At 48.4% G+C, this 123358-nt stretch overlaps 2 protein-coding genes across 2 annotated transcripts; one reads left to right on the top strand and one right to left on the bottom strand.

Moving 5' to 3' along the window:
* Positions 1-2254: 2254 nt before the first annotated feature.
* On the top strand, positions 2255-97993 carry MAP3K15 (mitogen-activated protein kinase kinase kinase 15). Its single transcript, XM_075538821.1, has 29 exons — positions 2255-2564; positions 17162-17301; positions 20717-20740; positions 28497-28690; positions 30368-30536; positions 34477-34583; positions 51418-51588; positions 54553-54665; positions 55111-55270; positions 59513-59663; positions 61828-61935; positions 64387-64436; positions 66487-66576; positions 69110-69197; positions 70882-71015; positions 71424-71551; positions 73096-73226; positions 74027-74132; positions 88170-88327; positions 90956-91139; positions 91646-91829; positions 92259-92412; positions 94099-94284; positions 94993-95098; positions 95940-96111; positions 96700-96812; positions 97312-97421; positions 97514-97590; positions 97912-97993. Exons 1-29 carry the CDS (start codon positions 2255-2257, stop codon positions 97991-97993), a joined length of 3900 nt encoding a protein of 1299 aa, XP_075394936.1.
* On the bottom strand, positions 97217-114279 carry PDHA1 (pyruvate dehydrogenase E1 subunit alpha 1). The gene is made up of 11 exons (XM_075538822.1): positions 114019-114279; positions 101957-102016; positions 101452-101625; positions 100784-100910; positions 100260-100351; positions 99967-100059; positions 99689-99844; positions 99522-99593; positions 99154-99221; positions 98725-98833; positions 97217-98585 (listed from the first exon to the last, which is right to left on the bottom strand). The coding sequence occupies exons 1-11, from the start codon at positions 114277-114279 to the stop codon at positions 98421-98423; spliced, it is 1377 nt and encodes a 458-aa protein (XP_075394937.1). The 3' UTR covers positions 97217-98420.
* Positions 114280-123358: the final 9079 nt, after the last annotated feature.

The raw sequence follows: 123358 nt of genomic DNA, 5'->3' as shown, positions 1-123358 counted from the left end.
TCCTAATTCTACCTTACAAAGCTGGTTAGACCAGAGGATGTACACGGGTACAGATAGGAACTGGAAACACAGGGAATCCAGGGCGGATAATCCCTTCAGGACCAGTGCTGAGAGTGTTGTTACCAGGAGGGTAGAGGGAGGCTAGGGTAGAAAGGGGTAACTGATTACAAAGATTTGCATATAACCTCCTCCCTGAGGGACAGACGACAGAAAAGTGGGTGAAGGGAGACATCAGACAGTGCAAGACATGACAAAATAATAATTTATAAATTATCAACGGTGCATGAAGGAGGGAGGAGTGGGGAGGGAGGGGGAAAATAAGGAGCTGATAATAAGGGCTCAAGTGGAAAGCAAATATTTTGAGAATAATGATGGCAACAAACTGTACGAATGTGCTTGACACAATGGATGGATGGATGGATTGTGATAAGAGTTGTACAAGTCCCCAATATAATGATTTTTTTCAAAAAATTTTTTTTCAATCTCTGAAGCCCACAGGGACAGTTCTACCCTGCCCTATAGGGTTATCATGCGGTTCCCATTGCAAGGATGCGCCCCAGGCCATTTCTGTGTGCTTTGGAAAGTTGGTTGGATTAACACTGAAACCTAAAGCAGCTATGGTGTTGTTCTGGAACAGCGGTTCTCAACCTGTGGGTCTCGACCCCTTTGATTGAGAACCGCTGGTTTAGGGTGATGAAAACATCTTGGAAAGTTTGTATGCTGAATGAAAAAGGAACCAATTATGAAAGATCTCATGATTCTATTTATATGTAATGTCCACAATAGAATTGGGAAATCCCCCGAGACAGAAGATTAGATTAGTGGCCGTGGAGAGGGGGACACTGGGGCACAGCAGTTCAGCCCTGGACTGAGGGAGAAAGTTTGGTGGAATCCCCCAGCTGCTGTAAAGGAGAAAAGTGGAGCAATCCGATTCCATATCATTTCCAGCCTTGGAAACCCTATGGGGCAGTTCTTCTCTGTCCTACAGGGTTGCTGAACTGAAAGCAACGGATTGACTTGAATATATAAATATAAATTAGTTGTTAGAGCCCAGGTGGGGTCGTGGTTATGCACTGAACTGAGATTCTCATGGTTGGCAGTTTGAAACCACCAGCGGGAGAAAGACTGGGCTTTCTACTACCATAAACAGTTACAGTCCCAGAAACCCACGGGGGTCGCTATGAGTCCGTATTGACTGTATGGCAGTGATTTGGAGTTTGGGGCGGGGAATTGGGTAAGCGGGGTTGCGTGGGGATGATGGATAATGGGCATGAGGTCTCTGCTTGGGGGAATGAAAATGTGCTGAAAGTGATATGGGGACTTGAGATGGATGAATTGTATAATATATGAAGTCTATGTTAATAAAGCTGTTAGTGAAGAAATAAAACAGGTGACTTGTCCAGCGCCACCCTTTCTGGATACACCAGGGTACTTGCTGCAAACGCGAGCACTACTTGTGCATATCTTGGTCGGAACCACGGGTGGGTGAGAGAGAGTAAAGACCCTGAAGGATTCACAGCAGTTCACAGGCAGGGTGGGCACTTGGTTGGCCTTCTAGTGCTCAGCCAAAGTCACTGTGAAGTCAGGGCAAGCGAGCCCCCCCCCCCCGCCCAAGGGAACACATGCTTGGGAACTTAGACCGGCAGCACAACAGCTGAGGTGCTTTCCACAAGCACGTGCTGACCCTAGAGCTGGGCTACAAAGACGTCTGTCCCAGGAAGGCGGCAAAACTCTTCCTGGAAGGAAAAAAAATAGAATGAAAATATAATGAAATGCTCCCATACACTTTTTGAAGCCCTTTGCTATTAGGTTTGGAAATGAAGATTTATTTCCAACCAGCGCTGGTAAGAAAAGAAGATTTATTTCCAACCAGCGCTCCTTGGATAAGGTTGCAGAGAAAGCAAGTCGCTTTCTCAAAAGCCTCGAATGGCGAGGGGAGGGGGGAGACAGGAAAAAAAAAACAAGCAAGCAGGCAATCAATCAATCAAGCAAGCAAGCGTTTGTACTGGTGGGCTGGATGCTTCGACGCTGGCGGGGGAGGCGGCAGGGGGCGCCCTCTACTCCTGCCCCGCCGCCCTGCGGGCCTCCTCCCCGCGGCTTCGCCCAGATGTCCCCGCCCCGCGCCTTCAAGGGGCCCCGGGGTCAGCCGGTCGGCGCTCCGCCGGCCGCGCGGGGTGCACGTCGGCGGCCTCCGCGTCCCAGTCGCGCAGCAGCAGGTGCGGGCGACAGCCTCGGGCCCGAGGCTCCCGGGTGCATGGAGAGTGGTGAACCATCCCCGGCGGGGGCGCCGGCCGAGGCCCCGCAGTGCCCGCCGCCGGTGGCCGTGGCCGAGGACGCGGCAGCAGAGGCCGCCCAAGGTGCCGCGGCCGAGAGTGCGGGCCGCCCCAAGCGGGCCCTGCGGCTAGTGTATGTGCGCAGCGAGAGCCCCGCGGGCGGCCCGGAGGCGGGGGCGCGCCAGTGCCTGCTGCGGGCGTGCGAGGCCGAGGGCGCCCAGCTGGTGTGTGTGCCCTTCGGGGAGCTCGACTTTGGGGAGACCGCGGTGCTGGACGCCTTCTACGACGCAGGTGAGGGCGGCCCCCACCCCACCCCGCCGGCTTCCGCTCCTTCGCCAGGTAGCTGGCAGCACGCCTTCCTCCCCGGGCGGTCCCCTCCCCATCCTCGCGCCCTGGACTGGGTCACAGAACTGTTGGGAGGGGAGAGGCGGGAGTGTTGGACTCAGTTCCGGAAAAGATCACGTCCCACCTTGACATTTAGACCCTTGATTCTTCAGCCTCCTTTCCATCAGATGCCCACAGACGGCCCCTCTCCGTCCCCCTTCCCCTCCCCCCGCCATCCACAATAGAATCACCTGGGGAGCTTATGGAGTCCCAGCCGCCGGCCATGGGCAAGCCGGGCGCCGCCCTGACCTGTGGCTTCCCAATCCCAAGCTTCTTGCTGTCCAGCGATTCCTAGGTGAGCTCCTAGAGCAGCCAGGGATGGGAACCAGTGCTTTGCGAGGACTCGCTGGGTCCAGCCTGAGTGCTCAAGCATTAGGGGTTCAGGCGGGACTAGATGGCCGAGGTCCCTGTAGTGAGAGTGCTTAAGGACTCCGGTGGCGCGGGGCATTTGCGGGACTGTCTGTGCATGGAGGTGGAGTACTTTGGAAAAGGACAGTGAGAGACGCTTCTGGGGATTCTCCATTTGCCCGAGGGCAGTTTGGGTTGGCCCCCAAAGCAAAGCTGGCCCACCTGGAACGTGGGGGTGGCGGTCTTGTTTCAATAAGTGGCAGCAGCTGCTTTTGCTGTCGAGGTGGATTCTGACATCCAGCTGCCCCGGAGAGTAGAATCGCTTCAGCGCGTTTTCTGGGCTCATCACCTTTGGGAAGACACTATCATCCCTGCCTTGTCTTTTCAACAGTTTTACTGGCACTTAATCCACATATCACACAATTCAATACTTCAGTCATATCACGACGAATTGTACAATCATGACCCCAATCAATTTTAGAACATTTTCAACCAACCCCCCCACCCGGCTTTAAAATGAGTTGTGTAATCATAATCAATTCTAGTGTTCCCTCTCACCTCCCACCTTCGTTGTTTACTCCTGAAATCCCCAGCTCCCGCCCCCCCCTTCACCCCTACCAACCCTTGCATCAGTTCTTATTGCTATTCATCTGCTCCTTCTGTGCTTCACAGACTGGGAAAAAAACAGTCAAGAGCAAAAACAAAATACCGTGGTATGGATCAACTAATATTAATAGGAAGATAAAAATACTAAAAAATGAGTAAGAAAGAAAAAAACCATCATCCCTATTTTAAAAGGCCAGGAAAGAAATTTTTGTCATGGAACAAGCAGGAAACCCTTGCACCTAGGACAAATTCAAATTGGGTCGCGAGGGAGGACACCTGGCCCAGTGTCAAGTGTTGTCCCGCTTCATCAGGACTGCAATGGCCCATGTTTGACAGTCAGGCTGTTCCAGACCCTTGCCCGTGGCTAGAGGGGATCGGCCTGCGGCTTTATCTGAGATGCTGCAGATGGGTTTTGGGCTCCCACTGCCCCCTACAGCCTTCCACAAATTGGGTATTCACTATTTAGGCTCTGATCATTTTCCCTTTGTCATATTTTGTTATTGTCGTCCTTTGATCACATAAGCGGGTGTGCTTCTTCCATGTGGGCTCAGCTGACTCCTCACTTACATGGCTGCTTGTTTGAATACACGCCTTTAAGACCCTATTCTGATTGATAGCTAGCCGTCTGCTTTCTTCACCACACCTTGCTGTAGCACCCTCGTCTGCAGTGATTAGTTCATGCCGGGAGGTGTCTCTTGACTTTTCTGATGGCTCTCAATTTCCTCTAGAAAGTGGGCGGAGACCCCCTCACCCAGAACCACTGTCCGTTTTTGCAAGCTCTCCTCCCCATCAGGTGAGAAAAACCCTTTGGGCCTCACGGACAGCTGCAGCTCTGGGAGCTGGTTGGGTGTGCAGGTCAGATGGGAATTTAAGGCTACATGGCGAGCTGAAGTACCTTTCTCGTCTGAGTTCAGACTGCGTGGGTTTGTCTGTTGGCAGTACCGTGCACCTCTTTTGAGTATAATTTTGGCTTGGTCTTGAGTACCACCCTAACCAAACCAGTCAAACTCACTACCATTGCATTGATTTAACTCCGAATGACCCTGTAAGGGTGGCAGAGTAGACCGAACTGCCCTATGGATTTCCAAAGCTATCAATCCCCTCCCCAACATTTTTATTGGCAAGTAATTTACATATCATATAATTCAATAGTTTAATCCTTCAGCCACATCAAGGCGAATTGTACGATCACCCCCATATCAATCAAACTCTTTCTTTTTATAGAACTGTCTATCTTTATGGGAGAAAAAGGTCTCATCTTTCTCCCAGCTGGTGGGTTCAAACTGCTGACCTTGCTGCTCCCTCAGACTCTCTGCCATCGAGTTGATTAGGACTCGTAGCAACCCTGTAAGACAGAACTGCCCCTGTGGGGCTTTCCCTCAAGTATCTTCCTATCACTCACTGCCATCAAGTCAGTATTGACTCAGAGGGACCCTAGAGGACAGGGTAGCAGTGCCCCTTTCCGTTTCCAAGACTGGAACTTTTCACGGGAATAGAAAGCCTCAACTTCTTACTGTCTCCCTAGGTCAGGCATCCTCAAACTGCGGCCCGCGGGCCACCTGCAGTCCGCCAAAGACATTTATGTAGCCCGCCAGGTGTTTTTGCCCCATTTGTTATTTTTTTACTTCAAAATAAGGTATGTGCAGTGTGCATAGGAATTTGTTCATAGTTTAAAAAAAAAACCAAAACGATAGTCTGGCCCTCCAGGGGATCTGAGGGAGAGTGAACTGGCCACCTGTTTTAAAAGTTTTAGGATCCCTGCCCTAGGTGATGCAAATAGTTAGCAACACTCAGCTGCTGAGCTTCAGGCCCATACAGGGGTGCCTCAGAAGAAAGGTCTGGCAACTGACTGCAAAAAAGCCTTTAGCCATGGACAACCGGACGGAGCCCAGTTCTATCAGACACAGGGCTCACCCTGTGTTAGAACCGACTCCAGGGCAGCTTTTTTTCAAATTTGGGTCTTGGATGCATCCTTTTTTTTGCCAGCAAGGCAATTTGGTCTGGGACTCCCTACAAGGTTTCCAGGGCTGCAGATCTTTACAGAGACAGACCACCACATCTTTCACCGTGGAGTGGATGGCTGGTTCCAAGTGATGGATGGCCTTTCGACTAGTTAGTGGCCCACACTTACCACAGTGTCCCAGTGTCCCTCCAGGGTTCCTGATTTGGTATTGCATCATTCAAATTGTCATCATAGATTTGTAACAGGCTCCCCTCAGTGGGTTTAGGGGTTAAACAGGTACCCCGCCATCCCTGGTTTCCTGGTCCCCAACAATCAGGTTTTGACTTCCACTAGAGCAGTGGTTCTCAACCTTCCTAATGCCTCGACCCTTTGATACAGTTCCTCATGTTGTGGTGTCCCCCCCCACCATAAAAATATTTTTGTTGTTACTTAGTAACTGTCATTTTGCTACTGTTATGAATCAGGGGTCCCCTGTGAAAGGGTCCTTCGACCCACAGGTTGAGAACCGCTCTAAAGGGAGAGGGGCTTGCCCTTACATTCTCAACTCTAGGGTCGGCAAAGGGCCGCTCGAAAGCCTGGCGCATATGTGGCGCTGCAGGGACGAGAAACATGAAAATGATCATTCAGATAATAGTGATTGTGTTTGTAAAAAAAGATATTTATTTCTGGCTCTTGAATGATTCTAAATTGTTGTGAGGGACAGGATTGGCTCTTCTGTCTCAAAAGTTGCCGACTCCTGTTCTAGGCTGTTAGAACATGCGGGTTATGGACACTTTCATTAGTTACAGTTCAGTAATAAAAATAATGAGGGATTCACATTTGCCAGGACTCCAGCGCCACAAGAGGCTGCCAGCTTGGGCTGCCGAGATTGAGAAGGTTTGCTTCCCAGGCGGACAGGGCCACTGTTGGGGAGCAGGGCCTCAACTGCCATTTCCCCCTTGGTCCTGGTTGCTGGTGCTATGCACACACTCACACCCACAACCCTTTGCCATGTCGATGTTTTCTGAAGGTACAATACCTCGACACTAATTAGCATTCATCATGTTCAACCATCACGATTTCCAAATCTTCCCATCATCCTCCATCGCAGGAAGCTCCGTGCCTCCTACGCATGGCTGCCCTCGTTCCTCCTCTCACCTGCCCTGGTCACCAGCCGTGAACGATGGGAGTTCTTCCTCTCCATAGTCCACGGAAGCGGGAGCACACCGTGCGAGGGGGCTTCCCAGGATTTGCAGAAAGATTCCAATACCTTTTCATCCCATTTTCCATGACGTTCTGGAAGTCTCTCCCCCGTTTTCTCTTTGGGGATTGACTTCTCTCCACGTGCCCTTTCCACGGTCCGTCATGCCATAGCACGTATGTAGCCTTCATAGCTCTTTGTGGGTGAGCGTTTCGATCGTCACCGCCTTGGCTATGGTGAAGGCCACATATATTGGGGCGGAGTGAGGGATCATGGCTATAAACTTTCGAGCCTTCCGTATCTCCTCAAAGCACAGCAAGGCTTATAGGGCTGACTGTGATTCCCCCCTCCCCCACCCCCAGGGACCGTTTGTGACATCTTGTTTGAGGCCGTTTTTGTTGTTAGGCGCTGGCCAGTCGGTTCCAGCTGGGGGCCGAAACCCCGTGGACAACACTTCCTGGCCCTGCCCCATTCCCACAATGGTTACATTGGAGCCCATTTTTGGCTGTTCCGCTCTAATCCATTGCATTGAGGGTCTCATCCCCCTCCCCTCCCCCAGGTCCCTCTGCTTTACCAAGCATCGATGGCCCCCTCCAGGGGCTGATCTCTTCCGGAAGACATGTCCAAAGTCCTTGTGAGAAGGCAATCAATTGTCATCTTCATTTATTATTTGTAAAATCATTGTATTGGGGGGGGGCGGCTCATACAGCTCTTATCACAATCCATCCATCCATTGGGTCAAGCACAATTTGTGTTGCCATCATCATTTTCAAAATATTTTCAGCTCCTTATTTTTCCCCCTCCCTCCCTCATGAACCCTTGATAATTTATACATTTTTTTCTATGTCTTACACTGACTGATGTCTCCCTTCACCCACAGGGAGGGGGTTAGGTAGATTCTTGTGATCTGTTCCCCCCTTCTACCCCACATTCCCCTTCCCCTCCTGGTATCACTACTCTCATTATTGGTCCTGAGGGATTATCTGTCCTGGATTTCCCTGTGTTTCCAGCTCTGATCTGTACGCAGGTAGTGCTCTGGTCTAGCTGGATTTGTGAGGTAGGATTGGGGTCATGATAGTGGGGGGGGCAAGCATTAAAGAGGAAAGTTGTATGTTTCATCACCGTCCTCCATTCCAAGGAGTACCCCACTCTACTTCTTCCAAGAGCCCTATAGACAAAAATTTCTCTCTCGGAAGAAACTCGAGCCTGTACCTGAGATGATGTCACCAGTGCCTGAGTGGCTTGATGAGTTGCAGGACAGCCACAGGCCGATGTTAAGCTCTGATATGTGGACACAGTGGTGGTTTGATGTCCTGGTTTTACCTGGTTACTTCCGGGCTCTGGAGAGCAAAACAGGGCTCCCTCTTTTTTTTTTTCTTTTCTTCCCCACATGAAATGCCTTCTCTGTCTACTTCGACTCCTTTTGTTTAATTGCCCATCTCCACAGAGAAGTCAGTCTCGACTCAGGTGGAATTTGGACCACATCTCCGGCGGGCAACTGCCTCTACTTCTTTTCTCCTGCTTCTTTCCACGTGCTCAGGGCCAGTGAAACCTTGGGAAAGGTCCACAGGAAGGGAACCAAGCTCACCTGGTCACATGCTTGCCAAAACATTTTTACCTGTTCTCCCTGGAGGCTGTCACAGGATGCTGTATGGAGGTCAAACATCAACCCCCCACCCCCACTAGTGTACCACCTTCACGATGTTGGCTTCCTTTCCAGGTAGTGACCAAGTGAAGTTCAGGCGTCCCCTGAGTGGCTAATTCTCAGGTGGCTTGAGTTAGTTATTAACCTTGAAAATGACAAGAACAGCCCTATTGGGAACCATCTCAAGCATGAGATAGCTGCTCCGTTTGGGTTTTTCTTATTTTCATTTGTGAAACCTATTGAATTACTGTTGTCCTGTGGGGACCCGGCTTCCGATGTTTGCCCCCTCCTCCAGCCATGTTTGCAGCCAGTCCCTGGGAAACACATCCAATCCTGTGTCTTTAAGTCTTTATATTGAGTTTGTAGGCTAGCTGAAGCAGGTGCACACTGTTGTTTGAGGAGAGGAGTCCTGATGGTGTAGTGGGATATGCGTTGGGCTGTTCACTATGAGGTTAGCAGTTTGAAACCACCAGCTGCTTTGCGGGAGAAAGAATGAGGCTTTCAGCTTCCATAAAGAGTTACCATCTTGGAAACCCACAGGGGCAGTCCTACCTTGCCCCAAACGGCCACCAAGAGTTAGAATCGACTCGGTGGCAGTGCCTTTTCTTGTGACAGAGGAGCCCTGGTGATGTAGCGAGTTACAGGTTGTGTTGCTAACTGGAAAGGTTGGTCATTCGAATCCACCAGCTGCTCCTTAGGAGAAAGGCCAGGCTGCGTCTGCTCCTGTAAGATTGACAGCCTGGAAACCCCCTAGGGGCCCAGGCCGACTCTGTCTCATAGGGTCGCTATGAATCAGAATGGCCTTGACAACAAGAGGCAACACGGTTTGGCATCCAGCAAGCTTCTCCATGGGAGGGAGCAGATCGGTTTGTCTTTGCTTCTGTCTCGTGTGATTCTAGATGAACCCCAAGTGGAGCGATGTCTGCCACTTGGCTGCTACTGTTGAGACCAAGCAAAACTTGTCTGGTGTCCTCAAAAGGAACCCAGAATGTAGCTTTTTGGTGAACCACGTGGAAAATGGTGGCTGGGGCAATTCTGTGTTTTTAAAGAAGCCATTCCAATGACACAGCTCTGAATCAGACGTGCTCTGAGTGGTGCAGATAGGACAGAGTGACTAGGAGTGCTTTCACTGGACACAGGGGCATGGACACAGACGGGAGTTTCCATTTTGTGATGTCACTATAGGCTATGGCTTGTTTGTTTTTGCTGTTTGTCCACGCTTTCGACCACCAAGTCCTTTCTCTGCTATGTGGGGGTTTTATTTGAAATCAAGTGCAGAAAGAGATGAAAGCTGGAGCCTTTTCTCTCTCTTCTTGCTGCTGGGGGACAGTAGCCCTGTGGGCCCCGGCCACGCAGCACTCGTGCACGTTCGAGAAGCAGGTCCATGAGGCTGGGGTCGCACCTCTGCTGCACCTGGCCGCTGGCTCTCTGGTCCTTGAACAGCTGCTGCCGCTGCTGCCACTGGCTCAGCCCTGAGTGGAACTTTCCTCACCCTCCCTCACACGGGCGGGACTGACTGAGCAAGGAAGCATCGCACCTGCAGCATGGGAGGCGTTGATGCTTGAGCTTTGAGCGCAGTGTAGATTGAATGGGCATTTGTGGCTGACTTGGTCCCCTTCGTGCTGTGAATTACCGTATATACTAAAGTATAAGCCGAGTTTTCCAGCACATTTTAAATGCTGTTTCTGTGGTAAAATTAGGTGCCCTGGCTGATATTCGGGCCAGCGTATACTCAAGTATATATGGTATTACTAGGGTAAAATGGGGCTTCAGTTCCTATTAGTCAACCTTATAAACACATCTTGAAGTACAAACAATACCGTTTATTTTTAAAGCTTTTCAAGGCAGGAGAGATTTAAGTTCTGATCAAAAAAGGCGGTTGAAGGAGACTGGGAAAGCTCCCTGGGACTGGGCTAAAATGCATGCAAGGGATTCTGGGTGTCCACGCACCACGCTGTCCTGTTGCTTTGTGCCTTTTTGTGCCATTGCTCTCTTTCATGCTAAGTCCTGTTCCTTGCCCCCCACCCCAAACCTGGTGGAATTTTGCTAAATGGCAGTAGGGTAGGCTTGGTTGGGATTTCCCCCAGTACAACTGGTGTAGCCATTCTTCTGTTTATAGTGTTGGGGGTAAAATGACTCAAAAAAAAATCTACTCCCAATCAAGAAAACCTTGACACCCACCCACACCACACGGACACCACAGCACACCTGCCCCAGGGGTGGGCTGCATCCCAGGCCCTCCCTGATGGAACCTGACCCGTCACGTGGTGGGGTAGCTAGAAGTCATTCAATCATTCACTCCAGGTTTTCCAGATAGAGTTGCTAATTTTCTTTTTCTTAATCATTTTATGGGGGGCTCATACAACTCGTAATCACAACCCATGTATACATCAATTGTATAAAGCACACTTGTACATTCCTTACCCTCATCATTCTCAAAACATTTGGTCTCCATGTAAGCCCCTGGTATCAGCTCCTCATTTTTCCCCCTCCCTCATGAACCTTTGAGAATTTATGAATTATTTTGGCGAGTTGCTAATTTTCTACTACCTTTATGATCAGATCCCTGTAGCTATGCGGAAGCCCTTGCTCTCAATTGAGAGGTGGTCCTCCTGGGTGCTCCCATTGCAAACATGAAGGTGCCCAGGTTCTGGAGGCAAATGTCCTGATTTCTATGCTGCTCGACAGGTGAGACAGTGTCTCATCAGCGAATTCTCACTGAAACAACAGGGGAACAAGGAAGCCCCTGATATTCGCCTTTTTATGCTCGTCTTTATAATCCTCCCATGGTGTTGTCATTACTGTGTCTGCCTTTTGCTAGCCGAGTTCCCAAGCTCAATACCACCACGGGTTCGGATGCGTAGCAACCTTACATAGGGCGCTGCATAAGCTGCCTAAACATCTAGAAGATCCACAGGGAAATGCAAAGCAGTACTACAGTACCGCTGGGTTCAACAGGTCAGGGCAATACCTGCCTTGGGGAATAATCTTGAACCCCCTACACTGAGGTGATCTGGTTCTCTTCGCAAGGAGTTCCTCACAGGGATTTTCCTGGCCATCGGGACGTCTGGAGGGTGTTTTCAGTGTCCCTGCCCTGCACTGTTTGGTAGCTCGGGACCCAATTTCATCTCAGCCAACCCTTAAGGAAGTCCCTTCCCTCTGGGACCTGATCATTTCCCGGGGTCCTCAAACTTTTTAAACAGGGGACCGGTTCACTGTCCGTCTTCCAGACCCGTTGGAGGGCCGCACTGTAGTTTAAAAAAAAAAACTGAACAAATTCCTATGCACACTCCACATATCTTATTTTTAAGTAAAAACAAAAGGGGGAAAAACACCCGGTGGGCCGGATAAATGTCCTCGGGAGGCCGCAGTTTGTGGACCCCTGATAAGTTTTTAGCTAAAGGTTTTCTTTCAAGGCCTATGGAATTTCTCCTGAGTTTCAGTCAGTGACAGCAGTAAACATTTACATGCTAATTCAGTCCTTTTAGTAATGGGCCCAGCTTATTTCCCAGCTGCCTAATACACTCACCTCTTGCCCTCATAATGCCTTTGGATGAAGCCTTGTTTGTGAATCGGTTGCAAGGACTGATGGAACTGCCAGTATTTAGCATGCAAGACTGTTCATTCTGTTTGATTTCTTGGGGACAAACCCACCCCCATCAGCCATTTTTTTCTCATCGGTCTCAATCAATAGCTATATTTTTAACCTCCAGGGGGAAAATGCGGTCCGCACCCCCTTTGTTTATTCAAACGCAGACAGGGTAAACTGGTCGGGAACAGGAGACTTGCCTTGTGTGGTCACTACCTTGCACATGCCAGAATTCACTTGGGCTAGTTAGATGTTTCCGTCCGCCCTGGCCCCACCCTCTCTGTTGTTGGGAAAATGCACACACAAAATCTATCCATGCCACCATTTGTACATGGCAAGCCATGAATGACGTGCTTCAGGTGGCACAGCTGTTCTTGCTTACCTTGTCCGCACAGCTCCGGCGCGCATGTCACCTCAGTGCCTCCTGAGCAAAATCTCGCCTTCCCGCCTCACTTTGGGGGTGGGGCCACTACATTTTAGTGCCTTTGTATTTGTTTATTTCACATAAGGGAATCCGACTGGTTTGTCCTTTTGTGACAGACTGCTTTTCCTCAGCATCATGTTTGCAAAGGGGGGGGGTCGTCACCCCTATTGTGGCATGCTGTCTCTTAGTTCGCCCACAGCAGTGGTTCTCAACCTGTGGGTCGTGACCCCTTGGGGGGCTGTTGAACAACCCTTGCACAAGGGTCACCTGATTCATCACAGTAGCAAAATGACCGTGATGAAGTAGCAATGGAAATCATGTTATGGTTGGGGGAGGGGTCACCACCACACGAGGAAATGTATTTAAGGGTCCTGGCATGAGGAAGGCTGTGAACCACTGTCCTATAGGCAGTTCCATTTATCCAGGCGCCTGTGGGTGGGCAGTTGCTGTTGATGGGCAGTGTGGATGTTTCCACCCGTGGGTGATTGGGAAAAGCTGGCTGTGGTGAACCCTGGGCGGCAGTTGTCCGTGTGCAGTCCTGCCTGCACTTCTGGGTCGAGCCCTACAATTGGGGTGGCTGGACCCTATGAGTCATATGCTGATTCATCCGGTAAGTTAAATTTTTTTCTGGGAACTGCCAAATTGTCCCCAGTGGCTGTACCATTTTCTATTCCCACTAACCATGAATGAAAGTTCTACTTTGGCCATATCTTCGCCAACACCTGTCATTTTCTTTAAAATACTGGCTTGAGTAGGTAAAGCATCTCCAGGGGATTTCGATTGGCATCTCCCTCATGGCTAAGGCTTGGGGAACCTGTTGGCCACTTCAATAGCCTGTTCAGTGAGGTGTTTGCTCAAGGCCATTTGTGGATTGGATCATCTTTTTGTTCTCTTTGGGTGTCTTCATAGTCTCCATACCCAACTGTTTTCTGCCTTCCTGTAGTCTTCAACTAATGGTGTCTTGGAGAGGTGTTGGAAAGCTAAACAAATGTTGGATTTGGGGAGTATTCTACAGCCCTCCGGGGAAACGAATTCCAAAGCTGCCAGCAAATGTGCAGAGAAAACAGTAAGAGTCCCCCAACCCGTCAGGAATCCTTACCACAAAATCCTTAGTCAAGAAAGATTTAGACATCATTAGAAAGAGCAGCGCTGTGTGGTATGCGTTCAGCTGCTCACCACAAGATCAGCAGTTGGAAACCACCCGCCGCTCCACAAGAGAAAGAGGAGGCTTTACACTCCCATGAAGATGTGTAGTCTTGGAAACCCTCAGGGGCAGTCCTGCCCTGTCCTATAGGGTCACTGTGAGGGCCTGAGGGCCAAGAGAGTTTGAGAAGGATGGAGAGTAAAAGCAAAACCGAGAGAGAAACTGCAGCCAGTGTTCCCAGAGCCAGAAGTCTGAATCGCTAGAAGGCTGGCAAGTATAGAGGTCAATGGAACAGCATTTCCACGTCTGTCCTCAGGGTCTCCTACCAATCTGCCTGGCCGTCGGTCAGCCATCTTTATTAATTGACCTTCTGTGTGAGACTGGGTTGACTATAGAAACAAATCTAGTGACACCAATGTATAAGAAAGAGCTTTAGATCAGGCTTATTTATCAAGAGAGCTCAGTCCAACTTCTGTCCGTCAGTCCCTATGCAGATCGATGCAGCCACGCAGTGATACAGAATGCAGGAGGATCACAGACCAGTGGGGGCAGGGTTGTACGGATCCAAGGTTGGTGGGAAGGTTCCCGGGCCTCCTTATGAGAAGGCCACATCCATGCAGAGGCATCAATCAGGTCCCATGTGTGCTAACCCCCCATACACTTTCTTTGTTAAAAAGTCATTTTATTGGGAAATTTACAGCTCTTATCACAATCCATACCTCCCCCCATTGTGTCAAGCACATTTGTTGCCATCATCATTTTCAAAACATATTCTTTCTAGTTGAGCTCCTCATTTTTTCCTCTCCTTCCCTCATGAACCCTTGATAATTTATAAATTATTTTTTTCATGTCTTACACCAACTGCTGTCTCCCTTCACCCACTTTTCTGTTGTCCATCCCCCCTGGGAGGGGGTTATAGGTAGATCCTTGTGATCGGTTCACCCTGTCTTCCCTCACCCTCTTGGTATCACATCAAGATTTGAAGCCTCGGAAATCATAGGGGCAGTTCTAGTCTCTTCTGTATAGGGTCCCTCTGTGTGAGAATCGACTTGCTGGCAGTGAGTGGGGAGTTTGAATGTAGGTCCCGGCCAGTCAATCTTGAGAAAAGCGTAACAGACAGCTGATGGTGACCAGTGGGGCTTGCCATCTGCTAAGTCTGTACGCTGCTGCCACTTCCTCAGCGCTCCTCCTCGGGGGAAAGACTGCAAATCTGGCTGCTGGTGACCCCTCTTGATGGGTGTCCAAAGTCTTCAGGTCCTCCAAAGTTGTAAGGGGTGACAGATCGTTCACTTCCCTCGGCCACCATGCCCCTTGATCTTGTTGTCCCAATGCACTTGCTCCCTCAATGGGACAGTAACCCCAGAGCTAGTGGGTAGCTAACCCCAGAGCTAGTGGTTCAAACCCCACCAGCAACTCTGTGGGAGACTGTCAATTCCTGTCAAGATCCACAGCCTTTGAACCCCAGCAGGGAAAGTTCTGTTTAGTCCTACATAGGGTTATAGAGCAGCGGTTCTCAACCTGTAGGTCTCGACCCCTTTTGGAGGGGGGGTGTCAAATGACCCTTTCACAGGGGTCACCCGATTCATCCCAGTAGCAAAATGACAGTGATGAAGTAGCAACGGAAATAATGTTATGGTTGAGGGGTCACCACCACATTGACTCAGTGGCAGTGGGTTGGGTCGGGTTTCTTTTTGTCTTGTTCCTATTGAAACAAGAACGCAGATCAACAGTGCTTTGGTTTCTAGGCCCCGTTGACAACCATCAGTTTCGCGCTTTGATGGTCTTGTCTTTTGCCAAGTGACTCCTCTCCACCCTGCCCTTCTCATTATGATGCTCCTGTCCTTTTGGCCAAGTCGGTAGGGCTGCCTGGAAGCTGGTCTGAAGCACAGGGAGAGCTAGGGGGCAAGAGGGTCAGGCAATCTGGGAAGAACTTAGGAGGGAAGGGGCAGGCCGGAAAGCCTGAGGGGGAAATGGAAGTATGGGACATGAGCAAGTTTTTCTAAGGTTTCTGCCATCTTGTCTGTCTATCCAAATCGCTTACTGAGGAAACGTTTTCTTGTGAACATATACACACCAAGGTTTTCACCAGTGTAACGACCCCATCTATAGTTCAGTGCCAGGAAGCTTTCCCTGTGGTGCCGTTGTCACCAAATTCTCGTTCACGTGTTACTGATCCCATCGGGCCAGTCATTCATTTGCTTGGGCAGAGACAAGAGCTGCTGCACTGGTTACTCTCTTGATCTTAATAGAAGCATTTTCTGCCACCTCAAGAATGGATTGATTCTGTGGCCTTTGATGCAAGTCATCAACGCTGCACATTCATTCTCTAAAAAAAACAAAAACAAAGCTAACCTATCTAAGAATAAGAAAATGGGTACATAAAAGAAGGAAAAAGAAATGAGAAAGGTTAAAGAAAAGAAACATGAGTCTATCAGTGGTTCTCAGCCTACCTCATGCCACGACCCTTTCACACAGTTCCTCCTGTGTTGGTGACCCCCCAACCATCACATTATTTCCATTGCTTCTTCATCACTGTCATTTTGCTACTGGGATGAATTGGGTGACCCTTGTGAAAGGGTAGTTTGACCCCCCAAAGGGGTGGAGACCTACAGGTTGAGAACCGCTGCTCTCTATACAGCAACTGGTCAGCACCCCGCAGGTGAACTCAGTCCCCCTGGTGTATGTGTGTATGTGTAGACACTGTCAAAGATGCTTAGGGTTCAGGATGGGTAACGGCAGTCACGCCCAGGACTGATGCTTGGTGGCGATCAAGAAGGAAGAGTTGGTTCTGTTCAGGAAAGGGCATTATTGTTGGAGAAATAGATGGAAAAACCCTAGACCTATTTTTTGGAGTGGGGGAGTATTCACTGCGATTCATTTTAATGAGACAACGAGAGAAGAGATGAGGAAACACAGGGGCCATTCCCAAACACATACATACAAATCAGGGAAAGAGTACAGAATGTGAGGTCACCGTTTTCTCTGGGCAGGGGAGAGGCCGCTGGGGCCTCCAGCAGCATTTGGAAGGCTCTGGATCCTGGCTTGCCTGATGGGTGACTGGTTTTCACTTCATTGTTCTGTGACACCCGTGACAGCCAGCACGCCGTCGCCTTGTGTTTCGGGGGGTGGCAAGATGTCTGCCTTGGACAGCGTGCGGCTCTACTCTTGGTCCGTTTTCAGGGAAAGCTAGGTGTTTTCTTTCTCTGACAGAGGTAGGGTTTGTCCTGCCTTATACAGGTTCTGCACTAATCTTAGAGACCAAATATAGTTTTGGTACCTACATTTCATAATACCACGGTAAAAACACATCTACCGGCCCGTTGTAAGGAAGGCTGCATCCCCAGCCCTTTCAAGGAAGAGGGAGGTGTTTTAGTGGTTTTTTCCCAATTGCCTGCCTTCTACAGTTCATGGGATAATTTGAAACCAGTTATCGCTCATTTCTGCTTGGCCTGAAAGGCTGCTGGTAGAACTGTGAGTCAGATTGACTCCTCATTGGGGTGATGATATGGAATTAAATGACAAGAAGTCGATTTCAGTAGACGCACTCTTTCTCCCCGCACCCCTGCCCTTCCCCCCTGACGCTGCTCTCTCCCCATTCACCGCAGATGTCGCCGTGGTGGACATGAGTGATGTCTCTCGACAGCCTTCCCTCTTCTACCACCTGGGCGTCCGCGAGAGCTTCGACATGGCCAACAACGTGCTCCTCTACCATGACACCGACACGGACACCGCTCTCTCACTGAAAGTAAAGGGTATTCACGCTCTCCTGAGCACTGCCTTGTGTGGAAGCAGAATTGGGTCTTCTGCTGAAATGTAACTGCAGCAGACAAATGGAGGAAAACACTTATGATTTGTTTGTGCAATTCCTTCCTTCCTTTCCAGCACAGGTTCTAGCTCAACAGACCACTTCCTGGGCACGGTGGGCACCAGCATGCTAAAAGCATGTATTTGTAGCCAACTTGGATGTTGGTAGACATTTAAGGAGGGGAAAGCAAAAAAAAAAAAATCCCCAAACACAAAAAGCCTTCCATTTCCATGCGAGCAAGTATATTCTTTGAATCCCGTGCTCTGGTCGATTTGATCTAGACATACACCGAACAGAGAAATGCACTTTCCACTTGGTCAGTAATATGAGAAAACATTTCACGTTGGCGAAGTGGATTCAGAAGTTTCATGATAGACTTAATACGTAATCTAATTTATTCTCCATTTAAAGTCAAGTAAAATGGAAAAGCTGTCTCTGCAAGGCTCAGTGATTATTGGGAATTTTAAATACGCATTTGTGCAAGTTGGCTATAACTTTTTTTTTACTCCACGGTATGTATTGTACACCTGACTCACACGTGTGACCTGTAATGTCACAGGTGAGTTCTTCCACAGTGATGCTCTTGAAGACCTTAGCCTTGCCCCGAAGATCTTGGTCTATGTCGGATCATGTGAGGAATAAAGCATTGCTTGTCTTTCTCAAATGGCTGTCAACCTTGGCTAGGCTTGAGAATCCCTTGAAGGAGTGTGTAACTATCCCAATAACTCTTGCTAATTACAGCAGTCTCTGCAGATGGAACCTGAGCGTATTAGGTTTTTTGGGTGTGTGTGTGTGTGTTTGTGTGTTGTTGTTGTTGTTGTTTTAACCTCTGTGCGACCAGGTCTGCAAACCAGTGGTTCCAAGCAGCTTTCACGGACACTACTTCTATATGTCCAGCTTCCTCAGTGTTAAAAATACTACTATTTGAATGGCACAATATGTGCTGCCAGCACTAGGCATTTTTGTTTGTTTGGCTTGAGATTGACAATTAACCAGCTGTTCTGGGTTCTGTAATGGTGTGCGATTATTTCCGGGTGGAAATGGCATCTGTTTCCAATGTAAAACCTCTGTGTACTCTACACCTGACCTATTCTTTATGTAGCAGTGGGACTCTAATCACAGCGCAATCCTGCATTTTAAGAAGGAATTCATATGCAACTTGTACTTGTTTCCTAGGGCTGCTGGGAGAACACAGAGTGGGTGGGGAGCGGGGGCTAGAACAACAAGGTTCTGCTCTCTTCGTTCTGGAGGCTAGACACGCACAAGCAAGGTGTTGGCCTGACTGATTCCTGCTGGGGACTTCTAAGGAAGAGTCGGTCCATGGCTGTCTTCCAGGCTGTCGTAGTTACTGGCAATCCTAGGCATTCTTTGGCTTTTAGACGGATCACCGCAACCTGCCTCCACGCTTACTTCACCTTCTGTATCCACTTCTCCCTTTTCTATCACATGCCAGCCACTGTATTTATTGCCCACCCTAGCCAAATCGATCTCAAACTGTATCCTGGAGGACCCTTTTTCAAAATAAGGTCACCTTCTGGGGTTCCAGATGGACACGAACTTTGGGGAGCACCGGTCAGTCCACTGAAAACAGTGACCAAAGGAACATTGTTGTATTTTGACATGTAGAACAGTGTCCCTAAAGGCTATAAAATCCATCTAAATGACTTAACTATTTAAGTATTGCACCCCCCACCTTAGCTTGATTATCCCAGAGATAGTTATAAATACATAACCCTTAAAACACACATGTGTAATTTAATTAGGGATAGAATTGCCTTCCCCCCCCAAAAAAAACAAACTATAAGCTGAAACTCTAATCTTTATACCTTTTGTAGGTAATGCTGTTTGCATATGACTTTTATTTTACATTAATGAGGTCAAACCGAAGTAGAGTGGCCCCAAAACCTAATCCTCTCCGAGGGTGGTGCCTTATCAAAGGAAGGCAGAGACAGATGCCACATAAACACGGAGGTCTCTATATGCAACTGAGGGCAGAATCCAGGCAAGGTGCTCATGGAAGGGGATCCACATGGCCGTAAACCCGGGCTTGGCCTTCTAATCTCAGCACTATGAGAAATTGCTCAACTTTAATTTGAAGTTACCCACTTGGTGGCATTTTGTTCTGGCAGCCCTAGAAAACAGACACCTAGGAACTTAGGCGTTTTGGTGAGAAATGTGAAGGTAGACTATTTTTTTCCAATTCAATACATTTTTTTTTTTTTAGAAAAACTCAAACTGTGCCTTCTGGAAAGCCTGATGACCTAGATAGATAGGTTTTCATCAGTAGGGGGATGGGGAAAGAGGGTCTCAAATGGAAACGCTCCTCCATTACATCACCAGAAGACTTTGTCATCGCTTGCATTTGTCATCAAATACCAGAATTCTTAGTACCTACGAACTGCCCTTTCCAGAGCAGCTCGGTGAAATGACTCTCTTTGAGACAAGGTTGGTTTTCAGTGTACAAATGACATAGCCAAAGGCTCTGCATAACCATCACGCTAAGGCAACTGGGTGTCATAGATTCTGAAAGGGTGTCATGGATTGGAGCATTAGCTGTAGGAAGGTTGCCTTCTCGCTGGTTAACCAAGAATCACTCACTGGTGCTGGTTAACCATATGTCCGGCTACTTCTCTCCTCACCCCTGGGAAGACACGGTGTAATTATGGGCTCCAAACCTGAATCGCAACATCTCTTTAAGGCAAAAATCCTTGCCACTGCTGTGGTGCATTGTTCCCAGGGCTGCTGGAATACGTTCCACACCCTGGGTAGATTGGAAGGTAATATTCTCTGTTTTGAAGGCCGGCAAGGCCCACTCCTCTCAGCATCTCTAAGGGAACTTGTCCCATGTCTCTCGGCTTCCGTTGGGCCCAGGAGTTCCTTGGCTTTTCAGATGCCATGGCTACCTACCCTCTGTCCCCTCTTTTCCTAGATACCGCTCAGGATACCATGCAGTTGGGACCCACCTCACACTAACTAATAACATCTTCAAAGACTATTTCGGAGCAAGATCATGTTCCAGAGGTCCCAGGGATTGAAACTTCAACAGATCTGCTTGGAGAACACAACCATTCCATGATCTATGAGAAATGCCTCACAAGCATGAAGGCTTCCTCCCCTCCTAGTCCTTCCAAAGCTCAACAATCATATGATCGCTTTCCCCTAGACTGAGTTTTATAATGCTCCAGGGTCCGTCCTAGCTGGAACCTTTTCAGGGCCTTCCAGAAGATTGATTCTTGCTCTGAGATAAGAGCTGAATGATGGGGGGCGGGGGGAGGGGAGACGGTACTGACTAATACTCGTGGAAATAAACTGGCTGAGAAACCTCTTAAACCTTCTATTTGTTTTGTCTTTTCAGGATATGGTCACCCTGAAAAACACAGTAAGTATTATGTTTAGTTGGTTTTAAGCTTTAATTGTGAAATAAGAATTTTTTTGGTGTGTGAGAAGGATGTAGACAGCAAATAACCGTTTCGAACTTTGCCGGTTGACGCTGCCCTTCTCAGGAGAACCCTCTCCTGAAGCTAGCTCAGCTCGCTCTGGGGCAGGCCTAGGAGCTGTGGGCCATATGGCAAGGTTTGGGGGCTGGATCTGTTCAGGTTGTACCTTCTGAAGGGGTACGGTAGTTCTGTGACTTTTTTTTTCTTGCCAGAGCCTGTACCTGCCACCTGTCCCCAACAAAGTTCCCCCTAATGATGAGAAACTTTAACTTGTTATCGCCATTAATGTCAGAGCTTAATCCCAAATTCCCTGCCACTCTCGGACAAGAAGTGAACGCAATTGTACTTCATTTTGTCCCATTCCTGTACTGAAGTCTTAAAGGTCCCTGCAATTACATAGTAATAGTCCCTGTGTTTGTCTGAATCTTCCAAGGAGAAAACATTACTCCTTACACAAGAGTTACATTTAAGACAAGGAGCACAAGAGAGACCATTCTTTTTCTGTCTGCAAAAGCATCATGGGAGCAACATGAAGAGTCAAGTCAGATTAATATTGGCTGCATTACAGGTCACCCCCTGGCTCTTCTAGCCATGGTCCTTTTCATGCATGAAGGATTAACTGTTCCCCTTTTAATCCTTTGAATGTGAATACACCCATAAAAGCTTGTAAGCCAGCCACTTCATGCTTTTATCTCCCTTCATTTTAGATAGGCGGTTTTTACATTGCCTGTCCCCATCAATCCAGTACGCCGAGGAGACAAATGTGTTCCTCGATCTGAAGAATCTTCATGTCTGGTGGGCACTGTGGCCAGCTGCATCCATAAGAAAAGTCCTAAGCAGAGCAAGCCATCAGATTTGAGCCACTTACACCAACTCACAGCGTCAGACACCTTTCTCTCTGGTTGCATTCTGGTCATCTCAGCCCTAGCCATCCAAGCTAGGTCTAGGGGCGGTACCACCTGCAAACGTTTGGGAGTCACCGCTTCCATGCACTTCAGACAAATGTCCCCTTCTTACTCTGAATTGTACCTTAAATTGAATTTGTACCTTAAAATAAGGGGTGACCAGAAAGCCTGAAGAGGCAAGTGAAAAGGTTACCTTTCAAAATCCCATATATTAAGACCAAACATCTAATGTTAGAAACATGGTACTTTATTTCAAGATCACATGTGCCCAAGATCACTGCCATGTAGTCCTCAGTGGTGAGAACTGTATAGGGCACAGAACAGCAGTGAGCCAAATCCCCCAGAATGTTGGCATGAAAGGTTTAGAATTTAAAAAAAAATAGTGACTCCAATTCAGTTTATCAAAAAGGCCATAGCATTCCTTTCCCCATTGTCTTGGCACTCAAGGATGGGGGGGGGGGGGATGTAACAAGTTGCATATGCGATGGTAGCTTCTTCACCAATGGGCCAAGATCACAAATGCAACAACAACTTGTGGTTTGTTTTAAGTATTTAAAGTTGGGGATGTTTTAAATAAGGCTATCATATAATATAGAGACATTACAGAACCATTTCTTTTGAGAAATGCGGTAGTGCGGTGGGTAGGCATTGGACCACGATCCACATGAAGCCACCAGCTTCTCTGAGGGACAAAGTGGACAGTCTTGGAGACTCTAGGGCTTCACTCGGAGACTCGATAGACTCGGCACCTGAGGGCTTGGAGTTCTTTGCAGCACACAGATCCCAAGACTGAGGGGTATCTCTCTTCAGTGCCCATTGGCACAGAAGTAGGTTTGTCCACTGACTTGGTGACTCATTTCCTCGAAGTTACACAGCCTCACCAGAGAAGACATGCGGCGACATGGACCCTTCCTGTCCTCCAGGAAAAATACTGGGAGATGTGGTGGCCACACAGCACTAGACAGCAAGCTCTGTGAAAGTCAGAAGCTGTGTAAGATGCGAACCTGTCAGAGAAGGAAAATGCCAAGAGTTTTCCACTGAAAGAGAGCACCCTGTCAAAGGCGGAATACTTGCGAGACTCGGAGAGGCGAAGCAGTCCCACCAAGTGCTGGCTCTTCACTTTTTCTTGTAGCTGGAACTAAACCTAAACCATGCATCTTGCTCCTGAGTGTTTCTCAGAACTGCTGGGTAGGTCCGAACCACCAGCCTTGGTTATAGCAAACTGATTGCTGCCACTGGGATGCCTGTATCCCACCATCAAAGCTCCCCAGTGGCCTGTCTCCGCCCGCTGTCCAGAATTGCTACTTCACTAGCACTGAGCAGTGTGGCTTGCACTACTATTAAACCATCTCCCATTGGCCTTCCGAGCAGCCCTGGTGGTGGTGTGGTCCCGCTTTGGGCTGCTACCCACAAGATCAACAATTAGAGACCACAGGCTGCTCCACAGGAGAAAGACGAGGCTTCTTACTCCCACAGGGACTTCCGGTGTCAGAAACTTGCAAGGGTCAGTTGTACCCTGTCCTATAGGGTTGCTATGATTTGATTCAGAATTGACCCGATGGCAGTGAGTTTTCATCCATCTGACATATACACACCCCTTTGGATGCAGTTGGTTGATGGATTCAATGCTTTGTGGTATCATCGCATTATTCCACCACCACCACCACCCAAAAATGCTTCCAGAAGGTCAAACACATTCTCATTAAGAAGTTGGCTAGAATAAATTCCTACACATCTTACTTGCTCTGAAGAGAGGATTCATTATTTATTTACTTTTTAAAAATAAAACATTTTATTGGGAGCTCTTACAGCTCTTAAAACCATGCATACATCAACTGTATCATGAACATTTGTACATATGTTTCCATTATCATTTCCAAACATTTTCTTTTTACTTCAACCCTTGGTATCAGCTCCTCTTTTCCCCCCTCCCAACCTCACTCTCCCACTCTTGATCCTTTGATAATTAAAAAAAATCTTTTTATTAGGGTCTCATATAACTCTTATCATAATCCATGCATATAATTATTATTTTTTAGAAAACGGGGATTTATAGACTTTGTGCAGCTCGTGACCAGCTCTGCCACCTTCTGCTTAGACATAAAAAAAGCAAGGGGGCTCCTTGCCTGCCTCGGTCTCCCCCCTGACTCCTTGGGCCACCTATGTGAAACCACTTGCCCGTATCAAAGGAAATGACACATTTCAATGAAAGGCAAATGATAATAAAGAGGTGTTCCCCCCCCCCCCTTCATTCAAATTCACAGACACCCTCTTCCCACCTGCCTCCAAGAATTACTAGAATACCTGGTTTTGTCTCGTGCCATTGCCCAAATCACATGCTTGCAGGTGAACTTGGTCTTGGAGAGACTTTCCCTATAAGACAGTAGAACTGCCCCGTAGGGTTTCCCTGGTGGTACTCTGGGTTGGGTGTTGAACCCATTACCCTAAGTCTCAAGCCCATCAACCAGAAAGATGGATAAAGCCTCAGAAACCTCACGTAAGATTGTCACGCTTCAGGAACAACGCGGTGGCAGTGGGTTAATCTTTAGGCTGGTAGGCTCAAACTGCTAACCTTTCAGTTCGTGGGTGATCCCTGTATCACCTGGGCTCCTTAGAGCTCTTGCACGTGGCTAATGTTTTCTGGAGTCCTACTGTGTGTGACACTATGTAAATGGCCACATCCTCTTATCACCGTCTGAAGCAGAGGCACATCCCCATTTTAAAAATGAGAGAAGTGTGAGGTTTTGACAGATACATACATTTTCTAGAATAGGACACCGCTAGGATTCAGTCCTTGGCCCCTTTGCATTCAGCAACTTGGTCTGTGCAAGTCGGGAATATAATAGCTTCCAGTTTCCATATTGACAAGTATTTTTCACCCAACTTGGCAAATAGGAGTAAGGAAACACTAGCTAGTTTGGGGCAGAGGATGATACAGTAAGCATGCCCTCGCCTTCTGCTAGAGGCTTCATCCTTTTTGAAAGCACTTTGACCAGACGCACCAAGAACCTTGGTCTTGCTGTAATCCTTTCACTTCCCAGAAGCTGTCCTTTGGAAAAGGCCACAGTACAAAGAAATACGTACTTTTCCCAGCACAGAGCTGTTCTTTCTGTTACTGACTTAGAGAAGTCTGAAGGGTAGACCGTAGGAGAGTGAGCGAGCAGGCCAGACTGACTTGCCAGAGAACTAACTGGTTGAGTGTCATCGTGAGCGCCATTGAGCTGATCCCAGCGACCCCCATGGCAACTAGAGCTGAACCTAGCACTTTACTCTTCAACCATCAGGGCTGCTGAGGTCCAGCGCAAGGGGAGCTAATTAAAAGAATGACACTGGGGACGCCAAGCTTTTCTACTGGGAGCTTTGAACAAATGGGTGTGACTTAGCATCTTAATGATACAGGACTGTCTGTGGTGGTGTGTGTAGTCTTCCTTCTGGAAATCGCCCTCGCTATGTTAACAGAGTCCATGTGTTTGGCTCTGCCCTCACTCACAAATTGTCCTATAGGAAATATTTGGGGAATGTTGAAAAAGGTTTTGCATATTAATGTCATTAGCATAATTGGTTTTGATGCCAGAGACTAAGCTCCCTTTGTTAAATGTGTTATAATTAGCTGGGTACTTGAATTGTTTCCATTTCTAAAGGTAACAGAAATAATCAGATCCTAGTTCACCTTTGGGCCTGCATTATGCTAAACAGTGTTTTTCATTTCTGGTCTCCTGCCCCCCAAATTCTTATGGTGCCCCCATCCCTTGAAGATGTTGGGGCCTCTCTTTATAAGAACAAAAGAAATAGCCTGAAGACGTGACAATATAGATGGAGCTGGTAGACACTAGGCTGCGTGAACTAATTGAATCCTAAAAGGACAAATGTCTGGTCTTATTTATATAAAAAGGCATAGGCAAATTATAAAGCTGTAACTCGATTCCTGGTTTCCAAGGGTGCGAGGGAAGGGGATGAAAACATCACTATTGCTCACTGACTGCGGAGGTTCAGTTCCTGGTGATAGAAAAAGCAAATGACAGGACTGCACACTGATGATTGTAATTGCTGTCACTAAGGGGTACACTTGTACAAGGTGTTTTATGTTTACAGTGACAATAAGTTGCCAGGGCTGCTTATTTTTGGTTTCTTGGTTTGGAGGTTTGGGGTCATTTCATTGGCCTAGTGCTTCTATTTTAGCTCCTAGCTCATTGTATAGGGCCTGAGGTCTTAAAAGCTTGCAAGTGGCCACCCCAAGCCCGGCAGCAGGCCTTTCCACTTGGAGCAACAGAAAGGCTGTCTCAAGATGAGGAGGAGGACATGGACTGTATTGATAATTGCCACCAGGGCTCCTTGGCCATGAGATCAGAAGAGCTTGGATGGTAGAAGGCTATCATTTCAGAGTATTTCGGTTAAAGAGTCTATGGGAAAATTCTGATCAAAGTAGGGGAGGACAGAGAACAGACTTTAAAATTCTAATGATTCCAGATTTCTGGACCTTTGAAGATCAGATGAATCCCTAAAACTATTGCCCCGAGATCATTTTTTAAGCCAAATATTCCCAGAAGCCAAAAATACTCCCTGGAGTTGTCTTAAAACTATGATGAGTTGAATTTCACTGAACGGTTTTACCTGACTGTATTCTACTCTTTTTAAGAGCCAGCTCTGAAGGATCACATTGACAATAGCAACTTGCAAGATCATGTAGGGAACGTAGGGGACAGTGTACAACTCAGAAAAGGCTGGCACGGGCAGTTGCCCAACTCAATGCAAAACAATGTAAACTGCAGCTGGATGGGCCTTGTAGAAGCTGGTGAGCCGAATGCTCTGCGGCATCCATTCTTGGCCACAAAGATCAAAGTTTTGGGGGGAGTCACAGCCTCTGCTTTGGTAATTCATGAATGCCTTTTTTTGGAGGGGTGTCAAATTTGGGAGCAGTTAGGAAACTATTTTCTCAACCGAGGTCCCGCCATCTCCCAGTCTGATTCATCAGACACCCTCGGCTGTTTTTAGTTCCTACGGCCTCTCTTTCTCCCTCCATTTTTCTCTCCACTGCTGGCACCAACCCTTGGAGCCAAAGTTGCCGCAGCTGCTGCTCTGCCCCTTGAGCCTGAAGACTGGGGGACCCGTGACAACATGGAGCATCTATTCATCAAAATTTTCTCTCCGAGATGGGGTAGACCATAGGTTCTCAAATTTACCAAGCCTACCGCCACCTTTTCAGAGAGACGAAAATTCAGCCCTCCTCCTCCCAATTAATAACTCATAATTCAGGAGGAAGTGCCTACTTTTGTAGCACACACTAGATCATCCCAGTGTCCACCCCCAGGGGGGAGATAGCATCACCCATTTTGTGAAACCCTGGTGCTTATCCCAATATTGGCTGTGATGAAACATGCATTTTCATGGTCCACATATGTTAGGGATTGAGCGTTCCTTGGATGCTATTTAAAGAGAGTGATTTGGAAAGCATCAGGATGCATTGTCTGACTACAATGACTCCCTAGAAAAGAGTGCATCAAATGTGAAAACAGCTGATGGTGCCCGGCTATTAGATGATAGAGCGTCTGAGGCTTGAAGTTAAACAAGTAGCCAGCTAGCGGGGAAGCAACATATCACGCATGGCAGCACACCAGCTTGGGTGATCACGAGGTGTTGAAGGTGTTGATGTGATTGGGCATCGGAAGGGCCAAAACGATCACGTCGATGTGAACGATGGGGGTCGGAGTGGAGAATCAAAGCCCATTTGTAGACAATTGCAGTATAGCACCGACGAAACACACAACCTTCCCTTAGTCCGTTAATTCTCCTCAGGAACAGTATGAGAGTAGTGATTCCATGAAGGTGGGAGGGGGCGGGGCTATGAACTACAGAAACGGTGAAAGGAGACAGCGGACTGTGTAAGATATGAAAATCCAGGACGGGTTCACGAAGGTGGGGGTCAGGAGCAGATACCAAGTAGAACGAAAATGATGGCCCAGATGTGATTGATATAATTGATGTGTGGATTGTCGTAAGAGCCCTCAATAAAGTGCTTTTTAAAAGAGTACATCTTACCGAAGTATTAAGGAGCCTTGGTGGTGCAGTTGTTAAGCACTCAGTTTGACAACCCCCCCACCCCCGGCAGCTGCTCTGTGGAAGAAAGATAAGATATGGCAGTCTGCTTCTGTCAGGGTCACGGCCCTGGAAACCCTGTGGGGCAGTTCTCTGTTGTTTCAGTTCTTTGACACCCCAACCACCTCGCTCAGAATTTCAGCAGCTATTCAGCATCTGAGACTCTTTATTAATGGCTGCTTCCTGCGCACGAGTTCCTCTCTGATTTGGATACTAGTTCATCTGGGGTTAGATTAGGAGATAACATGCTTTCATCATCTCTGATGAAAGGTCCTATCCCTCTGGCTGATCAGTTCCAGGGCTCTGGTTTAGGGACTGTGTCCTAAGCCTATGTGATTTCTAAAACATACACCCTTACAAATGCCCCCCAAAGTTGAGTCAAATCCAGACCCATTCAAGATTGGAAAGCCAAACCATCAAGTGGCCTCGAACTGCTTCAGAGGCGTTTTCTTGGCAGTGACCTTTCAGCAGCAGATGGCCAAGCCTGTCTTCAAAGACACCTCTAGGTGGGTTTGAACTGCCAACCTTGCAGGTGCTGGAGCTTATGAAACAGGATGGTGTCTGGTTTTGTGCCTAATAGCTTCATCACTGTGTACAACGTGGATCATCTACTCTAGCATGCGTGTCTCCTGCTCCGAGGCCCAGTGGTGCTTCTCCGCCCGTGACCACCTAAGATATTTGTGTGCTTTTTCCCCCCCAGGCATCCAGTGGAAACTATTATTTCATCCCGTACATCATGACACCTGGCGCCGATTATTTTTGCTGTGAGAGCAATGCCCAGAGGCGGGCTTCGGAGTACATGCAGCCCAACTGGGACACGGTCCTGGGCCCATGGTGTGTGCCCCTGGCAGACAGGTTCATTAGCCTCCTCAAGGACATCCACGTGACCTCATGGTAATTCCCACCAGCCACCAACCTCCCTGGTTGCACTGTCTGGTTGTTGTGAAACGTGTAGTCATGAGCAGGTTTCAGTTGACGTGCCTTCCTTGGCTGTGGCTAGACTGCTTTGGACCATTGTGATGACTCGCGGGGCTGGTCCCTGCAAGGTCAGCAATTTGGTACCCCCAGCTGCTCCATAGTAGCAGAACAGGGCTTTCCACTTGGGGAAAGAGTTCAGAGACGCAGAAGCTCACGGGAAGTTCTACCCTGTCCTGTAGGGTCGCTATGAGTCGGCATCCAGTGACTGTCCATTTTACATCCCCCCCCAGCAATCTCCTCCTCCCGGGGCTGGTCTGTCCTACCAATAGGTCCAAAGTCCATAAGATGACATCTTGGTGTCTTTGCGTCTAAGGAGCACTCTGGCCATACCTCTTCCAAGACAGCTCAGTCTGTTCGTTTAGCATCGACTCTTCTGCCTGCCTTACTCAGTGGCTAACTCGCACATGCATATGAAGTGACTGGAAATACCCTGGCTTCATTCACGCACACTTTAAGTCCTCAAAGTCACATCCTTGCTTTTCAAGGGTCTAAAACGGTTAGTCTGGCGCAGCAGATCCACCCAACGCAGCATGTCTTTTGATCTCTTGCCTGCTGCTGCTTGCAGGGGAGAGGTGAAGATAGGGTTAAATATTCCAAAATGTTGCTTTTGGTGTGGTTTAGTTGTTTTGTCTTTCTTCCCCTAGTTGTGCAAATACATACAACAAAGCATGTGCCGACAGTTTGCACATGTACAATTCAGTGACCCCCGGTGGGGGGTAAGGTGTTTAAATATTTGTAAACATCCCCATTGTTATCTAAGGTCCCTAAAGGTTGGCCTTTAACCTTCTCTGCCACAGCAGGAGGGAGCTTTTATAGTTCGAGTGACCAAGCCGTTCTGGAGGCTCAAGATGACAAGGAGTGAGTGGGGGCTCAAAGGCACTGTCCTCAGGGGTACCTGACCTCTGTGCTGTGCCTTCGCCCTCAAGGCCACGAAATGAGTCTCTAGCTTTCACGGAACTGGGAAAAACTCTTAAACCTGGTAGAGAGCATCCTTGTTCTATTCCTCGGGGCTGTTGGGGCCCTGTTGGCTTGGGTGCCATTGGGATACGCGAAGAGGAAATCATCCAGAAAAGGTACCTTCTTGGCCTCACAGCATGGAGATGCCAGAGAAAGTGGGTGGGATTGCCAGTATTATGTGTTTTCTGTGTGCAGATCGGATCAACTGTAACCGCGTTGTCAAGGTTCTAAGCAATCGATATTTTTTGTTCTTTCTCTGTCTACTGGTAACTAATGTTGGTGATGGACTAGTAGCTACTTCCTTAACCATTTGTGCCACCTAGAGGCCCCCTTCACTGGCTGCTGCTGTTATTGGGACTGTTAAGTGTTCCCTGGCCTGTAGCAAAACCCCGGGCTACGATAGAACTGTCCCATAGGGTTTTTGTCACTGTTATTTTGAGCCAGGCATCCCTGGGTGTGTTCAAACCAACACCCTGGGTTTCTGCCAAATATGATTAGCAAATAACGTGTGGTTTCCATTGACTAGTGCAGGGAGGCCCAGAATGAGACCCCTATGTGTCTGTCTGTTTCACTAAAGGGGACGGGTTGGTCTAGGGGCACAGAGGTGATGGGAGGTTTCTTTGTCTCCCCCTCCAGCACTTACTACAAAGAAACTTTATTGAGCGACATTCGGAAAGCCAGGGAGAAATACCAGGGTGCAGAACTGGCAAAAGAGCTAGCTCGGATCAAGCTCCGCATGGACAACACCGAGGTGCTGACGTCGGACATCGTCATTAATTTACTGCTGTCCTACCGTGACATTCAGGTAGGCACCACCTACTTAAGGCTGACCGAAGCCCAGGTCCTTCCTGGCCCAAGGAACTCCTACTGGCAAGATGCAGTGGGAGATAAGGCTGTTTGATAGATGGAGCAGAATCCCGCTGAGCCAGCCTAGGGATGGGATACCTGTTGAAGGCCTCACCACAGGCCCCTCCTTATTAACAAACCAGACTTGAGTGGTGTATATTCACGGTTTGTTAGGTATCAGTTAAGCAAATACCATAAATACTCAAGTATAAGCCAACCCAAATATCAGCTGAGGCACCTAATTTTTTTTTAGTTTTTCTTTTTTTAAATTGTTTTATCAAGGGCTCATACAACTCTTATAAAAATCCATACATACCTCAATTGTGTAAAGCACATTTGTACATTTGTTGCCCTCATCATTCTCAAAACATTTGCTCTCCACTTAAGCCTCTGGCTCAGCTCCTCGTTTTCCCCTCCCTCTCTGCTCTCCCCTCCCTCATGAGCTCTTGATAATTTATAAATTATTATTTTATCATATCTTTCTCTGTCTGACGTCTACCTTCACCCACTTTTCTGTTGTCCATGCCCCAGGGAGGAGGTCACATGTAGATCCTTGGAATCAGTTTCCCCTTTCCAACCCACCCTCCATCTACCCTCCCACTGTCGCCACTCACATGACTGGTTCTGAAGGGATCATCTGCCCTGGATTCCCTGTGTTTCCAGTTCCTATCTGTACCAGTTATCCTCTGGGCTAACCAGATTTTCAAGGTAGAATTGGGATCATGATAGTGGGTCGGGAGGAAGCATTTAGGAACTAGAGGAAGGTTGTATTTTTCATTATTGCTACATCGCACCCTGACTGGCTCGTTTCCTCCCTGATATTTTTCTGTAAGGGGATGTCCAGTGGCCTACAAACGGGCTTTGGATCTCCACTCTGCACTCCCTCCGCCATTCACTATGATAAGATTTTTTGTTCTGATGATGCCTGATCCCTTCGACACCTCGTGATTGCACAGGCTGGTATGCTTCTTCCATGTGGGCTTTGTTGCTTCTAAGCTAGATGGCTACTTGTTTACCTTCAAGCCTTTAAGACCCCAGATGCTATATCTTTGATAGCCAGGCACCATCAGCTTTCTTTGCCACATTTGCTTATGCACCCATTTGTCTTCAGCGATCGTATCGGAGAGGTGAGCACACAATGATATGATTTTTTTGTTCTTTGATGCCTGATAATGGATCCTTTAGGCACCTCATGATCACACAGGCTCGTGTGCTTCTTCCATGTGGGCTTTGTTGCTTCTGAGCTAGCTGGCCGCTTGTTTACCTTCAAGCCTTTAAGACCCCATTTGCTTATTCACCTGCTTTGTCTTCAGCAGCTGTGTCAGGAAGGTGAGCATCATAGAATGCCAGTTTTATACAAGAAAGTATTCTTGCATTGAGGGAGTACTTGAGTGGAGGCCTAATGTCCTTCTGCTACCTTAATACTAAACCTATAAATATAGGCACATAGGTCTATTTCCCCATCCTCATATATAAATATATTTGCATATGTGCATGCCTTTATCTAGACCTCTATAAATGCCCTTTGCCTCCCAGCTCTTTCCTCTATTTCCTTTGACTTTCCTCCTGTCCCAATATCATGCTCAGTCTCCACCTGGGTTTCAACAACTCCTCTCAGTTACATTACCCTTGATAATGCCCTAGCAGGCCTCCCACACCCTCCTCACCCCGATTTGGATCACTTGTTGTTCCCTTGTCCCTGGGTTTTTTAACTCAACTACCTTTTTCCCCACCTCCCCCTCTCCCATGCCCCCCCAGAACTGTCGGTCCCATTGTTTTCTCCTCCAGATTGTTCATCCAGCCTATCTTATTTAGACAGACCTGCAGAGATAATAACATGCACAAAAACAAGACAGAGCAAAACTAAGCAACAATATACAACAAAACAGCAACTACAAACCAATGACAAAAAGCAAAACACAACAAGAAAGAAAAGTTTGTAGTTAGTTCAAGGATTGTTTGTTGGCCTTTAGGAGTGTTTTCCATTCCAGTCTGTTGGGGCACCATACCCTGGTCCCAAAGTCCACCTTCAACATTTCCTGGGGACCTCGCCGCTCCATTCCCTTGCTGGTCTGTTGTTCCCCCTTAGTGTTTTGCTTTGGTGTGGTAGGATCTAATCATGTGCAATTCCCACATTGTATTTCCGGTGTTGTCCCCTCTAGGTCTGTGGGTCAGTGAAGAGTGTCATGTCTCACAGTGGGACTGGCCATGTGGTTCTCTCTGTGGACTGGCTGCTCTAATTGGAACATCATCCTCAGGGCCTGGTGGGCCAGAATGTGCTCCACTCTCTCCTCCTTCCCCTTCATCTTCTCCCATGTGCTCCAATCAGATATGTCCCTCTCCCGGAGCTGCAGATTCAATGCCATCCTTTGACATAACGAGGCACCTAATTTTACCACAAAAACTGCACCAAAGAAAATATGCTGAAAAAACTCAGCTTATAAACAAGTACATACGGTACCCAGCCAGCTAATCCTCGTAAATCTATGGGGGTGTATGTTTTTGTTTGCCACATTTTCCTAATGAGAAATTTGAGGCTCAGAGAAGTTAGGCAAGTTGCCCAAGGTCACCAAGCATTTGGTGAAGTTAGGATTCCAGCCGAGGCTGACTGGCTCTGTGAGCTTCCCCCTTAACGCCTATGCTGTACCGCTTTCTTTAGCCCTTTGCTACCTTCCTCAACACCTCCTGCCAGCGAATGGATAGATAGACCATCAACTTTCTCCATTAGGGTTTTGAAGCCCCCCTTCTACAGGACCCAGAGAAATGGATGTTTATTCCCAGACACATGGTTGGGGTCTTGAGATGGGACATGGGAACAGGACCAAAATATGACAGTCTCTTCCTCCTGCCCCCTCCGAGTTTATTGCCACGGAGCCACTTTCAAGGGTGCCTTGCTGACCCTCTCTTTGGAGGCCCATGGGTCTTGTCCCTACATGTAGAGTGCCACAAGGCCCTGCTGGAAGTTGGTGGCCATGTACCTTTAAGAGAGAGACCTCCACAAGCTGCCTGCCTTCAGATTTGGGGGTGATGTGGTAATTCAAGGCCCGAGTCCAGCATGAAGGCACTCAAGACCCTAATGGAAAGCAAATGCACGAACCTGATTTGAATAGCAGGCGTGACGGGGAATGGTGGCAGCCATTTGTTCTTCCTCCGTCGGACAAGAGAATGGAGAGGGCTTGTCTTGAGGTGCTGGCTTCCTCCTCTCCTGGCTTACACACAGTTCTTTACTTTTTTGCTGGGGGAATTTCTGCAGGGTGCAGAGCAGAGGTTCTCAGCCAGAGATTATTGAGCCTCTCTAAGGTGCATTAACAAACTCTGATGATGGTTTTGGCTGGCACAACTGGAGTGTCTGTGTGTGGGTGGGGGGACAGTGTAAGGCTACTATTGGCATCCAGTGGGTTGAGGCCAAGGATGAGGTTACTACATCCCACAGTTCAGCTTTCCACATCTAAGAATGATCCAGGTTGAAAAATCCTGATGGGGAGAAATTGGAGAGGTTTTGGCAAAATAGGAAGGGTTTGGATGTCTTCTTTATTTGGGCTGTAAATAAGCCCATGTTGGGGGGAGCATTTATGTCCCACCCAATCTCACAGCTTTGCTGGTGTCATTCACGTCCCTGCACTGGACACCAGGTAGCCTTTTCCTGTCTGCTGCCTCTTGTTCTCTTGTTACCTTTGGTCTCAGTGTGGCCTTGGATAGCAAGAATTTCTGTTCTCTTTAGGCCACCTCACTCTCTGACTATTTGAACGGTTAAAGGCGACAGGCAAGTTCACGAAGGGGCCCTGTAAACGAAGCCCTCTCTCTCAGTGGGATGACCACCTCATGTGTATAGCTCTGCAGCCAATCCTGTAAAGAGCTGTGTTTCTTATCTCGCTCATCTTGATACCTCTTGGCAACAGGACTATGACGCGATGGTGAAGCTGGTGGAGGCCCTAGAGATGCTGCCGACGTGTGACCTGGCCGATCAGCACAATATCAAGTTCCACTATGCATTTGCCCTGAATAGGTACGAATGACAATTCTGGTCTAGGATTAGAATCCTGCTTTCTGCTTTTTTGCTCGATGGGTTAATCAAGTGCATGCCAGGTCCTGAAGCCAAATGCCAAGGTTATGAAGATGAATATGACATAGGCTTTGTCCTCAGGGACTGTGGAACATATGTTCTAGTTGGGAGGTTTAACACCTGAATCGGGGCACATAACACGGGGGGGGGTGTGGGAGGGCCTCACACTGCTTGGTGGTTTTAGATATGCTCTCTGAGGTCATTGAAGCTAGGTTTTGAAGACTCGGAAAGAATGTTCCCAGGGGTGAGAAAAGAGTGTGGGGTTGGGGAGGGGGCAGGGCCAGAGGCGTCTCCATGTGCAAAATGCACCCAAGGCCTCTAGAACGCAAGACTCGGGTGAAGTGGACGCAGATGAGGAGGCAACACGTGGCTCCGGAGACCATGTCGTGAAAGGCTTGTGTGTACAGAGAAGGGTTCTTAAGGTGGAGAATCTCGTGTATAACCACCTAGTGGTTTCTATAGAAGGCTCTGCTTTCTTTCATGGATACAAGAGACTCAGTGCCTGTGTTACTTTTGGATTTCACTTGGCCAACTGGCAACATCGTCACAGTAAGCTTTGTCCGTGTACAATTTCAAGGAAGGAGCCCCCGTGGGTTAATGTGTTGGGCTACTAATCACAAGGTCCTTGATTCCCTCCCCCCCCAAGCCCCTCTGTGGGAGAAGGATGAGCCTTTCTGCTCCCAGAAGGATTTATGGCCTCAAAAATCCAAAGGGGCAAGTTCTACTTTGCCATGTAGGGTCGCTATCAGTCGGAATCAACTTGATGGCAGGGAGTTTTGTTTTGTTTTTTGAGTTTGTCGTTTGAGGATGTTGATGGAATGAGTTCCCTTGTACCTTCAGGGGTAAGTTAACAGGGTGGCTACCATGCATGGTTTTATTCCAGACCAAATGGGTTTAAACATGTCTCTGCGACCCTTGGATGGCTGCAGAGGGTCTCTCTCAAAGGAACTGTCTTAGGCTCCTAAGAGTGCCTTCCAAAAACGGCCAAATGCCTCCCGAGGGGATCTGCTGGGCCAGTTCAATGCCAGGCAGACAGATCCAGTCAGAAGGTTATGTATGGTGACTGTGTTTGGGGATTCCCAAGGGCTAATCTTGATAGACAGTCAATCACAGGAGCTTACTAGGCAGAAGTTTTAAAACAACGGGAAACCATATTGATGAAAATTGCATCAAGAATTTGCTTTTTAAAAATGTTGTTTTAAATCACAATGATGTATTTGGTCATTCTTCAATGGTAGCAAGGGTGGTTCTATGAGAATTACACTGGGAAACCTTGCCTCGTCGGCCCTACAGTCTGATCTTGCCTCTTTAAACATATTTTTGCTCCCCAAACTCCAAGACCACTTCAACATGATTCGAGTCTCCAAAGGGGAACTTAAACTGACATTTTTATGTGGTATAAATCAAGGAAGACACTCAAGGAGATGAATTGACACAGTGGTACAGCAATGGGCCCCAGCACAGGAACAGTGTTTCATTCTGTTGTGTCATAGGGTTGCTATGGGTAGGAACAAACTTCAATGTCATCTAACAGCAACAACGAGAAATGAATAGCACAGAATTCTTTGGGGGAAGGGTCAGAGAGATAGAAACACTGTCTCAAAAAGCATACAGACCTAGATAGGGAAGATCTATCAAGAAACACTGTAGAATTTTTGTTTAATGAAGGTTCTCAATGACTTTTGCTTAACAATTCTTTATTTACTCTGGCATAAAGGGGTAACTGATGGCGGACAAATAACGACTTGTCCAACAGTCCAGTTGACCTGGACCTTTTAGAACGTGTAGGAAATCTTGGCCATAACATTAGTTTTACAGGTTGATGGTGACTGGTTGTTGTCTGTCTAACACTTGGGTGGCAAGTGGTCGGTATGAAAGAGAAAGCCAGCTGGAGCACTTTGGTGCATCCATGTACCCTTCAAAGGTGCTTCACGTTTCCACACAGTGACTCAAGCTGTGTGCCTCCCCCTGACATGGAGTGTCCTCTATGAGCAATCTGAACTTCCTGTTGACTGTGACACCCAGGTCTTCACTAGGCATGTTCATGCATTTGGAAGATTGTGACCAAGCATTCGGGCAGCAGACATAAAGGTGGTCCAGAGGGTATTGGGATCAACGTTGGAGGTAAAAAGCAAAACCAAACTAGCCTTTCACCAAGTAAAAGGAGCATGCTCATAGCCTAGTCCCTGCATCTTTGAGGCCGGACCAGCAGCAGCCTTGGTAAAAGTGAGGGCCTGGCCTGCGTGGTGGTGCCATTGCACAGCTTCCTGGAGTGAGGGAGAAGATCGAGGGAGAGCCACACTCCCCTGTGGTTCTGGAGTCAGTGCTAGGCATATGAGATGAGACTTGCTGAATCCAACACACATCCAAGGGGCTGGAAAGAGGCAGCTTGAATCAGAACCTACAGCAGGTGGCTCAACCTCAGCCCTTGACCTTGTAGGCCAGGTCACTGCTCTGTTGGAGGGAGACTCCCCAACTGGATGATCCCAACTGGATGATTTGCTACCTTCTGCAGTAGCTACTGGAATTTCCTGAATGTTGGGGGCCATCCTTCGACTCCCACTTGTTTATTCTCATAGGGGCCCCTGGGTTGTGCAAGTAGTTTGCGCTCAACTGTGAACCTCCCCCAAACTCCCTGCCACTGCGTTGGCTCCAGCTCATAGCAACCTTATAGGGTAGGGTTGAACTCTCCTTGTGGGTTTCTGAGGCTGTAAATACTTTTTTAGAGGGGCGGGGGCATCAGAAAGCATCGTCTTTCTCCCCTGGAGTGTCAAGTGTGTTTTGAACCACCAACCTTGTGGTTACCAGCCCAGCATGAAACCCACTAAACCACCAGAACTTCGCTAACTGCTAACCTAAAAGTTGGCAATTGAAACCTACCTAGTGGCTCTTTCTGATAGAGGCGTAGGGATCTGCTGCTGGAAAAACTATAGCCAAGAAAACCCTGGTCTAACACATAGGGTCACCCCAGCAACAAGCTTTTGAATGGAGAGCAGTCGCTGCAGTGTTCTGTGAGAAGATCACCGATCCAATAGCAAGTGTCCAGCGATTTACTGGCTGAGTGTGTAAGAATTATGGCAATTTCAAGCAGGACCCACCCCCCCACCAACTTGTAATTTAGCCAAAAAAATTGTCCATAGCTCTTAATTGACCAAGAAGTAGTTGGCTAGAGAGCTGGTAAACTTTGGAATATTTGGAGAAGTACATGAAGGCCGCTTGACTACCCAGGAACTCATACCATGGTGTGGACTTCTGTCCCCAGAATAAGGGCCATAGGATTTAATAAGGTGGTTCTAAGAGTTAAATCATGGCGCCTAGTGGTGGATCAGTGATAGATCTCTTTCCTTCAGTAGTGGGGAGACACGAGTTAGAGTCCCAAGGAGCATGCCTTGCTATGATGCCAAACAGGTTTCAGCTTATCTTCAGGACTAAAACAAACTTAAAGGAAAGGACTGGTAATCTCCTAAACATTAGCCAGTGCAAACCCTGTGGGTGATAAAAGGCCAGCAAACAATCCCAGGGATGGCAAAGAATCTGGCAGCTTTGGCAAAGAGCCCTGGCAGTCCACTGTGCCTGGGTTCACAACACATTGGCAGCTACAAATATCACAAGTCAAATAAGCATATCACGATATAGGGGACATAGTGACAGATACTTCTTAGCTAGAACCAAACCTCCCACAGGCCTGGATTTCTAGACTTGAAGGACTAAGACTCTAGTCTTCTGGGACACTTTACTCCAAGTTGCACGATACAGTTTCTAAAGTTTGGTTCTTTTCATACTTCCTAGCTTGGTGACTAGTGTCTGGGGTCTTAACAGCTTTCAAGTGACCACCTAACTATTAGTTTCTACTCATCTGGAGCAAAAGAGAAAGAAGAACACCAAAGACTCAAAAGTCGTCTACAGGATGAATTGTTTTCTAAAATGCCTGGTCTCATCTACCCTGAGTGAGACCAGATGACATAGACAGTGCCCAGCTTCCACTTCCAACCTTTCTACTCAGGGCCCCAGTCGCAGGCCCCTGGATGAGAGATGCCCGTAGATCCCCTGAATGGGGATCAAATGTGGACCAACATCTCAAAATCATCTCCCTCTGTCCTGCAAAATAACAGATAAATAAAATAAACCCCATTGACCGACGTGGCTCAGACTAGAGGACACGCGGAGACTCTTGCCCCAAGGAACTCTTCAAACCTTGACCAGAAACTTGACCCCTGAGGTCAACTTGTAGCTTCAAACTGGATTGGCTCATCAAATAATATCCTGTATATACTGACTGTCCTAAAGAAAAAAAGTCTCCTATCCGAGTGAAATGAGCAATCATTCCGTTAAAACAAAGATGGAAATGAAGGGCGTAGACAATTGGAAATGCAACAAGCAGGACAGAATGAATGCGAATTTTAAGAAGACTGCAACCGGAACCAATGTCATGAAATAACCAGTGTAGAAATTGTCCAGTGGGAGGCCTAACTTCTGTGTAAAGCTTTACCCCAAACACAGATCTATAAGGGTGCTTCAAAAAGTCCATGGAATAATGGAATTTTCTCATGAGCTTTAGAAGTCCCGTGTGTTTCTGTGTGTGTACGAGTATTGTATAATATTCTTAAGTCCCGGAGAGTAGAGCCTCCTCTTAAGAGAGCCTGCCTTTTGGCTTTCTGCAGGAGGACTTCAAAGACAAAGGGCCATGATGGTATTTAGGGAACCCTGAGAGATGCCTGTAGATCCGTCCCTCTCTCTAGGCCTTTGAGCATATATTGAGCAACTCCACGTGTGTTGATCTGTCCCAATTGCCCATAAAAAAGGGGACACTTATCCAGGAGTAAAGGAACCCCGTTGGTGCAGTGGGTTAAGCATTCAGCTGCTAACCAGGAGGTTGATGGCTCGACCCCATTCATTGCGCCACAGGCGAACATGGAGGCCGCCTGCTGCCATGCAGATGTACAGCCTTGGAAAGGCTAGGGGTCAGAATTGATCGACTTGACGGTATAAGTTTGGTTTGTATCAGGAGTAAAAGGAAATTGCCTTTTGTTTTTCCGAGGAAAGGTCTGAGGAAGACATGAGCGCCACCTGTCTCAATCTAAGGATGTCAGTTTGCTCAGTAGTCAACAGAGTAGGTCCCATGGCGACGTGAGACTATTAACAACAGCACAGCCCTCCCTTTTTCTGTTACATTTTTAGGAACAATTGTCCCTTAAATCAGATGAAAGAAGCTTGGGACCAGCGGGCAAGTCCCTCGGGCTTAGCGTTTTCTGCTCCCTCTCAGGATGGTGATCTGGACCGCGAGCATACGCAGCTCAGACTTTGGGAAGTGGGCACCGCCATCCTTTGATATCTTGCTTCTCTGAGAATCCAGCCCTCCTTGGATATGTGGGGAAGGTTGCAACTTCCTTAAAAAAATTCACTATGGTAAAATGTGTATCACAAGACATCTGCCATTTCTGCCCCCCCCTTTTCTGAGTATAATTCAGTGATATTAATGACATTCATCATGGTGTGGAGCTGTTGCCATGATCTTCCAGTTTCTCCTACACGATGGCTTTCTTTCCCCCTCCAACCCACTCCTAAAAGCCCCAGTCAATGTTGGTCTCCAGATCTCCCTTCACCCCACTGACAATACAAAAGAGCTCCCATGCTAGCTTAGAATCCAGGTGTCTCCTCTGCTGAGACTCGAGAGGAAGGAGAGGAGTTGAACTTGACCCTGGGACTCCCTGTTGGCCTCATGGGGGAGAAGGGAAAGCTAGCCTGTGAAGGGGCGCCCAGCTCCTGCTTGGCCAGCCTGCCCACTCCTTCTACTTTGTGATCACCCCCCCACCACCACCATCCCACTGCCTTAGACTCCAACTCTGCATGACCCTGTAGAACTGCTTCCTGGTGGCCCAAGGCCCAGAGTCTTTTCAGCAGGAGACAATCATCTTTCTCCCTGGGAGCCACGGTGGGTGGGGGAGGGGTGTTGTCGAATGCCCTGCGCCACTAGGGCTCGTTTTATGTACTCCCCGGGGGACAATGGCCAAGGTGGAGATGCTGGCAGTGAGGTGGAGGTGATCTCAACAAGGCCGGATCCCGCCGAGGTAACGGGACTGTCTCCAGAGAGGAACCGGCCCCTTTGGTCAGGGTGTTTTCCTTGGCTCCAGGCGTGGCTCACACTAAACCAGTTGATTCTAATGGCTCCATCTCCTTGTGTAAATAGGAGGCATCTGGCCAGTGGAGGGCACCACGCTGGAGCCGTTAACCCTAGCAGGGCCAACTTCTGTTCGGTTTCATATTTGGTGTTGAACTTCATCCATTTTGGATGAAATGGAAAGGAATGTTGGAGGCCATTGTGTTGGGGTACAGACATCCTGAGAGGGGTGGTCTCTGAAGCTGGGGTTGGTGGGCGGAGATCCAGTTCTCCAGCTTCCTGTCTTTTTCTACGGCCCCACCCGGTCACCACTTACACTAAAAGTGGGGTAGCATCGTCCCGCTGTACTTCAGAGGTGGAAAATGTAGGGGCTACTGTCTGTCCCATGGGGCATGAGAGAGGTTCAAGTAGAGGAAGTGGGGTACAGAGAATTGATTACATAGGTGATAGAAGAGCCCCGCAGCCAACTAGGAGGCAGCCCCAAATCAGCCTTAATGGGAGGCTGCCTTTACCTGTACTTGGCCGAAGACCGAGAAGAAAGAGGTGATGTGAAGGCGCTGGGGTGACCTGGTACTCATAGCTCTCTGCTCACCCTGGGAAAGCTCATTTTCCCTGAAATCCAGCCAATCCAGGCTTGCTTCTTTTTCATTCTGGTTTTTATTACTCACTCTAGGGGTTTTGTTCCCGTGAGAGTAAAGGTCTTTCTTGTTCATCTTAATTGGACGCAGGTTTTAAAAAAATAAGACAGTTCTCTTTGAATTTGATGGTGGTAAACACATACTGTAAAAGAGGCCCCTGACATGGTGCGTGCCCATTTTGGTGGCATTAATTCCATTACATTCAGAGTGTTGTGTAACCACCGCCACTGTTTCCGCCGTTGTTTGCATCACCCCACAGAGAAACGATAAAGCAATAACTCCTGGTTGCCCCATCCCCCTATCCCCTGCTACATTCGAATCTACTTTCTGAATTTGGCTCTTCTAGATGTCTCATGTAAGGCAGGTCCAGCCATATTTGTCCTTTTATGGTTTTACTTCCTGCCCCATAATCTCCTTAAGGTCCAGCCTTGTTGTGTGTGTGTGGGTGGTGGTGGTGGTGTGTGAGAAGCTTTCCTTTCTCTCTCTGGTTGAGGCCGAAGGAATGAATTCTGGGAGCCCCGCAGTTGAGAGCTCGGCTGCTAACTGAGGTTTGTGGTTCAAACCTACCAGCTGCTCTATGGGGAAACAGCCCCGATGTCCTGCTCCCTGTAAAGACCCTGGCCTTGGAAATCACACAGGGCTGTTCTAATCTGTGCTGTAGGGCTTACCAGTCAGAATCCGCACCCTAGCAACAAGTTTGTTTAATTTTTTCAATGGTTGAGTGGATTCATTTGCCACATTTTACTCATCCACAGTCTAAAAAGGGTTTTGACAGGTGACCCAAGACAAAGATTGTTCTAGAAAGCATAGTCTAATGAGACCTTTGGCTTGTTAATGCTCAGCACTGGCTTAGGGAATGGGTCCATATCTGTCCATCTCCCTCTCCACCCCAGTAATCGTCCTCTTAGAGGTGACAGGGCAGACAGGATGGGGGATGGCCAAAGAGTGCTCTCTGGCAAACTTGTAGCTCATTGCAATCCTGAGGGAGAAAAGTCTACAGGGTTTTCAGATATTAAAAAGTAGGAGGCACAAGAGGGAGATAAAGGGGGAACGGATCACAATGATAGATGAAGAACTACTCCCCACCCCAGGGGGATGAACAACAGAAACATGGGTGAAAGGAGACAGTAGACAGTGCAAGATATGAAAATAATAACTTATAATGTATCAGGTCACAAGGGTGGGAGGAGGGGGGAAAAAGGAGCTGATATCTAAGGGCTTAAGCAGAAAGAAAATGTTTTGAAAATGTTGGCAATATATGTACAAATGTGTTTGATGCAATTGATGTATGGGCTGGTATAAGAGCTGTAAGAGCCCCAATAAAGTGATTTATTTAAAAAAGACAGAGGCAGAGAGAAAAATAAGTGATTTGCTCAAAATCGAACAGCCGCTTCAGGGTGGGAAAATACCCAGAAAATACCTCAAGACAATCCCAGTCAGGGTTCTGGTTTTACTGCCTTCATTTTATTATGCAAATAATACATGGGTGTATTTGTCAGTTTTTATTGCAGAAAAATACATTTAACTCTGATCCCCAATCCCATTCATGTTCTAGAAATTAACAGCTTAGCAGTTTGTTGCGTATTCAACCCGGTGATTGTGTGTGTGTGTTTACATATTGAAATCTATATGGTAGGCTTTTAAAACTATGGAACCAACTGTATCCATGTAGAAAGCATTGATTTGGTGCATGCTCTGTTGTGATTCTTTTCACGATGGGTAAAATAAATCATTGAAACCTTTCTGGTTACAAATATGTGTGTGTGTGTGTGTGTGTGTGAATGGATGTGTGTGTGTGGTTTGTGGGAGAATGGATATGTGTGTGTGTGGTTTGTGGGAGATTGGATGTGTGTGTGTGTGCGTGTGTGTGGGTTGTGGGAGAATGGATGTGTGTGTGTGTGGGGGGGGGTTGTGGGAGAATGGATGTGTGTGTGTGTGTGTGGGTTGTGGGAGAATGGATGTGTGTGTGTGTGCGTGTGTGTGGGTTGTGGGAGAATGGATGTGTGTGTGTGTGTGGGTTGTGGGAGAATGGATGTGTGTGTGTGTGCGCGTGTGTGTGGGTTGTGGGAGAATGAATGTGTGTGGGGGGGGGTTGTGGGAGAATGGATGTGTGTGTGTGTGTGTGTGGGTTGTGGGAGAATGGATGTGTGTGTGTGTGTGCGCGTGTGTGTGGGTTGTGGGAGAATGGATGTGTGTGTGTGTGTGTGTGTGTGTGGTTTGTGGGAGATTGGATGTGTGTGTGTGTGTGTGTGTGTGTGTGTGTGTGGTTTGTGGGATGACTATAGACTTTTTCCATGAACCTTTTCAAGTGGCGCCTTGAGATGTGTGTGTGTGTGTGTGTGTGTGTGTGTGTGTGTGTGTGTGTCTAAGCTAGGCAGGTGGTATTCCCTTCTTTTCTCCACTGAGCCCCCAGCCGTGGGACAGCTTTCCACGTCAGGGCGTGTGGTTCGGCTTCCGTGTGCCATGCATTGCACAGACCTTCATTCACAGACCCAGTTCTAAGTTGTGGGTAAAGCAGCAAAGAAAGCGAGACGGAAGCCCCTCCCTGTTGAAGCTTCCATTGAAATATGGAGCACGAGTCACCGAAATGGCTAAGGAGCCTGTAATAAACCAGGGTAGGCTTAGCAGGTGGACCCAGGAGGAGGAGGAAGCAGCTATACCAAGTTGGGGGCTCAGGTAAGACTGGGTGGAGTGATATGTAAGAAAGATCAGAAAGAGGTGAGGGAACACACCAGGGGCGGATGGTGGCCACGAGCATCCCAAGCAGGGGGATTGGCAAGAGCAAAGGTTTCGGGGTGCTTTTGTCTGGGAGGACTGCGCTACTGAAGCGGAGTTGGAGGTGAATAGGAGGAAAGGCAGTTGGTGGAGCAGAGGAGCTGATGGGGGTGGGTGAGAGAGAGGGGGTTGGAGAAGTACCGGGGAAGCAGGTCTTGGAGAGCCTTGGAGACCATTGGAAGGAGCATTGGCGTTTGCTCTGACATGAGATGCCCCTGGCAGTTCCACAGGTGATGAGTTACAGGGGTGATACATATGCTTTAACACGGGCGCTTAGCAGGGTCACTCTGCCTACTCTCTGAGAAGAGGGGTGGACGGTGGAGGGGAAGCACATAGTGGAGGTGCCTCGAAGCAGTGTGGTAATCATGGAAGTCATAAAGACTTGGGCCAATTGGGAATCTGTTTTGAAATAAGTCCAGCAGAATGTGCTGATTGAATTAAAGATGTCCGAATCAAGCACAGCTCTGAAATGCTTGGCCTGAATAACATGGAGGGCAGGGAATGATGTCACGTGGCTCTTCTAGCCAGTCTCTAACTTTCCCCCAATGGCCTTTTCCTGCATGGGTCTGGTAAGCGGGGGTGTGGGGTGGGGGTGGGGGTGGTGTGTGTGTGTGTGTGTGTGTGTGTGTGTGTGTGTGTACCGAATAGGATTCATCTGTGAATAATTGTGAAGCTGGAGAGCGAAAGATACTGATAGCATTCACCTGTGAGTAGGACCCACAGGCTGCCCATCATGCTCTGCGTGTAAAATGAGCCCTCTGAGAAGCAGGAGTCTGGATCTCATGACCAACAAGAGCCGGGAGTGGAGCGCGTGTCCTCAGGACCCAAGATCCCTGCACAGTGAACTTGTGGGTCCCAAAGACAGCTGTGACACCAGAGGAGCAGCAGCAAAACCAGGAGCCAGAGTGTGAAACAGTGGTGGACATCCCAGGCCACAGAACAAGTAAATCTCTGAGTGCTTTGGGGCAGGAGGCTGGTTTCTGGAATGCGGTGCTTCTGGGCATTTAATTGGGCATGCTAGGCTTGCTGACTCACGGAAGTGGAGCTAAGGGCCTTTGAGCTGAGCCTTATAGTAGTGGGGTGTCTCTGGGCACTTAATTCTGGGAGGTAGGTTTGCTGACCTATGGAACTTTAGCTGAATGCCTTTGGCCTGAGACTTACAGGGGAGCGGTTATGCCCTTTGGGCACTCGTAATACAGTCCCGATGACCAACTGTATCCTGGGCATTTCTCACTTGCATTACCACCTCTTAACTTCCTTTAAAAAAACCACCTTAAATCATATTACCTGTGTAACCATTGCAATGGATATCAGAACCTAGAAGTAAAATAGGTAAGACTCATTAAGACAAACTCAGATCAGCCCTTAAATAAGCCAGGGGTGGGGGTTGGTGGGGATCACGTGTAAAGGGAGGCTTATGACTGGTTTGGTTTGTTTTCGACTTAGTTAAGTTTGAGGTGTTTGACATCCAGGTGAGACTGATGAGACTGCAGTCGGCTGTATGAGTTTGGAGGAGAGCCCTTGTTGAAGCTAAGACATTTGAGGGCCATCAGAATGTAGCTGGCTTTCAAACTGATGACCCTGGGTGGTTTTCCAAAGGGAGCTAGAGTAGTTGAAGAGGAACAGTCTTCTCCAGTGTTGGAAAAGTCAAAGTAATAAAGTGTTCTTGTGTTGGGGACTGCCCTGCTGCAATTCAGAGGCTGGGGGTGGGGGGATGGGCAGTTTGTTGGCTGCTTTTCAGAAGTAGCTCATCAGGCCTGTCTTTCTAGCCTGTCTTAGTCTGGGAGCTCAGGTGATTTTTTTTTTCCCTAGCCACATAGCAAGTAGAAAAATAGATTAAGGTCGGAGGAGATTTCAGGAAGAAAGCACATGCAACCGTCCACTGCTGTTGGCAGATCAAATAAGATGAGGACTAAGAACATACCGGTGGCTTTAGCAATGACAGATGTTTGCCTAGGCTAAGAAACACGGGCACCTTGGTCCCATCTCTGGAAACTCGGATTTCTTTTTTTTCTTTTCTTCTTTTTTTTTTTTTTTTAGGAAACTCGGATTTCATTAGTCTGGCTACTCAGGTGATTTTTAGCATCCGGTTACCTTTGTGACTAGTAGTTTCTTTCCTTCTATTAGTTGTGAAACAGATGTTGCTGCCTAATTATACAGTACCTTTTGTTCTATCTGTGAGCTTGTTGCTGGTTACCTTTTCCCCCTCTCTCCCCAAACCAAACTTGCTGCCATCAAGTTGATACTCATAGGGACCCTTTGGGACAAAGTAGACCTCCCCTCGTGTTTCTGAGGCTGTAACTCTTCGCGGCAGTAGAAAGCCTTGTTCAAATTTCTCCTGCGGAGCAGCTGGTGATTTTAAACTAAAACCGTTGCTGTTTTCAGCCCAATGCACTGCCACCTGGAAATGGTCAGCAGATCTGAAAGCTAATGTATTAAACACCGAAGTGATGAGAGTTTTTTGTTTGTTTTTGGCTATGCTCCAGAGATCTTTTGGGTCACCCTGCCGAGTCTCATATTAATATTACAAATGGGAAGGAACTAGGGGTGTAACAGGATCCTCTTCAAAACCTCTCTAAACCAAACATGCAAACCCGGTCACCTGGACTCGCATCAGTAGTGAACAGTTAGGAGAGTTAAGTGACATTCACAACTTAAAACAGTGGTTCTCAACCTTCCTAATGCTGTGATGTGAGCCTTTAATACAGTTCATGTTGTGGTGACCACCCCCCATCATAAAATTATTTTGATTGCTATTTCATAATTGTAAATTTGCTGCTGTTATGAATCAGATGAGTCCTGTGAAAGGTTGAGAACTGCTGCTTTAAAAGTTGGCTCATCACACATGCAGAAATGTACCTTATTAAAGGCTTACTCTTACCATGTTCTTATCCCAGAATCCAGAAATTAAATACTTTAGTACAAATGAGTTCAATTGGTATCTGTCGGGTCTTAAAAATGAAAGCATATCCTGGGTGTACATTTATTAATAGAGCTGGTTTGCAGGCTGGTTAAATTGAACACTCTTGAGACAGAGCAAAAAGGTCTAATGAATTACAACAGGACCAAAGTGGAAAAATATTAAGAGCCCGAGTTGAAATCCAGCCTTACTTATTTGAGGCTTCCTTTCTAGATTAGCTCCACCTAGATGCCACCTTTCTAGATTAGCTCCACCTAGATGCCACCTTTCTAGATTAGCTCCAGCCCAAGCTGGGTTCCACAAGAGACTTAAACCCTGTGCCTGAAGCCCTCCATTATATAACATGAATTTAACCATCCTCCAATAAAATGAATGAGCTGCTCTTTCATGCATCCAGAATGGGACTACTTATGGGATGGTCATTGGGATACTTGAGAAAAGAGTTGCTCAAAGAAGAACTAATTATCTGTAGGACTTCATTTGTTCATGTAAACCTGCTTCAGAAAGACTGTTTTAAAGTACTCGTCTGTCTTCCTGGGTAGCAGAGTAGTTTTTGGAGGTGGATGCTCCCAGGAAAGAAAGTCTAGGTTATCAGGGACTAGCGCAAGAGGGAGATGTTGTTTGGGAAGCTGCAGTTTCTTTTATGGTGATGGGAAATTTGGCATCAATTGGAGGTGATGGTTGTACAACATGGTTAAGGCAATGAATACCTATAAATTACTTGTGTGAAAAATGTTGAATTGGAAAGGACATACTTTTACAATAATCAAAAGCACAGCAGAGCCTGTTGTAAAAGTCTCAAGAAATTAAAGAAAACAATCTCTTCCCCCATTTCACAAAAATGGGCTTGAGTATTCACAGGACCATCCCAGCAGTGGTTTCCTGGATAGTTTCCATAAGTAACTTTCCCGCCAAGGATGATATTTCTGCTCAGAGCAAAGAATGCACAGAGAGGACCATAGGACCTCCACCACGAGACATGACGTCCCTCACTGAACCATAGTGCTACTGGGGACAACACTGGAGACAGTGCAGGAATTGTTCCAAATCTGACCCCATCACACTGGGGCAAAACACTAAGGGTATGCGACAGCAGCAAGGGGAGCAAAGTGATTAAATCTCTGAGGAATACCAAAAAATAGACGTTGGAGACACCGTGTGGCACCCCATCAGATTCGACTGGAGAACACTCATAAAGGCCAACAAACAGACCTTGAACTAGTTATAGGCTTATAACTAGTGGCTTTTTATCAGTGGCTTTCATTTGGTTGTTTTGTTGTTGTTTGTTGGTCTTGACTTCCTTTGTTGCTTTATTTGGATTTGTCTGTTTTTGGCACGTATTAATGTATCTGCATGTCTATATAGATAAGATAGGTGGGATAAACAATTCGGAGATGAAAAGAACAGGTCCAATGGTTCCGGGGGGTTATGGGAGAAGGGGAGTAGGAGGAAGGAAGGTGGGGGGGGCAGTAGGGGAACTAACTCAGGAAAAGGAACAAGTGAACTAAAATCAATGGAAAGAAGAGAGTAGGATAACTAGTAGGGCTTAATCAAGGGCAATATAGCAGCAAGGAATTACTAAACCCAAATGACATGATGGTGGGTCAAAAGGAAAGTGAAAGAAAATAGAGGAAAGAACCAGGAGGCAAAGGACAATAGAGGTCTAAATACAGGCATGTGCATATGTAAATATGAGAGGGGAATAGATATATGTACTCATATCTATATGTTAAGAATTAAGGTTGCATGATGAGACATACAACTTTCATCTAGTTCCTAAATGCTTCCTCCCTACCACTATCATGATCCCAGTTCTACCTTATAAGTCTGGCTAGACCAGAGGATGTACACTGGTACAGATAGGAACTGGAAACCCAGGGAATCCAGGGCAGATGATCCCTTCAGGACCAGTGGTGAGAGTGGCGATACAGGGAGGGTGGATGGAGGGTGGGGTGGTAAGGGGGAACTGATTACAAGGATCTACATGTGACCTGCTCCCTGGGGGACGGACAACAGAAAAGAGGGATCAGGTATTAGGCATATAAGACACAGAACAAAAGCATATCCAATGTGAATTGGGGAGGGTAGCATGAAGTGGAGACACAAAGCCCATCTGTAAACAATTGGACATCCCCTCACAGAAAGGTAACAAGGAAGAGATGAGCCGATCAAGGTGCAGTATAGCACCAATGGAACATACACAACTTTCCTCTAGTTCTTTAATGCTTCCTTCCCCCCACTATCATGACCTCAATTCTACCTTACAAATCTGATTAGACCACAGCATGCACACTGCTGCAAACAAGAGCCCGCAACACAGGGAATTCAGAATAGATAAACCCCTCAGGGCAAACAAAGAGAATAGGGATACCAGGAGAATAAGGGGAGGGTGGGGAGAGAAAGGGGGAACCAATCACAATGTCTACATATAACCCCCTTCTTGGGGAACGGACAATAGAAAAGTAGGTGAAGGGAGATATTGGACAGTGTAAGACATTGAAAAAATAATTTATAAAGTATCAAAGGTTTGTAAGGGAGGGGAAAAAACGAGGAGCTGATACCAAGGACTCAAGTAGAATGAAAATGTCTTGAGAATGATGATGGCAACAAATGTACAAATGTGCTTGACACGATGGATGGATGGATTGTGATAAAAGCTGTAGGAGGTCCCAATAAAGTGATTAAAATAAACTTTTGAAGCTTTAGTCTATACTGATAAACATAGATGTCAATAGTAGTTTTCCATGCCATACTTGGATATTCTGTTTTCCCTCCAGTGAAGTGTATGGGAATCTGTCTGTATCATTTCATACAGGTCTACCTTTTTGTAAGAGTTGCCTGGTACTCTCAGAGATAACTCCATTGCTATATTTTGCCATTCTTCTGTGTATGGAATTGGAGCCATGTCAAAATTTTCATAATGACAATGATACAGTGAATATGTTCCAAAATCTTGGTTGTGTGTGCCAATTGTTGCTGTGTTAGAGATCGTAGCCGTAGAATTGGTTGTTCAGGCAGTCTGATAGGTACCTGTTAATGTTTTTAATGGAAAATTTCAAACATATTTAAAAGCAGGGACTCCCACACTGGACTCCGCTTGAGTAATTATCACATGGTCAGTCTTGTCCCTCCATTCTCCCACCCACTCCCTGGACACTGAATTGCCCCAACAGGGAATGTATTAGGAAGCAAAATCATCTCACCCATAGAGAGGCCACTGGTTGTTCAACATACTTTGAAAAGAATTACAGTGATGTTGATGTCATCTTACCTAAAAATGAGCACTCATCCCTCGGTGTTGGTGTTCAGGTTTTGTCTGTCTGCTTTCCCCCCTGGGTTTGTTTGAATAACAACCCAGACAAGGTTTATAGGTTTTCCTATCTCATTCTTTTCATTTTCCATATAATTGAAGAAGCTTTTGGCTTGTAGAATATACAGCATTCTGAATTTTGCGCATCATATTCCTATGATGCAATTTAACAAGTTCTATGCCCCTTCGTCCCTCTTCATGCTGGTGGTTACATTTACATCATCAAGTCGATTTCCATTCACAGGGACTCTGCAGGGCTTCTGAGACGGTAAATCTTTATGGGAATTGACAACCTCCTCTTTCTCCTGAGAACTGGCTGGTGTGTTTGAACCACTGACCTTGCCAGGGCATTGCCGATAAGGGAAATGCTGAGCTGCATCCCGGCATTCATCTTGACTTTCTGAAATTGGGACGCTGAAGAGAGTCAGAAAACTTACATTGGGCCTTTTGGCTTTGGGTTCTAGAAATAGCTTGAGCAATGAAGGTATTTTTTTTTTTTTGGTTTTATAAAACATCCAGACATCAGGTGCCCCCCTGATAACATGGCCAAAGGAAGGGAGCAAAGCCTCTTCATCCTCACTCTTCAGGAACATCATCCTGGCTGTAGTTCCTTCAAGACAGATTTGAGCATCCTTCAGGCAGTCCGTGGTACAACCCGTGTTCTTTGCCATAGTCCTCACGTGGCATCCTTCCCCAGCCCTGCCCAGCTTTGGCATGCATACCAGGCTGTTCCAGACTACCAGATTTATCTTTTGACCTTGAAAAGAATTCGCTTATGCTTTTCACAGTCTAGGTCTCATTTTAAATAGGAAGGATCAAGTGTAAGGATTGATGGTCCTTACTGATGTGGCCCTTAAGCAGCTGCCACCTTTACAACCGAAAATGAACTCCCAGTTAGAATGTGTTGCCTTGCTCAAACGGGCTCCCTTCTGCCCAGTTCGTGAGCAGAATGAGCGCACAGGTCGTCGTGTGTCATGACTGCAGCCCTGCTGATGTTGGTGGCCTGTGCCTTGCAGGAGGAATAGTGGGGGTGACCGGGAGAAGGCCCTTCAAGTCATGCTCCAGGTGCTGCAGAGCTGTGACCACCCAGCCCCGGACATGTTCTGCCTGTGCGGGAGGATCTACAAGGACATCTTCCTGGATTCTGACTGCACAGACGACTCCAGCCGAGACAGTGCCATTGCGTGGTAAGCCCTCGGCCTTAAGCCGCTCGTGGTCTCTCCAAGGGACAGCGGCAGATAAGCCCAGGGGCCAGATCTTGTCCCTATGGATGAGCATCTGCCTATCTGTCAACAATTGAAAACAGATTAGTAAAGACTGCATTGAGGTTCCCAGAATCCCTTTGGGAGGGGGTATTTTCTCACAGGGCATCTTGGTGATGGGGTCAGAGGAAGGCTCAGCACACTTCTTCCCGGCTGTTCCTTGCAGATCCTTGTATAGAAGCTTCTACTCGAGGTGTTGATCTATGTATTGATTTATTCAGGAGCTATTTATTGAGTGTCTACTCATGCTAGGAAGTTTTTTCCATGTTGAGGTCACAGCAGAGAATTTGCCCCATGTTTTAAGTGCGCGGTTGCTAACCTGAAAGTTTGGTGGGTCGAGCCCTCCGAGTGGCATTATGGGAGAGCAGCCAGGGCATTCTGCTCCTGTAAAGACAACCGCTTTGGAAACCTGCTGGCCTGACTCCGACTCCTGGGCCTTGTGTTGCTGGTAAGGGCAGTCGGACAGAGAAAACATTTAGGCTGTCAGCTAGTGGGGAGGGCCGTGGGGTGGAGGTGAGCGGGGGGGGGGTGGGGGGAGAAGGGTGGGGGTGGTTTGCAATAAGGTCAGTAGACATGAAGAAATTGTGAAGGAGGTGAAAAAGAATGGCAGGAGAGAGAGGAAAAAAAAGAACAAAGCCCCTGAGGAAGAAGGCGGGCCACTAGAGGGGGGAGGAGGGAGGGCAGCAGGAGTGAACAAGGGACAGAATGCCAAGAAATGAGAAGCGAGAAGGCCCATGAAGAACCAAAGGAATTTTAGGTTGGACTATTGAGTGCAGGGCGTTGAGCTTTGGAGGGTGTTGAGCTGAGACGTGACTAGACGGGGCGGGATGTTCTCACTGCTGCGCAAAGAATGAACTGGTGGGGGTATAATGTTTTTGCTGTACCACAAACAGCCCCCAAATCTCGACGGTGACTCCACCCACTCCAAACTCACTGCCCTCGAGTCGATGCTGACTCATAGTGACCCCATAGGCCAGGGTAAGACCGTTGCTGTGAATTTCGGAGGCTTTTTATTTGTTAATTGTATTTTTTACTCATTTTATTGGGGCCTCTCAAAGCTCTTTTCTCAATCCATCCGTCCACCGTGTCAAGCACATTTGTACATATGTTGCCATCAGCTTTTGCAACGCATTTGTTTTCTACTTGAGCCCTTGGGATCAGCTCCCCATTTTTTCCCTCCTTCACCCTCATGAACCCTTGATAAATTATCAGTTATTATTGTCATATCTTATACCGTCCACCATCTTCCTTCACCCATGTTTCTGATGAGCAAGAGACTGTAACTCTTTTTTTTAATTTAATCTTTTTATTGGAGCTCATACAACTCTTATCCATACACACATAAATTGAGTAAAGCACCCTTATACATTCATTGCCCTCGGCTTAGCAGGAGTAGCAAGTCCTCTTTCTCCCATGGAGCGTCTGGTGCGGCCCACCGTGTAACCACTACATCACCAGGCCTCCTCATAGTGGGTTAAAGCAATGTTTTTTTTCCCTCCATCGTCCTGTCGGTTGACCAGGCAACTCCTCTTCTAGCTCCTGAAGGTGAACTCAACTTGGAGAGTCAGTGGGATGGAAGTCCCTAGAAGGGTGCATGGCTCACCCCTACCTGTGGGTCAGCTGACCAAGAGCTCTCGCTGGTGGGTGGCGTGCTTGGTTCTCCACCATGCGGCCTCTCGCCAGCTAGACCAGCTTCCCACCGGGGTGGGCTGTATTGGGAATACAGCAAAGGTGAAAGGCACAGGTCTCTGGAGGCTTTGGCTTCTGAAGACTTATGACGTCATCTCTGCCGCAGGCTCTGGGTTACAGGCAATCTCAGACCAACCAGATTCAGAGAGTGGGAAAAATGGAGTTTATCTCTGGTGGGAGGGGGGACAGAATCATTTCAGCACCCCTGCTGGGATGGGAGGAATTGGTAGCCATTAAAGGGCTTGTCCTGGGGGCAGGGATGGAATTGGGAACAGATGGGTGCTGTTACAGTAATTGTGGGGAGACCAGGGTGGTGGTCATGAGACCTCGGAATTTGGATGTAGTTTGGAGATGAAACCCCCATTGTTGGAAGAGTGCTTATGCTGGTGCCGCAATCCAGTTTAATTCTGTGATTCTAGCTACCCCACAACTCGGGATCCCGAGCCTGTGACCCCACCTTGTCCAGTGCCACTTAAAGGCATGCATCTGCAGCATTACTTCATTGATTGAAATGAGTTCCTGGTTGCACTGCTCATATTTTCTCAGGAAAGAGAAGAACACTTGGTCCATGCAGGTAGTCCCTGACGTGTGTCAATTCAAGTTGCCATGAATTGCACTTTGCGATTGGCTGCCTTGGTTTTGATTTCGTTTTCTTCTGGTACGTCTTTTCATCAGTAACACGTGTACGTACCATGCGACGTTGCATCCGGTACTATGCTAATATTCTTCTCAGATAGTCACTTGCAGGTATTTAAAGATTGGATTTCTAAAGGTACTGTGGGGTCCTCTCTGGGTTTGAAGGCAGCAGCAGGTGGCCAGGTGGGCTCGCAGAAGGAGCAGCTGTGGGGATGGGGGTGTACAGGGCATGGGCAGCAACTCTAGCTGGCCATCTTGCCAGCCCAGCTCCAATGATGCCTCCAGCCCAGCTGCTGGGCACAGATCCACTACCATGCCAGCCTAGATGCCAAGGCCTTTGGGTTCAGAGCACAGCTGTGCCCGAGGCAGATAAAGTCCTGGGGTCCCATCTTTTGGAGAGCCTCTATTTCCTCTGCTCATGGTCTTTGAGACCTTCCCTCCTCTGTACCGGAAGAATGGCTATGGCAGCAATTTTCACGCTTGTGGTTTGCACCATTATGTCCACATTTTGTTTGTTACAATGTAATATGGCAAAATAAGAATGTGGTGGCTCTGTAATTACAGGTATCGCAAAGGATTTGAGCTGCAGTCATCTCTCTATTCAGGAATCAACCTGGCAATTTTGCTGCTAGTTGCTGGGCAACAATTTGAAACGTCCATGGAACTAAGGAAAATAGGTAAAGCTATGAGTGGCGAGTCCCCAGGTGCTGTCAGCTGTTACGCAGCTGGTTGCTGACCAAAAAGTTGGAGGTGTTTGAAAGCCTACCCAAAGGCTCTTAGGAAGTAAGGCCTGGTGAACCCCTTTCCCCAGATCGGCCATTGCAAAGCTTATGGAACACAGTTGTACTGCAGCACAAGTGAGCCTGACCATTCGATGGCAACTGGTATTGTTTGATCCATTGCAGATGTTGCTGCTTTGATCACAGTTCAGCATTTAGGGGGAAAAATTCAAATAACTGGCATTCTATTTCCAAAGAAATGTTTACTTTTTTAGCCACACATCCAAGAGAGTCACCAAAGTAGAAGACCTGCTTTTTCTTATATGTGAAGGTCAACATCATAACAATCAAAGCCAGCACGCTTTTTTTTTTTTAACTTCTCTTAACATTCAAACTCTTTAAGGTGTCCGGCTGAACAGCTTGCTGGGAAGAAAAGGGAGCTTGGAGAAAATGAGCAATTACTGGGATGTAGGGCAGTTCTTCATCGTGAGCATGTTGGCCAGTGATGCCGGGAAGGCTGTCCAGGCAGCAGAGAAATTGTTCAAACTGAAGCCTCCTGTCTGGTGAGTCTCGTTGGCATCTTGCCATCTGTCTCAGTAGCTATGGATGCACTTAAATGTTAGCCTCCGAGAAAGCGTAAACCTCAAGACTATGAACAGTTGTTGTTTTCCCTTCTGATCTCTTCGTTAAAGCAAGCGTAGACTGACACAACCACTCTGACAAGGCATATTAGGCTGGGTTCTCCAGGGAAGGAATACCAGTGGCATTAATATGTGTAAGTACGCAAAGAAAATGATATCAAGAAAATGATTTGCACTATAGTAGAAGCAGAGCAGTCCAGTCGAGTTTCAAGTCCATGGAGTATATGTGAGGTTAGAGGGATCTCCTGATGAACCTGGGATTGGCAGGAACATCACAGGCTGCAGAGGTGCGTGGATCCAGTGGTGGTGGCAGGCAACATGGCGGGCCGTTGGCTTCAATCCCAGAGAACTGGAGGCCCACGAGCCAGTTGCAGGATCCAGTGTTAGTTAAAAAAAAGCAAGCAAGCTTTTCCCAAGGACAACATCTGTAGGAAGTAGGTCACACTCCCAAGGAACCCCCCTTTCAGTTGTATCAGGGCTGTGATCTGAATTAAGAGGGTTGCTTCTTTCTTCCTTTATCTGCCATAACAGATCCCATCTTGGAATTGATTCCATATTACAGGGAACAACATGGGGGATTCCTAGGCCTCAACTGGCAAACCACTGAGAATCCTGGTCCAGCCAAGTTGTCACACATCTCAACTGTCACAGGAGGGAAGACACTGGCTCGCTTGCTCTCTTGCCCACACACACATTGTCTGTCCCTGTATACATTATCCCTGAGATACTGGGCTCTCCATCCTTATTAATTTCTCTTGGTCATCTAGGTACCCAAGAACAGAACAATCTTCTGTGTTTCTGCTTGCTGTCAATGCGTCAGCCTTCAACTTATGGTGACTCCAGGCACCATGGGATTAGACTGCTGTCACTCATAAGGTTCTCACGACCTGATTTTGGGAACTGCCCACCAGGCCCTTTTTCTGCCTCCCCCTAAGTTTGGAAGCTCTGCTGATACCTGGTCAGCATCATAGCTGCAGGCACACCTCCAGAACAGATGGGTGGTCACTGCTTTTTTAGCTGGGTGGCAAACCCAGGTCTCTCACGCTGAAGATGAGAATCTCCCACTTGAGCCACCCTTCCCTTCCACTCTGTGGCACTAGAACACAGTGCAATTAGTGGGAAAAGTAGAGAGTAAAACTAAAAGCATGCCCATAGGGAGCTATGGGATGGGGCCCGGGAATTGCCCTTGGATGCCCTTACTCTCGTTCCTCGAAGTGGTGCAGCCCATTCTTTCTCCATCATCTGTTCTCAGCCTGGGAACTCTGCTGAAACCTGCTCACTCTGGGTGACCCTGCCAATATTTGAAATGACCAGTGTCCTGGCTTCCAGCATGACAACAGCACAAGTCACCTGTCCCTGAGAAGGACACCACACTTGGTAACCAGAGGGGCAGTAAGAAAGGCAAGGACCCTCCACAGGATAGCCTGGCACCGTGGCTGCAACACTGGGTTCCAACATAGGAACAATTGTGAGGCTGGCACAGGCTGGGGCGGTGGCTTGTCCTGTGGAGCAGAGTGTCACTGAGTCCGAACTGGCTTAGAACGCCCAACAGCAACAGCCTCCACCACCACGGCTCTCTGGAGATCAAACTCGTGAATTAAAAATATGGCAGGTGATTCACAAAGCTAAATCTGGGAGATTTGGGGCAATATCAGACTCCCCAATCAACAATTAGGACCCTAGGTATTGTTCTCAGAGACAGGCATGGACAAAAACACTAGAACGTCAAAGTTGCCTTAAGGCGTTTACTAAAAAATAGAGACCTGCAAGAGAGAGGAGAGAGACGCCATAGGCAGCAGGGTCTCTTGGGCCTTAGAAAAGAAGCACCTTTCAGAGGGCCGTTGTCTTAGTCAAGAACCGGTATGTGTTTCTTAGGGCAGGGTTTCTGGTTGGGGCAGTCTGTGTTGTCCTATGATTTGTATGTGCTTTTTCCTGCCCCCCCCATCTCGGGGGGTGCAGACAACGGTTGGGCCAAGTTGGAGTGTGAGCATTCTAAACGGACTCTACCAAGCGTCTCTGAGATACTCCGTGCAAGTAGATGGACATGCGCACAGCTCCTTTATCCTCCATTCAGACCCTGGGGTGGTGCTGGACCCACTATTTTAGGTCATTTCGGAGTCACCAGTGTCCTTGCTGGAAGTGTGTGATCTGAAAAACAACTGAGCACAGACGACAAGTCTCTGGAGTTGTTTCCCAGCATTGCACTGTCTGTCTGTGTCTATTGTACCACCCTCACGCCCACCCCCAGGCAACCTGTGTTTTCTCCATCGGTGGGTTCTGCTTCTTTGGTTTATTTAATTTTGTAGCCATTATTTCCTCTATTGCAAGCTATCTTCAGTAGGTTACTGTTGTTCATAGGTCTAGAGGACTTTAACCTTGTCCCCAAACCATATCAACCTCTGCAACATTCTCGGAGACCGAGGGGACACAGGAGCCAGGCCGAGCCCCTGCTTCCCTGCATGTGGGCCCAATGGAGCGGATTCCAAAAAGAGGATGCCATACTTTGGACCCCTGGCTTCCTGACTGACAGGGTGGTACTCAGTAAGGCCTGGTGGCAGCAGCCTTGGCCCCCAGAGGGTGTGACCACACTACTTTTGCCGCTGCCCCACCACCCGGCCTGACAACAAGATTAGAAAGAGTTAGGTTACATATAGCCAACTTCAAGAATTTGGAACATCAAAATCAACCTGGTCAAATCTCGGTTTGTTTTTTGACTATTTTAAAAATGACAATGAATTTCAAATCAGTGTTTGCCCCAGGGGGTCAAAGTGGGGTGTGTGGCTTTCAAAGGGGTCCTTGATGATGGAATAGGCAAACTCAACTCTATTCTGACTCTTGATGACCCTGTAAGACATAGTAGAACTTGCCCCTGTGGGTTTCCAAGACTCTCTAACTCTTTACGGCAGTGGTTCTCAACCTTCCTAATGCTGCGACCCTTTCAGACAGTTCCTCATGTTGTGGTGACCTCTCCCAACCTTAACATTATTTTCGTTGCTACTTCATCGCTGTCATTTTGCTACTGTGATGAATTAGGCGACCCCTGTGAAAGGGTCATCCGACCCCCCGGTTGGGAACCACTGCTTTACGGGAATAGAAAACTTCATCTTGCTCCCGCAGAGCGGTTAGTGATTGCGAACGGTTGATCTTGTAGGTTCCCTACCAGCTCACTGAGTCAGAATTGATTTGTAATTTTGGGTTGGGGGTGGAATGTTGGGCCTCTTGTTAGTCTCTGTGCTAGTGTCCCGGTTGACACAGCTGGTACTGTAGCTTTGCAAGGTGGCCTCACCGGGGTGGGGATGGGGGTCGCTGGGGAAGGGGCACATGGCGGAGCTCATTCTGCTTCCTCTTAGAACTGCATGAGGATCTGTTATTTCAAAACCTACTGAACTGAGATAATGAGCTTGAAATCACATCCCTGTGCAATTGCTTTGAGTTCTAAACGGCTTGCTCTTTTCAGTGGTGCTTCAGTTCCCAGCATGTGGATAGTGTGTACCTGAATTGAAGCTGCACCCACTGTTGGTTAAAAAGCCATGCACGCCGAGGGATTGTGTTATGGTGACTTACTATGCCTTTTGTTCTTGGGTTTCTGTTCATTAATTGGGCCATGACACACTCGTAATGTAATATGAATACAGGAGATCTGTGAGCACCAGGACCTGTGGAAAGGCAGGATCCTCGGCAGAGAACAGATCCTCAATGTTTCACTCACTCACTCACTCACTCACTCACTCACTCACTCACTCACTCACTCACGGCTATCAAGTCGTTTCCAACTCATAGCGGCCATATAGGACAGGGCAGAACTGCTCCTGTGAGTTTCCAAGACTAACTCTTTAAGGGAGTAGAAAGCCGCATCTCATGAAGAGTGAATGGTGGTTTCGAGCTGCTGACCTCACAGTTAGCAGCCCAACATGTACCCAGTGTGCCACCAGTGCTTCCACGAGTAGTGAAATATGATAGGATGGCACCCTGTCAAAGAGAGAAAACTTGCAAGACCCAGAAAACCCAGCCCTGTCCTCATCGAGTTCCGGCTCTCACAGGTTTTACTACACAAGTAAATGCAAGCGTTTGGGGAGCTTGTTTTAATGGGAGTACAAGTGCATTTCATTTCCATAGGAATCAAATTTATCGGTATTTGTGTTGTCCACCCCGCCCCCACCCCAGGTACCTGCGATCCTTAGTTCAGAACTTTTTATTAATTCAACGCTTCAAAAAAGCCATTGCTGAACATTCCCCGAAGCAAGAACGGCTTAACTTCTGGCTAGACATCATTTTTGAGGCAACCAACGAAGTTACCAGTGGACTCCGATTTCCAGTAAGATATGCTCGATTCATTCCTTTGCGATACAAGTAGAAACTTCAGTGTCTGAGTGCGGAACCCGCGGTCTGTGGGAGGCACCCTCCAACTGACGACGCCCTTGTGCTCGCTGAAAGGGGCCCGCAGGTTCATGTCAGCAGGAAGGGATGGCAACCTTGCTCTGCAAAAGCATCCCTTGACAACCCTGTGGGCACAGTTCTAGGCTGACAGACTTTGGGGGTGCCAAGAGCCAAGATTTAGTGTGACAGCAACTGGTTTGAATTCTGGAATACTCTGAAAAGAGGTCATATTTAAAGGAACTTCACATGCTAGGGGAACCATTGGCCTCAGAGTGGCTCCAGAAGTGCTACATCAACTGGAGAAGGATTGCTTCTAGCTTCTGCAATAGGCCTTCTTCGCTGGGGTGACTTGGCTTCTCCAAAGATATTTGGCAGGATCTGGAGACATTTGGGGTGGCCTCAACTAGGAGGGTGGATGCTCTTGGCATCTAGTGGGTTAGAGACCAGGGATGCTGGTAAATTCTGACTCATAGCAACCCTATAGGGAAATAGAACTGCCCCATGGGGTTTCTAAGGAGTCTTCCTTTTCAGACTAGCCCTGGTGGTGCAGTGGTTGCTAACCTGGAAAAGTTGCCTGTGTAAACCCACCAGTTGCTCCATGCAAGAAAGCTGTGGGAATCCGCTGTGACCGTTATATAGCCCTTCCGCTCCTATGGGGCAGTTCTGCTTTGTCCTGAAGGGTCTCCATGACTCAGGCTTGATGTCAAAAGCTGACCTTTTTGTGTGCTTAATTTTTGTGTGGAAATAGACTACCATTCCCCCCCACCACCACCACCACCCTACTCCCATGGGCCAGTGGGTGGACTCAAACCATCAACCTTTCAATTAGTATCCGAGTTCCTAACTATGGGGCCATCAGAACTCCTAAGGTACAGGACCACCCCCACAGCCATCAAGTCCCTTCTGACACAGTGACCCTATAGGACAGTGTTGGGGTTCTGAGTCTGTAAATTGTTCCCTGGATTTGAATGACCTCTTGCAACCGGTAGCCTTGTGCTCAGCCCACAGCACCGGCCACATTCTTATACACACAACCGAACTCCCGTGATGAGGATTTACCCAAACTGTCAGTAGGGCCAAACAGCGACAATTTGATGCTTCGGGCTCTTTCCATTTGAAAGCTGTTCCTGGTTGAGCTGGGGTTGCCTCAAAGGTCACTGTTCCCTTGTTACGACTGTGCTTGAGGTTTTCTCTCTTTTTCTTGAACATTGTGCCCATCCTGTGAGCTCTCTCAGGGGCTTGATCCTGAACTTCAGGTAGTGGGCTTGTGCCTCATATTCTTGCCCTGAGATTGTGTGAGCATGCCGTGTGGAAGAATTTCGTTAAGTCTCCCATCAGGGTGGAGCTGTTTGAAAGGACAGTGATGATGCTTCCGTTCCTGAGTAATATGTTTTTTAAATCATCATTTCATTATTAAATATTTCAAAGCTACCTGAAAGTACAAAAACAAACAACGAAAAAAAACCAAACCAAGAGGAGACTGACGTAACCTATCCGGGTTGAGCACATTTAACATCTGGCTTTGTTTGCTTTGAGTTCAATCTCTTGCTGCCTCCTCTCCCGCCCCCCTCCCCGCCCCCCTTCTCTCTCCCTCTCTCAGTAGAGTCAAACATTACTGATGAAATGCCATTTAACTCATTATTCTCTAGGCATTTTTAGCCAAGACTCCTGGCCACTCTGTCATCAATACCGGAGCTGGTCTCTTCCTTCTCTGCCATCTTGTCAGAGGACCGGCTTGGCCACCCCGTTGACAGCTGCTCCCCCACTCTGCTGCTAGGGCAGCAAGTCTAGGATCTTAGACCATTTCTCCCCGTCGGCCCGGGTGGTGGCCTTGGTTGCTAAGCAGGAGATCGGTGGTTGGCATCTCCCCAGAGTTGCTGCCACCTCTTCTTCATGGGGTCAGCACGCGGCAGCTCCATAACAACTGATTGCATGCGGTTAGCCTGTCTGCCCATTTGATGCGCTCTGCTGCTGGAGTAGGGCGGGCACATAGTAGGTCCCAGATGAGTATTCGTGGAGGGCAAATCTTCCCACCCTCCCACTGGGCTGGGAGCCCATGTTGTTTTCTTCCCACATGTTACAGAAATGCGTTCTTCTTTTAGGTTCTGGTGATAGAGCCAACCAAAGTCTACCAGCCTTCTTATGTCTCCATAAACAATGAAGCGGAGGAGAGGACGGTGTCCTTGTGGCATGTCTCACCCACGGAAATGGTGAGGGGAGTAACTGAGCAGGAGGGCCTACGTTCCTATTTGAAAGAGTAGGAACCTGTGCCCAACCTCGGATTTCCGGGCCTGTCTGAGACGGTAGGGTCACTAACAGAAGAACATACGCAGATGACAATGAGTGTCTCAGGACAAACTGTGTTGCAGGCACATGGTGTGTGTGTGTGTGTGTGTGTGTGTATAAACCACTGTATACTGCCTCTGACATACAAGGGGATTTGAGAAAGCGAGAGGGAAGACTCCATTCATCTTTGCACATCAGTTTTCCTCAAACATTTTGAAGCTGCCCCCTCACTCATTCATTTCCTCTGTGTATACCATCGTACCACCATAGGTCAGAATCGACTCGATGGTAAAGAGTTTGGTTTTTCGGTGTTTGGCGGTATTGGTTTGTGCCTATGTATAAAATCCATGTCTATTATCTCACATATGAACCAACTAGGAATGATAAACAGTCTTTTTAAGGGGTAAGCCATGAGGAAATGGAGACGGGATAAAGGACAAACAAGCCCCCTCCTGTCCCTCATGACACAGGAGATCATCCATGCATGCATACATACATACACAATGTGTGCGTGAGCGGTGTGACGTGTGAGGCATTATCTGGAAAGAGCATGCTGTGCATGTTTGTTTGGGAACTTCTTGTTCTGACCTCCTACATAGCACGGACACAGCTCTCCACGCGCACACAGCGCTCCACCTGACTATGCACGTGCCAGGCCCTCCCTGCCTGCATCCTCTGGAATAGTTCCTGGCACGGATGAGCTATATTTTCTTCGACCATCTTCCTGCGGGTGTACGTTTCGGGCTCCCACTCTGTACTCTAGCCGTGCACATCTTGGTCCTCCTGGCCTGACCTGCTTCCCCCGGGAAAGGGATTCTAGGCTGCTATAGTCCTGCTGGCTGAAAGGGGGCCAGCTGCCTTGGAGGTGGATGCTGACCCATGGGGACCTTGGGGGTGTGGGTACAAAGATGCCTCACAGGGTTTTCAGTGGCTGCATTTTACAATGTCTATCAACCACCCCTTGCCTTCTGTGGCCTCTCCTTGGGGCTTGAACCTCCAACCCTTTGGTTAGCATAGCATCTGTGTGCATTAAATGTGATCATCGTACCACCCAGGGACTCCCACATTCAAGGTCAACGAAAAGCGAAAACAAAAAACAGAACATGAGTTGAATCCCCCCCAGTAGAGGCTAATTTCCTTTCATCGATACACTGCTTTGCTTATAGTTGTCCATGAAAATGTCTGCGAGAAACATAGAAGTTCCCGTTTTTTATGGGAGGGGGGTGTTGTCCTTTGAGATGAACCATTTACAGAGCAGAGCAGTTTCTGATTCAGCAATTCATACACATTTTGTTTTGTCATTGATTGCAATCCCCCCAAGGTAGCCTCGCACATTCTCCTGCCCCACCCCTTTCCGGTTTCCATCCCGCCTCCCTCCCTAACTCTTCCGAACTCTGTCCTCCGGCAAAAATGCTCTCTTGCAATCGCGTGTGGTGGATTATTTGAAGGCACGCTTGCCTCCCTTCCTGTTACTGCTCCCCTCAGAAACCCGTCTGTTGTTTACCTGAAGACTGAGCCCTGAGTGCATCTGTACACCTGAAGCTTGCCTGCGGTCATACATAGTCTTGGTGGTTCCTCCGGTCAAGGTGACCAGTCAGCCCGGTCTTTTTTTTTTATGAATGATTGGGAATTTTGTTCCACATTCATATTCATTCTCTCTTCTCTTCTCTTCTTTCTCTCTCTCTCTCTCTCTCTCTCTCTCTCTCTCTCTCTCTCTCTCTCTCTCACTCACTCACTCACTCACATTTGAATGTGATTCATTGCACAGCAATTGATAGTGGGTGGCAGGCACCCTCTTGTTCGCGTCTCCAGACCCAGGAGACTGATGTTCTTGGGCAGTGTTCGTTGGGCTAATCGTTTCTATATGACTTTTGATTTTCATTCTTTCCCCGAAGGGGAGAGACCAACAATTATACCTCAGATACCTAATGTCATAGGTTCTTCACCAGAAACAGTGTGTTCCCAAGGTGGGGGTGGTTTTGTAATAGGTAGGCATTTGGGGTTTGTTTAATAACATTTGGTTCTGTGGTACCTCAGGTCACCATGAATCAGAGCCACGTTCATGACCACTGCTGCTCATGTTGATAGAAAACCAAAGACCTCATGCACTTAGCATTTCTATTTCAAATTCAGCTCCTTATCCAAAAAAATTAGAGAATTTCCTCTTAATTGAATTAAAATTACAAATGAGGCATTATGATACATGGGCCGATTTCCTAGAGCTCCATGGTATACAAATATATTACTCTAACCCTTACCTCCTTGTTGAAAGTAAAATAGCAGAAGCGCTTGACCTCAGAATGAGATAAAAAATGATTCTTGCCTTCAGTTTGCTTTGAAAAAAGTCGATTGACTCCTGCCTTTGATTCCTACAGAAACAAATCCATGAGTGGAATTTTACAGTCTCTTCCATTAGGGCAATAAGGTAAGAACCCGTGAGTGCTTTCATACAAATAATGATGTTGTGGGGCTTTTAAATGCTCCCAGTTACCTATAATGGATCATGTTTTCGTGTTGTTTTAAATAGAATCCAAAATGGGCTGTTTCCTGTTTTGTTTTTTGCCATGCCTGAGCCACTTCACTGTGTACTTCGCCCAAGGTTTCCTGGCTTATTGGGAACGCAGCTTTTATTGTATCTAGTGGACAAAACTCTTGTCTTGAAAACAAGGTCAGATCTGAAGAACCAAACGTGTCGTCTTTGAGCCAGTCATGCTCATCCATTTAGAGACCCTCAGCTGACTTCCTGAGGTTATTTTTGCGACTCCTGGCAATGGGGTCTCTCGTCGGCAGGCTAATGGAACCAAGAGTATTTGCTCTTTGGAAAGGAGTGAGGAGAGAGAGGGGTGCACGCTGTTTTGCTGACTTCTCAACTGTGCCTGCCGCCGGGCCAGCACATCTGGGCTGAGGATGACCGCAGCTCTGAAGTAGATAAGACTTCCACTTCTGCTGGGCGGCCTTGGGGAAAACCCACACGACCAGACCTCGGTTTCTTGATCCATCAAATCAAACGCTAGAACTTCAGTTCTTCCTCTCGTTCTGAGACTATATCACAAGCCATTGAGGTGTGTGAATCCTATATTCTTTCAGATGCACCCTCAACCTGTCTTGAAGGTTTGAAGCAGAATAATGTTGAGGCCGTTTAAGATTAGAGTGATGCAGTTGAGTCATACCATCCAGAAATGCCAGCATTTAATTAATAAAGGGCTGGAGATTTTCAAAAATATATAACACAGGAACTAGGTTGCATGGGAACACGTGGTCTAGAACCTTCTGTTTGTACCTTGTCATCTTTAGTAGGCTTGAGAAGGCGGCATCTCTGGCTGTCATGCCAACTGTCAGTGGGGATGTGCCAAGGCCAGGACAGCTGAGATGCAGAGCAGGGGTTGAGCATTCCCAATGTTGAGCTGCTGCTGGTGGTTAGTTCCTTTAAGCGTTGCTTTTGAGGACTTGCTCATGTACAGCCTTGTTTTAATTCTTTTAAAATCACCTTGTAGTATTGCTGTCTCACCTCCTTGATTGTCCTGTAATCTCTATAGCAGGGGCCCTCAAACATTTTAAACAGGGGGCCAGTTCACTGTCCCTCAGACCAGTTGGAGGACCGGACTATAGTTTAAAAAAAAACTATGAACAAATTCCTATGCACACTGTACATATATTTTGAAGTAAAAAGACAAACGGAGCAAAAACACCCAGTGGGCCAGATAAATGTCCTTGGCAGGCCGCATGTGGCCCGCGGGCCACAGTTTGAGGACGCCTGCTCTGTAGCATATTACGGAATGGTCAAAGAAGCTATAGATGTCAGAATGAGAATATGGTAGAAGGCGTGTGATAAAGTGACTTTCTTTGTTCGAAGGGCTAATTGCAGAGACTTGGGCTCAGGGTGAGCGAATTATCTAACATTGAAATACCTCTGTGAGCGCAGTGTGCTCCCTGAATTCTCCTTCACTATGCGCAGACAGACTTGACTATTGGACCTTGGGTCGGGATGGACTTAGATAGCTCTTTCTTGAGCTGAGATGCAATTTTCATGTCTCCTATCTTCGTCTGGGCAAAAGAACTTCCTTCCGATGTTGCCCGTGTCTAGATATGCCCTTGAGATCTTAATGGATTCCTTCACAAATGCCTTTTCTGGTTTCTTCCATGCGTTTCTCAGCTCCGTGGGAGTAGGGACCACAATTCATTCTGTTTTCTGTTGCCCGCGTGCCTTGCTCAGCGCTGGAAATACAGTACGTTCGTGATACCTATTAAAGTCCATTGATGACTACAAGTCAAGCATAAATGTTCCTTATTTAATTTTCTTAAGGAAAGAAAAGGCAAACGGGGTGAGGGGCGATGTGTTAAAAGATTAAAGACTCAAAAATGTAACTAGAAAACAAGGACTCGACTTTTCTCAAATTTTAAAGACGTGGTGGAGTAATATGTTCAAAAAACGTTCTGAAAAAAAAAAAGTGTTCTGACTCCTTGGATTTTTACAGCATATCCAAGTTTGACGAGCGATGCTGCTTTCTTTACGATAATTCTGATGACTTTCAAATCTGCTTTTCCACCGAAGAACAGTGTCATAGGTGAGTTCTAGCTGATTTGAGTATTTGCAACCTGTGGCGAATCATTGCTACAGGGCCTTTGTGAGGGGACAGGGGGAACACACGCCTTCATTAAACGGCTTTTCTGGACATTGTAACGTAAAGACACATTTCAGCGGTTTTCTTGGGATACAGTTCACAGTTCAGTCATTTCAAACATGCATTTCTATGGTTTGAAAATTAACTTCACAGAAGGCTTGATTTCAGAATAGCCTCGTCTTACTTTATAATATTTTCTTCAGCCCTAAGTGAAGCTCCCTCTGACCCACTAGCATTCAACCCCCATTTCCTCCCATTCTCCTCCCCCAGCAGCCCCCAGGTAACTGCCAATCAACTTGGGATCTATAGATTTGCTTATCCTGGACATTTCATTCATAGGAATAGGACTGTACCATATGTGGTCCTTGGTGCCAGGCTGATTAGCGTAGTATTTTCCAGTTTTCGTCACATTGCAGCTTGTGTCAGCAGTTCATTCCATTTCGTGGCTTATGACTCCATGGGGTATAGACAGCTCACACATAAATTGGTCAATTCATCACTTGAGGGGCACGCGTTGGTTTCATTTGGCTATTCAGAAGACCGCTGCTTTGGACGAGCTTTTGTGAGTGCTGCTTATGGTTTCCTTTCACTTTGACTAGAATTATAAGATTCTATGGCAACTGTCTAACCTTTTATGTGAACCAGTTTTCCTATTTGACCTTTTTTTTTTTTTACCATCAACACTTGTTACTCTTCTAGTTCATAGACATTGTCCTACAGCAGTGGTTCCCAACCTTTCTCATGCCGCGACCCTTTCATACAGTTCCTCATGTTGTGGTGAGCCCCCCAACCATAACATCATTTTCGTTGCGACTTCATCATTGGGATTTCGCTCCTGTTATGAATCGGCATGTAAATGTCTGATCGGCAGGATGTTTTTTCTGTGGTACAAATCGAACATAATTAAAACATAGTGATGAATCACAAAAGCAATACGTAATTCTATATTGTGAAATATTTGTTTCTAATGACAAATAAATGAAATTTTATCTTGAAGCACGGTGTAGCATGGGTAACCATCGTTATGCCGGGTACTTGTATGAAGGTGTATCTGCATGTGGGCGGACCTGCCTGGAGATGGATAGAGGGGTGGTGTCTCGGTTCCTAAGACCATCGGAAATATGTATTTTCCGATGGTCTAGGTGACCCCTGTGAAAGGGTCATTCGACCTCCAAAGGGGTCGCGACCCACAGGTTGAGAACTGTGCTACACAATTGCTATGAATTGGAATCTACTGCATGGTTTGGTTTGGGTTTTGAATAGCTAATGAGCTAGGACCAGTCCCCAGTGAGAGGGCATCATGCTTACTGTGTATACTCGTGTATAAGCTGAGCTTTTCTGCACATTTTTATGCCGTTTTTGTGGTAAAAGTAGGTGCCTCGGCTGATATTCGGGTCAGTTTAATACTCGAGTATATATGGTAAGAGGGAAAACTGTCCCTCAGCAAGTTGTAGTGACACGTCAGCTAGAATAATAGGCTCAGACCTAGCCACGATTGTGAGGATGCCACAAGATCCAGCAGTGTTCCATTGTGTTGCATGTACTTGATTTGAGTAGGAACCAATGCTTCACAACCACAGTGGTTAATGATACTTAGTATCTTTTCAGGTGGACATTGTTGACTATTGGTATAGAGTCTTTGGACCAGTGTGTATGTAGATCCTTTACCCATTGGCTGAACAAAACTGTAAACTTCTTTTTTAAAAAATAATTAAGACCACAGAAAAGTTCTACATAGCAGTACAATTTCTGTACCATATTTTCTTATTCTCTCACCATTTTTTCCAAAAGTATTTGCTGGAGACGACCATGTCTCCATTGAATATCTTTTACCCATTTATTCAAAATTTGTTGTCTGTAGGTAGATGGATTTATTATCTGCAGAGATGACTTGAGTTATTCTTTTCTGATCAGGGTGCTTTATTTCTTGCTTAATTGCTCTGCCTAGAGCAGCAGTTCTCAACCCGTGGGTCTCGACCCCTTTGGGGCCCGAACGACCCTTTCACAGGGGTCGCCCAATTCATCACAGTAGCAAAATGAAAGTGATGAAGTAGCAACAAAAAGCATTTTATGGTTGGGAGGTCACCACAACATGAGGAACTGTATTGAAGGGGCACAGCATTAGGCAGGTTGAGAACCACTAGGCTAGAGCCTCTATAACAATGTTCAAGAGAATTGCAAAGAGCAAATATTCTTGTCTTGTTCTTGATCTTACAGGAAAGAACCCCCCCCAAAAAACCTTAAGGCTTTTACCATTAAGTGTGATGTTAGATGATCATCGATTCCTACTTTGGTGAGGGTTGTATTTAAGAGTGTTTTAATTCAGAACATGTCAGACCCACATAATCAGGATGTATTTAGAGATCACACTAAATGCCAGACTGAGAGCTCTGGGGTCGCGACCTTTCACTGCTGCGGTGGAACCAGACTGGCGATCCATCACAACATCTTTGCGGTGCTCGCTTCGCTGTTGTAGGTTTTGCTCTTTGGTCAAAGAGATGATAACCAGCATGGTGGGCACTACGATGGAGCTGGAAGGAGAGGCCGATGGAGATGCCTTAGAGGTGAGTGATGGAGGACCTACGGCGTGGAAGCCCTGTTTTACTTTGTAACCCACTGAGTCAGCAGCAAAGAACAAGGTTACTTGGCCTCCTCTCAGTGGGAAATTCTTTATAGATGTGGACTTAAAAAACCCTCCTCTATGACCCAGCGAGCCACCGACTTCCATGACTTGCCAGAGATCGAGTTTCATGTGTTTGTAGAGGAACCTCATTACTTTGAGATATTTTCCACCAGAAATCATACGGACCATTTGCCCATCAACTAAGCTTAATCATTTTATGAAAGACGTTCGCTAGGGTGCTTAACACCTAATGAAAAAGTAATTGCCCCACTGGAAGCAGATGTTTCATTTATACCTTACATAGCTTTAGTTATATCTTCCTGCATATGAAATATTACAAGCTGAAAAAATGTATATTTACAGTAAGGTGTTTGTAAGCTGTATTTGAGCCACACACCTCCCACCCAAACTTGCTCCCCCAATCTCCAAACTTACTGCCACCAAGCCAAGTCTGACACGGGTGCCTCTGGGGCAGAGTCAAAGTGCCCTTACTGGGTTTCCAAGACTGTGGTCTTTACGGAAGCCCACTGCCACAGCTCTCTCCCACCAAAGTGGCTGGTGGGTTCGAACCATGACCCATGCAGGTGGCTGCCAAGTGCTTGCATCCTTGTGCCGCCCCAAGAGCTAAGTGTATCTCTTGTCTAATTATTGAGGCTGGTCGCTAAGCCAGCTTCTCCTGGCTGGATGTAGCCTAATGAGGTTTTGCTCCACTTTTAAGTTAGACTGGAATATTAATGCCTTGAGGTTTCTCCCTGAAAAGATCAGATTTATTTTGCTCCTTGAGTCTTCATCTGGAGTCAAAGCTGGCCATCCCACTGAGTTGAGTGGTTCACTGGGGAGGTCACAGTGGCAGAGCAAAGTGGGTGATTAAAGCCTGGTTTGGGGTGGGCTGTTTTCTAGTGTCAGACAATGGCAGGGACTTGGAAATAATTTGAATTGCCTTGAATATCCCTCGAAGTCCATGGGACCACTGATCTTTCTCGCCTGTGCGCGCGCACGCACACACACACAATACATACACACTTGTTTGTGTAAGCTGCATTTCTGAAGTAGTTGTTGATGGCTGTCTTCCTGCTGTATATTAAGTATCATGCAGTCTGAAGTTCATTTGCAATCATCACGCTTGTACAGCCGGGCAGGGCCACGTGAGGCAAGAGGGTGCAGGAAGGCGGGGCACCAACTCACTGTGGGTTGAAATTTTGTGGGGAGGCAGATTGCGCTAAAGGAGGAGGACTTCCAGTGTACAGGCTTTGTGATGAGACCCCATTTCCCTGTGCTTGACCTTTGATCCTGGGTTATAGGGAAAGGGGGTTCTTTGTGGACCCACATGGGAACCCTTTAACTGGAGCCTGACAGCGGGGAGGGCTCTCAGAAAGGGTAACTGGCTGAGTGAGCTGTGGGGAGGCAGCAGGGGTCATTGTGGGGCTTTGGTGTCCTACAGTCATGTGAAGCACTGCTGATAACTAAGCCTTCTTCCTACCCCGCGGAATGAACGATTGGATGAAAGCACGGGGCCGGAGGAAGTTGGCGGCCTTGTACTGGTTGCGCTCGTGCTTGGAGGGGGTTTCTCCAACACCCATTGTAAGTGTCATTTGTCCTGTCTCCCCCCTCCTCCCCCCTTGAAGTATGAGTACGACCACGATGCCAAAGGAGACAGAGTTGTGTTGGGGAAGGGCACCTACGGGGTCGTGTATGCCGGAAGAGATTTGAGCAATCAAGTGCGAATCGCCATCAAAGAAATCCCCGAGAGAGACAGCAGGCAAGTCAGGGTGGCCATCTTGCCTTCTGCAGTGCCCATTTTCTTACCCACAGTCCTGTGTCCACCACCAGTAGTCTGGACATCATGAGACTGAAAGAATGACATCATCCCAAAGCTTCTAATTTTCTTGCAATAATTTGATCAAGAAAATAGAACGGCCCCCACCACCACCCATCCCAAACCCCATCCCCCTCAATTAAAGGCATCTGGAGCTCAGAGGGTCATATTTGAAGTCATCTTGGACTCCCAGTGGCTCTGCAGGGCTGGCATGCTGGTGCCCATTTTGCAGATGGAGTCAAAGGCAGAGTGGTTTCCAAACAGTCGAGCTGGTCCCTGGTGGGGGTGGGGGTGGGGGTGGGGGTGGGAGTGGGAGTGGGAGGGTATCATTGGCTCTCCCCTGTCGAACAGGTACTCACAGCCCCTGCATGAGGAGATCGCCCTGCACAAGTACCTCAAGCACCGCAATATTGTGCAGTACCTCGGCTCCGTCTCGGAGGACGGCTACATTAAGATCTTTATGGAGCAGGTGCCCGGAGGTCAGTCATGGCAGGGCCTCGGGCCTGACACGCTAGACCGCACGTTTGGACATGGAATAGCAACAGATTTGTCTGCCCTGTTGGACGCCACCCCCATCCCCACTCCATATCCCCAAGCATTTATCTTTAAAACGAGTTGGAGGCACATTTGTTTTGCACGTTTCTGGTTGGGGCTTTTCATTCAAATAGTGACCCTTCTGTCTCCTGAAGGCCAGCCCTTGACGACTTCAGGAGAGTCTCTGACTTTTGTCATTGCCTTTGTCCTCCCACTGTTTGTGACGCCCCCTGGTATAGATGAACAGGGGCCCTGGCGCCACTGTCGGGCTGCTAACTGCAAGGTGGGTGGTGGCTTCGAGGGAGGGGGGCGGTTATCCATTGAGCCTGGGTCTGCAACCTGGGAGACCCAAACGTGGGTCGCTGTGTGAGTGGGCGTCTCTTCAGAGGCGGTGGTCTAGCTTAGGAGAGCTTGGTTTCTGGCCTTGAGGCTTTCATCCCCCAGAAGTCTGAAGGTGGCGCAGCGGAGGATGGAGAGACAGGGGATGAAGCACTGCATCTCACAAAATGGGCACTGCAGACCAAGTAGTGGTGACCAACCAAAACGGACTCGCCCAGTACCGGAGTTTAAGGCTTCTCAGAGCTGGGAACTCTGTGCCCTTGGACCAAAAAAGGGAGGGTAGAAGGAGGTGCTGTCCTGATCACGCTGGGCATAGGGCCTGCCAGAGGGCCAGAGCTCAAGTGCTCACTGTAAGAAAAGTTACCATAATTACTGTTGAATATCGTAAGGGCGGACCCACAGCCATGAGTCCATTCTGACTCGTAGCGACTGTGGAGGGGGTTTCGGACATTGATCTGCAGGGTAGCGAACGGTTCCCTTGAACTCACCCCAGCAAGCAGTGCAACGCCTAACCCACTGCACCACCAGGTCTCGTTAACAATTCAGCTCACCATTCTTCTGATGGTTACTGGCATACAACCATAAATCCATCAGCTAAGCATCTGACGTGTTCCTCCCGTGACTCTGCCAACTCTCGCCAAGAGTCTGCCAGCAGGGGAGGTAGATTTTGAGGATTTACATCAAGGCTCAAGAAAGTTCCATTTCTTCCCTCCAGTTGTTCTTGGCAACGTGTAAGTGGCGGCTGGTGGATATTCCCGGTGTGAGGAAAACGGGGCTTGCAGCCCCAGTGCCTTTAATTGGCCCCTGTTCCGCAGTGTGTGTGGCCCTTGCTATGGACTGAATTGGATTGAAAGGTGTTGCCAGTCTCTAGCAGTAGCTGTAATCCCATTGGGGAATGGGGTTTTCTTTACGATGTTCAAAAGGTCAAGCATGAGGTCACCACGGGGCCAGAGGAGCAGAAACTGACAGCAGACACAGCAAACAGTGTCTTCCTTGAGAGCTGGCCGCCTCAGCTATGAGAAAATGTCCTCTTCTGCAAGGTCATCCTCGCGGGGTGGGTCTGGTACCGCAGCACCAGGTACCTGAAACGTCCTGAACTGATGACTGGCCCGTTGCCAGCCTGATAATGGTCTGTGTTGTCCGTTGCTAGGCAGCCTCTCAGTTCTTCTGCAATCAAAATGGGGGCCGATGAAGGAGCCCACGATCAAGTTTTACACCAAGCAGATCCTGGAAGGCCTTAAGTATCTCCACGAAAACCAAATCGTACACAGAGACATAAAGGTAGTTGCTTTAAAAAATTTTTTTTTCATCATTTTATTGGGAGCTCTTACCACAATCCATTGTGTGAAGCATGTTTGTACATATCTTGCCATCATTTTCAAAACATTTCTTTCTACTTGGGGCCTTGATATCAGCTCCTCATTTTATCCTCCATCCTCCACTCCTCCTTCCTCATGAATCCTTGATAATTTATTTTTTTTAATTCCCCATGTCTTACACCGACCGCTGTCTCCCTTCACCTACTTTTCTGTTGTCCATCCTCCTAGGAAGGGGTTATACGTAGATCCTTATCATCGGTTCCCCCTTTCTCCACTCACCTTCCCTCCACCCTCCTGGTTTCTCTGTTCTCATTATTGGTTCCTGAGGGGTTTGTCTGTCCTGGATTCCCTGTGTTTCCAGCTCTGGTCTGTATCCATGTACATGCTCTGGTCTGGGTGGATTTGTAAAGTCGAATTGGGGTCAGGATAGTGGAGGGGTGGGGAGGAAGCATTAAAGAATGAAAGGAAAGTTGTATGTTTCATCGGTGCTCTACTGCACCCCGACTGGCTCGTCAGTGGTGGCTTTTCTAAGCCAGGAGCTTTCTTTTTGGGTCATACCCAATGATGACAACTGCCCGTCCTACCTGCTGCTTGACTGCCTTCCAGAAGGAAAGTGCGATGTTGCATGACACTCGCCATTGGGGAAGTTGAGCCGTCCTTGAACCCGTGACTCGAACCCGTGACTCCATTCTTGCTTTCCAAATCTGTTATGCATTCATTTATTTCCATGCTCAAGTGCTTCATGTTCTTCTTTTTCTAAAGGGTGACAACGTCCTGGTCAATACCTACAGCGGAGTGGTGAAAATCTCAGATTTTGGAACTTCGAAGCGTCTGGCTGGCGTGAACCCAAGCACGGAGACTTTTGCTGGTAGGTGGAACAAGTGTGGCATGGGGTGGCCTTCTCGGGGTCAGGCTTTCAGCACAAGAGACAGTCACTCAAGGGCTTAGTGCAGAATGAGTCATCAATACCTGAGGTGGACCCTGCTTTGTCCCCCAAGTCAAATTGTTTTCACTTTGCTGCCGTGTCACAGTAGCCAATGACTTGTGTAAGTACCCTGTGTCACTGGAGCTCCAAGCCAGCTGCTTGTGACAACAAGGATTACCTTTTTCTTGTGGCTTCCAAAAGCTGGGCTTGCTCTACGTAACAATGCATTCCAAAACTATTAGTCTGTCATGCTAACAGCATGTCCAACCACAAAGGACCAAGATTTAGTGAATTTTGGTCCCTCACGTTTGGATATGATTGTGTTTCCTGAGAAGGCGAATTGTTTGGGGGATTGTGACAGTCTCACAGGGCTTGAGGACAGAAATGGATGTTCTGTTCTGCGTGTCAGAGACCAAAAGAAGAAAGGGTGGGAAAGACTGGATTTTAAGAGTGGCATAAAATGGCCAGCTTACATTGCATTTCCAAGACCAAGTGGGTCAAATACCATTTAAACCATGGAAGTGACTGCTTTAAAACAACTGTAGCAAACATGTGAATCCACATAAAGAAATCCTGAGACAAAATCAACCAAGGCAATTGGGAAAGCCGAGGCTTTGTATTCCCACAAAGATTTCCAGTCTTGGAAACACAGGGCGGGGTGGTGTCGGGGGGAAGCAGTTCTTCTCTGTCCTATATGGTATCTTGGAGCAGAATCGACTCAAAGGCAGTGGGTGAGTGAAGGGGGATTGGGAAGTTGTCACAAGTAGGCTTATGATCGGCTGACACTCTATACATTGATCATTTGTACCCCCTCAGAGATGCCATCAGGGAAAGACCTGACAAATCGACTCCCCTAAAGATGACAGCCACCCAAAACCGAGGGAGATATTCCGCACTCTAGCGCAGGGCGCCTCCACAAGTCAGAATTAACTTGATGGCAAGAAGCCTGCTGTGTTTTCTTTTCCTCCAAAGAGTCATCTGGGAGCCGTGGTGCTGCCCTGGTAGAATTCTCGCCTCCTTTGCCAGGAGACCTGGGTTCGGTTCCTAGCCAGTGCCTGCAGATCCTGTTTGCCAGTGTGGGTGTGGGTGGGGATGGCGCAGGGCCTGGTGGCATTTTGTTTTGTCACATAAGCCAACCTGAGTCGAGGCCAGCTCAACAGAAGGTAAAGCAGGAGTAGTCATACGGATCACCACAGCCAGGCCCGCTGGGATGCCGAAGTGGCTTCTCTACCATTCTAGCTGGGTGAGCAGTTCTCAAAGACAGATTCCTCCCCGCCCCCCCCCCCAACACACACACACACATACTCACTCACTCACTCAGCTCTCCTGGTGGTGGCCCAAGTTCTGGCCCCGATTCTTGGTGAAAAATGACTCCGTGTTGAGAGCGTTTTCTTCAAGAGGGTGGTTATTTTTCAGCGACTGGACGCCCACTACATATTGCCCTTTATCTAAAGGGAATTTGTCTGTGTTGAAAATGATCTGTCAAGCATCTCACAATGGGGAAAATCTTGCAGCAAGGATTCTGTCAGATGCTCCCAGGGAAAGAGTGTCGCGAGGTTTTCATCCTCTTTTTGGGGTTTATGCGCACAAGCACACACGCACGTACACCGGCTAGTATGTGTGCGCATGTGTGACTGCGTGTTTTCCTTGCTGAGCAAGGAGTTGGTAGCTTTCTCTCCGCATGCCACCAATTGGCTTTGCGATATGTAGCCAGCAGGGACTCTGATGGGACAAGGACTTTATTCCAGACATAAAACGCCCAGCAGTTTAGCTCATCCTTAGCATGTATAAATCATTGTTCCATATCCCTCCCCCATGTTTTTAGCTAGAGGAGGCATGGGCTTTGAATTGCAAAATAAGGCAGGGGCATTTGGGGGGGGGTGTTCTGAAAGAAAGGAGTCTCGCTTTGGTTAGGAAAGTCCCCTGCACCCAGTGACTCTCAGCTACACAGACTGCAGCCTGCAGGAGGTCCCAGCTGCTTGGTGCCAACCACCCTTCAAGTGGGTGTGGTGGGGTTTGCAGAGAGGCGGAGCTTGGAGCAACTTCTTGGCCGCCCCACACCTTTGTTCTCAATCACCCGCTAGAACAACCGGGGTGCGGGGGTAGCTTTCACTGGACCCCTCTTTAGAGGCACAGCTTCCACCAAGTCAATGCCAACTCCTGGTGTCCTTACGCAGCACAGAGGCCAATGGCGTCTGCTTTTGCTCCTGCTCTCAGAAGCGCCACCTGTTGTAGTTTTCCCTGTGGCAGTGGTGCCCGCCCACCCGCCTGTCACCCTGTGGGCCCTCTGCTTCATCAAATGCAGTGTCCTCTGAGCCTTCTGGTGACATGTCCAGTGTATGTGGGGTCGGATAACGGTCTGTTAATGCGCTATAGGTTTTCACGGGTGGAGTTTCTGAAGGTAAATCACACATCCTTTCTTAGTCCGGAACCTGTCTACCGAGGGTGACCCACGCGATACTTGTAATACTGGTGGCCACCTTTGAGCCGGACAGGGACACACAAGCCACCACAATCCAACAACCAGATGGCTGGCTGGGAGCTACCATTTCCAGAGCGTCAAAAGCACCCATTTAGAGCACACACTTCAGTGGTGTGTGGTAGAAGGACTGAGCTGTGTTGGCATCTCCCCGATATGGTTTCTCAGCATGTCCGCCACCCCAAAGAGATCTCAGTGCCCCTCACCCGGTGTCTCCATTCCCACCTCTGACAGCCATTGGCCACATCTCACAAAAAAACGTGTTGTAGCATGTGGTTGCTGTGTAGCGTCTTTTATTCGGCATGATGTTTTTGAAGGTGGTCCATCTTCCTTCAAGTATTGTTGGAAGGAGCCCCATGGTGGTGCACGCAGTGAGTGCTTTGCTGCTAACAGATCAAAGTTGCAGGTTCAAGTCTACCCACGGGTGTCTTGGAAGAAAAGTCTGGCAATCTGCTTCTACAATGTGAACCATTGAAAAGTCCATGGAGCTAGCAGCAGCTGGTTGGCTGGTATGGGTAGCCAGCATGGGCCTAGTTATGGTTGAAGATAATCCAGTAGCGCGGGCTTCTGTTTGCTTTGCCCAAGTACCAATTGATGGACAATGGGTTAAGTTCTACAATTTGGCTATTGTGAATAACGCTGCTATGAACATTGTCATGTAAGCCTTCGTGTGGATGGCTATTTTTGTTTCTCTTGGGAGTGGAATCACTGCAGTTTGCCTTTTTGTGCAGACTGCGTTCATTGAAGAGCCCTCGTGGTGGACTGGTTATGCGTTGGGCTGCTAACTGCAAGGTCAGGAATTCGAAACCACCAGCCACTCCTTAGGAGAAAAACAAGGCTTTCTAGTTCTGTTCCCAGAAATAATTAGTCTCAGAAACTGGTCAGCAATTCTGTCCTGTTCTGCAGGGTTGCTATAAGTTGGAATGAACTCGGTGGCAGTGGCTTTGGTTTGGGTTGACTTAGAGCTGGAATGTGGCGGTGGCTCATGCCTTATAAACATCCTTGTTCAAATCCCGGTTCAACCAGTTGCTAGTGACTTGGGGCACATTTCTTAACCTCATAGCCGTGGACATATTTGTCCCTTGCTTTCTTCAGCATAAAATGAGCTGGCCCTCGCATTCCCCTGTAGGGCTTGTATGAGGGGTAAATGAGTCCATATTGCTGAATGACTTAGATAGATACCTGGCTCCTACCAGGTGCAGCTGAACGGCTGGTGAACGAAATCAAAGCAAGGCTACTTTTGCCCTTGAAAGGGACCTGTTATGGCCAGTCTGTTGTGCCATGATGGCTTATCAGGGGCTGGGATTTCTTCCACTGGCATTTCCAATACCAGCAGGGTCAGTCCTAGTGGAGTTTTATCCACAGAGCGTCCAGGCGAAGACTCTGAAATTTGCCAAAAAATTAGCTGATGGAGACGTAGTTGATCCCAATGGAAGATGAACTGTGAGAGGGCTGGAAGAGGACCCACCTAGCTTGGAAGGTGCTCCAAATACACTGACCACAACAGGGGACTGGAGCAGACTAGAAGGGTGGTTCATTCTGTGCATGGGGTCACCTGAGTCAGAACTAACTCAAAGGCAACAGAGAACCATGCCATGCGTGTAACATGTTGAACCTGTCGGACCCCAAGAATAGAATTCTAGCAAAGCCCCTTTTTAAATCCTGCTCATTGCCACCCTCCTTGCCCAGGACTTCCCCAAACCTGCCACCGCTTCTCTACTCCTCTGTGGCAATAGGGAGAAGAAAGCATGATAAGGTAGCGACTTTTTCCCTGTCAGTTGTGTGTGGTTTCTTAAAAAAATCATTTTATTGGGGGCTCATGCGGCTCTTATTACAATCCATCCATCCATCCTATGTGTCAAGCACATTGGTACATTTGTTGCCCTCATCATTCTCAAGACATTTACTTTCCTACTTGAGCCCTTGGTATCAGCTCCTCATTTTCCCCCACCCTCCCTGCTCCTCCCTCCCCCATGAACACTTGATAATTTATAAATTATTATTATTTTGTCATGTCTTACACTATCTGATGTCTCCATTCACCCACTTTTCTGTTGTCCATGCCCCAGGGAGGAGGTCGCATGTAGATCCTTGTAATCGGTTCCCCCTTGCTAACCCACCTTCTCTCTACCCTCCCGGGATCGCCATTCTCAGCACCGGTCCTGAAGGGATCATCTGTCCTGGATTCCCTGTGTTTCTAGTTGCTATCTGTAGCAGTGTACATCCTCTGGTCTAGCCAGATTTGTAAGGTAGAATTTGGATCATGATAGTGAGGGGTGGGGTACAAGCATTTAGGAACTAGAGGAAAGTTGTATGTTTCATCGTTGTTACACTGCACCCTGACTGGCTCGTTTGGACTTTGAGTCCCCAATCTACACTCCCCCTCATTCACAGTGATATGATTTCTTTGTTCTCTGATGCCTGATACCCAATCCCTTTGACACCTCGTGATCACACAGGCTGGTGTGCTTCTTCCACGTGAGCTTTGCTGCTGCTCAGCTAGATGGCTGCTTGATTACCTTCAAGCCTTTAAGACTCCAGGTGTTACAACTTTTGATAACCAGGCATGTGTGTGATCTTGAAACTGGCCCTTGATCTCTCCGGGCATCAGGCCCCACTGCACGCACAAATGAATAAACACTGCCCCATCCAGCATTGTCTCCCCAAGCCCATCCCTCGGGCAGGACAATGGGGATGGTTCCCATTGGGGAGCAGCAGTCTCTTTTCTGGGCAGCACAAAGCTGACAGTTTGGAATTCTGGGAAAATGCAGCCACTTTTGGTCTCCTTCCAAGTGGGATTATTGTGAGCTGACGTTGAGTTGCTCTATTCTCCATGAGTCCATACTCTTCTGGGGATGGCACTGTCCCAGGTCAGCTCTGAACACCAGCCCTCAGACTCTACTAACTTCTCAGCCCTTTTAACCTCTGAACTCGGTGGGAAACCCAGGGCAAATGGCCAAGAACTGTGACCAGTTCTCCAAGGTTCCTTATCCAGATGCCATCCTTGTTGGCGTGATGCATTAAGTTATGTCCTCAAAAAGAATTGCCTGTAATTCCGACTCCCTGGTACCTGTGACTCTAACTTTATTTGGAAAATGGGGTCATTGAAGATGTTCTCAATTGGCATGAAGTCATAAAGAAGGAGACATACAGAGAGATAGCCAGGCATCTTCAAACCTGGGGACTTCAGAAACCTGGAGAGACAGGAATCTTTTAGATCATAGGCTCATCCCCTCATTTTCAGAAAAAAAAATTACTCGGTGCCCCCGGCAATTAAAAATATTTGTTCATAATCCAAGATAAAGTGTAGGTATCTGCTTTTGCAGCCCCTCTCTCGATTGTTCCAGCTTTCCCCAGAGTGGCATTGCCCACTTTGGGAAACTGTCCTACATACTTGGGAAGGAGAGAAGGTGATCTAGGTGGCACCTTGCATTTGGACTGCTGACCTCCAGAACTCCAGGGGGCGGGGGGAGTAATATCTATCTGTCAGGATAAGCCGCTTGGTTTGTGATACTTTGTTATGGCAGCCCTTAAAAACTAAGATGACTGGCAATTTGGAAACCCTGCTTGTATAATTGCCCGGGAGCCCTTCAATGGATTTTGGGATCCATGGGCAGCTGGCTCAGTGGCCAGTGTAGGAGCACAATGTTAGGGGAGAGATGATTTAAGGAGGACACGAAGCCCTTGCAAGAGCCAGAGTTAAGCAAACACATCTTGAGGGTTTCTGCATCATCCCGATGTCCTGCAAAGCATTGCCGCTTGGTTTTTCTTGGCCAAGTCCACTAGGAAGTGAAAGGGAACACTCAGTTTCTTGGGATCGCTCTGTCCCTGCCAGGCACAGGTGGCTTTGGAATTTCCTGCTGCAGATTTTTCTTTAGGGATGCTTTTCTGTGACCCGTTACAGAGAGGAGTGACGGTATCGCGAGGCGTGGCCTCAACTTGAAGGTAGATGAGCTGGGTACTCACTCGGGCTTTTCTTTTTTTTTTTTTTGAGTTTTATTTTATTTTTTATTTTTTTTAATTTTAACAATTTATTGGGGCTCATACAGTTCTTTTCACAGTTCATATATATACATACATCAATTGTATAAAGCACATCTGTACAGTCTTTGCCCTAATCATTTTTTTCTCTTTTCTTCTTTTACATTTTATTAGGGACTCATACAACTCTTACCACAATCCATACATATACATACATCAATTGTGTAAAGCACATCCATACATTCCCTGCCCCAATCACTCTCAAGGCATTTGCTCTCCACCCAAGCCCCCTGCATCAGGTCCTCTTTTTTTCCCCTCCTCCCTCCCCCTTCCCCCCTCCCTCATATGCCCTTGGTAATTTATACATCGTTGTTTTGTCATATCTTGCCCTATCCGGAGTCTCCCTTCCCCCCTTCTCTGCCGTCCCTCTCCCAGGGAAGAGGTCACATGCGGATCCTTGCAATCAGTTCCCCCTTTCCAACCCACTCACCCTCCACCCTCCCAGCATCGTCCCTCACACCCTTGGTCCTGAAGGTATCATCCACCCTGGACTCCCCGCACCTCCAACCCTCATATGCACCAGTGTACAGCCTCTGTCCCATCCAGCCCTGCAAGGTAGAATTCGGATCACTCGGGCTTTTCTGTTTGAGCAAATTCTTTGCGGGTAAAACAAGAACAACGGCCAATAGGACCTGCTCTGCCCAACCTGAAGGCATTGTGAGAGCCAGATGGACCATGCTGGGTGCTTTTTGTAAACTGCCAAGTATGTGGCAAAAGTCCAATAATGTGGGCAGCCAGCCTCCACCGATGGCTGGGCTTTGTGAGCGACTTCTCACTGGAAGGAGGCCCTGGCGGCACAGTGCTCCGGCCTCAAGCTGAGGAGCTGGAGGTCAGTGGGTTTGAAGCCATCAAGCACTTTGCTCACAGGAGAATGATGTGGCAGTCTGCAGCCAGAAAGATGACAGCCTGGGAAACCCTAGGGGACAGTCTAGCCGCTTCTCTAAGTCAGACTGGCTGAACTCATTTGTGGTCGGTCCTAACACTGTACTGTCATAACTTGGTTGCACCATACCTGTGAACTCCACACAGGTGTGTGTGTGACTGCCCTGCTCCGTGGAGTTGAACTTCTGCCAGGCAGCCCAGCGCTTCACCATTGGTTCACCAGGGATCCTACCACAGCTAGATGCCCCCCCCCCAGGGTCTTCGGGGCAATTCTGCTGCCGCTCCACTGCCACCTAAGTTATGATTGTGGCTCCCAGTAAGCAGGTGGAAATACAGAGACGCTTCTCCTCAGTGTCATCCTCGTGGACCCCCAGTGGTCAAGTGCTCCGCTGCTACCCCGCAGGTCGGCAGTTCGAACTCCTAGCCACAGGCGAAGCGGCCGGGTCACTGCTTGGTAGCTCTGTGCGGGCAGTTCTGCCTAGTCCTGGAAGGTCACCCTGAATTGCAACAAAGTGGAAGTGAGGGTGTGCGAAAGCCGCTGTGTTGTCACGGTTTGCTCGCTCTGGGGTCGCTTTGTGAGAAGCCATGTCCTGAGAGCAGCCCTGTGGAGGATGCTGGGCGGTGAGACGCTGAAGGCTCCTGCCGACAACCGCTTCCAGGAGCCATCTTGGAAGCAGACTATCTGCAGTTTTACTTGGTCCTCTGGTGGCTCCGAACCCGAATTGACTCAGCGGCAGGGGGTTGCTTATTGGTTTTTAAGACATGCGACCACCCCCTGTCTGTCAAGGTGTCTGGTTGTGGGAACTTGCTTTGTTGCTATGACGCTAAAAATTTGGAAAGGCAAAAAGGGAGGCACTGAGGCATAACAGGAAGCCTCTCCACCTTTAGCATAGAGTGGACTTGTGGGCCTTGGAGGGAAGGAAGTCCAACTTCCTGGGGCCAGGCACCTCTGAGGGGGGCTACATGAGGCTGGGTCTCATGGTGAGGGGAGGGGGCACAAAAAGGTTTCAAATGGAAGCCAAATGGTTCCTTTAGCACAGTGGTTCTCAACCTTCCCCATGCCGTGGCCCTTTCATACAGTTCCTCATGTGGTAGAGATGCCCACCCCCCAACTATAAAATTATTTTTTTTCACTTACATAGATGTCATTTATTGAAAACCAACCTAGACAATCCAGGACCTGAATTTCGTATACTCAGTAGCAGCCTCGAGAATGCTTTCCTCGCTGTTGCTACCTCATTAACACAACACTAAACAAATAAAAACTTCATCACTGTCATTTTGCTCCTGTGATGAATCGGCGACCCCTGTGAAAGGGTCGTTCTCCTCCCAAAGGGTTCGCGGCCCCCAGGTTGAGAACCGCTGTTATTGGTACGTGTGCGTGTGCCTATGCGTATGCGTGTGTGTCCAGAGTGATGTGGTCACAGGAGAGCAGCAAGGTATTCAGAAAGGACCATGTCCCTCCGCCCCGCTAAGCTCTTCCAGGCGCTCTCTTGCGCCACCTGGTGGCATACCCTAATGGCGCCGCTGGTGAAGCCGAAATGCGCTTCCCAGAATCCCAGAATTGAGAGGGAATCGGTTAATAGTCAGCGGTATCAAATCTTTTTTATTAGAAAATTACAGATTATTTAGGAGGTGTGTGATCCGTCAAGGCCACTTCCTCTGTTACGGCAATAGGAGTCAGGAAAAGGGTGTCTTGTGTCAGTGGTTATTCGCTTCCTGGGGAGCCTCCAGCTTGCCCAACTTGAGAATCCTCCTGGCTGTCCTGTAGCTTTCCGCTGCTGACAGATACAACTCAGTGTATATCTAACTCTTCCTTAGCTCACGTCACATCAAAATGAAATCATTGCCAATTCATTTCTTCAGCCGCTCCCCTAGCCACACGTTGAAGCTCCCTCCAATGCCACAGGGCTCCTCAAGCACTAGTAGAAGGGGGGAATATTAAGACACTGGATCTTAAAGAGGAAGACGATGCAGGTCTCTTCACCTGTTTTGGATCAAGGAGTCATTTCAAAAACCATTTTATTGGAATTTCATCCACATATCACAGGATTCAGTAGTTCAAGCTTGACAAGAAAAATTGTACAACGATAACCTCAATCAATTTTAGAAAAATGTTCTCCCCCCCCCCACTATGGTTAAATCACTTTTCAACTGAGATGTATAATCACTTCTGGAAAGTGGTCCCTGCCCCCTCCCACATACATTGTTTGGCCCCCAATCCCCTCCCCCTCTCCTACCCCTCCTCACCTCTGCCTCCCCTATAACCCTTGTTCTTATCTCTCTACCGCTACTCCTTCTGTGCTTTGCAAACTGGCAAACCCAATAGAAGCAGTTAAAAAATAGGAAAAAATAAAGCAAGGCTAGAATAATACTACAGAGATAGCAATACAAATAGTGGTTAAGAAAGTAAAGACCACCGTGAATATTTAAGAGGCCAGGAGATCTTGTGATGATCTGCCAGTGGCTTAATCGTGCTAGGTACTCTGCAGTTGCAATTTGGGCTCCCACTGGACTCCATATCCTTCTGCGAATTGGGTGTTAGAGCCCCTCTTCCTTAAGGGTCTGGACACCTCCTTTGGTTGTGTGATAATGAAACAGGCCCTTATCTCCTCTGACCTCTCTGTTCTCAGTTCTGACCTTGACCAAGGTCTCCTAACCCCATTGCTAGCATAGAGCATGTGATGATTCATTCCCATTCATCTCTTCCATCTCTAGCCTCATTTCAACACCAAAGTCAGAGCCCTGCTCGGGCCCCTTCCAACCAACTTTCTCCTTAGCAGGCCCACTCTCCTCTCCTGTCCTCTCCTACCACACGCCTCCCTGTAGCATCCTCTAGGGCAGGGGTGGGGTGGGGACCGTTTCTCTACCAAGGACCATTTAGATCATCATTCTCAGGCCATTGGAAACGATCCCAAGTTCGTCTGCTATCTTTGGTGCAACACTGAATGAACAGTTTATCCCCTAGTGTGATGTCTGCGATGGCTCCTCTTTGGTGAGGCCTGCGATGTGAGCTGGGATGGATGGGGTTGGGAGCTTCGGACAGCTCTCTAGGGGCTGGTGACCCACAGGAGGAAGTTGCAAGCCGAGCCTGCTGCAGAACACAACCCCAGCCTGTCGGGGCTGCGCTGTTACTCAATTCACTTCCTCTCACATCACACGTGTCCGGTGTTAAACATCACTTGTTCCCTAGTCTAACAGGTGTTCCCTTCACCCCCAAGTGCCTGTGTGCACACAGCTCCCCTTACCCAGAAGCCTGCCCTCTTTGCAGCCAGAGCTCATAGGGTTCCCTCACAGCCCTAGCTGCTCCCATGTTCGTGGCAAGGCCATGCTTTACTGCGGCTGCTCACAACAGTGGCAGAGCATGGGGGGGCTTCTGGAACCAACATGGGGTTCCCTTACTAAGCACATTTGGCTGGGTCCCCATGTGTCAGGGCTGCCTTGGCGTTCCACCCAGTCTCCTCCCTCCCCCTTTATTCTTTGTAGATTTTTCTCTCAGTCAAGCTCCGTCTAATCGCATCTTGGCATTCATCTCAGGATTCCCATGGACACAGCCCTCTTTACCATCGCCTACTCTGACTCACACCAGTTAAGATCAAGCCCTACAAATGTTTGTGGTTGAGAATATATGTGACATAACTCAAAACCCAGCCAACCTTGCTGCCGTCAAGCATATTCCAACTCAGTGAGACCCTATCAGGCAGAGGAACTGCCCCCCCCTTTCCCCCTAGTTTCTGAGACTAAGAATCAAAAGGCACCTCTTGCTCTGATAAAGCCTCTGGTAAGTTCAAACTCCTGGCCTTCGTCATAACCCTACCGCGTCACAAGACCTCCCATCCCTGGTGCTGGTGGTGGTCGCTGTTGAGTGGGTTCAGATACCGAGCAAGCCAGGCCTGCACCATCCTCCCAATTGTTCTTATGTTTGAGTCCGTTGTAGCCATTGTGTCAATCTATCTCGTCGGCGGTCGTCTTCGCTGCCCTTCGACTTGACCGAGCCTAGTAGAGACCAATTCAGCTGTTGGCCCATGAGCAGTCTGGCCCTGTGGATATGTTCTCGGAGTGTGGGACCATTCTCCCTCTCCTCTTGGAGTGAGTCCTCCCCCAGGAAGGCATCCACTCGCTGCCCCCTGGGATGGCCCTTTAATTCTCTGGTTTGCTCTTGGCATGTGCTTAAACTGCTGACCACAAGGCCAGCAACTGACACCTACCAGCCACTCTGTGGGAGAAAGATTTAGAGTCTCAGAACCCTTCAAAGGAGCCGTTCAACTCTGTCCTATTGGGTCACTTTGAGCCAGAAGAAACTCAATGCAGTGTGTTTTTGTTTTGGGGGGTATATCATACGTTTACCAAATCACTTTTGGACAGGTGAAGACCTTGGCAGTGATTGCATTCATCAGCTGTGCAGCACTACTGTGAATCACAGCCGTTTTCCCATCACCCTCAACTGAAATCCAGTGCAGTTGTTAGCTCCATCCTGTACATCTGGGCAGTGTCCAAGTACAGAAACCAGTCAGAACAGGATGTAGCAAACGCAACAGCTTCCTGCACGTGTCTCCTCTACCCAGAGGTTGTGCTGCCCGGAGATGATGGGATGGTGTATACACAAGGGGGTTCAACAAAATCTGTGGAATGAAAAGATATCTGAATATCCCCTCAAACTTTGTGAAGGTCCCCTGATGTTGATCGGCTTTAATACGTATGCCTGGGTTGTCAAAACGATCCCTCGTGTGACTGTATTGCACTTTCTATCTCAAAAGTATAGACTGGGCTTTGACGCAGAGGCATCTGTGGAGTAGTGTAGCATGGTCCCCCCGGCGGAAACACGAACTTTTTGGAAGCCCCCCTCGTCTGACAGTGAAAAGTGTGTTGTGACTGTCCCATGCAGCAAGGACAGCAGCAAGAGGCACAGTAGACGTGATGATTTGGAAATGAAACAAAAGATGACTGAACATGACAAAGGCAGAAAATTGGCGCTGTCACTCGCGATTGAGACACATGCTGCATCATCAGAACAAAAAAATCATCATTGTGAATGAGGGGGAGTGCGGAGTGGAGACCCAAAGCCAAGCTGTAGGCACTTGGACATCCTCTTACGGAAGGGTCATGGGGACGAGACAAGCTAGTTCAGGGTGCAGTGTAGCAATGAGGAAACATACAGCTTTCCTCTAGTTCCTAAATGCTTCCTCCCCCACATCCCTACTACCATGATCCCAATTCTACCTTACAAATCTGGCTAGACCAGAGGATGTACACTGGTACAGATAGGAACCAAAACACAGGGAATCCAGGATGGATGATCCCTTCAGGACCAGTGGTGAGAGTGGCGATACTGGGAGGGTGGAAAGGGGAAACCAATGACAAGGATCTGCATATAACCTCCTCCCTGGGGGATGGACAACAGAAAAGTGGGTGGAGGGAGATGGATGGTGTAAGATATGACAAAACAATTTATAAGTTACCAAGGGTTCATTACGGAGGGGCGAGTAGGGAGGGAGGGAGGAAAATGAGCTGATGCCAGGGGCTTAAGTAGAGGGCAAATGTTTTGGGAATGGTGAGGGCAATGAATGTGCAAATGTGCTTGACACAATTGATGTATGTGTGGATTATCATGAGTTGTATGAGCCCCTAATGATTAAAAAAAAAAAGACGCATGCGGCACTTGACAATCACGGCGATCCTTAAAAACCAGGAAAGCGTAAAGCTATTGAAGGAGTCCCCTCACAGCAAGCTGCAAAGCTAACCAGTACAAGGGGGTGAGGGGACCCATTGCAGATCGGGAGACAGCTAATGACAGGAATGAGGATGACGCACAAAGCAAATCCCTCCCAGCATGGTAACAATCAACAGCTAAGGCACTTCTTCGAGATATGGAAGGAAGCAGGTGTGGCTAAGAGACGATGTCTCCCCAGCATCTGAATCACATGAGGGATCCAGTTTCCCACCTATTTCACGGAACATATCATGGTTACGCACATTGGACTGCTAACCACAAGGTCAGCAGTTTGAAACCACCCGCCACTCCGTGGGGGGAAGATGAGACTTGCAGCCTCGGAAACCCACAGGGGAAGTTCTACTCTGTCCTGCGTAGTTGCCAGGAGTGCAGAAATGACTTGATGGCAGTGGTTTTGGGTTGATTGGTGGCTTTTATCATGGGTTTTAAGTGATGCATGACTATGCCATAAGCAATACCACCTCCCCCGAACTTTAGAATAAGATGCTTTTTATCACGCATGTTCCTGAAACCATCTTGTACTCCTCTGTTAGAGCGCAGGACCCGTGTCGCTACCACCCCTTCATGATGCCCCCTCGCTGGGCAGCCCCTTGAGGGCAGGCACTACGTCTCTCCCATTTGGGTCACCCAGTACCTGGCAGGCTCTCCTGCAGGCTTCGGCAGTGGAGTTGAGCCTGTTGTATGTCTCCTGTCGAGGAAAAGATGTCGTCCCATGATGGATGCCTGGGACAAGACCCCACCCCTCGTGAGTCAGGGAGCTCACGCTGACACACTCAGTTACTAGCGGTCTGCTTCCGTTTTGCCGTAATCCAGTAGTCACTGCCTTTGTGTTTTGCTCCCTAAATAGGCACGCTGCAGTACATGGCACCCGAGATCATCGATCAAGGACCACGCGGGTACGGTGCCCCGGCTGATATCTGGTCCCTGGGTTGCACCATCATTGAGATGGCAACCAGTAAGCCCCCATTCCACGAGCTTGGCGACCCACAGGCAGCAATGTTCAAGGTAAGAGCTCTTGGGGTTTCTGGGTTCCCGGACAAGGCGCCGCAGCCATGTGGCGACTGCATGGTGTAAGGATGGGTTTCCAGTGGGGTTTGCGGAAGCTCGGACTGGAGGGGAGGGAGACTGGATCCCTTGTGATTCTGAAAATCCAAGTTAGCTGGGTGATCCATGAGTGTGGTCAGTGTGTTGTGACTGTTATGACCAAGGTGGTTGTGGTAGTGGGGGGCACGCAGGGGGTTATAAACGGAAACCTAAGACTTTAGGAAGGGACTTGCTTGCTTAAGTCCCAGTGGGAAGCTGAGGGCAGGACAGTCCTGAGAAGCAAATGTATGAGGTTGTCAAATTGGCTACTGTGTGTGGACAATGAAGATACAATGCAACAAAGCAACTTGATAGGAGGATCCCAGAGGCTTCGCTGCCAATATGTTCCTGCCTTACAGCCTCGCTGCCTGCTTCTTTGCCAGAATGCAAAGGAATAAGTGAAAGTGGATGGATGGGGGGGGGGGGGGCAGCCCACAGGAAGGGCCTGTCTCCATTGCTGTTCTCCACTTTCCCATCCCCCCCATCAGTTGCCCAGGCAGCTCAGCAACTCTAATCCCAACATGAAGCTGACTTGACCTCCAGGGTTGGATGGTGGCAATGACCTCCTACCACCCCACCACCCAGGTCCATGTCGATTCTCACCAGCAGCTTTCATCTGAGGCCTGAGCGTGAAGAGTACCTGGGCTTCGGGAAACCTTTGGGGGCACACCTGTGTGTGTTCCCAACCTGCTGGAATCTTGCTGTTATAACGGGACCACAAAGTGAAGTGCTTACAATAGCAGAAACAAGTTGCGGCATCTATGGCCACACCACCCTGATGCTGCCCGGTGTGATCTTGGAAACTCAGTAGACCCTGGCTTGGTTCACATTTGGATGGCAGAACTGAATTGTCTCCCCGTGCCAGAAGCTAGAAGTCCAAACGTAGGGAGTCTCTCAGGTCAGGCTCTCTGTGAAGGCTCGGGAGCCCCACCCCTTGTAGGTCTTGGTTGTGGCATCATTAACCATTATCTGCCTTTCTCTCCAGGCAGTGGCCTTCCCTCTGTGTCTTTTCTCTTTGGTGACATGGGACTAGAATGACCTCATGTGAATCCAGAAGCTCTTCTGGGCCCTACTTTCAAGAAAAGTCACATTCACAGGTTATCGGTGGTTAGCGTGCCAACAGATCTTTTTGGCGGTGGCGTGCTACGTGGGGTTTATTGGGTTTTTTGTTGCTGTTATTGAACCTTGAGCGTTTGGGCTGAAGGTGAACAGAGCAAGCTTCTCATTCAATAATCCATGTATGTCTTGGTTCATGTCATTGATTGCAACCATAGCACCATGAAGACGAGAAGCTTCTAATTAGGCAGATGTTGTGCCCTGAGTTCTCAGAGCCCCCAGCTTCCTCTTGCTGGGGTCACAGGAAGCCACGCCAGCTGGAGATGAGTGAAGGAGCCGGGAAGGAGGGGGCTCGATGGCAGCCTGTAAGGCACCAACTCCTAAAGTGAAGAGAGACATCCCTAATGGGGTCTGTAATACAAGAGTAGGACTTTTCATTGAAGCATTCCCACATCACCACAGTGAAATGGGACAGCTCGTGGTCCCCCGCAACCCTGGGGGGGGGGGGAAGGGCATGGTTCACTTATGGGCCAGGAAGAACGGAGGCAAGGCTTCTAGCAGGAACTCTGTTATGGATTGAATAGTGCCCTCCCTCCATCCCCACCCCTCCACAGCCTGTGGTGGAACCCTAAGCACCCTACACTGGTAGATGTACTGTATATACACGTGTATAAGCTGAGTTTTTCAGCCCATGTTTCAATGCAGTTTTTGTGATAAAAAATAGGTGCCTTGGCTGATATTCAGGTCGGCTTATACTTGAGTATATACGGTAATTTTGATGTGAAAGAGGGAATCTCTTGGTTATGTCCATTAGATCATACTCAAGTCTAAGGACTTCTGAGTTACAAACAGAGCTGAGTAGACAAACACAGAGACACACACAAGGGAGTGATGCAGGGAGGGGGACAGATGCTGTGCGAGACTGGTCTCCAAGCCAGGGCCACATGGGATGCCCGGTTGCCACCCAGGAAGGAATCCGAGAGGCGGAGACTATCCAGAACAGTGCGATGGTGCATTTCGGTCCTTTCGCGTGGTCCTATCCTAGGCAAGAGGAGCTCTGCTTCTGTGTCCCCTCCATCAGCACTTCCTGCTGCAGGCCTTGCCCAGGTTCCATCTAAACGATCAGCTCTTGTGCAACAAACCAACTGGTGGGCTTCAAACAATGATTGTGGTTGGACTGGTTAGGTCTTCCACTGGTCTCTCCTGGACTCCCTCATGGGGCTGGCCCAGGCTTTCCCATAAAGCTGATCTTTCATCGTGGGCTTCCTCATTGCATGGTGGTCTCTGCATCTCAAGAGGACCTGAGCGGAAGCTCAGGCGGGCTCTTGGACCTGAGCCTCTGACACACTGTGACTTCTACCACCCTCAGTTGGTCAGAACCAGGACCCATTCTTTTACCTGCACCGGATGGCAATAGACCTCTATGCCCAGAACCCGCACCTGGATTTACTGGTGGCCTCTGACACACACGGCCTCCTTCTCCCTCAAATGCAGGTGGGGATGTTTAAGATCCACCCAGAGATTCCAGAAGCCCTTTCAGCCGAAGCCAGAGCCTTCATCTTAGCCTGTTTTGAGCCTGATCCCCACAAGCGGGTCACAGCTGCCAACCTGCTCAGCGAAGGTTTCTTAAGGCAGCCGAGCAAGTGCAAGAAGAACCGGATTGCTTTCAAGCCCTCAGGTGAGGCCTCCTGTGAAAACTGGGCTCAGGCCCAGGGCCAGGTGACAACTTTGGGGCTGTCCAAGCCTAGCCAACACAGGTCTGTCTGAATTGTTGGCAGAACTGTGATGCCAGGCCCCCTTGTGTCACAGTCTTAACATGGGTAGCATTGTTTTCTTGGGTAGCGCCCCAATGTACTGTGGGAGTCTGGCCCAGGGGCCTTTGCCAGGGCTCCTGCCTGAGCCCAAGTGACCCCTTCTGGGGCTGAAGTCCTGAGAGCAGGGACATATGCGAGATCCCTGAAAAGGTCATTTTCCTGGGACAGAGGCCATGACAAGAAGGGCTCAGTGTGTTCCCCAGAGGGAGGTTCTCCCACTAACTGGCCTCTCCCCTGTGGGTGGGTGTGACATGTAGAGTCTCCGGCCCTGCCACTGGGAGAGGAAGATTTTTTTTTTCACTGCTCGCTCTATTGATGGGTGCAAGCTCCCTGGGGCTCACTTCTCCCCCTCTCCTGCTCCTCTGTGCAGATGGGACCCGGGCCGACACCCTGACCCTGCCCACCCTGGGGGAGCTGGCAGGGGGCGGCGGCAGTAGCAGTGAACACAGCTCAATATCACCTGACTCCGATGCCCAGCCTGATGCTTTCTTTGAAAAGGGTCGCACCCCGGCCTCTGAGGGGCTACCCACGCACCACCTCAGTCACCTCCCCAGGTAGGGCCTTGGTCCCTGGTGGACATGTCAGGGCACCCATGTACTGCAGGGGAAAAACATCTGCAAAGCCCATCTTGGGGGCAGCCAGGGGCTTCCATTAGCAAATGACCCCTCACGGGCTAACCCTCTTCTACTTGTTCCTTCCCACCTCTTCCCCTCCCCCTTTAGTCTCCCTGATGTACCCGCCTAATCTCATCCTCTCTCCCTCTCTCCCTCTGCCCCATTTCCCTTTTCTTCCTTCCTGCTTCCACTGATTTTCTCACCTCTCCTTGTCCCCTCATCCTCCTTCCCTACCTCCCTGCCCCCTCCCCTGCCCCAGGACTACATGGGGGAGACCCTACGTGGGGTGGGGAGCCTGTTCTCTTAGTACCTGCCCTCCCCCAGGGGCTGTGGGGACTGCAGGCATGGCCATGTGGTGTCTGCCCACAGTGTCCCAGATGACAGCACTGTGTTGTCCCCGGAGGACAGGGACCCTGGCCTCTTCCTGCTGCGCAAGGACAGCGAGCGCCGCGCCATCCTGTACAAAATCCTGTGGGAGGAGCAGAGCCAGTTGGCTGCCAACCTGCAGGAGTGTGTGGCCCAGGTACAGACCCCGGGAGCTCTGCCAAGGCTGGCCCCGCCACCGCTGCCCCCATTAACAGGAAACATTCGCCTGGTTAGAGTCACCCGCCATAAGTATTGCCCAACTTCCTTCTTTCACTTGTGTGTGGGGTGGTGGGGTGGGTACACCTAGAAAAAACACAAACCCCAAGGAGCCCTCTGTGTGCCTTGGAGGCAGTCAACCTGGTGGGCCTGCAGTGAATTCTCCAACTTCCCTCAGAAGCAGAGACAAGCGTTTCTGTGGCAGATAAGTGGCCATAGTGGCAAACGAACTGCCCCCCCTCGCTTCTGAGGAGGCCACTGGCCCTGGGAACCATGGACAGTAGCTTCTGACATGAACCAGGGTTCTGACACCACGCAGTCACCCTCAGGCTCAGTTGTGAGAGTGCACCCACCAGAGCAGAGCAGGGGCCCGATGCCACCTCCAGACGGCAAAGCGCTGGGGATCCCACAATCCCATTAACTGGATAGTCATCGCCTGGTCGGCGCAGTTGAGTCCGGTCCGACGATGCACAACAGAACAAAGCCCCATCCAGCGCCCTCCTCCCCACGGTTCTTATGTTAGAGCCCACTCTGGCAGCCACGGTGTCCATCCAGCTCATCAAGGGCCTTCCTCTTTTTCGCTGCCCCTCTACTTTCCCACGCATGCCTGGTCTCTCCTGGCACCATGTTCAAAATAACAGGGGATGAAGTCTCCCTTTCCTTGCCTCTCAGGAGCACTCTGGCTGTACTTCTTCCAAGACAGACGTGTGTGTTCTTTGGCAGTCCATGGTACTTTCAATCTTCTTCGCCAGCACCATCACTCTTCTTCAGATCTCCTTCTTCAATGTCCAACTTTCACATGCAGAAGAGAATTGAAAATACCATGGCTTGGGTCATGCGCAGCTGAGTCCTCAAAGTCTCATCCTTGCTTCTCAAGACTTTAAAGGAGTTCTGTGCAGCAGACTTACCCCAGGCAATGTGTCGTCGTTTGTTCTTTTGACTGCTGCTTCTGGACCGATTGCGCATCCAAGCCAGACGAAATCCATGAGAATTTGAACCTTGTCTCCACTGATCATCCTGTTCCCTACTGGTGCGCATCTGGGTCTGGTTGACATTTGGTCGTAGAGTCTAGACTGGAGGCTGACGTCCTTGATCTTCATCAGCAAGTGCTTCCAGGCCTCCTCACTTGCAGCAAGCCAGGTTACATCATCTGCGTTTCTTCTCCATAGAATCCAACTTCTCAGATGATTTGCTCAAGCTGTCACCCAGCTTCCCTCAATGGAGGGGGAGCCCTGCTGGTGCTGGGGCTGAAGCACCGGGCTGCTAATGCAGAAGGCAGGCGATTGAAGCCCACCAGCTGCCTCCCTGTCTGTTATGAGGCTATGAGTTGGCATCGACTTGAAGGCCATGCATTTCACTTGGGGTTCCCCTCAGTGTGGTGCAGTGCTTTCAGCGCTTGGCGGCTGATAGGTCGGTGGTGTGAACCCACCAGCCCCTCCACTGGGATACAGATGAGCAATCTATTTCCTTGGAAACCCTAATGGTCAGTGCTGTGTCTGCAGGGTCAGAGTCACCATCTACTCAGTGGCAATGGGTGTGGTGTTTGGTTCCTTCAAAACTTCTTGATGTTTCTCTCCTCCTATCTAACTTAATCCGACTCTTCTCTCTTTGGGCATGGGGCCATCAGAGTTCAGAAGGCTTGCCCCTCTCTGTTGACCACCTCCTGCTGATCATTGGGATCTTGCGTGACTTCATACGCTCCCCGGAGCACAGAGTGATGGCCTCAAGGATATCAAAGCTGAAAATGGACCTGGATTTTGACAACTCCTCCATCAACCAGATTCAGCTGGTGCTGTTTGGGTTTCAGGATGCTGTAAGTTCTCCCTTTGACCCTGGGGAAACATGCCCGAAGGCAGGGAGTCCACTGAAATAGCTCAGAGCCAAGACCGTAGGATCTGATTACCATCCTCGCCCATGGTCCCCATCACATCTCACCTATTTTGCCGTAAAGTCCCACATTTCTGCAGTGCTCTCTGAACACATGAGTCTGCGCAGCACCGTCTTAGATTTTGTACACCAAGAATTTGAGTTGAGGATTTGGGGTTTCAAGTGTGCCAGCTGCTGGTGGCGTGGTGGTTACGTACTGGGCTGCGATCCAAAAGGTGAGCAGTTTGAAACCACCAGCCCCTCTAAAGAGGAAAGACAAGACTTTCTATTCCCATAAAGAGTTCCAGTCACGGAAACCCATGGGGACAGTTCTCCCATCCTATAGGGTCATTGTGAGTAGCCACCGACTTAATGGCAATGAGTTGACTGCGAAACCATGGCTTGTTCATGTTTACACCCCAAGTTCCCCGCACTTCGTAAATGCTCAGTAAGTGCTGGTTGCTCCAATCACGGCACCCACCTAACCACTAGGACTTGCGGCAGCCTAGAGGAAGCCTCTATCCCAAAGCAAACAAGGGGATCAGAAAACCCGGGTGGGCATGGTGGACCCCTCATCTCGGACAGTTGAAAGGCAGAGTCGAATTGCCAAGGACTGGTTTGTACACCCGCAGATGGGCATTTTTGCTACTTTCAGGTACATAAAATTTTGAGGCCCCACGTACTTAGGCCCCACTGGATGTTTGCGATGGACAGCATCCTCCGCCGAGCTGTGCAGGCTGCAGTCACCACGCTCACTCCGGGTAAGTGCCGGCCGGCCCCCGGTGGGGAGCAGGTCCCCATGGTGCTCCTGGTTCCATCTTGCCCAAGCACTTCCAGCCTGGTCACAGAGCCCGCCTGGAGTCAAGATTCTGTGTTCTGAGTCTCTGGCTCCATCTGTGGCTCCCTCGGTCACCCCACAACTGACTTAGAACTGGTCTCTAAGGGAAGTGTCAAGCTTACAGGTGAGGTTCCTACTGCTCCGTACCTCACACATACACACACCCCTTCATCACAGTGGGCGCTGTTGCAGAAATCCTTGGCTTGGAAACGTGGGAGCAACTTAATATCAAATTGATTCTCCTTGTCTGGTGACTTCTTGTCACACAGGGGGCCTTTAGACCTTTGTTGACATGCCACTTCCTCTATGTACTCTGATCCCATGGCCCCAGCCTCTCCGAGGGCGCTCTGTAACCCAGCTATGGGAAAGGTTGGCTGACCCAGATGTGGCATTAGTTCCGCACTCCAGGCAGGTCCCTCTGTGCCTGGCTTGCAGGTGGGGTCGGGAAAGTGCTATCATATTTACACGGCAGAGAAGCCCCACGCAGGGAGCCTGTGGTGCCTTGTTAGTTGCCTTGGGCCAGGCCAGCTGGGATGCCTGGGATGGGATGTCAACTCTACCAAGCCCTGGCCTTGTCCAAATGCTTTTCTGTTAATAACCTGTTCCAGCTCAGTAAGCCCCCTATGTCAGAGTCGAATGGCACTCCAGAGTTTGCAGTGGCTGGTTTTCTCCGAAGTAGACAACCAGGCCTTTCTCCCGACGTGCGCTCAGGAACGTTTCGTACACTCAGGAGACCATGGTCATTTCTTCTTTGGTGCTTTCAGAGCTACGGGCACACTTCGACCCTGCCTGTGCGGTGGATGGGGCCCATAGAGATGCAGAGATGGATGAGGACCCACTCGGAGGCAGTAGCCCCAGCTCAGCAGCCTTCCAGGAGTTGCAGCCCCACCAGCACCTCAGTGTGAAGCTGGGCCAGCTCCAGCAGGAGACGACACGGTACGGCAGACACGGCCAGTATCCCTAGGTGTCCCCCACGCACGGGTGTGTCCTACATGCTCTGGCTCACAGTAGGTGCTCCCAGGGTCTTGGCTACGTGAAAGCAGTGGCCTCCATTAAGTAAGGTGCCTGGGATACAGGTTGGGTGTATGTGTGGGTGGGTTGACTACAACCCAAGGCTCTCTGATGGGTCATCTCAGGCAGCCCAGAGTATTTTGTAAATCCAAAGGCTCAGCCAGACCACAGCCCAGGCCAAGGCTGAACCACGCTGGCTGTCGGTGGCCATCCAATCCCTTCCGCTTTTTGTTCAGGAGATGAGCTGAGAGAAGCAGCCATCCTTCTGCCTGCATTGTGCTGACCAACGGCATGTTTACGTCTGCCCCTAAGCTGCGGTTTGGGTTAAAATGGGGCAACTCTGGCTGAGTGCTGGTCTTGGATTCTCAAGTGGGGGGAAGATGAGCAAGGTGTCCACAGGCTGGGAGCTCAGAGCCAGACCTCTAGGCACTACCACCTTTGCGTCCCTTGCTTGGGGCCTTGGGCCCGGTTTTCAATCTCCAACCAAGGTGTGCGTGGTTTTTGTTGAACCAGACTTCTGGAACATCTTATTCAGAGGGAACAAGAGTACCAGAGTCTCCTGCGGCAAACTCTTCACCAGAAAACTCAAGAATTGGATCACCTTCACTTACAATTCAAACTGAATGGTGAGAGTCCAGTCCCACAGACAGGGCTTGCTCTCGGGTTCAGGGAGGGGACCAACTCTGAACAGGAACAACTTCTGTATCCAGGTGCTGGTCAGAGGCTGGCTCCTCCCAGAGAGATTTCATCTCTGGAAAGCAGAGCCTTGCAGCTGCGTCCTCGGGGGTTGCCGCGAGTCACAGGCGCTTGGCTGGCAGGAGGCAGGGGTTTTGTAAGCTCTGAAGGAAAAGCTCACCATTTCTCCTTAAGAAAAAGGCAGCCTATAAGGTAGACATAACATGGGTCACAGTCCACACCCTGGAGGCCCGTGTTATTTTATTCCCTGGAAGCAATCCCAGACTGACAGGTTCCTGTTTTACCATGGATTAGAGCTCCTGAGTGAGATAGACCATTCATTTCACATCACAGCTCTTAGGTTCTAGAGGAGTTTATTACATCCAATGGGTTACAAGCTGCACTGTCAGATACGACTCGTACAACACAACACATCTTTAATCACTACAGGACTTGCCGAGAATCCAACACCCCATATTGGGTTTCCAAGGCAGAAAACCGATCAAGAACTGGTTGACTGGTTAAAACTACAAGGAGCAGATGGTGAGACGATTGAAAAGGTATATCAGTCATCTTACGGCTCAGCCACTCACATGCTATTGTTAAAAAGCTGCTTAGTGCTTGTCTATTTGATCTTCTAATTTTTTTACAGTTTACTGAAGAGGGCTATACACTCTCAGATGTTCTGAATGATATCACTAAGGATGATCTAAGATGCCTGAAACTCCGGTACGAAGCATCCCCAAACCGTTTTCAAACCACAATTACTTCTGGGTTGGCTTCCAAACGTCGGTGGATATATGGAATGAAGGTCACTCTCTGAAGGCCTTCTTCCTGTTTGAAAACAGTGCTGGGGTCTTCCTCCAGCTTTGTCAGTAAGCAGCACCTCGTGCCCGGTGTACTTGGGAGGCAGCAAAAAGGAATAAGCTGTCAGGGGACTAGATACAAATCCTTGGTTCTTTCTGTGGAGGCAACAAGGGTCTCTTCTGCCTGTGCAGAGCACCGATCAGAAGAAGGGTTTCTAACAAGTGTTCTGTCCTGTTTTCTTAGTGGCGGGCTGCTCTGCCGGATCTGGTCTGCAGTCTGCCACGCCAGAGCCCAGGCTTGGACTGCCTCCCAGACCCAGCTGTAGGCGGGATCACGGCCAGGTCAGTCCTCGTTAAGTATAATGGAAAGTAGTGAATCTGCTTTAAACTACACATTAACATTTCATATTGACCTAACATTTGAAGAAAAAAAAACCCAGATCAATACAAACTTTTTTTCCCCCATAATTTATTTATTTTAACTAACCCTCTCACTGTGGTCTTGGGTTTCAATGGTAGCAATCTGTCGGAAAGGGAATGGGGTTTGGTTATTTCATTTGCACCCCTGTTTCTATTGTTGACCTACAAATATAAAGGTTGTTACAAGAGTATATTAATCACAATATCCCTTTAATGTATATAATAGTATAATATTAACGAAAGTTTTTTTTTCCTCCTCCTCAAAACATAAATTGTGGCTTAAATTTAAGTACCCATTCCCAGGGAAGGTTTAGTCAGATTTACGTGCCGCCTTTAACTGATGGATTTGAACTTGATCCACTGATTTGCACCACGAACTTCAAAAGGTGGGTCGCTGCAATAGATGTGGTGCCCTATTTCTTCCAGTGGCGGCTCTGGATCTGCTGTAGCAAACTGGGCTGCATCCTCGATTTCCTTTCTCACTTCCACATCGATTTCCTAAAATTCAGACAGGTCAATCACTATAGTGTGTTGATGGTATAACTTACCCAAACCAGAGCAAGGACCACGTGACTGCAGAGTAACAGACAGGGTTCCGAGAGACTGGTCTGGTCAGGGCTAAGGAAGGTTCCTGTACCTTCAGCTCTTCCACACTGGCGAGGTCGTTGTTCACCATCCTGTCCTTGAGAAGCATGATGGGGTCACTCTTGCTTCTGACTTCCTGAATTTCTTCTCGGGTACGATAACTGCAGTGAGGGAAAGGGCATCACCATTAGACCAGCTCAGGGACTGTGAGATGTTTCTAAGGACCCCCAAAAGCAGTGTACACTTAGAGTGTACCTTCTCATTGTGGTAACAAATGGATGTTACTCAACTGACCACTGTGTGTGAAGACTTTTTACAACATTGAGTGGCAGGAAAATACTTTGTGGAAGAGTCTTTCCTAGCAAGTGAATTTGAATTGAGGGTCCCACTCTGACCTCTTGTACAATTTTAACATAGACGTGGAGTACAATGTATTGAGTTGACGATTTCTGGTTCTAACGTCTTATGTCGCACCCCATACCTGACTCCAGGATCGCTCATGCTGTGGCCATGGTAGCGGTAGGTCTGCAGCTCCATCAGTATGGGCCCCTGCAATGGAGTCGACAGATGGGAAACAGCCCCTCTCCCCCGTGTAAGCGTCAACTGCAGGCACATAGTTCATTGATAAATATAATCCAAGGAACATGTTTGGACTTAAGCTATAGGCGAGGGGGTGCCAGAAATGACCCCAGTGGCTTCAACTTTCCAAGCTTGGAGAAGTGAACACCACTGTGGAGTCCTTTTTCCTTCCCCGTCCCTCCCCACCCAGGTCAGCTTCAGGACTCAGCTGGTCGCCTTTAGTTACAACTTTCAGAAGCATTCAACTCCATGGGCTAAACCCACTCTTACCTTGCCAGCCCTGCAGTGCGCAGCTGCAAACTTTGTAGCCTCTCGGACGCACAGGACATCCATCCCGTCTACCTGTTCGATCAGACGAGACCCAAACCATTCAAATTCCCCAGTCCGAAGCTAAACCCCATTCTTAGCTCTGCTTCGCACATAGAAGCAGCCCTTACCCGGAGCCCCGGGATGAAGTCGCCTCGCTTGTAGTAGTCTGTGCTGGCAGCGGCTCTCTCCACAGACGTTCCCATTCCATAGCGGTTATTTTCACAGATGAAAATACAGGGTAATTTCCACAAAGCCGCCATATTGTAAGCTTCAAATATCTGACCCTGGAAGCAGTGAGAGAATGTAACCTGCAGCTTTCTGTGTCAACGAATGAGGAAATCCATTGCTAGAATGTGCCCTTCAACAAGCGAGAAGAGCAACTCCTGGCAGCTAGAGACTGAAGTACCTGGTTAGCAGCACCATCCCCGTAGAGAGTCAGGCAGACCTCATCTTTGCCGTTGTACTTGCAGGCCAGAGCGATTCCAGCTCCCAGGGGCACCTGGCACAACGGAAACGAGAAGAAGGTGGGGACTCCTGGCCAGAACCAAGAAAGGAACCTCCAGCAGTGTGCATCTGCCCCCCCCACCAAAATCCCATGAATAAAGTATTATGTTCAAATATCAATCTTAAAAACGCAATTCTTCACCACCCTTGCTCCCACTGTTCTGTCATGGATGATCTGCAGGTACTAGACGCTACCTGGGCGCCGACGATGCCGTTGCCCCCATAAAAGTTCTTGGCATACATGTGCATCGAGCCGCCTTTGCCCTTTGCACAACCTCCTCTCCGTCCTAGAAGTAGCAGAAAACAACCGCCATCAGCCAACTAGACAAACACGAAAACAGCCACCATCGTAGGGTGTGGCTCTCTGCAAACAAGTTCCTCCTTTCACGTACCCAGGTAGAGGCTCCCATGTCCTCAACACTTTGTTCTGCTGTGAGCATGGCACTTGGACTCTTTATTGGGAAGGGGGGAGGTCATAAGGAAAATGGGACTATAAAGATTCTTAAGACTTCAAATCACACACTTAATCCAATTTTTTTGTCCACTAGCCCTCTGCTTCGGAGTCATGAGAGACACACGACTAAGCTTATGAAACAATTGACTGAAAGGGCCACATGGCGTACTCAAAAAGGGAGCGAGCTTCTTTAACTTGTAACATCTTAACAGGCGCTTCCTGGTTCATTTGCTTCAAAGCCAACTGTGGTAAATCACTAGCAAACCTGTTAGCTCTGCCAGGATCTCTCGGACGGTGAGCCCCCGGGTAAAGGTGAAGCCATGAGCCCGGTAGGCGGTGATAAGATGGTCCGTGGGATTTATGCCAGCCTCGAGCCCCACACAGCACGCTTCCTGCATCAGAGGAAGAAACAGGGAGTCGAGACAACAATTCTAGATAAAGAAGGCTTCTGAGTAGACCATCATCTATTAGGAGCAGCTCGGGTCATGAGAGGGAGGAGCAGAATGGAAATGGTAGTAAACGGTAGTTGATTGCCCTCACAATCGGGTGCAGAGAACGATTTTCCAAGCAGCTGTCAATACAACTACTGGGAGAGAACTTGGGTCGGAAGGAAGAATTCCAGGCATTGCCCTCTGGCTTCAGCCCCTGCCACCATCCTTCCTTCCCACAGCTGTCTCTGGCCTCCCCAGACACCTGCATGTGTAACCCCCTCTTAGCCTGAGAACCAACCAAACCCTAAACCTATCCTCTCTCCCCAAACATGCACAATCACAATGCCAGGACATTTAGAAATGGTAACATTCTCATGAGAAGCACTGGAAGCGTTATGCGAAATGGTAACATTCTAACAAGCAGCACTGGTAGCCCTGCAGCCTATGGCCACACATCTAGGAAAAAGTTGGCTTTGGCTTTCTAACCACTGCTCTAACGCACCTGCCCATCGCACAGGTGGCAGAAGCCCCGAATGATCTTCTGCTTGTAGAGCTGGTCGGCCTTCAGCTCCATGCGGCGCACTGTCTGCATCATCCTGTAGTAGCGGAGCCCGTCCTCCCGGGTGAGCACGGTGGTCTCCGGCGGCCCCTCTTCCAGCCGGTGAAGATCGCATTTCTGAAAGGAGAGACGACAATTCCCTCCGTGTATTACCCTGCAAACCCCGCCAGCTTACCCCTGACACAGCCCAGCTCCAGCCCAAGTGGTGGGTCCCCTCCGCCGAGTTGTGGCTTGAATGCCAGGCTGCCAGAGACACAGTCTAAGATGTTTCTCAATCTAAACGTTGGAGGAAGTGCTTTACTTTCTTTAGCTCCCCCCTAGGGAACAGCAGACAGTAAGAACAGCCCATTGGGGTTGCTGCTAACGATTCCAGGAGGGCCAGGCACACGGGTGGTACCATGGGCACCTCTGAAAAAAAACGATTAGTGCCAAGTGACACAGCTCTTACCTTAATTTCAAATGTAGCATCATTGGCAAAGTTACGTGATGCCACCAGCACTCTGCTAGCCTAGGAAAAGCAAGCAGACAAATCAGTACATTTCTCGCATCCATTGCTTCTTTGTGAGGGTCAGCACCAAGTAGCAGCTGTCAGGCTGCAGTCAGGGGTCAGCAATGCACCCGCAAGCTCCCTGCCACCCACACAAGCTGCTCAGGAAGGGCAGGGCTTAGGATTCGGCCAATGAAGGGAAAAAGCCGAAAGAGAGAGGAGGCAAAGGCATCCACTGGTCGCTTTGACAACAAAGGAGCCGATGTGATAGCTAAAGTCCATCCAGGTTCCCTCGCATATTTGGGATCCTTTGGACACATGTTCACACCTAGCAATAGAAAAACTATCTTAATGTCTCCATGGACATTGAAACATATGGGGTGGGGGTGGGGGTGGGAAACCCACTGCTATTGAGTTAATGCCACCTCTCAATGACCCTGTAGATTTCAGAAAGCCAAAGCAGCACTTGAAGCTTTGTCTTTGTCAGGAAATTTGGAAGATAACTACCTGGCCAGGCCAACTGACTGGAAGAGATTCTTATTTGTGCACATTCTAAAGAAAGATGACCCAACAGAAGGCTCAAATGATGGAATGTTATTATTGAAAGCACACACAAAAAAATTTCTGAAGATCAATTACAGTTGCAGCAGTATATCACTGATAGGGAACTGCCAAATTCAGTAGCGGACGTGGGACAAGGAATATCACTGCTGGTGTCACATGGATCTTGACTCAAAGCAGAGAATAACAGAAATATAAACATATTACTTGTATTTCATTAACCATGCCAAGGCATTAGACTGTGTCCTTAAGAATGGGAATTCCAGAACACTTTGTTGTGCTCACTCGGAACTTGTCCGTGGCTCAAGAGGCAACGAGAAGCTGCATTTTATGAAGAAGAATATGGCATCAGGATTAGAGAAAGGCTTATTAACAACCTGCAATATGCCGATGACGCAACCGTGCTTGCTGAAAGTGAGGAGGAATTGAAGCACTCGCTGATGAAGATCAGGATTGTAGCCTTCAGTATGGATCACAACTCAATGTAAGGAGGACCCAAATCCCCACAACTGGACCCACAGGTAACAACATGAGAAATGGAGAAAAGGTTGGAGATGTCAAGGATTTTGTCTTCCTTGGACCTCTAATCGATGCTCATGGAAGCAGCAGTCAAGAGATCAAAAGGCGTATCACATTGGGCAAATCTGCTGCACGGACCCTTTTAGAGTATCGAAGAACAAGGATGTTACTTTAAGGACTTATCAGGTGCACCTGAGCCACGTCATAGTTTTCTCTTTTGACTATGGAAGACCGTAGCATAGGCGCATTTGAATTGTGCTGGAGAAGAATATTTATGCAAAGTACCATAGACTGCTAAAAGGACAAAGTGATCTGTCTTTGAAGAAGTAAGGTCAGAGTGTTCCTTAGCGGCAAAGATGGCAAAACTTCATCTTACATACTTCGGACATATTGTCAGGAGAGACCAGTCCCTGGAGGAGGACATCCTGTTTGGTGAAGTGGAAGGGTGGCGATAAAGAGAAAGGCCCTGCAGGAGATGGACGGACACAGTGGCTGCAGCACTGGGCTCAGACACAGGAACCATGGTGAGGATGGCATCGGACCGGGCAGCCTTTTGTTCTGTTGCGCTGAGGGTCGCTATGGGTCGGAGCCAACTCGAAGGCACCTAAGCAACGCAGGGCAGGGCAGAACTGCCCCTATGGGTTTCCGAGACTAAATCTTTATGAGAAGAGAGAGCCTCCTCTCCTGCGGAGCGGATCATGGTTTCCAACTGCCGTGCTTGCAGTTAGGCAGCCCAACACGTAACCATCATGCCACCAGGGCTCCTTGTGGAAGGATACAAAGGGACTTTTTAAAGGTTATGGGAAAATGGAAGGAAAGTACAACACATTTGTCCCACAAACTTTTGGAAACTCCCTTGTATGCATTAGATCCTAGAAAAAGTATTTTTTAACGAAAAGGCAAAATTGTCCCTGGGGATGCTGAGAGCTAGCAGGGGAAGCCTTAATTTTAAAAAAAAAAGTATTTTTTTAACAAGAACCATTGAGTTTTCTATATTTTGTCCTTTCCTCATATTAAGCCTAAGCATTATTTGTGCATTCTGTATTTTAAAAAAAAGTATTTTTGATGTGTTCACACCACCAGTGTGGTCTTGGTGAAAAGGTCGATTCATCCACTGAGTGTGCGAAACGGCAAGCTGAGGAGCTGGCATCTCACTGCCCGCTTCATCTGTCTGCCTAGTAGCCCTGCTGACAAAAGCCCATAGCAATGACAGCAAGATCGCTCAGGGAAAATAGAAGGTACTAGAAATACTTGGTGCCAGGTAAGTGAGGTAAGATCACTCACGAAGAAAATGTAGGCATTTAGGCAGAAGTAAGCCTGAGAGACAGAAGAGGACAAGTTACGTTTGGCAATCATGAAATAGACATATTTGGGGCAGGTAAATTACTTTGTGCAGCGTGAAATCCTTGCTGTATTACGAAATAAATTTCCAGCTACGATCACAGCTACTGCATTTCTTAGAAGAGCTTCAAACAGGCGACCAAACTAGCCAGGCGACAGATGACAGCAGTCTATGAAGACAGAAAGACATGCAGGCAGGCAGCACCAGGCTGAAGCCCACCAAGCCCCCCCTCCCCCGCCAGCTTCTATCTCAAATGAATCTGCAAGACAAGAAGAACCACTGGCATATGGTGAAAGGAATCGCTTAAAGCAATGGGGACAGCTGAAAAGTCACCTTGATCATTCACAGTCTCGGGAGAGTCACCCAAAGGTTCTGTTAAGTGGAATTCCTCTTGGACACAGACCACGGTGATTAACCTGTTCCCGTTTTCTTTTATTCCTCTTCAAAGTTTGCGGGGGGGGGGGGGGGGGGGGCCTTGAAAGTTCCCAATAACGGGAACCAATCAAGTGGAAGAGGAAAATATTCCCCAAATTCCAGGCTCTGCCAGTGGAAGCCACACTACTTAGAATGCATAAAGGGTGCTGCTGATAAAGACTGCAGAAAAATGAGTAATCCAAGAAAGGAGCAGAACAGAAATACCAACAAGTCAAAACGTGAAAATTGCAAGCGCCATTTAATCATCTTCCCTGAAACAGAACTGTGAAAGCTGTGAACCTGGTTCGAGATGAAATCATGAGCACTCAAAGTATTTTAAGCTACACTGGACTCTGAGAGATGCTCAGCTTCCTTTGTGACAAACGTTAGTTAGGCTGACAGAGGAATGACAAATATAGAAAATTGTAAATGGAAAAGGGCGATGATAGGCATCCCTGTGAACAATCAGAGAGCCAGGCCCACCGAAATCGCAACTGCCTACCAGGACTCAAGGAAAAGTTCTCCAGTAACTTCCAACACCTACTCAATAATCAATCCCCCCCACCCCCACCCCAAAATCAAAAACAGTAGGGAAAAAAGGAAAGTCCTGGACCAAAATGGTCCTAAACATTTATATACAAGGTCTTCAAGAAGTTTATGGAAAATGACATTTTTCCCATGGGATTTTTCCAAGAACTTCATGAAGCCCCCTCATAGAAGTGACTCTAAATCCTTAAACTTCAACTACAGATCATTATCTCTTATGAACAGAAATGTAAACATTCTCAACAAAAATACTAACAAAGCAAATCCCAAAGCACAGCAACAGTATTCGACACGTCATGAACAAGCAGGATATATAACTCAAGAGTGCACGCATGGTCCAATATTTGAAAGATCAGTTAGTGGAATACACCAGCTTAACAGATCTGTGGAGAAGAACCGCATGCTTACCTCAATGGCCAAAGACATTTGCCAAAATGCAACACCCTTTAGTGACAAAAAGCACCCAAGATAAGGACGAAAACCCCTCAATACGGTCATTTGTTAAAAACCCACAGGAAATCATACTCAATACCTCCATCAGTCTTCAAAGGGCACATATTGAATGATATCAAAGTACTTTGCAAAGGTACCAAGACCACAAGTTTGTTAGTGGGCTACACATTGGGCTGCTAACCCCAAGGTCAACAGCTCGAAACCAGCAGCCAGCCCCTGTGCAGCAGAAAGGCAGGGCTTTCTAGCCCTGTAAAGAGTGCCAGTCTCAGAAATTCACCGGCACAGTCCTTTCTATCCTGTCCTCTAGGCTCCCTGTGAGTTGACATTGACTCGATGGCATTGTTTGAATTAGTTTGGACCAAAGGCAAGAGGGAAGGGGAAGCATTTGGCAAAGAATGGTGGCGACAGTTGCACCTCACAATGAGCATCATCCACAGCACTAAATCACACGCAGAAATCAAGGCTGATTTGGAAGATGCTTTGTTAAAGACTTGTTAACCTCCATGAAACATAGTAGAGGTGAAAAATTCAAAGGAAAGGCCTGCAGTGACTGGAAGACGCTCTAAGAAGCCTTTGTTCACATAAAGGGGACGTGGAACGTGGTGAGCAAGCGCGGGAGAAGCACCGAGTAAGGTTTTGCTCTGTTCTCGTGGAGGGGAGCGCATAAGCATGGTTTTAGCCCAGGGACACAGAATTTGAATATAGAATTCCTGAAAAAAGATTTCCCGGTGCCTTAGCATGATTAATGGCCCATAGGCAGACCACAGAATAAACATGCTCGACAGCTGTAGCACCAAGCACAGGGTGGGGCCTCAAGTAAAAAGCCACCACCCGTTCTCAGCCCCATCCAATGACATAAAAGAGAAGGAAAATGTTATGTAGGGAAATTCCTATCTGCTGCCACAGTCTTTGCGCCCTGTAAGCCTTTATAACTGAATGAAGATAGCCACTGACCGACCTCTCCAGCTACCAGATGGAGACTACAACCCCACACGTACTTCTCTACTACAACGTGGGGTACACTGTTGGCTTTCTGAGGCGGCCAGCTCATATACAGAGGGGACGCTGGCCTGCGATTTGAATTTCATACACCCCCCCCCCAGACGGGAGATTGGGGCACAAAACTCAGCCCTGATGTGAGAGGAAGGAGGCTCAGTTTTAAGTAATGAGTTTTCTGGGTTCTTGGGAATGAGGTAGAAATTGAAAATTCATGAATTTCCCTCTTCTTTTAGATCATCAGTTCCATGAGATTCCCCCCCCACCCCCACCCCCCGCTAAATGTAGTCCTTTAAATTTAACATGAGAATTCTTTAAAAAGAAAGTACACTGGCCAGTGCGATCACGAGGTGCCCAAGGGACCAGGTATAAGGCATCATGCAAAAAAAAAAAAGATTTAAGTGTGTGTATGTATGTGTATATATGTGTATATGTATATATGTATGTGTATATATGTATATATATCATATTAAATGAAGGGGGAAGTGCAGAGTGGAGACCCAAGGCCCAAGTGTCGACCAATGGAGATCCCCTCAGAGGCGTTTAGGAGAGGAGATGGGTTAATTAGGGTGCGAGGTAGTATCGATGAAGAACACAGCTTTCCCCCAGATCCTGGATGCTTCCTCCCCCCAACTATCATGATCCTACCTTGCAGGGCTGGATAGGACAGAGGCTGTACACTGGTGCACATGAGGGTTGGAGGTACAGGGAATCCAGGGTGGATGATACCTTCAGGACCAAGGGTGTGAGGGACGATGCTGGGAGAGTGGAGGGTGAGTGGGTTGGAAAGGGGGAACTGATTACAAGGATCCACATGTGACCTCTTCCCTGGGAGAGGGACAGCAGAGAAGGGGGGAAGGGAGACTCCGGATAGGGCCAGATATGACAAAATAACGATGTATAAATTACCAAGGGCATATGAGGGAGGGGGGAATGGGGAGGGAGGGGGGGAAAAAAGAGGACCTTATGCAAGGGGCTTAAGTGGAGAGCAAATGCCTTGAGAATGATTGGGGCAGGGAATGTATGGATGTGCTTTATACAATTGATGTATGTATATGTATGGATTGTGGTAAGAGTTGTATGAGTCCCTAATAAAATGTAAAAGAAGAAAAGAGAAAAAAATGATTAGGGCAAAGACTGTACGGATGTGCTTTATACAATTGATGTATGTATATGTATGAACTGTGATAAGAATTGTATGAGCCCCAATAAATTGTTTTAAAAAAATTGATGTATGGATTGTAACAAGAGCTATAAGAGCCCCCAATAAAATGATCTTTAATTAAAAAAAAAAAGAAAGTAGCACTTGAAAGAAATATGTGAGTTGACAGCCAAGTGGTACCCCAAATCTACATCTGACATTTTAAACGTAAAGAAATAGAGAAGATGTTCTGGGCCCCTTACCTCACCAGCAGCAACCTAGCGCAGCAGTAGTTGGGGAGAATAAAAACAATTCAAAGTCAACTCCAGCACTTTATCAAAGTTTAAACAGAATACCAAGAATACAAGGACCAAATATATTCAGGATGAAAGGAACTCAAGTAATTAAATTGAGAAAGATAATATTTCTTGTTAAGACAATCACAAGAGCCTCAGTCAATTAGAAAAAAACCACGCATGCTCAGTGATGAGGGCATTAAAATGGAGTAATCACAGATTTTGATTTGTTGTTATTAGGTATGATCCAGTCAGTTCCGACCCATAACAACCGTATGTACAGCAGAAATTGTTCTACCTCCCTCCGAAACCCTGGGCTAGGGTTATCTGGGATGCTTGCAAGGGCCCCTAAAATACATGAAAAGGGGACCAGTAACTGCTGGTACTTCCCCCTTTGAGTTTTTTCAATTACTATAAAAGATTGCCTTTTCATTTCACACAAAAATTCAAATAAAACGCTTGGTTTCGAGAATAGCAGTGGCTAGAAATTCTTTCAAAGTCTAAATCAAGTAGTTCAGCTGCGGGCAAAGTCCGGGCCTCCTGCCACCACCTGTGGGTCCCTGTGGCTTGGCAACCACCTTCCTGGGGCTGGCAGGTGCTCGGAACAGGGAGCCTGCGTCCAAGGATGGCCTCTGCCCCCAGCTCTGCTTTCCTGGTGGTACGGGAGTCTCCACCTTCTATGTTCTCTCCCTTTCACAAAGGGACTTCAAAAAGTTTGTGGGAAAATTCCATTAGCTTTTAATTCCATTTTCCCCGCAAACTTTTGGGAACACCTTCATGCGACTTAATCTTGTAGATGATGTCCTCCTGGTCTCTCATCCTGCTCCACTCACCACCTAGAGGTGAGGTTGTCTAACACATAGTCTACTTACACCACACCTTAAAAAAAGATGGACCGTTGGTTCTCGCCATCTTTTAAAGTGGTTCCTCATTGGCTAACGAATCCGCTGAAGACTTCAGAACAGAAATGGGAAGGAACCTGGGCATGTTCTAAATGGAGTCCCTCTGTGGGACGCAACACTCATGCTACTCTGGGGAAAAAGAACACTGGGCAAATTAACCTTGGGAATCGGAAACCTGCCCTCCAGAGTGAAGGACACACCTACACGAAGTGTAGGGGATGCTGCTGAGCTCCAGCCCCTGGGAGGGCAGCCCTACACCCAGCCTTTGAGGTGCAGGCACCGAGAGAAAAGTTTGAATGTGAACATTTTGGTTAACTTCAAGTCCCAATTCAACCTTTTTGGAACGAGCTTGAAGTTTTGCCTTTGAATTCTTTTTCCTTTCCACTCATGTGAAACTTCTTCCCCTTCCTTCTTAGCTAACAGAGGGAGGTAACTAAGGAACTGCACGGTTCTCTCCCGGAACACCGGGTTTGAATGGATTACAGTGGAAACAGGTTTTCACCATTGAAAGTTTGTGTCTACCTCCCCCAGCACCTGGCACAGATCCGGAGGGCAAAGGCACAATCTGAGGGCTTTCCTTTCAAAGTGAACCTGTGAACAGGGTGGTGTCCTCAGTCACAATTTCAATGGTAACTACATACATCATTGTGTTTGAAGTTAACGGGGGGGGGGGGGGCGCGCGGGCTTAAAAAAGGTGGCAGAAATTAACAGATGCATCCTCATTCATGTTCGCCACGGCACTATTCACGCCAGCTAGAAGATGGAAACAGCGAACACCCATCGGCGGTAGGATAGATCATCATACTTGGGTGCACAAACACATGGAATATTAGCCATTGCTCAAGAATGCTGACGCAACTGTGAAACACCCCACGGCATGGATGGATTTGGAGGACGTTACTGTGAGTGCACTTGGTCAATTGGGCAAATATTGTATGAGACAATAGTTAAAAAAAAAATCAGGAAATGGTTTTCATACCCAAAGACATGGATTTTGATGGTCAGGGGTAAGGAGTAATTGGACAGAACAGAGAGTATTCATTAGGCTAGAGGCTGCAGGTGTTAATTTGGTGAAGGGGACAGGACAGCCATTGGGAAGGGTAAGTGGCTGGATGCAAAAAAGATTGTCTGAAAGCTCAACTCCCATCTAATTCACAATTAAAGGTTAAAAAAGGTGCATAGGAAATGTAATCACAACCTGGGTGAAGGGAAAGATAGTCATCTACAAGAGGAAGAGGAGAAATCAAAGGGTAAAGTACTGGGGGTGAAGTAGTCCAAACTGTTGAATACATAACTGATGGTCTGAAATGTAAATCCTTTACCTTACAATTTAAAATTGGTTAAAAATATATAGTGCATGGATTAGTGTTGTGAATAATGGTGACTGTGAAAAGAAATAACATTTTTTTTAACAAAAGGGCAGTTCCCACAAACTGTTTGAAGTCTCTGAAACCCAGTCAAGAGTTGTTAGAGACTGAATTTTGGCTGGAACTTGAAACACCTATGGCAAGGGCCTGGTTTCAGATGAGGTTTATATTAATGAGTCTTTCCCAAGTTGGGAGGACCTTAATTACTTGGGAGAGATGTCTTATAAAATGAGAATAGACACAGTGTGAGTCGGGGTTTGTGTGAGGGGAGACAAACACCACACGAGGATCACCAAGGTTTACTGGCAGACCTTAGAAACTAAGAGAGGCACCCACAGAAGGAATACAAATGGTTGAGACCCTTTGAACTGAGAAAACACATTTCTGTTCCTGAAAGCCATCCAAGCCAGAATATTCATGGTATTTTGGGTGAGGCAGCACATGGCAGCAATGATCGATTCCTAGAGGGGTCTATTTCCTACCTTTTGACCCTGCCCATACTCCAGAGCCCTATTCAAGTCCCGAGGAAATTTCTAGATCCAGAATGACAAGTCACAACTTGGCTCCAAGAACATTGAGTAACACAACCTCAACGTGCCTAGAGGTCACAAAGCTAGCCGCTGGTGAGGGAAATGGGAAAAACCGGGGCCAGAAATAACTTAAACCCCCCTCCCAAATATCAAACATCCCTGCTTGCTCTTTCGAGCTCGAGCTGGGGTGGGGATGGGAAGTGTGTGTTCAGTGAAGGATGCCTAAAGACTCGGAATATTCGGGGAAGTTGTGTGTAGTGGAGAGGGCGGCTCTGTAAAAGACTCAAGGGTGAGTGAGTGGGAAAGGGACCTTTCTAAGGAGCCTGGCCCTGTTTAAACCCTCTGAAGAGCACAACTTGGCTCCAAGAACATTGAGTAACACAACCTCAACGTGCCTAGAGGTCACAAAGCTAGCCGCTGGTGAGGGAAATGGGAAAAACCGGGGCCAGAAATAACTTAAACCCCCCTCCCAAATATCAAACATCCCTGCTTGCTCTTTCGAGCTCGAGCTGGGGTGGGGATGGGAAGTGTGTGTTCAGTGAAGGATGCCTAAAGACTCGGAATATTCGGGGAAGTTGTGTGTAGTGGAGAGGGCGGCTCTGTAAAAGACTCAAGGGTGAGTGAGTGGGAAAGGGACCTTTCTCAGGAGCCTGGCCCTGTTTAAACCCTCTGAAGAGCACCCCCCATCCCCCCACCCAGATGCTCCATAAATGTATACCCCAACCGGAAAGTCAATAAAGGCCAGGACGTTCCCACCGCCTTCAGCACAACTGCTCCTCCAGCAACTGCCCCGAAAGCTCTGGGGACAGGAAGGGGAGAGCCGCTATTTCTCAGGAGCTTGAGCTCATCTAACTTCCCCAGAGCCAAACAGGTTCTCCCCACAAATGTCCAACTGACCCTGGAACAATGCGTGCTGGCACTGCCCAGGTCCACTTCTATGCAGGTGGTGGTGTTTAATGCCGGGTGACGCAAATCATCTCCACCTGAACACTTCTCTCTCAAGGCAGGACATTTCATATCACAGCTAAACGCAGTCCCCTCCCCAGTTCTTGGGTATTTTCCAGCACAGCAAGCGCAACACAGCAAGTCTTGAGTAACACCACTTCAAGTGTCCCTAATGATGCTGGCCGTGCTCCCAGGAAGCTGAGCAACGAGACAAAGTGGTACTGCTTGCTGCTATGTACCCCAAACTGAGGGCTGTGGCCTGGAGATAAATGAACCCAGCCTCAAAGATCACTGTACAAAAATGAAAGGGTAATGCCTGCTGCCTGCCCTGCAGCTACAACAGGCCTGAAAAAGATTCGAAGTACCTTTTCATTTCAATTTAAAAAGTGTGGCTTGATTTGTGGATGAAGTATATTACTACATGTGACATGTTACTTGCAAGGCTTCCAGCCAACAGTAACCTCTGGGGGAAGTCAAAAGTTGACGGCGGGTGGGGAGGGGGTGTCCTAACTCCCACCAGATGCAAGTGTCAACTGCACATCAAAACTGGGATGTCAATAAACAATTGTATGATCCCACGGATATGAATTGAGGAGCTTTGGCGGTGCTATGGGCTACGCATTGGGCTGCTTACAGCAAGGCCAGTAATTCAAATCCATCAGTAGCTCTGCGGGACAAAGGAGAGGCTATTCCCATTAAGATTTACAGCTCCGAACCCCAATATGGGGGCACTTTCAGTTAGAAAAGACTCAATGACTGTGGGTTTGGCTTGGTTTGATAGGAATTATCTAAAACAAGTACATCTGCCTACACAAAAAGGTGCCCTGGTGACGCAGTAGGTGACAGGGTGCTCTGCTATCCTCAAGGTCAGCAGTTCAAAACTGCCAGCCGCTCATGGGAAACAAATAGAGCTTTCTGCTCCCATAAAGATTTGCAGTCTCTGAGACCCAAAGGGATAGTTCTACTCTGGCCTATAGGGCAGCTTATGAGTTAGAATGCACTCTATGACAGGTTTTTGTGTCATTGTCATTGATTTGCCTTACCAATATAAAAAGATCAGTAGTTACTGGGGAACAGGAAGAGAGGAGTATGAGAAATTAAAAAAACAACAAAACCAGGCAAATATATGTGTGTGAACATACATTAAAAATATTGGAATACAAATCCATCTCATAAATGCTTGATTCCAACACAAATAAATGATGACGATATTTAACATAAATGGCACCTGCTCTGGGGCCAGCCAAGGAACCCAGGCAGCGCGGTGGGTTAAACCGGAGGGTTGCATACCATAAATGCCCAGGGTTCATTGCCACCAGCTGCTGCTGTGCGGAAGAACGTTGAGGCTGTCTGCTTGTGGTAAAGATTTAGGGCCACAGAAACTCTAGGACTTGGATGGCTTGATGGCAGTGGCTTCAGAGCTTTGGTTTTGGCATGTGTCAAACACCCTTGCGAGTCAGGCACGCGCTTCCTCTAGAGACAGGGGCAGGGGCGCTGAAGACCGACCCAAGGTCACTGGGCTAGTGCTGAGAGCGTGCCGCCGGGGTTTGAGAGCAATCTCGGCGGTGTATCGGACTCCCAGCCCGCACTGCGGCCCAGGTGAGTGAAGTTAGTGTAGTTAGGCGGCGGGGGATCCACCTGATAGCTGGGAGGAAACCCAGGGCCGCCTTTGGATCGCTAATCAATGGACGCTGGCTCCCTGCCACTGGGCCAGTAGGGAGCGTCCCCGTCGCCGGGGACTGGGTCCCCCTCCCTGGCGGCCGCTCCGGCGGTGCAGAGGGACGCTCTGGACTGCGGGTCCCCGGCCAGCAGCGGCAGGCCGGCGGTGGACACAACACAGGCCCCTTCGGCTGCCCTCGCCCGTCTCCCCGCTCTCCCCCCACCCCCCCAGTCCCGGGCCCGCGCTGGACGCATGTCGCAGGCCGGAGGCCCAGCTCGCCCAGGCGGGTGCCCGGAGGGAGTCCCCGCCGGAGGGTGCGCCCCACCCCGCCACCCACGGCGGCCGCTTTACCGGTTTCTGGGCGGCGCCCAACAGCACCCGGGAGACGGCGGCGAGCATCTTCCTCATGGAGCGCGGGCAGCGGCAGAACGGGGCCCCAAGAGGACTGCAGCCCCGGTGTCCCCGAGTCTCCTTCAACCTCCCGGAGCGGCCCCGACAACCTAAATCGCAGCGCGACGGAGGCGACGTCACGCACCGCGCCCGGCCGCGGGCCAACCGGAGACGGCTTCTCGGGCGGGCCACGCCCCCGGTCGGGCCCACGGGCCCCCCCATTGGGTCTTGGGACCTGAAGTCTCCAGGCGCTGACTCTCCAGGCCACTGGGCGGTGGGCGGGGAAGGAGGTGGGACCTGCCCCCCCCTACTTGGGAAGGTAGAGCCCTCCCTCAGGGGACCCTGGCCAAGCTTTGGCTGGAGCCCCTCCCGAGACGCTGCGGGGCCTATTAGCAGAGAGCTGGAGCTGAGCGAGCCCACTGGGGTCTCGTCCCATCCCGGCTGAAAGCCTGCACCCCTCTCCCAAGACGCCAAAGGAGGAAGTTCAACAGCACGGTCAGGGCCCCAAGAAAGCCCATCTCTGGTTTCTCTCCATGATGCTTCACAGCCTTGGAAAAGTCCACGGCAAATTCGACCCTGTGCTTTGGGTCACTATGAATCAGAATCCACCGGGTGGCAGCCGGTTTGATTTTTTTCCATAAGGTTCTGCCACCAACTTCCTTTGAAGAGATCACTTAACGGTTGCCAAGTTCTGCCTGGTCTACTTAGGGTGGAGAAACCCTGCGTGGCACCAACACGCACTCCCTGGGCTGCTAGCTGAAAGGTTGATGGTGCAGATCCACCCAGAGATGCCACAGAAGAAAGTGCTCCTCTCGGCCCGTGGGGTCACAATGAACTGGAGGGTAACTAAAAACTCTCAAAAGTGAACAGCTCATGGTAAAAACACATACGGAGAAGCACAGAAGCCACTAGCAGCTCTATTCCCAATCATTCCGGGACGGAGGACGGTTGTGTCCAGTGGGCTTGCGCCTGCTGTACCGAGTCAGTCCGCACTTGGGTACACAGGCTGATCGAGAGAAAGACAACAAGAGGCGAACTGCTGAGGTCGGAATGGGGAGGACACTGAGACCGGGATTTGTGAGGAGCTGAGAATAAAACAGACTCCCTTTGGATGGATGGGGTTGCATACGGTAACAATTGGCCTCCTGATTCAGTATCTTCAAGAACGTGGAGTGACTCGAGTCGCCTCATTCATCCTCTGTTTCTTGTCACCTCCACTGCAGAACCCAAACAGGTGGAGGAGACCCTACCTACAATTGAGCTTGCCTCGTGGTGGAGGGGAAAGAGATCACTTAACCACTTGTGGGGAGAGACCAGACAACCAGAAAATCAGTTGAACCCAGAAAATGTCAGGCATGCTATTGTACGTGTGTGCTCTTAAGAGGATTGCAGTTCTGTATAAGAAATCACTTTCTCACCATTACAACTGATCAATGAGATCCAAAAGCCAATGTCACCCAAAATCTTCAAAGCGGAAGCTCAAAGCCGGACTAGCTGACGGAATGGCTAGAGCAAAGATTTGGACACTGGGCAGGAGGCTAGGCTGAAACTTCATCCACTCCTTCCACCTCTGTGACCTGATGGCTCAGAATAGAACATTCCTTAGAGGAACTGGGGGGGGGGAGGGGCAGATTAAGAGGCAGAGATGGAAGTGAGACGCATGGGCAAATAGGACTTCATAGATGTTGCTGCTGGTTGAAGGTGGAGGTCGAAGGGAAGGTACAGGACTGGGGGGTCAACAGTCCATGTCATGAAAAGAAGCTGGCCTGGATGGTTTGGGACATTTGACATCCCAAGAGATCCCCCCAGGAAGCTGGAATAGCGGGCTGGGAACATAAGGCTGGAAATATGAATCTAGGGGGCCATCTGCAATGGGGATGTGTTGGGGGTATGGGAGCACTGTAGTTCTGTGCGATCATTCAACAACTACTTCTTACACTCCTATTTTATGTGTCAGGCTGTGTACTTGGTATTGGGGACAAAGCAAGGAACAAGCACCGAAATAGGTATTAAGTAAGGACATCTGTACGTGTATGAAGCAAAATTGAGCAGAAGAAGGGGTTAGAGGAGAATAGGGTAGAGGAATTGGACTGTTGGACATAGAAGTCCAGAGAGACTTCTCTGGGGAAGTACCACTGAGCAGAGATCTGTGTGCCATCAGAGAGAGGTGTTCAACCCCCTAACTCCCTGGTGAACATATTGACTATCTGGGGGACTGCCAGGAGAATGAATGGATCTAAGTTGGAAGAAGCATGTTATTTGCAAGTCATTTGGACATGTCATAAGGCGGGACCTAAACCTGGAGAAGGACATCAGGACATGTCCAAGCTACTTCTAAAGAGCATGTTTCTTCGTCCAATATGACTGCATTCAGATCTCTGCACTGTCCCATAGATCGGCCAGGACTCTGTGAGTCCCTTAGCGTAGGAAGAAGGGGAACGAGAGAGTAGAGAAGGCCTGGAGGTGACAGATGCCATTTTGACTTTCAACCCATTGGTCAGAACTCGTCACATAGTCCCTTCTAAGGACAAGGGGACGCCTAAGGGTCATCGGGCCCTATGCTCAGAAGGAGAGAATTGGGTGTGAGTCTCTTCCATATCAGCTTCATCAGGAGCAGTTAACTTCCTGTGAAAAATGCAGCTTCCTGGCCTCGATCCAACATGGCCCCTCTGAATCAGAATCTCTGGGCCTGGGACAAAGAGTCTGCATTTTAAGGTGACTCCAGGTGATTTCTGGAAAACATTACAGATTGAGAAAAAGACAATGACAAGATCGCCCACTTGTGGTCTTTCTGTGGCAGCAGCACTGGCTAACAGGCAGGAGGGGTCAGCTGTGGACTTAATGTCAGAGGACCATGGAGGTCAGGCTCCTCGGAGAAAGAATTCCACTGGCGCAATGGGTTAGGGCGTGACTCTCGCCGGGTGCCGTTTTCTCACCGATCACCAAGGACAACTAAGAGGACAGAAGAGTTCACAGCAAAGAACAGAAGCGCCCAACTGTCCCCCAGTGAGGGAGTGCATAGGTGGGAGGGAGCCCATGTCAGTAAAAAGTGCTCAGAGGCAGGAGGCTGAGAGAGGAGTAGAAGGTGCGGGTCTCCCCATTTAAGCGGGGGTCAGGAAAGCTTGCCGGTGTTAGAGTAGGGAAACAGACCTCTTAGATGGGAAGGCAGGTGTTTCTCCACCGGGTGCGTGGGTGGTGGTGGTGGTCAGCAAAGGAATAAGCAGAAGGCATCGCTTTTCTAGAGTTCTACATACTCATGTAAACTTGGGAGTCCTGGCCTTGCAGTGTAACCACCACCTGGGTTCAGCAGTGTGAATCCAACAGGAGAATCCCTAGGACATAAGGGCAGTCGGCTTCCTGATAGGCGCCAGCCCTGGAAACCCAATGGGGCTGTTCCACGCTGTCCTGTAAGGTTGCTATGAGTCAGAAATGAACCCACTGGCAATGGGTGGTTTTGGTTTGAAATAGCTACAAGCCTTCAACCACTGCATCCACACCCTGGTCCGGCCCTGTGTGTCAGATTAAGCCTTTGCAAGGAGGAGAATGGGGAGCTCCCCAACGTGCCATCACTAGCCAAAGCCTCACAGCTCCAGTGGTGGGAGGAGGGGCTTGAATCAGGGTCTCCAATTCCAGCACCTTGCTCTGGCCACAACCCCACGGTGTCATTGCTATGTAAGCAGGAGGAAGAGCCAAGAGCTTAGCAAAGAGGGGCCTTGAGGGTGGGGGGACAAGGGCGCTGGCTGCCAAAGTGTCATCCCTTTCACACTTGAACCTGCCCCTCTGCTTGTCAAACTTATAGTGAAAAGAGATTATAGGAAGCAGCATGAACAAGACAGTGAACTGAGAAGGGCGGGGGTGGAGGGTGTCTTTCTTACAGGTCAGGGAACCCGTTGATCAGGAGGACAGCAAGTCCTGCCTTGAAAGCTGGCTTGGCCCTAGCGTTCAGAAGCTGGCCATGGCTCGGCCTAGACTCAGAGCTGTTTCCATCTTCTTGTTGCTGTCAGCTGCCATCTAGTCACCTGACGGAACAAAACATTGTCCAGTTACATGCCAGCTCCTTGATCGGTTGTGGATCAGACCATCGTGATCCAGAGGGGTTTCTGCCAGGCCTTTATTGACTGAGGCACCTCTGGATTGATTTACACTATCCCCTTGTAGTTAGTGGTTGAACATTTAACAGGACCACGCAGGGACTTGCTTTTGCACATCTACACAGGATATAGCTTGCCCCTGACCAGAGACCATGCTGATGTCATGTGTTTCTTGATATCTGGGGCCCTTCTCCCCATTATTTATTGTTCAAAGTAACAAGGGATTGGTTAGGAACAGAGGCACACAGCTGAGAAGCAGATGGTGGAGAGGGGACAGCTGGGATAGTTCACCATCCAGAGGCGCCACGGAAGTAAGGGCTGCCAATCTACATCCCAAATGTCACAGTCTCAAAACCCCCATGGAACTGTTTTACTTGCACACACGGAGTCGCCATAAATCAAAATAAACTTGTGGGTCTGAACCACAAGAGCAGCAGCAACAGTCTTAAATGAGACCATAAAAAAAATTACGTGGGTGTAGGGACCGGAGAGTACGATGATAAACAGGACGTTGCCATGGCCTGTTCAGTGCAGTCATTTATGGCTCTTCTCACCACATGTCCTTCTCGATGGGTCTAAAGAAGGTGGGGGAAGATACTGATTGGATTACAGGCTTCAGCTGGGATTGCTTGCCACCTCAGAAGCCCAAGAGGGTGGTGGTGGTGGCAGATTTCAGGACCAGCTGTGACCCAGTGAATCATTTATGGCTCTTCTGGCTGCAGTTAAATGAGCCCTGGTGGTGTAGTGGTTACATGTTAAGGTCAGTAATGCAAAACCATGAGTAGCCCCAAGGGAAAAAGACAGGGCTTTCTATTCCTGTAAAGAGTTACAAATGTGAAGAAAGCTGATGGTGCCCAGCTATCAAAAGATAAAGCATCTGGGGTCTTAAAGGCTTGAAGATAAACAAGTGGCCATCTAGCTCAGAAGCAACAAAGCCCACATGGAAGAAATACACCAGCCGGTGTGACCATGAGCTGTCGAAGGGATCAGGTATCAAGCATCAAGGAACAAAAAATCATATAATTGAAAATGTGGGTGAGTGCAGAGTGGAGACTCAAAGCCCAGTGCTCGCCAACTGGAACCCCTTGCTGAGGGGTTGTGGGGAGGAGATGAACCAGGCAGGGTGCAGGGTAGCAACGATGAAACATATAACTTTCCTCTAGTTCTTAAATACTCCCCCCCACCACTATCATGATCCTTGCAAATCTGGGTAGACCAGAGGATGTACATTGGTACCGATAGCAACTGGAAACACAGGGAATCCAGGACAGATGATTCCTCCAGAACCAGTGATGAGAGTGGCGATGCCTGAAGGGTGCAGAGAATGTGGGATAGAAAGGGAGAATTGATTACAGGAATCTACACATAGCCTCATCCCTGGGGGAGGGACAGCAGAGAAGAGAGCAGGGTGAGACGTCACACAATGTAATATATGACAAAATAATAATTTATGAATGATGATGGGTTCATGAGGTAGAGGAGGGGGTGGAGGAGGAAAATGAGCAGCAGATATTAAGGGCTCAAGTAGAAGGAAAATGTTTTTGAGACTGATGATGGCAACAAATGTACGTATGTGCTTGACACAATGGATGTATGTATGGATTGTGATAAGAATTGTACGAGCCCCCAATAAAATGATTTTTAAAAAGTTACAGTCTTGCAAACTCACAGGGGGCACTTCTATCCTGTCCTATAGGGTCACTATGCGTCAGCATCGATTTGGTGGCAGTGAGTTTAGTTTGGTTTTTGGAGCCGTAGTTGGTTTTTGTAATTCCCACCAAATGACCTTTCTCTATTGGACCTCTGGTTCTTGGAGCTTGAGGTGGGATCTCCCTCCCACCTGAGCTGGTGTCACCTGCTTCTGCAGCCTTGGGGATCTGAAGAGCCTCCTCTAGGTGGCTGTCTGATTTTTTATTTGGGACTTACCTGCACCCACAACCATGTGAACAATTTTCTCTCCCACTGGGAGTTCTGCAGTGGATGGCAGGACCCGGGAAGTGAGGGAGAAGGTTGTGGTGGATGTCAGAAGTGAAGCAGTAGGACCTTTGGGCCATCTTCTTGGGACTAGTCTCCTATTCATTTTTCTAAAAGAAAAATCTGCAGTCTCCAAGCCTGCTGTCCTGGGGACACTTTGTAATGATAGAGGGGAAAACAGTTAACAGATCATGAAGACGCCTGTCTACCACCACCACCTCAGCCAAGCGATTAAAGCCAACGTCACTGGAAATGGGACACACAGGCAGCACAGGTCTCCTGATGGTGAGAAGGAAACAAGACTACTTCTTTTCTTTGCCTTCTTTGTTGGCTATTTCAAAGCCAGACTTGGAAGTAACCTTGAAGGGGTGGGTTGCTGCCAGCTGCTCTAGCAGGTGGCTATGGGTTATGGTTACCATTGTCATTGGGTTACAGTAATGTTCTCTAAGGGTGGTGCAGATGGCCAGCCTACTCGCCTGCTTACCCAAAAGTTGGCTGTTAACCTCCATTCAGAAGTACCTCAGAAGAAAGGTCTGGTCATCTACTTTGAAAAAAAAAACAAACAAAACCCAGCAGCTGAAAACTCTAAGGAACACAGCTCTTCTGCTTGACCACACGAGTTGGAATCAATTTGATGGCAATTGAGGTATGTGTGTGTGTGTGTGTTGGTAAGCTACAGATGCAACAAATTATTTAGTTGCTTTAATAAATAAATAGGGCACGACAAAAAAGAGGGAAAAATTGTTAGATGTGACACAACCAACTTCACTGCCATAGAGTTGATGTGACTCATAGCGAACCTATAGGACATGGAAGAACTACCCTTGTGAGTTTCCAAGACTGTTGCTCTTTGTGAAGTAGAAAGCCCCATCTTTTTCCCAAGGAGCACTAGTGGATTTGAACTGCTGACCTTGCAGATAGCAGCCCAACGTGGAACCATTACACCACCAGGGCTCCTATTAAGATGTGACAAGACACTCACAAAACAGTACCAACTGCAAGCTCTTTTGTGGGCCCTGACCTAGTTCAATGGCAACACAGACATTTATCAGCTAATCTGGGGAATTTGAAAAAAGGATGTTTGATGATATTTTAAAAAGCGTTTATGGCATGTAAATGGGATTATGAGGGTGTGCGCCCCCAAAAACCTCCGCCCCAGCCCCAACCCCAGAACTGTGCTAGGCACAGTAGGTGAGCATTGATCGACTTGCTCTGAGTTAGTACACCCAGTGGCATTGCCTGGGAAGGTTCTCTCTGGTCACAGTGAATTTTTTCATAAGAGCAGTTTCACTCAACCTTGCTTTTTTGTGATGACCGATTTAAGAGAACAGCTTGCAGCTGTGAAATCTTGTTTCCTGCTCGAGAAAAGTGCCACAGAAACTGTTATGATGTTGAACACAGCTTACAAGGACAACGCTTTGGAAAACACTCAAGTGTACAAGCAGTGTTCTTTTTTCAAAAAAGGTGAAATATTTATTGATGACAACCCATCTTCCCGAACAGATGAAAATGTTGACTTGTGGTGCATTTGGAATTAATCCAATCAGATCAGATTGTAATTAAACTTTCTATTTAGAGATTCTGAAAAGATAGCATAACAGTGTGTGACAAAAAGGCCTGATTTGTGGCAGATGGGGGACTGGTTTTGCCACCACAACAATGTACCTGCTCACACAGCCATCTCAGTGCACCAGTTTGGGGCAAAAAAACCCAGTATGCCTCTCTTGCCCCACACACCTGATTCACCTGACCTTGCTCTGTGTAACATCTTTTTGTTTCCACGAATGAAGAGGGACATGAAAGGATAGCAGTTTAACTTCATAGAAGAGGTGAAGGAAAAAAACAAAGGAGGTGCTGTCAGTCATTCTAACAGAGGAGTTTTAAAAATGGAATCACAGATTTGGCAAATGTGTTAAGTGTATGGAGAGTACTTTGAAGGTGATCAGGTTGTTTTTGTAAAAATAAATAATTAAATGCATAGCTTTGGTGGGGGGAGAATAAATCTTGGGGGAGTACCCACTCATCACGTATTTTAAAAGTTTTTTTTTTCTTTTTTAACAGGTTCATCCTGAAATATTGATCATGTAAACAGTTCGATATCTGGGAGCTGCTTTAAAATAATCCCACGATGGTGGCAATGGGAGTGAGGTCATTTGCCAGAGGCCAAGTATTTTAAAACTGTGTATGTTTAGTAACGTTCATTCAGGTAACAATCCACGTTGAACACTGACTGTGAGCCAGGCGCTGCCATTATTAGTCCCAGTGGGAAAATTCCTACATTTCTATTGCAATAGCACACCTTGATCTAGGTGCCCAGAGGGTCAAGAGCATTCAATGACACACACCCTGGATAAAAGGAAAAGCAGGGGGACTTTTGAGAAAGGTGGGCAGTCCACTGGTCAATCAATTCAAACCTTGAGGTCTCAGGAAGAAAAAAAAAGTCATCCTGGTTAGTGAGGTAGAGGGGTCCACAAACAGCAACAACAACGGGTTCCAACTACCCACAGCCATGGAGATGGTGCCGGACTGAGCAGCAATTTGTTGGGTTACACCTAAGGCTGATTTGACCCTAACAAAAACAGTTTAGGATTATTTTTTCCCCGAGAGCTGTGGGAACCCCAAGAAGGATTTTCAGGGTTCACGGTGCCTTTTGCAAATATGAGCAAGAAGATGTAACCTCTCCTGACATGACCCGCTGAGAAAGTCATTGAAAGAAGTGCCATCGTGTGTTCAGGTAACCATGAGTGTCCTGACTCTCGGGTGAGATTATGACTGACAGTGGGGATGACGGTTTCCCATGTCAACCCCTGTGGATAAACGGCTTTCAGATGTAATCTTACCCACTAAGGAGTAGATGTGCTCAAGCCGCTGAGAGTGGCACAATTAAAGGCTGGGGCTAAATCTCTGTGTCAAGTCAGTCACCGCCTTTAGCCTACTCTCCACGGTCCAACAAGAATGGGCTGGCATCATCATGAACTGACTTTTGGTCAAGCCCCAGGTTGCCCCATGTGGCAAGTCTCTGCTTATTTTCCTACCACCCACTCGGTAGCTGATGAGTCTGGCATTAAGTTTACTGTCAGTGAGTTTCAATGACTGATCCTCCAACAGAATCGGCCTTTGGGGACCTAAGAGCTATCTGGATTTGGGAATCTGTCTACCAGGTCTCCATTTTTGACTTAACCACTTATTAGTTCTGTGACCTTAGACAAGTGGCTTTCCCTCTTTGTACCTCATCT

Source organism: Tenrec ecaudatus, chromosome X (assembly GCF_050624435.1).
Source record: "Tenrec ecaudatus isolate mTenEca1 chromosome X, mTenEca1.hap1, whole genome shotgun sequence".
Lineage (NCBI taxonomy): Eukaryota > Metazoa > Chordata > Mammalia > Afrosoricida > Tenrecidae > Tenrec > Tenrec ecaudatus.
The sequence above is the reverse complement of the archived record's forward strand: the minus strand, read 5'-3'. Positions and strand labels throughout refer to the sequence as shown.

Excerpts from the sequence above, each read along its gene's own strand:
- MAP3K15 (XM_075538821.1), top strand. The coding sequence starts at position 2,255 with ATGGAGAGTGGTGAACCATCCCCGGCGGGGGCGCCGGCCGAGGCCCCG. Across the intron at positions 2,565-17,161 it reads GGACGCCTTCTACGACGCAG|ATGTCGCCGTGGTGGACATG; the intron begins GTGAGGGCGGCC and ends CATTCACCGCAG. Across the intron at positions 51,589-54,552 it reads CGAGACAGTGCCATTGCGTG|GTATCGCAAAGGATTTGAGC; the intron begins GTAAGCCCTCGG and ends CTGTAATTACAG.
- PDHA1 (XM_075538822.1), bottom strand. The coding sequence starts at position 114,279 with ATGGGGGGGCCCGTGGGCCCGACCGGGGGCGTGGCCCGCCCGAGAAGC. Across the intron at positions 102,017-114,018 it reads TGGGCGCCGCCCAGAAACCG|GCTAGCAGAGTGCTGGTGGC; the intron begins GTAAAGCGGCCG and ends TGCTTTTCCTAG. Across the intron at positions 100,352-100,783 it reads GATCCTGGCAGAGCTAACAG|GACGGAGAGGAGGTTGTGCA; the intron begins GTTTGCTAGTGA and ends TGCTACTTCTAG.